The sequence below is a fragment of the Tenrec ecaudatus genome, chromosome 3 (genome assembly GCF_050624435.1).
Source record: "Tenrec ecaudatus isolate mTenEca1 chromosome 3, mTenEca1.hap1, whole genome shotgun sequence".
NCBI lineage: Eukaryota > Metazoa > Chordata > Mammalia > Afrosoricida > Tenrecidae > Tenrec > Tenrec ecaudatus.
The window spans coordinates 113,063,437-113,182,389 of NC_134532.1; the positions used below are offsets into that span (position 1 = coordinate 113,063,437).

Below are 118,953 nucleotides of genomic sequence, written 5' to 3' on the forward strand. Positions count from 1 at the left end.
ACGCATGACGTATCTAGGGTCTCTGACCTCAGGGTGGTAGGGTTAGAAGTGGGCACTCAGCAAGGCATCACTGCCTGCTTCAGGACAACCTGCTCCTCCACTGGGCACAGCCCAGCCAGCTGACATGACCAGCCCACAATGGGACCCCTTTCCAAAGGAGTGCAGCAGAGCAGAGGGGCTGGGAACCCTGACCTCCATTCCCGAGCCCCACCATGCCTCGGGCTCCCTTCTCTCTTTCTGAGCCTGGTCTAAGACCACCTCCCCTTGCCCGTTAATGGGTACTTCGCACTCACAGACACTGAATAGTGTGCCCCTGAGATGCTCACTAAAGATACTGCATGCATCTGTCCTGTGGACGCTGCAGATCTCGATTTAGAACCCTCTGCACCTCAGCAATTCAAGACCAGATTCTGGAACCTTCTACAAGGAAACCTTGGGCAGTTTTAATGCTTCCTAAAACTTTATAAATTGAAGACATCTTAATAAAAAGTACATTATTAATTAAAAGGTAAAGAAACAGTGCGACTAATTTTGAAAAGATTGTTGATGGTCACTGGTTTATTAGGCAGATACAAAGTCGAAGCCCTTGCATTATTTTAAAGCAAAGCCAAAGAAATGAAGTAACATGAGTTGGGGTGTTTTTTTTTTACAAAACAAACATAAATTAGTTTGAACAATTAGGCACTTAAATGCAAAAGTAAAATGTTGGCATGTTAGAAGGCTATACTAGAGTCGCAATTCTAAGTGCCTTCTGAAATGTGTTTACAAACACAAAAGCACGGCATGGAATACGTATTTATCAACAAAGATCATCTTTTCTTTGGTAAAAGAAAAAGAATCTGAATTTAAGTCCCATGATAGACCAGTGATTAAGGTAGATGTGAGGAGGTGGAAAGAATTTTGAAACTTACATTTCCTTGATTAAAATCTAAGCATTGAATAAAATTATTACAATAGAATATAGTGTGTATATATATAATGAAAAATATTTAAGTCAGGAAAATAATGAATTCTAGACTTAAAATTTTACTTTACAACAAGGCACTTAGCACACTGAAACAGTACAGTAAATTTCCAAAAGAATGCAACTGGCAACTTTTCATACCTGTAATCATCTTTCTTTTGTGAATATACTGTAACATAACCATACATTTTGCAGCATTAATCATTGCATAGGAGGTAAATGAAATAATGAATTTCAACTTGGCAACTAGATTAGCTTATGTTGACAGTTTTCTTTTTTAAAGGACAGTTTTAAATAAAAACACAACAATGACCCATTCTCATTCCTGATTCATTTGGAACACAGCATATTCAATGAAGGAGTAATAAAATAAATCAGAACTTTACTTATAAAATGTAGAGATATATAAAGACTTGTCTTTGGGTACCTCTGACATAATTTTCAGTGGGTATTAAAGTCAAGAGCACTTCTTCATAGGTGAAGTATTTCTTAACAACTTAGCCGAAGCAGTTAAATTATTACAACACAACAGCTTTCAAGGAAACAATAAAATAAAACAGAAATATTATCTATACATATAGAAAAGCCTTCAGTGGGTGGCATATTACTTATAATATACCTGATTTAGTCATGTAAACGCATTAAGAAATTCCTTCTCACACTTAAACTACACAAAGTGGACATGTTATGCCTGGTTTCAATTTGAACATTAAGTGCAAAACAAAAATAATAGATAAAACAATGTACAAAACTGTTACGAGGAGCACGGGGTCAATTTTCAAGAAACTACATGAGTTAGAACTAGCAGGTTACCAAAAAAAGTCAGAAAGACAGTCACCTTGATGTTTCAAAGTAAACACTGTGTAGATAGTTATAAAGGGAGACATTAATGATTGTTATAGTGAGAGGTCAGAATGTTCTATAAATTAGCAAATGGATGAAAGATTAGAACAGCAACTCCCTGTACATCTGAGCACATTTCTCATTTGGCAAAAGCCTTCCACATAACGCCAATACCTTGATAGTTTCATATTATTGGAAAACATAATTACAAAAAAGAAACCTTTCAAAAGCTTGAAAATGTACTTTAAAAATGCAGTTTGCAGGCCAACCAATGGACTAAAAGAACAAAAACAAGAATCCTACTAAAAGTAGTTGAATGTAAGTCCACAAGGGGGCACTAGCACACAGGAAAGAGCCCTCCGTAACCTGAAGACTCAAGTTTCACCGGCCTCCCCCCAAGCAGCAACGCTTGTTTCCCCAAAAGCCGGTCAATTAAAGAACAAATCCACATTTAATTATCTCAGGTAGCTAATGGAAGAGCTAAAAAAAAAAAAAAAGAAAAGAAAGACTGGGACTCATTTATATGTGTTTTAAAGAATTTTTTAAAGTTTCACTGTGGCAAACTTTGTAAGAATGGTCTGTATATATTTCACTGATGGAACTAAATCACAAGAAGGCCTTCCCACAGGGGCACTGGGTTATAAGAACAAAGATGATGGGTCCGACTTTTCTTATCGCTTAATTGGCAAAGGACATAAAAGGAGTTTAAAAAATTCACTGCTTCGAGGGCAGGATCCTAAGTGCCTGTGTTTCATAATGCCTAAGGGGCAGGTGTGGGTCAAATCGTCATTGAGTTCAGCAGTCTCATTTCCCCCACCTGATTTTTGTTTCCCCTGCTTTTGAACTACATGCTCACTCTGCACAGGTGGCAAGAGTTATGACCTGGAGAGGCTGTGGGAGCAGGAGTGCCCAGGTGTTTTGTAATCGTCGTTAACAGGTGACGGCATGAAAACAATTGCTTGGCTAAGAGTTAAGAATTTTCAGTAATTAAAACACATTGAGTTTTTTTTTTAAGCTTGACCTTTTCCCCCATTGAATTGAAAAAGAGGGGGGACTTGGCTATTGAAACCAAACGAAAAGAAACTAAAAAAGCAAACAGTTGAATGAAGCCAAATTGTTTTATTTGAATCAGAAGCTTCATCAAAATATCTAAAAAACAAATGAACAAACAACAAAACAAAAAAATACCTCAACACGGAGGGCAACACCAGCCATTCTTCCTTCTAAGCCAGTGGTTCTCAATCTTCCTAATGCCTCGACCCTTTAATACAGTTCCTCATGTGGTGGTGACCCCTCAACCATAAAATTATTTTCATTGCTACTTCATAACTGTGTTTTCGCTACTGTTATGAATTGGGCGACCCCTGTGAGAACCACTGAGAACTACTGTCCTATAGAACAGTAGAGGTCTAAATCAAAGCACTCTCAAGGGGATCTTGTTTGATCACAAAGGGTCAAGATTGAGTAATATTCAATCAATGGAAAGGATGCAGAATCATGGTTAGACTATAACCATTAAGTAGTACATAGACACATTATTATGTGCCTATGAAAAATCCATGTGTTTTTAAAGCCCGCCCAGAATGTTTAGGGTATCAATTCTTGGTTTACTTATTCAGACCGGAGTCTTTCCTGTGGCTGCGAATTCAACTCCCCTTGCCTTCAGTCATTCGCTCCTCTGGTTCAGTAATTGCTGGAAGAGCAAATACTGAAAACATACATACAGTACACAGATTGTTAGCACCAAAGAAGGAGGGCTCTTCTGAACAGGTTTCTATTGTGCTTTTCTCAAACAACCGGAAGATCCAACTGCACGCAGCCTTGGTGGCACAGTGGTTAGATCACTCCCAAGCCGAAAGGCAAAAGGTTGCCACAGGTCAACCCAATCCACCATGCTGTGGGAAAAAGACGTGGCATCTGCCTCCGTGGAGTTTCACAGGCATGGAAACCCGAGGGGGCAGGGCTGCTCTGCCCTCAACGAAGGGCCGCGAGGCGTTGGAACGTACTTGAAAGGCAATGGGCTCTTGCTTTATGTACTTCGTCAAAGATGGCCAGGTTGTTAATGATACATTTATTGTTGCTTTTCATTCGATGCAGAGGGAAAAGTGCGCCTTCCGCATACTTGAAACCCCAGTGTGGTCGATTTTGTAACCTAAGTAACCACTTCATGGTTACGAAGACATGTTGCAAATATCCCTAAATTAACAGTTAAAGAATTAGCCAAGATTTTATCCAGAAGATTCAATGGCATTGAATGATATGATCTAGGCATTTAGAAAATTATCTGCTGTTTTTGCATCACCTCAAAGACATTGGGAGACAATTATCCCTTTATTGTACAGCTTAACTCATGTCTGAGACATGAGTTCCAACGGTAGGTTGACTAGGGTGAAGCACCATGCTAAATCCTCACAGGGTGACAGTAAAATGGCTCAACCGTGCTCTATGTCCTTGGGAGCTGTGTATGACATGCGGAGCCACTGAACATTTGGTCACCGTCAGGGTTTTCATAAAGTACGGTGGGACGGAAGATACAGACCTAGGAGGAAAACAGCCTGTTTCCTAGGGGCATGGATATCAGCTCTTACAGGAGTGTTTTTTTCAGATTGTGGTCATGAACTTGACCGTATTGGGGTACCAGATACAAATTTACTAGGCATATAGCTGTGTACACAAGGGTCACTCATTAGCAGAAACAGCCCTACGTTCCTTTGCTCTGTATCCACGATAAGAGATTTTAAAGTGAAATATTTACACATTTGTAAAATCTGAGGGGTATGCCAACTGTGTCTTAGGGTTACTTAGATCACCTTCAAAAATAATATTATAGGTTTGAAAAAGAAGAAGAAGAAGAAGACATGAAAGTGATACGTAGTAGTAGCAGCAGGGCACCTTCTCAGCCTTGAGCTTCTCCTGTCCCACAACAGGGTGGGAGTGAGGTTCCCCTGAAGTTCACCAACAGCCTCCTCACTCACAAGCCTAATGCTGAAACCCACTCTCCACATCAGGTTATTCTATTTACGTAGTAGCTGTATAGATCCAGATATTTTATTTAAAACATTAACATAATTCTTCCGACCTTGGGGAGGAAAACACAAACAAACAGTCCACCCTTCTGAAGCAGAGGAGCGTTAGTGGAGTGCTGGAGGGAAGGAGGCGCGTGTTCTTTGGCACCTCTTTAACAAGCTCACTAGCAAATCCCAGTTTGGGGGCTTGTCACCCGTGAAGGAAGAGCTGCAGGAGAGAAGTGTCTTTCTCAGGATGAATAAAAACAAGTCAAGGGAGAATACTTTGTCCTTTTTTTTTCTTTTTCTGATCGTCGATAGGCAATTTGGTCCATTTCTTCATTTACCAGTCAGTTCTCCCAAAATTAAAAAAACAAAAACAAAACCCACAAAACTATACCTTTGGTTACAGCGTTAATTCCTTTGGTATAAGAGCTCTTTGTCTTCGCTCCTCAGGTGGACTTCTCGTTGTCTTCACCAATCTTCTGAACCCGGGAATACTTCTTGCAGGAAGATTTAAAGCAGCCAGGGGGCCAGGACAGGGGCCACGAGAAGCAGCACGGAATCGAGCCTTGAACATTTTTCTCAAAAAAATAAAATATGGGGAACCACCATGCTCGAGACAAGAAGTTAGTCTGGGAGGAGACCTTCAAGTTCTGAATAAGGGAGGAAAAAATAAAATTAGACACAGATAATTCCTAAGATTCTTATTCTCATTTATTTTTCTTAGTTATCTGCAAGGCATGTACCAGGAAAGGTAGCCGACACCAGATCATGCCGTTCTTACGAGGTTGCTATGGATCTGTGGCAGTTGCGGAATCTGTCAACTTGAGTTGGGGGCGCAGTCTATCAAACCTGTCAATCAGGTCTTAACCAATGAGGCTTCTGTGTGGACATGGCCTTCTCTTGAGGATTCTGGGAACTCCTGCCTTCCTCCCTAGAGGCAGGACACACTCTCTCCCTGAGAGACATTCCTGTTGACAAGCCACATGGAGCTACACTGATGGAGCCAGAGCCCTGGAGCTGAAGAAGCCATGTGGACACCCCTGCCAGTGCTAGGATGCTTCCACCGCCACTGGATCCGCAAGACTTCCCACCCACTGACCTGTGATCTTCCTGCATTCAGCATCGTCACATGTGTTGCATGAGGAGGAATTTATAGACTGGTATTGGATATATGGGCTAATATCAGACTTATGGACTTGATCTGGACTGAGCTGGGGTGTTTTCTGAATATATAATTCCTCTTCTGTATAAAATTCTTCCTTAATACACATGTGTCTTCCTGGATTTGCTTCTCTAGTCTACCCCGCCAAACACAGAGTTGAATCGACTTGATGAGTTTTTAGAGGCTAACCCAGACTGTGTTGGAAAGTTCATGTTAACCTGCCACACTCCGTGTACAAGAGATGATCTGACATGGAATACACTTATAACCTTATAATTCCTGACTGACCCTTCATTTGAGCTTAAGGTGGACATTTTAAGGTCACCTAACTTTCAAATTACACCAGTAGAATGGATTGTTTAAAACTGCTAAATCATATTACATAACTGCCTAATGATATCATGACAGAACTGCCAAATCTGACCATTACACAGTTGCAAAACCACTGAATCATGGCCAGCAAAGCTGACATATAACTTGATCCATTACAATCAGTGCTACTCTTGCCTGGGACCTCCACCCTTGTTAATGTTAGACGTACATTGTGAGTGTGCAGAATGCAAAGCAGTTCGACAGTAGTTTTCTATTCTCATAAATGTGAAATGTCCATTAATGAGCTAGCCAATAAGTGAGGAGTAGATGGACGGCAGAAATGAGAACTGGGTCAAGATCCGGGGGGAACGGCATATCTCAATTACTGGCAAATTCTACAACCGTTTTACAGATAATACGGCAAGGCTATCCAGAGATAAGTAAGTCATGGTGCACACACTAACCCTCGTATTCCAAGGACACACATCAAGCCAAGGAACCACAGATGAGGGAAGGCATAATCCTCCCCTGGGGTAAAAGCCAGGGGGAGCAGGCATTAGGGGAAGCTTGCCGGAAGCCGGTGCACTTGAACCAGCTCTTTGAGAAGCCCTCGGTGGCACAGTGGTTGTTCAGTGTTCCGTGTTTCAGTGTGAAGGAAAAGAGTCACAGTCTCCATAGGAGCTGTGGGGGCGGAGGGAGGGGCCAAAAGGGAGCTGACAGCAAGGAGTTCAAGAAGAAAGAAGAGGTTTTGAAACTGGTAGCAACTGTCTAACACTACTTGATGAGAGTGAACTGTGGAATGCCATGCTGTCTGTAAGAGCTCCCAATAAAACGACTGAAACAAACAAGAGTCCCAGCCTCGGGACCCATACGGGCAGGTCTACGCTGTCATATAGGGTCACCGGAGTCACAGTGGGCACAATGGCGGTGTTGAAGAAGAATGGGGCAAGAAAGAAACGGGCGCCTGGGCACAAAAAGGCAGCAGAATCAAACTCGGAACGTTAAGAGGCGCTTAGAAGCCAGAGCACACGGTAACACCAGAGGAGGCCACAAAAGCAACTGCGTCTGTGGCTTTATTTCTGTGAACAGCGTTCACGCTCCTCTTCCAAATGAACCAAGTTTCTTGCGGAAAGAGGCTAGCTTCCCTAGCTTGTTTCTATGGAGAAAGGTCCGGCATCTTAATCTAGCAAATACCCTTCTTAATTGTCGTGCAATTTTATCAGAATTCGACAGCATGGTCATCCCCATGGCACCGACACTCATGAAGTGATTGTCCCAAGCCACACACTTGGGAGCGGCTCCAAGTCCCCATTGTCCGAGACGAGGTTGACTGCCCATTCAGACAAGAATCACCGCCTGCCCCAGCCCCCGGGCGTCTCACCTTCTCATTGGCCATCGAATGGTACCACCAGAAGAGCCGAGTTGTGATGTAGTAAGCGATGATCACGTCCACGGTGTAGTGTTCGTGTGCTACGAGAATGCACAGGATCCCGGCAGCACTCAGCAGCCAACAGATTAAGTGGTACCACCAGAAGTGCCGAGGCGAATCTACACAAGGGAAGGATCGCAGGGTTAACAAGCCTCTCTCTTGGAGATGAACTCTGTGATTCCAGGCTGTCTTAATGCACCGAAGATGATGACTCTGGAGTCAGGCCATCACTGGACAGGAAAACTGGTCGGCAAATATACCCCTCCGGACTCATTCTTCCAAGAAGGGGGAACAGCTGGGAGCAGGGCTACGGTCGTCAGTGGGTGGCCATAGCACCAGATGCTCGGGTCTTTCAAGGACGAGAACAGACCGCTGTTTATTAGGTTGGCTGGAACTGACTCAAGCGGTTCACCGAGGGACCACCTCTGGTATGAAAAACAACACGGATCTAAAAGAAAGGGAGTTGTCTATGCAAAGGAGGAGGGGGAAAATGAGAGCAGGTATTATTTCACCCCTTATATAAATGCATGTGTACTTCTCAGTGATGTGAGGAAAGGATGGCATCTGTGGCTAGCCAAATTATGATTCTTGGCAATTTTGCTGTTACTTTACATGCTGACTAAAAAGCACCTCCTTCCTATGAAAAGCCTAAAGGTGTGGACAAACAAGAGCTCATTACATCAACACATGTATGCCTTATTAAAGACACATTACTCCAGCAAAAAAAGCCTAAAGGTGGCAGCTTTAAAAATTCTTTCCATCATAATTTATTAAAATCTTCTATTTTTTCCTAGCATAATCTGTGCCACATAGACATTTGTAAATATATAAAAAGATTCCGTTGTTTTTTTACATTCCCACAGATATATCTCTAATAGGTATTTTTCTTTTTTTTAATTTTGCTTTTTTTACAAATCATAGGTGGCAGCTTTTTAAAGCGTAAAGAAGATGGCTTCTTTTGTTTTTTTAATAAGCACTTCATCCACATGTCATAGAATTCAGTAATTCAATGCCGAAGAGGGTTTCTTTAAGCTTTACCCAGTTACACCCTACCAACAGATTACAGCCTTGGCAACCCCATGGGGCCGTCCTACCACATTCTGTGGGAGTGCCGTGGGCAGCCCACAGGAACGGATTCATGGCTCTGAACGTTGAGCTGGCAGTCTCCAGAGCAGCAGTTCTCAACCTTCCTAATGCTGCGACCCTTTAATACAGTTCCTCAACCATAACATTATTTCCATTTGTACTTCATCACTGCAATTTTGCTACTGTTATGAATCGGGAGACCTCTGTGAAAGGGCCATACGACACCCAAAGGGGTCGTGACCCACAGGTTGAGGACCACTGCCCTAGATGTGCACACTGTTGATGAACTAACCCATAGTTTGGAAGTCTGGGTTCACGCTGAAGCACCGGGGCACACAGGCAGGCTGATCTTCAGGAAAATCAGCCACAGGAAGCCTCATGGCTTGCCTGACAGCTCTGGAAGAGTTAGGATTTCTGTCTATCCACCTAGCGATTTTCGCCTCAGTGAGGACACGGAGAACTTTGTTATACTGATTAGCGGTAAGAGAACTGGAAGGCTCCCGGTTAACCACAATGGAATCACTCTTGTTTACCTAGCGTATCTATCTCAAAACGTCACAGGGAACCTTGGTGGCACAATGGCTTAAAGTTGGGCTAAGATCTGCAAGGTTGGAGCTTCCCGCTCTTGTTAACAGTTGCCTTGCAAACCCACAGGGGCAGTTCTACTGTCCTACAGGGTCGCCCTGTGTCGCCACCGACTGGATGGCAGAGAGCAGCAGCAGCAGGAGCACTGAGATTTCCCAAAGTGGGTGGTACCACCCCTGGGGGTGGGGGTGCTGGCCTGATCCAGGAGAGCTGCACAAACTGGATTAGGCGCTACAGAGCAAAAGCGTTTAATTGTCTGGCCAGTGGGGTGGGGTAAGTGATAATGATAAACTGAAATGTATTTCCTAATGGCTGATTAGCACTCTAGAGAGAATACCAAACACGGGATCAATAAGGGATTCAAATGTAAAGTTTTTGGTTTTTTCCCTCCTGATTTACTTTTGCTCTTTGAGGAACAAGTGCAATAGAAAAATCTGACTTCTCTACAAAAACAAGCAACCCAGAAACAACGAGACCGTACTTGTGTTTGGTCACCACAGTTGGCAAGAGCCGAGTGGCAGCATTTCTCTACAGAGTCAATATGAAGACTTCCGATCCTATGCTCTGGAAGGCCTCCTACCAACCCTGCTTCCCTTTGCGCACAGCTCAGGGGGCGCCTCAACAAAAGGAAGCCTGGTGGAGTAGCAGTTATGTGTTGGGGTCTAACTACAAGGTCAGCGATTCAAAACCAGCCGCCGCTCCTCAGGAGAAAGCTGGGGCTTTCTACGCCAGCAGATCGACCCAGAAACACACAGAGGCAGTTCTGCCCTGTTCTATAGGGTCGCTTGGAGTCGGCATTGTTCTCAATGGCAGTGAGATTGGTTTTTCTCGTCTCCTAGCAGCATTGCTGGTGGCTACAAAAGACGGTGACAACAAACATTAATGAGTGTCTCCATCAGTGTGGGACCCTTGTCCTGAATAACAGAGACAAGGGATTTTGTGTGGTAGTAAGTTTAACAAAAGAAAGGGATGTGTGTGTCTTAATTAGTGAAACCTTTTATATTAACAGTTAGCTAGACTGATTTCTTCAAACTAACTTTGTAAGGAATCTTGGCCCTGTTATAGTATTTAGACAGCTGAATAAAACTCTCTCCTATTGACCTCCAAAGTGCCCTTCGTCTCAAGTTGTCATCTGTTCTCACAACTAAATAAATCTACATGACGATGAAGCAAGTAAAGGAAGAGTCCAAACCGATTCAAAGGTACATCTACATGAATGATACATACACCTAACTCTAGACATCAGCTCTTCCAAGACACCACTGAAGCGTCTGCGGACTCAGACCCACCGCACATGGAATGGTTTAGAACGTGACTCTGCTCCCTGATTGCAGAGAAAACAGACATCGACAAGGCAAGCCCTGTTTGTGGACAGAACTGACTCTAAAGTTGAGTTTCTGCTAACCATTGCGGATTTGCAATTTATTTCTCACCAAACATTGGAAAGAACAGAATGGAATTCCTTCGATGCTGCATGGAGGTCTACCAAATGTTGCTGCTACGCACGACGTAGCTTTTCGTAAGGGGTGAAATGACCGCATGTCATCTGACTATTGCTGTCAGGTAAAAGAAAGAAGGGAAATTAGCACTACACTCTGCGTCTGCGAGAGGGGCGCTTTCTTGGTGAGTCTTTTAGACCAGACAGTTTGGGGAAAAATTTTGAAAGACAGCCAGAGAGAAATTAAGGATGGGATCTCTGAAGTCAGCTTGCTTGAATGTAAATACCAAATCCTTGACTAAGTCACTTGCTAAGTTGCTTTCCCTCAGCTTGTTTCCTCATCTGAAAAAATGAGGCTATAAAACAGTGCCGTCTTTAGAGGATGTTGCAAAGATTAAATGCATTGACTCATTGGTCCACACAGTGTGAGTCAAGAGTCCCTGGGTGGTACAAACAGTTAAGCACTTGACTATTAACTAAAAGGTTGGTGGTTCAAACCTTCCTGGAGGCACCTCAGAAAACAGGCCTGGCAATCTGAATGCTTCCACAAGGTCACAGCCCTGAAGACCTCAAACGCACACTTCTACTTACTACTTGGGGTCTCCAGGGGCTTAAGTGGAGAGCAAATGTTTTAAGAATGATAAGGACAATGAATGTACAAATGTGCTTGACATAATTGATATATGTAAGGACTGTGATAAGAGTTGTATGAGACCCTAATAAAATGATTTTAAAAATTACTTGGGGTCTCCAGGAGTTAGAATTGACGTGACAATAACAGTCACCAACAACAATATAAGGTAATTTAATACCTACCTTAATGTTGTTTAGTATGATTATTGTTAATGTTATGTGGTCTTTGGTTAATTTTTGGTTAATTTATAAAAGTGATCTTCAGTTACATAGGGTTTCTTGTTTGCTTCATTTCCACATGGTTTTCAATCCGCCATAGCTTTCCTCTCACGTGTAGCCCACTCCTCCTCCCCGTCAGTTTCAGCCACTCCCATGAGCTGTTCCTACAACTCAAAGGCACTTTCCACCGCAATGGAACTTAACATACAGATTGGTGCTTTCTGAGTAAAAACCAGACCCAATCAAAACTCACTGCTGTCAAGTCAATTCTGACTCATTGTGAGCCTATACATAGGACAGAGTAGAACTGCCCTGTCGTATTTCCTAGACTTTAATGATTGAAGAAGTAGAAAGAAGGGAGGAAAAGGAGGAAGAGGAAGAAGAAGAGGAGGAGGAGACAATGACTTAGAAAAAGTACTACTACTTCTCGAAGTAGGAGAAGACTGCAAATCTTTGGCCCTGGAATGGCTAGTGGGTTTGAACCACTGACGTTTGAATTAGTAGCTTGCTGCTTCATCTACAACAAACAAAAACCCGCCACCATCGGGCCGATCCTGGCTCATAACGCCTCTACCAGGAACAGGAGCACTGTCCCTTTTGGTTTCTAAGACTTTGCACCTCGATGGGAGCAAGCAGAAAACTCTGTCTGTATCTCACGGGCCACTGATGGGTTCAAACTGCCCCACATGTAAACACACTGGCACCTGGACTCTCTTTCATCTATGCAGGGAATCTCAAATCTTTGTCTTACTATCTTGAGAACAGAGAACTAAACCAACAACTCTAAGCAATCTATGGGCAAAGATTCACTTCTGGGCCACTGGGAGACAAACCTTATGCCCACAGTGCCATCGGGTCAGGTTAAACCTGCTTACGCTGCGGAAGAGTTGAAGGAAGAGGGAGGAGGTTGAGTGACATGAGAGGGAACATTTTCTGTCTTCCTTTGCAATTTGTTAAGTAAAGAGCATTGAGACAATCATCTTAAACACAGGCTTGGGGTTATTGGAACTCATTCTAGTGCCTTGGAGTGGGGAATGAAGGAAGTAGTGTACTACTTCAAAAGATTTGGAGATAATGGTCTTAATGGCGTCGTAGTTACACGTGGGGCTGCTAACTGTCAAGGTACAACCTTAAATTACTGGCTACTCCCAGGGAGAAAGATGAGGCTTTCTACTCCCATAAAGAGTGACTGTCTTGGAAAGCCGCATGGGCGGTTTCACCCTGTCCCCTAGAGAATTGACTCTATGGCACTTGAATGAAAACAGGATCTTCTAGGCAGCTAGAACCATGTAACCCAAACCAGCCCAAAGCTGTTGAATCAGTTAAAACACATGGTGGTTCTGTAGAACCCTGTACCAGATGGGGCATTATCTGTCCATACAAAACTCAGAATAGCAAAAGAATTTCATAGAATGGGAACTGGTCGTATAAAACGGGATGTTTCACATTCTCGCCGTTTTGTTTACAGGGAGAAAGACAATCTCTTAAGAAGAAACCCATTGGTGTTGGCAGAAAGGCCCACCAGCCGGTCTACTACAGCACAGGCAGCACTGCAAAATTCACAGTTGGCATAAAGCAGACAAAGAGCAGTGTCTCATTAGCGGAATTATCCGGGATGACAGAATGGAAGTGTCCGACAGATCGCTCAAAAATCCTGCCCTTGGCGCTAGGACCCCGGGTTATTTTTTCAGTAAATAACAATTGGGTTCTTTTTGTTCCAATATTAAACAGCTTTTCATTGTGGCGTGATGTGAAATGCTAGGTAAAAGTCAGGGTAATCGGGGTTTCGCTGTTTTGTTTTGATTTAATTTGTTTTTTGAAATTGTGCTGTGGGTAAAAGTTCACAGAGCAGACTGGCTTTTCCATTCAGCGATTCGTGCACATTTTGTTTCCTGACATTATTTGCAATCCCCTCCATGGAACAGGGCTCTTCCCGCTTCTTCCCGGGATCCCCATCTCCATGGCTCCTTCTTTCCTGCATTGGGAACGTTGTTTGCATGGGCAAAGGCTGCCTTTTTGGGGCAAACACAGTTGATTAGTCTAAGGAGCATGCGCCTCAGGAGTATAAAACTGTCTGCTTTTGAGGCTCGTCTCCTGCTTGGCTGGAAAAGGCTTTCTTGGGGGTGTGCTCAGGTCCAGGTCTGCAGGAGGGTTAAAGGTCATAGTCTTGGGGGTACCACCAGTCTCTGTCAGAGGAGGGCAAGGTTTTAAGTCTTCAGTGCTCAAATCATTTCCGTATAAATAGATCCTTCATAGCTATCAATACCAATGAGATGAGGAAGCCCATTAGTTTCTGGGCCCGGGTTCCCCTCCCACCATAGCAATCAATCCATCAAGCGGGAAGGAGCTATTACTTACATTCTTTGATGAACAAATAGGTTAGTGTCAGCACAACAGTGTGGCCGCTGAAGAGGAAGTCTCCGCACAAGATATGTGACCCAGTTATGGACAGCCCTCCACCAGAGATCAACTGGAGAATCCGCTCGACTTTGGCCTGAGAGTTTCCATTGAGCTGAAAGACACATGAAGGGCAGGAAGGACATTTACAAACCAATATCAAAAATGGCTACACCTGGTTTGTGTGACCCCGAGAAAGGACACCTGGTTGTCCCTTTATTTATTTTTTTGTCATCAAAAGACTCAAAAAGAACCCAAGGGGGAAGGTTCCTCAGATTTAGTCTTATTCATCGTGTTGGTGAGTTTTATTGACATGCTGTAAATTATTCAGTGTGTTACTATGAATATGTTTTGGTGGTGCTGTGTCCTTGAACAAAGCTTTTAAAAGTATTAAGGAGCAATGATTTCACCACAGCCCTGAGCTACAGGACAGGACAGGCCTGGCCTCCCTTTTCTCCTTGTTTGCAGAGGGGAGTCAGGGTTTGGGACAGTTAATATTTAATTCTACATGACTGACATTCTACAGTTTACGGGGGAAACTTAAAGGATATCCCCAACTTTATAAATTCCTGATAAATATATACAGTGTAAATGAGTACTTTGGTAGGAAAACTGTCCCCCCCAAAATAACCTGTGTGCTGTGGCAGACTCAGGGAAGAACATCCCTGTACAGGAGGGTGGAGGTTCCTAGAATCTACTGTGATAAGAGGAGAGTCGGGATCTCATGGGAAACAATGATGGGCGAAGGCCTGGGGTTTGAGACAATGGGCAAGGATTTTCTTCTGTTCGAATGCATGCGTCTGGGGATGAGTAGCAGACTGAATTTATCCAAGTGGTGGGCACGGGAAACTAGAATTCTGCAGTGTCGGTGAGCCAGAGGGAGGGACACTAAGATCAGTTAGTACCAGGGACCAGACCTCAGGAAAATCAAAGATGAATGACAACACAGAAAGACAAGAATGCTGGTGTTTTTAAGCAGATTGTGACTCCACATTTGCCTACAGGGTTTTCTGAGCTGTAATACGTGCATTTATAGGAACAATGACCCGGTGGTTGTCCTGAGGTGCCTTTGGCTGAGTACAGACCACCTTTTAGTTACCAGCTGCGTGCTTTTAACCACTGTACCATCCGGGCTCCTGAGAAAGACTATTCGTGACCATTCAATTGGGACCTGAGGGACAAGAATATATCACACTGCCCCCAAACAGCCTACATATCTTACCAAGAATGAAAACCACAGACACCAATCCACTGCCATTGAGTCCCTTCCAACTCACAGAAATCCGAGAGAGGATTCTCAAGACCGTAAGCCTGCATGGGAGAGCACACCCCTCCTCCTCTCTTGCTGGGCTTCACTCTCTCACCATCTAACCCACCACCCCTCCAGGGCTCCTTGACCCCACATGGGTAGTCTTTAAACCAAAACCTGCCAAGCACTCGGGGTTCCTGCCTTGAAAGGGCAGCATCTAAAGGCACAAAGGATCAATCCCCTAACAAGGCAAGAGGGCAGTTGATCGAGCGGTAGCATGCAGCACTTGCGTCTGGTGCATCTCAGAGTTAAGATGTTTTACAAAGTACAGCCAAGGGATTTATTAGCTCAGACACTGCCCTCAAGAATTTCCAGTCATGAGGTTGGCATGAACCACTGTCAACAGCAAGATCAAATACAAAAACACCTCCACTCTGTCCTGGCCATTGTGTTCTCAGATTTAAAAGGACCCATGATTTACTGCCATGGAATCAATTCTGACTCATATTGATCTGCAGGACAGGGTCGAACTGCCCCTGTGGATTTCTACGACTCTAACTTTCAGTCAGAGCACAAAGCCTCCTCTTTGTCCTGCGGAGCGGCTGGGGGTTTTCAACCTGCAGAGCATGTGGAGAGCAGCCCCACGTGGAATCCCTGCACGCCTGAACCGGATTATAAGCAAAAGATTTAAAAATCAACCCCGGGGAAGATAAAAGAAAACACAATAAGAAAGCTGCTACAGACAAGGATTTCAACAAGGGGCCCACCAACAAAAAGGACCCTGTGGTAATCATATCTGGTGGGGTACTAGTTTCATCAGGTATCAATGACTAGGTCTAACATACTCCTCCCACTGCGAATGGTCTCAGTGAGGAGTTCCGGTAGTGCCCAGATTCACCAAAGTCAGCAACAAAGGAAGGCAGGTGGATTCACTGCTTTGTAGCCACAAAAATCGAAAGAGCAAGCAAAGCCGGCTCCCGAGTCCAGTTTAGGATGCAACCCTGTTCTGTATCATAGCGCCACCTCTGGTCAAACAAAGTGGTTAGTGTTTTCCTGAGCCACAATACAGGCTCCCGTGGCCGGCTTCGGCTTCAAGAAAAGGCTCTGACATGAACACGGATGCCATCAGGAGATTCCATAATGAATACATGTGGGCTAGTCACCAGCGGCATCTCCACTGATGTGGCTCCCAGAGATTGCAACCCTTCTGTGGAAGACAATCTCTAATTGGCTTTCTTTCTGTAATCATAGCAAATCCTCCTCCTGCAAACCTCATCCGCTCTTCGGATGCCTTCCTTTCTGTGGCTGTTTCTTTCTTCAACACATTAGAAGTGTGTATTTATGTGTCTCAACTCCTCCCATGCCTTAGTTTCATGAACAAAACAAAATGGCCAATGCTTAAATTCAATGCGTAAACTGTTTTAATTATATACTTGATGCTTTGATTGCTTTGGGAAATTACAGCTTCCCCCAAACCATACCTATATTTGGTGAGAGAGACTGTGGGCTTCTTTAGCGCGGCTATTTCCCCTCCCGCTTCAGACATCTGCTTAGTGTTCAGTTAAATGGATGTTCGACCTCATTACCTGGTCCAGAAAGCACATGATTTGGGAAGTTTCCATTTTATAAACCAGGCCACACAGCTTTCTGGAGAATTGAATCTTTACTGGAAAAACTGATTAACATTTAAAAAAAAAAGGAAAGAAAGAAACGAGAGACCAAAATAGCATGCACAACTACCCAAGACCATTTCAGCAGACATCCTGATACCACATCTCAGAGCAAAAGACTACTCTATCTTTCCAGTGGCGCACTTATCCTGACTTCTCTCCAACCTCACTGAGCACGCACATCCTACTGATTGGATCTCAGAGGGTATCAGAACAGACCCATTCACCACTTCCACCATCCATGCGCAAGGTCTTACGATGAGCTCCGAGCCTCCATGGATCTGGGATGGCACACCTGGACCCTTCACAAGGCCGCACAGCACAGAGGGCTCCCTGCCATCTTTGGAGGCACCATGCCCATACCTGGAGCTTTCATCCCATATCCCTACTCACTCCCTCAATTGGGTTTCTGCCCAAAGACTTTATGAAAGAAGCCTTCTCTGATCTCTACTGTCAAATACAAGCCACGCTCGGATCCTCTTGCACCCTTACTTAGCCCTCTTGTCTTCAGTGCAGGATTGCTTCACTCGCTTTAACGCCACCGGTCCTATTATGAATTTATTGGTGCTTTTCAAAAACCACCTGTCATTTCCCAATAGACTATAAACTCCAGAAGGCTTCGTTTGGTCACTGCCTTTACTCCCAAATGCCTGGTACTCACGGGAGCTGAGTACTTATAGAATGGATTCAAGAGAGGATAAATGAATGAAAAGACACAGAAAGGAAAATGGAAAATAGCCAATGGCCCACTTCGGTTAGAAGAAGACAGCATTTGGGGCAATGCTAGAGATATGTGATGGACGCGGTGTCTCTCTCCCCTGCCCCCAGATGACTAATAAAAAAAACCGGCTAGATTTTAGTAAACAGGTATGAACGGGTCTAGAAGGATGTAGGACCAAGAGCAGGAGTTCTAGAATGTTCCCGACTTTCTTTGCAGAGACATCCAGAGGCACCTACCTTTGGAGCACACTGGAAGTGCAGTCCAGGCACAGGGAGGGTGGTAACGTACATGGTGATACAGCGATACAGGTACAGAGTTCCCATGATAAAAAAGAATCTGCGCCCCACGATGGACCTAGAGGAAGAATAGAAATGGAAGTCTTTACTTCTGGTGCAAAGTACAACGCTGTCTAACAGAATAAAGACGCTTGTAACACAGGATGCATCGACACACGACAACACAGGTTCCCAGAGCTTACGGGCTTCTTTGCCAGCTGCCCAGCCTGCCAATTCCAGGGAGAGATGACCCCGCAGTTGTCAGCACTGAAGATAAACATACTTCAGTAATTTATAGGTGGTTTGGGGCCTAAAAGGCCTGGGTCTCAGAGGGGAGCAAGAGTAGCTAAAACAAACTAAAAGGCACACTCCTGGCATCGAGTGCATGCCAACCCATAGCGACCCTGTAGGACAGGGTAGAACTGACTGCGGTGAGTTTCCAAGACTTTAGGGGAGTAGAAAGGCCGTCTTTTACCTGAAAGTAGACTAAGGTCTCCAGGGGGAAAAAAAATCACTTCACCTTTAAAAAGAAAATAAAGTCCCTCTTTGCCAGAGTATTCGATGAGCCTTTCCGCGCCTGCAGTCACTCGCCGCATTATTGAAACCTTCTCCTCTTGGGAACATAGCACAGAGGTAAGTGAGTTGTGGGCATAGAGGAATTAACTAATGAACCAGGTGATACTACATAATTGGACACATAGGAACATATGCCGAGCTCATTAAACCTGCTACATACGCGGGGTCTGTTTGGGGAGCATCCAATGGTATTTCAACCATTTGAGCAAGGATGCTATTTTTCTTTTTCTTGGACAAAAGAGATTTTCCAGAAAAAAAATTACATTTTAAAGAGGCCCAAAGTGCTCTTGTGTAGTTCAGGAGGGTAAACCGATAAACTGATGAACTTTCACTGATGGCATCCAACTTTGACCGAAAAAAAACAACCACAACCAATCGCACCAGGTTCTGTCCACTTGCCTGACTCTGGACATTAGGGCACTGCCTCAGGGGCACCTGGGTTCTGAGTGTCCTCACTGCCAGCCGACAGAGACAGCTCCTCCCTCTTGTGGGCTCAGAGGACACAGAGGACATCTCTATGCACTGGGCTCTGGAGATTTAAGAGCTGAGCGGCACCCAGAACCCAAACCAAACTCCCTACCATCGAGTCATTTCGGTCTCCCGGTGGCCCTCGAGGACGGAGTAGAAGTGGCCCTGTGGGCTTCGGAGGCTCTACTCTGTATGGGAGTAGAAAGCCCCTGGGGTAAATAGTTGCCATTCTCCTGCTGTCAGGGGTCACTGAGTTGGTTCTGACTCTTAAGAGTTTTTACGCACAGCAGAATGAGATGCTGCCTAGTCCGGTGCCCTTCTCAGAATCTTTGCCATGTTTGAGGTCATTGCTGTCGCCACTGGGTCAATGCACCCCCCGGAGGTTCTTCCCCGTCAACCTAGACTCCACAGGGTTCTTAGGATCGAAATCCCGGACACCGCCACCTTGGCTGGTGGAAGAAAGTCCTCGTTCATTTCCAGGCATCTCCTTCCAAGGCTCTCTATTTAAGCTCTGCCTCCTCTGGGGCTGAAAAGTAATGGATAATTGACAGTGGTGCTCACTCTCCTCGTGGCTCAATGAAGTATCTTTCTCTTTTCACCCCTTGAATCTCTGACTCAACCCCGGACCCCAGAACGTGCTCTTGAGGATGCTGCTTCACATGGTTAGACACGCTGAAGTCAAAAGCAGGAATTATGAGCCAAGTATAGTCACTCCAGCCTCTTAAGCACAGCTGTACATAGAACTGAAAAGTCCCTTACGAGGCGAAACATGAACCCTTAGGCTTTATTTGGAAAAGGGACTATTGTTGATGATTTTATTTCCCCAGCTTTGAAAACTGCTTTAGAATAAAACAAAACAAAAAACAGAGAGCAAGTAGGATTTCCTACTTAGCTGGCTGTTCAAAACAGATAATAATTATCCCACTAATTACTAAAATGTAAGATCCAATTCCAAAGCAAAAATAAAAGGGCAAACTCGTGTGATTCTGAGCCCCCCCTCACCCCCACAACTTTTGAACGCTAACTGGTGATGGAACCATAATTAAAATATGAGGGCCATCTCTGGAATCATGAGTTTTGACACATTAAAAATTAAAAGGAGAGGCAGATTCAAGTAAACTGGGTGAAGTTTGTACTTAGGGGCAGATTGCCTGGATAATTTCTCTTTTCATCACGTGACAAAAATCTTGCCCTAAATCATGCCCTCCCCCGCCCCCACCCCTCAAGTGGGTGCTATGGGGAGGGGAGGTTGCAAAGGCAGCTATTTATGCTTTATGATCCTCCTGGCAACCTTGAAGGACAGGGCAGAATTGCCCCTGTGGGTTTCTCAGACTCTAACGTTTCACAGGCGGTGAAAGCCTCATCTTTCTCCCATTGGAGTGGCTGGTGGCTTTGAACTACTAACCTTATAAGCCAACCACCATGCTATCAAGGTTGCCATGGAATCAGAATTGACTCGATGGCAGTGAGTTTTATACTTTATCCTGGATTATGGGCTATGGTACAAAAGCTTTAAATTACCAGGGGACAGGGCATGGGATAATTTTTCACGCCCTCGAAAGGAAGCAGTAGGTCAAATTAGTCTGGGAGCCTCTGCTCTATATTAAAGGAGGCAGCAAATACTTCTGGCCCCAAACAAGCTTCCTTGTCTTCTGTGTCAGTTCCACACACTAACAAGAAAAACACTGAGGTGCACCCAACAGAGCTCATGTTTTCAGCATAAAACCTCCTAAGTGGAAGACAATGCAGAGCAACGAACAAGAGTCTGAGCCAGAAGGAAAATGGCCAGGACTGGCTTCAGCGTTTGGAATACATTGTAAAAAGACAAGATTGAAGTCTTCTACTCTCCCCAAAGCAGCCAATTGGGAAACTGCAGCAAATAGTCTCCCTTCTCCAATGATCCTGGCGGTCCTACCGAGAGTCCATCCGACTTGGGATTGTCTGAACAGCACTGACGTTTGATGTCTCTATGATATGCATTCTTCTCTAGTCTTCAGATTAAAAGAAAAAATGAGATGGCCACGGTCATATTCTCTGTCTAAAATTATTCTTTTTTTAATCTTAAAGTTAAGATCATGGAGCCATGGCTAAGCTGTCCGCTAAGTGTGGCACTGCGAACTGCAAGGTCGGTGGTTCAAACCCACCGGTTGCTGCCGTAAAGATGTAAAAGCCTTGGAAGCGCTATCTCTATAGACTAGCTATGCGCAGAATGGACTCGGTAGCAGGGAGTAGCTTCAGCTCAACATGGACTCTCAGCTTTAAAAGCCCCAGCTTTTATTATGCTTGACTGAATTCCTAGAATCTCAGTGCAGAACAAACACGGGATGCATGAGATGGAAAGGGAAATGGAGGGGGGTCTATTTATTTGGACCAGTAGCCAGAACTCACACTGGGAAGGAGAAAAACACCAATTCCAAGCTTTCAATGTCTTCAAAGCAAAACCACCTGATCCACTACTTCCTGCCTCCTGCTGGTCCAAAGGGGCAGAGTTCCTTTTGGTGCTCTGCAAGAAGCAGGAGGCACGTGGACAAGAGCCATCGGCAACCCACGCCAGGTAGACCGGCTCTAACTGCAGTTTCTTCAGTAAGTCCCTGCCAACAGGGAGAGGCGCAGAGATGAGACATTTGAGAGCTCCTGAACAGCAGCACACTTTCAAGCATGCTGCTGACTCCGGACCAACGCAGCCGGCTAATGCATGAGTCGTGGAGCCGGCGCTTCCTCCACCTGCCCTGCCCCTTCCATCAAGAGCCTGCAATCAATCAAGCACGACAAAGTGAAAGCCTCTCCTCTCTGAGTCCCCTACGGTGACACCGTGGCAACCTGAGCGTCAAGTTCTTGTCGGAAGTGGCACCTTTAATCCATAAACTCCCGATCACTCACTCTAGCGCTTGTCATTCGTACGAAAAAGCATGTATGGCAGCAGTGCTCAACCTGGGGGTCGCAAGCCTTTTGGGGGTCGCCCAATTCATAACAGTAGCAAAATTACAGCTATGAAGTAGCAACGAAAACAGGAAGAACTGTGCTAAAGGGTCGTGACATGAGGACGGTTGAGAACCACTGATTTATGGTGTGACTGACGGAATGTATGCAACGTGGCTGGCTTGCCTGCTGCCTCCTTCCTTGTACCAAATGCTCCAGCAGCAAGACTGACTTGATCAGGTAAAATGGACAGAGATCATTGAAGTTGGACAAAGATCTTAGGGGGGGGGGGTGAGGTGATCTTAGGACAAAGATCTTAGGGGGGTGGCTGGGGTGTCCCAAAAGCTTGTGGAAAATAAAATGCAAGGCTACTGAAATATGTTTCCATGAGGGAGGGGAGGCACAAGAGGAGCTGACACCAAGGGCTCAAAGTAGAAAGGAATTGTTCTGGGAATGTTGATGGCGCCCTATGTACAAGTGTGCCTAATGCCACTGAATGATGCATTTTTATAGATTTATAAGAACCCTCCCCCCAACAAAATGACTAAAACGGAAATAAAAAGAACTGTTTCCATGGACTTTTTGAAGCCCCACCCCTCAGTGAAGCTCATAGCAAAGCCCCCAAACATATCAGAGTCACTTACTTGTATCTCAGAAACAGCCACTGGGTGATCCACAGTCCAACTAAGATGATCCCATTGATTTCTGATACAGAAAATGCCCATTTCACCCGATCAATGTAATCAAAGAACTTGTCTGGGAGTGGAGGGCTCAGCTCCTTGGGAGGCACCCGCTCATGGACGACTGTGATCATGACGGTGGTCAGGACCAGGTTGAAAAGCGCATACACGAAGGCAATGCCAGTCTTCCACCACTCTAGGGGGAACTTGTTCCTCGATTCGGTGGGCATAGCAATCTGGACATAGTCCGGGTACTTCTTGGTACCCTTGCGAAGTCCGTTGGATAAGCTCTTAGGTTTACCGTTACCATTTTTGTTCTCTTCCTCAGCGGGCTCGGCTGGTCTCGTGTAAGCGTCTGTATGGTCGTTGGTTTGAGTCTCCAAATGCTCCCCCAGCTTTGCTGTCTCTATAATATCCATGGTGCTCCGGCCTTGGGGTTCTAAAGGGAGGTGGGTCGGGTTCTTCCTTGCTGAGCAAACTTCAAATTTGAATAGCTTCTCTTTCCGAGGTCACCATGCACTTTGGCCACTGAACGTGTTTCCTAATACAAAGTGGAGACGGGCAGCCATCTGAATCCTGCTCCTCTCCTGCAGCGCTCTGCTGGACACTTGCCTCATTCAGGAAAGGAAGCGAGTCTCTCCCCCCAAACCTGTTCCTAGCCCACCTGCAAAAACAGAATAAGACTCGGTTCAGAAAAGGGGCTTGGCGGATCATCAGCCATCCGAAACAATCGCATTGTCAAAATAAGGAAAGAAATGCCAAATCTATTCACTTTACAAACAGATCGCCAGAACAAAGTCAAAGAGCTGCTGAGATCAAGTTTATTTATAAAACAGCGAGGTGTTTTATCTTGGACTTCGTGTCTCTCTTGGGGCTGATGTTAAAAATAAGTAGGAACCTTCTCACCAACCAATTTCCTTTAAAACCCTTAAAATTCCCTTTAAAACCCTTAAATTCCCTTTAAAAACCCCAGCCACGCGTCTCAAACATGTCCTCGACGGTGCTCCTTGTTGCTAGCCGTGAAGTCATAATGGACTAGAACCTACCCAGAGTCCACAATCATTCCTCCCTAATGCTGCACCTTTGAAATAAACAGGTACCCAAAGCTATGGTGCGTGGCTCACACATATCTAATAACTGCAACCCTGCGTTAGTCAAAAACACTCAGTTCTCTATTTCGTAGCAACAACCCTGTTCAGAACCCAGAACTAGACACTGGAGATACTTAAAACCATCCTGCGCCAAGCTTAGACTTTTGTTATTCAGAGATGCACACAGACCCTGGGAGAGAACCGGAAAGCCTTCAAGAGTCCTGTGACGAAGTACACACTATTTACGTGATAGTTTACTACCATTGTCAGGGGAAATCAGCTACCTACAGACAACAACCTTTTGATCTAGCAAACACCTGAGGTGGGCATCCTGATGGCCAGTTCGGGGCACTCACCACAAGTCTGCCGAGGAAGGGGTGCCAGCCACGGACGCTCCAGAGGCCCCAAGAGTCAAGCAGTCTTTCTGACACAGCGCGCAACCTGTCCACCCTTTTATACTTGCTGGCAACAGGGCCCTGGCTGTTCTCAATTTAGGAAAGTAGTATTTTAGGCCTGCTAAGGAATTCGGCCACCTGAAGAGGTTTTCAAACCTGGTAATTAGTCCCCACCCTGAGTCCTCTGCACAGTGTAAGCACAATCCTTGCCATGTTAAAGGCCACCCCTCTCCCCGACACCCCCCACCCCCACCACTCCTCCTTTCAGGGCAACTTCAAAAACACAATAATTAGAGGGTGGGACAATGCATACAGGCAAAGCCTTTAGCAAGAAAGAACAAGGAAACCGTTAAAATAGCACAGTGAATATTTGTTTACAGTTGCGGGGAGCAAACAGGCCAACCACAAGTTATTTCATCTTCGCTTAAAGGCCCTAGTGCTGAGAAATACGTGAAGAGAATTAAACGTCTTAAAAAGAAAAAAAAAAAAGACCTGACCTGACATTTATTCAAAGAGCATGCAGAAAAACCGGAGACTCAGGAGTCAAGGAACAAAATGAGTGGAGACATTTGAAAGGCATGCCAGGAGGCTTCAAAGACCAGCAGATCAGTCCAAGATCAGCCATCAGCAGAGGTTTCTAAACAGAGTTAGAACAGAGGTGTGATTGAAACGGATCTCAGCCACCCCCCCCCCACCCGACAAGCTACATGCTCACAAGGGAACTGTCCATTTCTGAAGACGAGAGAACAGGAGAAATGGAGGATGCTTGGGAGAAGGAAGAAGGCCAAGAGAGGGCCGCCTCCAAGGGCTGAAAGAACTGTAGACACCTCACCTGTCTCTTCCCCTGGAAAAGCCCCAGCTACGGCCCCATCAGCAGCAGGATGAGAGAAACAACGGCCCGCTCAGGACGGGCAGGTTTTCATTCCCTCTACTGGCAGGGACTAGGCACAAAGATGACCACGAAGGGCCTCGGCAAGGCGGCATTTTCAAAACAAACGTTCAACAGCAGGGAGGGACCAAACGGCAAGTTCAGCCATCGCTAAATTACCAACACCAGCCTAATCCACTCAGAAGCTTGCCACACTATCCTTCCAGTGTCCACCAACGTGACTACTTCGCATTGGCTCCGCGCCCGGTGTTCACATGGGAAGCAGCCTGTGACTGGGCACGCACAGGTTCGCCAAAGGGCAGACGGGTGGTCTTTAGCCCATCTAGCCAGTTCTAGAACACAGAATGTAGAACAGAAGGATAGCCAATTAGTTACCTCTTTTCTTTCTTTTTTTTTTTTTTTCCAGAGGCAGCGCTCAGCGAGCCGCCGCCTGGGATGACTGCGAGGATGACGGAACTAATTAATCATGAAGCGCCGTGCTCTTGGGACGCAGAGCACTCCGTGAGTGCAGAGTCCGTGTCATCTTTAGTGCTGGGATCGAAATGGTCCTTGGGATTTCATTACGAAGATTGAATATACCAGGCATACCCGTACTCCCAATGTGCCAAACCGTCTTGGGACTCGGTGTCTGTCATCAAGGTGATGGTGGCAACATAGTCATTCCTATAGCGAGGTGTTCCTACTAGGACGTGCCTGGGACAGTGATCAAGGCTAGGAAACGCCTGGGAGCTGGGGAGGAGGAGGGCAGGGTGATGGTGGCAGGTTGAAATCTCAACACAAAGGAGACTTGAAGACACCTTTCTGAACAAACAAAGGTGAAACACATTTCCTTATCATGGAAGAGACCAGTGATTTCGAAAGGGTCTGGGCGGAGGAAGGATGCTCAGAATGCCCCGCAATGACTGAGGAGACACCTCGGCTTTGGGTCTGGAGACAAAGGCATAGCACAAAACCTTGAGTGCTGGGGTACACGAAACTTGGAAAGAAGTGGGACACTACAGAGGACCCACCAGAAAGTCGGCCAGTGGTGGCAGGTCCTCCCTTAACCGAATTTAAGATCTGACTCTGCAATCCACCAGGCTTGGTAGACTAGCTAAGGCCCCTTTGGACTTCCTTTCAAAAGTATCCCGTTCAATAACCTTACCCTTTCCGGTCAACCCCTTTACTCCAACTCTTGTCTGAATGTTGTGCCTTGCCTGGAATATTTCGGTGCACAGAACAAGAGGCGCCTCCCAGTAACTCTCCTCCCCCTCAATAAATGATAATTTCATTAGTTTCTTTACAGGGTTCTCTATCAACTAACCTCTCTTATGAAAGTAAGGGAATTGTTTTGTTGGTATTCTTTAAAGAGCTAAGTATGATGTATTGTGGAATGGAAGGAAAACCCAAACACCCCGAATCAAGTCAAAAGGGCATTTGAAAAAATCCAACCTTCACTGAGTTGGGGAGGCAAGGCGTAAAGCGAACCAAACTCCCTGCCATTGGGGATTCAGTCACAGATTCCGGGTGATGGATGCCAGAGTCCCAATGCCAAGGTCAGAATGCGAGCATGTAAGGAGTGTGAGCTCTACTAACCTAGCAGGGCGATCCTTCTTTTGTTACCTCCTTCTTGAGAATGCTTTCGTTCAAATTACAGCACACGCCTAAAACACATCCTTCAGTTTCTGCATCTTCTCTGATCACTATTATGTAAACTCATTTGAATAGTTCTAGCCAATAAATCAAGAGACCACCCCCTAAAATCAAGTAATTCTTGAGAAGCAGATGAGATAAAAAACAAAACCTAATTTGGAAATGATTCTTTTATCTCAAAAATCCAAGATTCAACTGCAAGGTTAAGGTTCAATTTAAAAAGTAAGCACACTAAAGAACTAGTACTATCCAGATAGGAAAACTAATAAAAGATGGTCATAGGCCTAATAGCTACTGTAACAATAAAATATGTCCTCAAACCAACATAATTGAAAAGACTCAGAACTTATCTGAAGAAAGCTATTAAAAATAGTTCTGGTGGAGATAAAAGCAGCTCCTCATTGTCACAGATGAGAAATCTTACATGCTATTCAATAAAGGATTTGTTTGATTACATTTACTGGAGTGAGAACACTTTATGAGGGTGAAGGATAGATGTACTTCTAGGTCAAAAGGCAGAAACGGATTCCCTTGTAATAATTCCAAGGGGATTTTCCTGCAATTTTACAAATGATGCCAAAGGTGATGAGGGATGGTAGGCCAGGCTGAGAAACAAATCCGGTGACACTCTTATGTGTGAGAAAGCGCATTCTATCAAGAAGTAATTATGCCTCAGGACAACAGCCCAGCCCAGCCCAACACTCAAGTCCGTAAGTCTGATCCTAGTCCATAAGTCCTTCTTCAGACTCCTGAACCCACATGCAATGATGCAGAATGCAGGAACATGACAGGCTGGTGGGTGCTAAGTCTTTTGGATCGAATGGCAGTGGATACATCTCCAGGGCTCTGGCAGCCCTCAGGGGCAGCAAGCCAGAAGGTGAAGCAGAGAGAGAGGTGGTAGTGGTGGTTGGGGGTCGGGTGAGGAGGTGGTTCAGAGGTTCCCAGGACTCTTATTAGAAGGTCAGCCCCCAAGGAGGCACCATCAGGCTGTGACCTGATTTACAAGCTAGACTCCATGCCTACACTTTTATATCTGCAAGTTGACATGAAATAATGTAAATACACAGGGAATAAAAATATAATTAGCAGTAAGAAACTTGCATCACTAGATATGAGACTATATAACAGCACTTTAATTCAATCATTCTTTGAGTTACCTCAAAGGGAGTAAATAAATATTGCTACCAGTGTATTTTCAACACAATTTCTACAAGAGAAAATTGGACACGACCTGGTAGCCAACAAGATTAAATTAATTAAGGTTACTACCACTAACGGAAAGGTTAGAGGTTCAAATCCACCCAGAAAACTATCATCTAGTCTGGAAAGACCACAGCCCTTGAAAACGCTATGGAACTGATCTCTGCTGCACACCTGGGGTCACCACAAGTTGGAACGGTCTCACGGGCCACTGGTTTGATTTAACATTTTAATCAAATCGATTTAAACACTGTGTGCTGACATAAATAACTACAAAATGATTGGCAGTCCAACTAAAAATGAGGGGTGGGTGGAAGAGAGGGAGAGAAAAATGGGTAGTGGGGGAACAGGGTACTAACCCACCTAAGGCCCACCCCACTATGAGAAATGACATCCCTCACTAGCCTCACCACACTGAGGCAAAACCCTAAGGGCAATGCAACAGAACAGCAAGGGGAGCAGAGCAGGGAAGTCCCAAGGGAATATCAAAAATAGACTTTGGGGTCAGAGCAGTGGCACCCCATTTCTGACTCGACCACAAAACACTCCTAAAGGTCAACCAACAGACCTTGAACTATTTACAGGCTTTTCTTTTTGTCACTGTTTTGTTTTCTTTGGTTGCTTTGTTTTGCTGTTTTGTTTCTGTACATATTATCTTTGCATGTCTATCTAGATAAGAAAGGTTGGATAAACAATGGGACCAATGGTTTCAAGGGGTCATGGGAGAGGGGAATTGGGGGAAAGGAAGTGCTGTTAACCAACCCAGGGATGAAGGAACAAGTGATCCAAAATCAGTGGCAAGGAGGGTGTAAGAGGCCTGGTAGGGATTGATTAAGGGCAATGTAACCGAGAAGAATTACTGAAACCCACATGAAGGCTGAGCATGACAGTGGGACAAGAGAAAAGGAAAAGGAAAAAGAGGAAAGAACTAGGAGGCAAAGGGCATATACAGAGGTCTAAATAAAGGCATGTACATATGTAAATATATTTACATATGAGGATGGAAAAATAGATGTATGTGCATATATTTATAGGTTTAGTATTAAGGTAGCAGATGGACAAGTACTCCCACAATGCAAGAATACTTTGTTCTATTAAACTGGCATTCCATGATGCTCACTGTCCCAAAATGATCGCTGAAGACAAATAGGTGCCTAAGCAAATATGGTGAAAAAAGCTGATGGTGCCCAGCTATCAAAATATATAACATCTGGTTGTCTTAAAGGCTTGAAGGTAACAAGTGGCCATCTAGCTCAGAAGCAACAAAGCCCACACCGAAGGGATCAGGTATCAGGCATCAAAGAACAAAAAATCATATTGTGAATAGTGGGGAGTGTGGAGTGGGGACCCAAAGCCCATCTGTAGCAACTGGACATCCTCTTTCAGAAGGGTGGAGGGGAGGAGATGAGTCAGTCAGGGTGCAGTGTAGCAACAATAAAACATACAACTTTCCTCTAGTTCTTAAATGCTTCCTTCCCGCCCCTGCCCCCGCCTCCCCCCTACTATCATGATCCCAATTCTACCTTACAAATCTGGCTAGGCCAGAGGATGTACACTGGTACAGATAGGAACTGAAAACACAGGGAATCCAGGAGAGATGATCCCTTCAGGACCAGTGGTGAGAGTGGTGATACCGGGAAGGGTGCAGGGAAGGTGGGATAGAAAGATGGAGCCGATAACAAGGATCTACATATAACATCCTTCTTGGGGGACAGACAACAGAAAAGTGGGTGAAGGGAGACATCAGACAGTATAAAAATAATAATTTATAGATTATCAAGGGTTCATGAGGGAGCCGGGAGCCGGGAGGGAGGGGAAAACTGAGGAGCTGATACCAAGGGCTCAAGTGGAGAGCAAATGTTTTAAGAATAATGAGGGCAACAAATGTACAAATGTGCTTTACACAATGGATGGATGTATGGATTGTGATAAGAGTTGTACGAGCCCCCAATAAAATGATTTTTAAAATGATGCAGCAGTCCCATGAAATATAACACCCAAGAATCTACATATAACTCCCTCCCTAGGGGACAGACAACAGAAAAATGGGTGAAGGGAGACATTGGTCAGTGTAAGATATTAAAAAATAATAATTTATAAGTTATCAAGAGTTCATGAGGGAGGGAGGAAGGGGGGGAAAGAGGAGCTGATACCAAGGGCTCAAGTAGAAAGAACATGTTTTGAGAATGACGATGGTAACAAATGTACAAACATGTTTGACAGAATAGATGAATGTATGGACTGTGATAAGAGTTGCACAAGCCCCCAATAAAATGATTTAAAAAGAAATACAACACATAAGAAAGATACAGTGTGTAATTCAGGAGAAAATGTGAACTAACTAGGTAGTATAGCATCTCCATAATTCTCATAAAAGATTATGGTTCCTAAAAGAGCAGGAACGGGGCCATGGAATAGTCAAGTTAGAAACACACACCAAACTCACTGCCATCAAGTTGATTCCAACTCACTGCAGCCCTATAGGACAGAGTGGAATTGCCAAGAGTGCACCTGTCACGGAAGAGTGATGAGTGGTTTAGAACTGCTGGCCTTGTGGTTCTCAAGCCTAAACCATAACCACTCCCACCAGGGCTCCATGATGATAGTCTAGATCGATGGTGTGGTAGTTACAAAATCTGTTGTCAGTTTTGCAGCTTGATGACCTCATTTGGAGGCACTAAGGAGAGAAATAGCTCGCTGGAGGTGGGACACGTGCTCACTCCCTGCAAGACATTCTTGTTGACAAGCCACATGGAGACAGTCTGACGGCAGCCAGAGCCTTGGAGTTGGAGAAGCCACATGGCGACCCCTGGCAGCGCCGAGATGCTTCCACTGTCACTGGATCCACAAGACTTCCCACCCACTGGTCTGTGATCCTCCTGCACTCGGTGCGTGAGTCTGAAGAGGAATTTACAGACTGGTATCGGACATATGGGCTAGTATCGGACTATGGACTTGATCTGGACTGGGCTGGGATGTTTTCTCAATATTTAGTTGCTCTTGTATATAAAGCTCTTTCTTATACACATCTGTGTGTTTATGAATGTTTCTCTAGTCTACTCAGACTAACACAGATGGATCCAAAAGGTGCTGTGGGGCCCTGCTGGGGTACCGATTCCTCATTGGGCTGTGATCCGCGTGGTTGGTGATTGGGAGCAAGACTGGGCTATCTCCTCCTGTAACCAGCCAGCCTTGGAAACCCACACGGGGTTGCTATGAGTCAGCAGCGACTCGATGGCTGTGAGTTTGGTTTCGGAAGGAGGAAAGGGTTTGCTTCTATGAGTCTCCCAGGGCAGATCTCACCTGGGGCTCTGTGATTCTAGCCAAACAGCTCAAAAAATGCTTTGCTTGTAAGATTTGTAAGTCTGCCCAACTCTGTATTTCAAGTACTTCAGATCCGATCATATTAAATGTGCAAACACGGCTTAACATCGTAAGGAATTTACTCAAGTTTGCATATAGGTTTCAATGTTTTAAGTTGCTAGAGAGAGAAGTCAAGCAGTCAAAGAAAACATGTATTCACATTGAATTTACAACGACATTATATGCAATTAGCAATAAGAGATTTTTAAACTGAGCATAGTTAAGAAAAACTTGGATCTTTATAGAGAATATTAATAAATTGAATGTAAACTGAAGCAAGCAGCTGATATATTCCATACCAGACACAAATGCCTTCTAAGGTCTTTGAGGGAAAAAAAAACAAACCCCAAACTTGTAACAATGAAACCTTTAAAAAATCGAGTTGTAGGAGAAAACAGGCAAAGAATAGTTCTCAGTAATTGTTGCCTGTGCAGTAAGTATTATCTAATTTAATATCCATGAAAAACTGTAGGGAACTTTGTTGGCCCCATCTTATATAAAGCAAATTGCCTAATGTCAGACAGACAGGGAAATCGCAGAGGCAGGAACTGAATCCAGAATCTGATCTCCTAAACTTCAGTTCTTCACCTGCACACCACCACAAAAAAACAAAACAAACAACCGTTGCTACGTTGAAAGGTCAACAAGATAGTCGGATAAAGGATTGAGGCAATCGACCCGGAGGGTTTTGTTAATAACCGAAAAACCTCACTGTCTTCACGTCACCGCCGACTCATAGCGACACTATAGGACAAGGTAGGACTGTCACTGTGGGTTTCCGAAGCTGAAACTCTTTTCGGGAGTAGAAGTCCCTGTCTTTCTCCCGTGGGGTGGCTGATGGTTTCAAACAGCTGACCTTGCAGTTAGATACATAAAAGCATAAATATTGTTTTATGGCAATTTTCGTAGCTTATACTTTTATAATTAGTAGAAACTTAGGGAGAAACAATAAGATAACATGTTTATTTAAACATAATTCTCCTGCGAAAAGAACCATGGAGTATGCTAATTATTCCCCTAATACACTATAATTACGGTCACTAATAAACCACCAGAGCCCTGGTGACGCAGCAGTTCTGTGTTGGGTTGTGAAACACAGGCTAGCGGTTTGAAACCACCAGCAGCTCCTCAGGAGAAAGACCAGGCTTTCTATTCCCACGAGGACTTATAGTCTCAGAAACCCACTGGGCAGTTCTACCCTGTCCTGTGGGGCCACTATAAGTCAGAATTGTCTGGATGGCAGTTGAGTGAATGACTAAACCTCAGATGTGCAATCTAAATCACATTTTGCTAAGATATCCCGTCGACAAATTTTTTTGCTGCAACCAAGATCCTGAGCCTTTCCTTATTAACAATGTTAGAAGTTGAGTTGTTTTTAGGATCTGTCTCACCGAAAATGAATAACGTACAGACAGGAGGACCCCTGGGAATCCTGGGTTTGATTCTATATCAGAAGCACTTACAAACTTTGTGTAATATTTTTACCACCAAGTTTTTGAAAACTGAGAAAACTTGAAAATTATAACATAGTATCTCAACACAAGTTATGTGTAATTGTCCGTTAACTACAAGTTTTTATATGGCCACATCTGTGCTTGTTTGTACCCCAGGTCTGTATAGGTTTCTGGAGACGACCAATCTTTACAGGTGCAGGCTAACCTCATTTCCCTCCTGAGTAGCCACTGGTGGGTCTGAACCATAAACCTCATCGTTACCAGTGCTGACAGTGCCATCAGAAACTTTGGCTTTGGAGGATATCTTAGCTGTTAGCTTTTTTGCTTTCAGCCAGTTCACTGTGTGAAGTGACCCAGTAGCTGCAACAACGGACTCCAGCAGAAGCACAGTTGTGCGGATGACACAGATCGGGCTGTTTCCTTCTGTTGTAGGTTGCTATGAGATGGAGCTGACTCACCGGCACCTAACCACATTGGCTCTTTTCTTAGTAGCTGGATCGTGCCGATCAGATTGGTAGAGGATTCTGGTGATCAGAAGAGATTCCAGTGGAGCTGAAAGTAGGTTAGGCTGGCGTTGAACGGCCTTAGGGCTGAGGACAGCTTTCAGTAGGCTGGGAAGAATCAGAAAGAGGTAGAACCCCAGGGGAAGGTAATTTGGCAACTGCAGTAGCAAATACGATGCCTTTCCTAAGGTAAAGGATAGACAGATGTGTCTAGACAGACAGACTGCACAAACAAGGTCAAAGACAGGGGCATGCTTGAAACAACTGTTTCGATTGGACTTTATGCTAAATCTGGGGGTGGCGGGTGAGAGACAGAGCGTCCTGATAAACGTTGCCTAAACGCCGACTCAGGCCTGCTCCAAACCCTTTCCCCTCCTCCACGCCTGAGACATCCTGGGAGAGTCCAGAATTTCTTAAGATGTCCCTAGTGGTTCCTTCCTCTTTGTGTGGTCAGTGCTTAGGAGGAAGTCAGCTGACATGCTTATTTCCCGCTCCTTTTGGGTGAGGTAGGGTTTGGCCTCCGAGAACTGGCTGCTCAGAAGGCTGACCTTTATTAGAAAATGTTAGTGGTGAGCAAGTTCGACTCCACAGACTTGTGTACTTCATATAGGCACTGGACTGCTATTCTTAAGGTCAGGGATTCAAGCCCAGCAGCGGCTCTGTGGGAGAAAACTGAGGCTATCTCTTCCTTGTAGATTTACGGTCTAAAATCTATTTAGGGTGATCCTGAGTTGAACTGACTCAATGGCCGTGGGTTTTGTATTTTCAATGGTTTGAAATGTACTTCTACCAAGAAACTATACCAGAGAGATTTTTTGGTCACTTTAAAAAAAAAGTGAATAAAACAAAAACAACTCCATGCATTTGCCATTACCTACTCTGTGTTTACAGATTAAACTAAAGCAACCAGTGTGTGTTTAGTATAAACATCTCAGCAGGGAGGTAAAATCAAAGAGCCTAACTGAACAACAGCGATAATTGTCTACTATCTTCCTAGCTTTCTTTATATACCCCAAAGATTTATAAACCCCCTTGGGTATTGATACTTAATACTCTATAATAAGAGTCAGTACAGATTTCCCCAATGAAGAGGTTCCTCCCTCCACCCCCAGCCTTGGGTTAAAAAATTCCATTTGGTATTTCAGTCTGATATCGGAGCTTGTATTTCTTACTCAGAACAGTGGCTAGACATAGGCAAAAAGAAATGGCTAGATATATAACATTATACTCCCCAAACTTCACAACACTTTAAAAATGACACTAGAGATGACACGACACTTTCTAAATGCTGTTAGAGAGTGTATCCTAAGCAAATCAATTACAAAGCTAACAAAAGAAACGGCAACCCTAAACAAGAACACCAAAAAAAGATTTGGAAGAATACTATCTTATTAGAAGAAAACAAGAAAAAGAAACGAGAAGAAAGAAAAAAGGGGGATATTCACTTTAAAAGTAATTTCATAATTATCTGTTTTAATCAAGGCCCCACGAATTCATTGCCCTTTAGATTATTTTAGAAATCTATTTAGTGATTTCCCCCGACTACCACATGGTGACCAAAATGTAAGTATACTTCACACTATTGAAAACATGTTTTCATAGAAAAAGCATAAACAAGATTCTGAGATTGGTATTAACACAAACAACCGAAACACTTCTTGAAATTTCGCTTGCACTTACTAGAGCCTTGGGAGAGAATATTACACCTTTGAGATTAAATCAAATTGTTTTGAATAAAGACTAAAGGAACGGGTTATATGACCCTAGAATGTACAGAAAAGACTTCTGCGATCGTCCTCTGCCGTGGAGGCAAAGGCAGAGAGCGCAGCAAGAGCACTTCAGTGGGAGTTTGTGGTCCGCACATGGCGCGGCAATCCCAAGAACAGGAAGCTTACCAAACCCTGGTGCTTCTGTAGAAATGCCACCTACAGAAACTCTGCACACTAGTTCCCTGTAGAGCCTAAAACCTAGAATTTGAATGTTGATGTTAAGTAGACATCTTGATGTTAATCGAAGGTTCACAGTTATTGGTTATTATACTTGGGCTTTCGGTCTTTATGCCAATCAAACAATGTCACGAAATGGCTTGACACAGCCTGAGATTTTTAGGGGATGGTTTCCCTGTAGCAAAACATAAATAAAAACATTAAGATGCTGAACATTTAAGAAGGAAGGGGGATTGATTCCCGAATCTGTTCCTTCAGCAGGTCAGTCTCATCAGCGTTTGTGACTTAGGTGTGGTCTTGTGCAGACCTTGCTTGAAGGCCACGGTGAGTGGAGAGCCTGGAGGCTAGAACAATTCTAGGCAGAGGCTGTTTCCACTATAAGGAAAAGCAAACAGGACCGGGAAGAAATCAAGCCAGGACCACAGAGGTTTGGAAACTCAAATCTGAGTCTGACTCATGTGTGACAGAGCAGCACTTCTCCACGGGGGTCTTCTTGGCTGTAATTTTTATGGAGTGGGCCTCCAGACCTCTTCTTCTCTGACACTGCTCAGTGGATTAAATCCCCCATCTGTAAGTTCCCATGTGCAAACTATTTGCCCCACCTAGGAACTTAAGAAAGAGTATAGACCACCCCCATCTACCTGGTAAACACTATTTTCAATGTCCATTTAGAAATACAGGGCAGTGTTTTCTTTCTTTCTTTCTATTTTTTTCTTTTGTAGAAACTTGACTTTATTTCCCATCAACCTAATTTCCATGGAAGAACAGTTTAGGACCACTCCGTGGTTGTTCCTACCCACTCGGTGGCCTGAGCGGTGGGAGCTGCGGACCAGTCTTCAGTTGCGGGCTGAGCCCTCCAGTCTTCAGTGGGGAACTGATAGATGGGCACGGGGGTGGGGGGCACCTGCACGCCCTCAGACCAGGCGGCCACCTCGGGCTGAGCCGCAGTGGACTGGGGAGCAGGCGCAGTCCACTAGCCCTGAAACTCTTCCTTGGTCACAGCCTTTTCAGCAGCCGCCTGCTCTTCCTTTTCAATCTCCTCTGGGTCTCTGTAGAAGTAGACATCAGGCATGACCTCCCACGGGTGCTTGCGGAAGATGGTGCCCCGCATGCGCAGAACTTCCCGGGCCATCATCCACCACATCAGGCCCACCGAGTGAGCGCCCTTGTTGTTACACGGGATGGCAATGTCCACATAGCGCAGAGGAGAATCTGTGTTACACAGAGCAATGGTGGGCAGGCTAACGTAAGAGGCCTCAGTGAGGGGCTGGTGGTCAGCCCTGGGGTCAGTCACCACTAGGAGCCGTGGCTCCCGGAAGGCTGCCTGGATCTGGTAAGTGAAGGTTCCTGGAGTGAAGCGCCCGACGATTGGAGAAGCTCCAGTGGCGTCAGCAAACTTCAGCACGGCGCGCTGGCCGGTATTCCTGGAAGATAGGACGCTGACGTCGGCAGGGTTTTCAATGGCAACGAAGGCGCGAGCAGCCAGCAGAGGCTTCTCCCAGGTCCTCTTCAGGTTTCTGATGTAGATGCCGTCACTTTTCCTTTTGTAGATGCACTGTTCCATCTGGAAGTCAAGGTGGGTGCCACCTAAATGGGTTCCTGCAGCCAGGAACTTGAGGACATCCTCCTCCTTCATCTGCAGGACGTCAAGGGCTCCGGACATTGTTAACGTTTCCCTTTAAGTTACGACGGGAACCAGGACAAAGCCGTATGGACCCTGCTCTGGGTACCGCGGAAAAAAAGGGCAGTGTTTTCTAGTGTTGCTTTTAACATGACTGGGAAAAGAAACTTTCTTTCACATGGTATGACACTATAAAAAGAAACAACTTCTCTAAAGCAATTACGGTGGCTCCAGTTGTTCCCAGAATTAAACTGCATGTTATTGTTACATAAAACATTTGTCTCTCAAATGTCTCCAATCTTGGCTTCAGACATTGGTTTCTGCTAATAAACTAATAATGATGATGTATGTCCTCCAAATTTTGGCTTATGAAGACGGATCCAGATTGCCCGACTTAAATCCAATATGTTGACAAGAGACAGCAAGCGATAAAACAATGACTTAATGAGAAATAAAGTGGTGTATGATTAATAATTGTTAATATGAATTAAGATTAAAATCATGAATTTAACAGAATTACTTTTAACATCACTGATAATTCCAAGGAATGAAAAGTGATTGGATTTGGTATCCAAAATATACCTATAAAATATTTTGATGTTTGCTGAAGAAGTTTCACTTATCCTTATCAAATAAAGAAAAGAAGTGGGGGAAGTCTGCATTTCCACAATTTTCAACAGAAGCGTGGTACCTAGAAATCTCCCCCGTCATGTGGGAGGCCCAGGTTCGATTTTTAACCAATGCAGGACAAGCTTTATTGACAATGCAAAGCTATGATTCAACTGTGTGAGTCATAATGACTTTTGGATAACATTGCAAGAAATGAGAATTCCAGAACATTAAACTGCGTTCATGTAGAACCCACACATAGACCAAGAGGCAGCTGTTCAGACAGAATAGGGGACACTGTATGGTTTACAATGCGGGAAGAATGTATGTCAAAGTTGTATCCTTTCACCCACACTTATTCCATCTGTATGTTGAACAGATAACACAAGAAGCTGGACCATATGAAGGAAAACACATCACCAGGATTGGAGGAAGACTCATTAACAACTTGAGACATGCAGATCACACACCTTACCTGTGGAAAACAGAGGACCTAAAGCACTTACTGATGGAAAATATTCGGTATGGATTACATCGCAACACAACGTAAACAAGAATCTCCATAAATGAACCAGTACACCGCATCATAATAAATGGAGAAGACTGAAGTTGTCAAGGATTTCATTTTACTGAGATCCACAATCAACACCCATAAGCCACCAAGAAGTCAATGAGAGAAGACATGTGGGCAAATCTGCCGCACAAGACCATTGTTGAAGCGCTCAAAGGCAGAGACGTCACTCTGAGGAGGAAAGTGTGCTGGTCAAGCCATGGGATCGTCAACCGCCTTATCGTACGCTTATGGAAACTGCAGGGTGAATACAGACTGAAAGAGAATAGATACATTTGAATGATGGTGTTGGTGAAAGATATCGAATATACTATACATTTCCAGAAGAACCAGCCAATTGTGTTGGAAGGACAGTCAGAATTCTCCTCACTTAGAAGGGCGGAGGGGAGGACAGTTCATGTCCTTGGGCAGATTATCAGGAGAGACCAGTCTCCTGGAGAAGGACGCACACGTGGATCATTAGAGAGTGCAACAAAAGAAGAGCTCAATGGAGGGGACCGATGCAGGGGGGCACTACCGGGCTCGCACTTGAGGATATCCCTGGACCCGGTCAGTGTTTCCTTCTGTTCTACACGGGGTTGCTGTGTTGACACCAAGAGCACGGCACCTAACAACAAAAACAGGAGACTAAAGCATCCATGAACTAGATTAAACTCGTGGTTTAAAATATAAAACCATGGTTTTTATTAAAAAAATGTTGTTGTGGTAAGAGGCCTGGTAGGGTGTGACCAAGGATAATGAAACTGGGAAGAATTACTGAAATCCAAATGAAGACTGAGCATGATAGTGGGACAAGAGGAAAGTCAAAAGAAATAGAGGAAAGAGCTGGGGGGGCAAAGGGCATTTATAGAGATCTAAATATAGGCATGTAAGTATGTAAATATATTTACATATGATGGGGAAATAGATATATATGCAAATATTTATAGGTTTAATATTAAGGTAGCAGATGGACATTGGGCCTCCACTCAAGTACTCCCTCAATGCAAGAACACTTTGTTCTATTAAACTGGCATTCCATGATGCTCACATTCCCGACATGATTGCTGAAGACAAACTGGTGCATAAGCAAATGTGGTGAAGAAAGCTGATGGTGCCCGGTTAACAAAAGATACAGTGTCTGGGGTCTTAAAAAGGATTGAAGGTAAACAAGCGGCTACCTAGCTGAGAAGCAGCAAAGCCCACCAGCCTGTGTGATCACGAGGTGCCGAAGGGATCAGGTATCAGGCATCAAAGAACAAAAAAATGTATCATTGTGAATGGGGGGGAGTGTGGATTAGGGACCTAAAGTCTATCTGTAGGCAACTGGACATCCTCTTACAGAAGGGTCGTGGGGAGGAGACGAGCCAGTCAGGGTACAGTGTAGCAACAATAAAACATACAACTTTCCTCTAGTTCTTAAATGCTTCATCCTCCCCACTATCATGATCCCAATTCTACCTTACAAATCTGGCTAGACGAAAGGATGTACACTGGTACAGATAGGTGCTGGAAACCAGGGAATCCAGGACAGATGAACCCTTCAGGACCACTGGTGAGAGTGGCGAAACCAAGAGGGCGAAGGGAGGGTGGGGTAGAAAGGGGGAACCTATTACAAGGATCTACATATAACCTCCTCCCTGGGGGACGGACAACAGAAAAGTGAGTGAAGGGAGCTATCAGACAGTGTAAGACATAACAAAACAATAATAATTTATAAATTATCAAGGGTTCATGGGTGGGGGGGATGAAGAGCTGATACCAAGGGCTCAAGTAGAAAGCAAATGTTTTGGGAATGATGATGGCAACAAATGAATGTACTTATGTGCTTGACACGTAAGAGCCCCCAATAAAATGATTTAAAAGCAAAACAAAAATGTTGTCGTGGTTGTTAAGTGTTGTCCAGTAGGCTCGAAGTCAACAAAGACCCATGTACAACAGAACAAGACCTCTTCCAGGTCTGCTCTTACATTGGAAGCTTTGCTGAAACCTGTTCACCATGGTGATGCTCTGCGATGGGAAACGCCAGTAGCATCGTACCCAGCATCACCTTTAACATGCAAGCTACCACATCAAGACAAGCTGACAGATCAATGGGGTTTATAAAAAACAGAAGGTAGTAAAGACAAAGAGAGCTTATCAGAGGATATATAATACTCGTGGTGGAATCGACCAGGAAGGGAACTGCAGGGTGCTATCAGCAATGCAGACGAAATCACATATGCACAGTAAAAAGTCTGAAGATACACCAAAATATAAATCTTAAAAGATTTTGGGGGCGTTTATTGTCCATTTCCTCTGGATTATATGTTCCGATGTCTATAGTACTCATTCTTATCATCAGGGACATGCAGGTGGTTATTTTGACTATAATAGAACTTGACAGAGTAAATAGGGAAAGTATGCTCTGGTTTTTAGGAAGCTACTGTGCTTCTGTATGATTGCAGGTACGTGAAAAGTATATAGAGAAAATTCAGCAGTTTTCTTAAAATATTAAAAACAGCCCAAATGGTATGCCAATGACATATTTTCCCTTTCCTACATTTCTGTGCCCCCCACGGTTAGGCTTCAAAGACCAGGTTGTTTGAAAAAAAAATTAATGACATTAAAGTGTAATTAAAAAATGGAGGATGACCACATCATCACAAAATGGAGGGCGACTCCACTGTTATGTAACTGCCAAATCTCATCATTACATCCTTGCCACCCTCCTTGGAATCGCGGCCCAGCAAGGTTGATGTATCACTGACTGTCACAGCTGCGCTGCTTTCAACACATGACACCTTGGCTGCTCCTGCTGGACATCAGTAATGGCTCAAACAGTCAGATCGCTTTTTTAAAAAACTATTGACATAAACGAGAAGTGTCAGATAATGAGACGTTTCGTCGGTGAGACGTGGGCCTGGTCGAACATGAGTGGCGTCACTATGAATATGAAACATGAGTATTTTCACGATGAATGCAATGTTTTCAAAATCAAAAGGTTTAGAATTCAGGTCTGTGTTTCTAATCCGTCAGCATAGTGTTTTTGCTGTGGGTTTCGGTTTGTTTTTTGCTGGTCAACATAAAAATTGTCATTTTAAAGGTATAATTCAGTACATGACGTTCATGAACTAACCACTAGAGCACAACTTCCTCTTGTCCAAGGCCACCTGCCTTAAACTCGTACCCACTAGTTTATTTTCTGTCTCTATGTTGTCTACTTTATCTCTTTCATGCAACTGAGACCATACACTATTTGTCCTTTGTTTCTGGATTATTTCACAAAGTACGCTGCCAAGGTTTAACCATGCCATGCTGTGTATCAGTTTTATTTCTCTTTCGGACTGGATAATGTTCCACTGTGTGTAGCTAGACCATTTTGTTGATCCACTCACTTGCTGACAGCACGTGTGTCTCTTGGCTATCATGACAGATGCTACAGTGGAGATTGGTGTACATGTACCTGTTTGAGACCATGCTTTCAATCCTTTAGGGTACATATCAAGGGGTGAGTTTTTATTACAATTCTTATAGTCATATGTACTAATTAAAATTTGGTTTTATTTACATTAGGTCTCCACCCAGCCTCGATTAATTATAATAAGATATATGTGTTTGGGGGATTATTGTTGCAGGTCCACTGAATTCCTGACAAAAATAATTTTACAAGTTTGGAAATGGGCAGTAGTTAACACAACCTGGTGAAAATAATGAATGTCACTGAATTGTCGGTGTCACCAAAATATGTCGACATAACTAATGTCATCTACATGTATTTTTATCACAATTAAAATAAAAACTCATACTCAGAAAGTTATGTTTTAGGAAAGTCTCTTGTGGCTACAGTTTGAGAAAGCCTCGCTACACTCGTCTCTGTGGGGATGTAACAGCCCTAACAGAGAGTGCGTGCACGGCCTTGACTGAGTGTTAACATTCAGAAGGTGGCTTACGCCTCAAACATGTTGTTCTATGGGGTTTATGGGCCAGAAGAGGGGGAGGCCTGCTCTTAAAGAAATTATTTCCATCAAATTGGCTATCATCTACTCTGTCCAAAAGCCAAACCAAGACACCGACACAGTGGTGTTATCCTGAACCCAAATCAACTGCTAGGTACCTGAGAGCACCCACCTGTTCCCACAGGGCGATGCAGAAGGCAATTCAGTGCGAAATGCGCATCCCCAAGCCCTCCTTTGCAGGTATTGTTTATTTTGATATAGCCTCTTAGGGTTTAGAGAACTTGCATATTTAAGCATTTTAAACCATGTTCTTGATTTGGGGTGGATTTTTGCTTTGTTCTGAGCTCATGAGCTACTATTTTTATCCGTTGCCTTCTGTAAGCACAAAACTTTGCAAGTAATCTAAAATTGCCGACTAACTGGTTTATTAAATTAAAACTTTTAAAGAGCATGTACCCTATACATGAAATTATATACAATAGAGTGAGAAATTTTTAATTTTAAATCAATTTGCAAAAATTCATAAAAATATTGCCAAATAATCAGAGACAAAAAAATCATCATAATTTCAAGATGACTCAACAGCATCTAACAACGACAACATGACACAAATTCGGTGAAATTTTAAAAACTAACATGAGGGGTGGGAGGTGGGTGGTAGATCCTCAAAGCTCTAACACCATCTCTCTCTCTCTTAAAAAAGGGTTTCTACTCGAATTTCCCCTGTGATTACAAAAGTTAGATACTATTCCTAAATCACTTCTAGGAGTTTATCTTAAAGATACGTGCACAAGCTTAGCATCATATATTGTTAGATGAAGAAAGTATGGTGTATAATGGGATTACTGCCTTTTTATTGTGAGGAAAATTATGCATTAGGTATAAATCAATAAGAAGCATGTTTTGATTTTACCACTTTAAAAAGATCATTTTTCCTTAAATACTACTTAGAGTTTACTCTGTAGTAAGCCCTGCTTTAGAGATACAAAAAACAACAAAAAATGAGTTGCCAATGAGTGGCTGTCGACTTCTGGTGCCCCTGTGCACGTCAGTCGAGCTGTGCTGCACGGCCTTCTGGATGGTTAGTCTTGTCAGGACTAGATCATTAGGCCTCTCTTCCCAGGAGCCTCTGGGTAGATTCAACCCTTCAATCTTTCTGTTAGAGGCATCAAAACGTTACTCCTTCATGGGGAAAGGACAGAAGGCTGTTTGAACTAGGATTGCCAGCCCTAGGGGGCCCGTGACTAGACTGACACCGTGGGTCCAACACAGGGCCAGCTGTGAGGTTGGCACAGGACCAGGAGGTGTTTCATTCTGCCATCCACGGGGTTGCTATGAGCCGGAGCCAAATAGGTGGCACCAAAAAACAAAACAGCAGGCAGTCCTCAATTACACTTTTGAAAATGAAGACTCACTACACCAAAAACTCACTGCCATTGAGTGGATGCCGACTCATCATGACCCTGTAGAACAGGAGAGAGCTGCCCCATGAGTTTTTGAGATGGTAATTCTTTATGGGAGTACGCCTCATGTTTTCCCCATGGAGTGGCTTGTGGTTTCCAACTGCTGACCTTGCAGATCGCAGCCAGATATGTAGGCACTATGCCACCAGGGCTCTGAAGACTCATTAGAAAAGTGTGTGTGTGTGTGGGAGTGGGGGGCGGAGATTAGCACACCAACAGAACAAGAACAATGCCCATGTTCAACCTGCTGCAGCAGTAAGCAAGTCAACCGCTTCTCAATTCCTGTGCAAATATAAAAAGAGGCGCCACTGAACATGTTCCTGTTCTTACTCTATTACAGATCTTGCTTGGAGTTCTCGTCGTATCTAATAAATCAAAATTGTGTATGTACATTATTGATACTATTCTAATTATACTGACCATATGGACTTTTACTTAATTGATCATCCCACTGAGGTTCCTGAAGAAATATTTAACCTGCATGAAGCTTTTAAGAAAAGGTTACGGATACAATATTATAATCACAGTGGGAAATGGACAAGTGTCTTATGTGAGGACAATAGACCTGAAGTGATCAGCTATCTCATGAGAATTCAGAATTTGATTTGACTGTAAATGCAGGAATTTTATCTTAAATACTAATTAAAGCAGAAAGGATACGTATGGGGGGAGGGGATTTAATGTACTCTGATTTTAATGAAACAGACTACCCAAACTCAAGATAAGCAGTACTTGCCAAATGAGGAACACATGGAAGGAAAGGCAGATCAATGGACAGCCAATGTGGAAGGCAGAATCCTTCTAGGATCCTGTTCTGTGACGAAGGCGCCCTGGTGGTTATACGTTGGGATGCTAACTACAAGGTCAGCAGTTTCAAACCATCTGCTTGGGAGGATGGGCCTTTCTACTCCCATAAAGATTTACAGTCTCAAAACCTTGCAGGATCAGTTCCAGCCTCTCCTCCAGGCTTGCTATGCGTCAGCAGTGAGTTTAGTGTGGGTGTTCTGTGGGGATTGGGCCCTAAATACTGAGGGAGGAGCCAAAACAGCAGGCTTCCTCCTCCTTCTTCAATGGGTTGTAAAGAAGTGCTGTTTTATTCTCTCCTTTCCAACTGGAAGTCATGTTGAAAGGCCAGCATGCAGTGAAACTTTCATAAATCAGAGTTTGGAATAACAGTTGAAGTTTCGTAAAACCAAACACCAGGTTGAAGTAAAAGTAGAAAAGAAAGGTCAAATGAAAAAGAACCACTCCCCCCCCCCCCCCCGAAAGGAGGGGGAAGCGTCGGGGGTGGGGTGGGTAGAATATCAAAATGAAATTTTCGTCCCCAAATTGTAAAAAGTGGAGTTGGCTTTTTAACAAGAAAAATAGCTTTTGAAAATGCCAAGCGCTCCGTTTATTAGTAGGAATAAAAAATCAATGAAGCAGTTAGCCTCTTTGATACAGCACTGGTTTGTCCTTGGGGGTAAACTATGAGACTGTTGTCCACAGGATGAAGCAGGTTTAGAGAGATGCGGGGTGATGAAAAGCAGTGCTTGCTCTAAGTCTGAACAAAATGCCAAGAGGAGTCAGGGAAATGCCACCAACTTAATGCTCGGTTAGCAGCCAGAAGCGAGCCAGTCTAATTCCATATTCTCATTTCCATTAAATCTAATTTCCATGGAGGAGTCTACATAAATAAAGCACTTGGCTATAACGAATGCCTTGAGATGGTTTAAAATATGCATATGCTATCAAGTTGTATGTTTAAAAAGATTTCAGAGAAATCTATTTTGCTCCAAGAAAAAAAAAGTAGCTTAATTCTTTTAAGAAATGGGAAACACTCATGACCAGCGCTGTGTGGAGAGGAAAGAGACCCAAGATAAAGAAAGCACTACTTTGGAACAAAGTATGAGGCCTGTCACTTCCAGACTTCGAAACCTAATCCACAGCCACAGTAGTCAAAACAGCCTCGTACTGGTACAAAGCTCAAAAAGAAGACCAACTGAACAGAAGCAAGAACCCAGATATAAACCCATACACCCACAGACAGCTGACTGTGGACAAAGGGATGTAATACATTAATAAGGGACAAGATAGCCGCTTGAACTAAAGGCACTGGTAACACTGGGTATCCATTTATACCTCACCCCTATACAAAAACAGGCTCAGGATGCGTTCAGGACCTAGCAGGAATCCTAGAACTAGAATGTGCATCAATGAGATTATAGGGACAAACTTAAGGGCCCCAATACAGGGCATAAACACACACTGCCCCTGTGAGTTTTCCAAAACTAACTCTGAGAGTAGAAAGCCCCATCTTTCTCTCTTAGGAGTGACTAATGGTTTCAAACTGTTGCTCTTGCAATTAGCAACCAACTCATAACCCTCACTATGCCACCAGGCGCTTCTGAGTTGCAAACCCCACCTAGTCCACAATTAAAAGGTTTTCAAAAGAAAAAAGATAGCAGTTTATGAAATGAGAAGGATTTTTTTATGGTTTCTAAAATATTCCCTGTAGGAGTTCCTAAATCGAGCCAATTGTTAAGCGTTCAACCCTTAGCTAAAAGGTTATCGGTTCGAACACATTCAGAGGTACTTTGAAGACAGTATGCCTTGGAACCCTGTGGAGTAGTTCCACCCTGCACACAATGTAGGCATGAGTTGGCACCAACCCAATGGCAACTAGCCACACCACAGCATAATCTACAGTAATGAGTACAATAGGCGCCCATTTCCAAAACCGGTGCAAGGCCAACATCACATGATGTGTGTGTGTGTGTGTGTGTACACACAAAGAATGACGATAGGGATCAGAGATAGATGAAGGATACCCTTAGAAGACTGAATGCCACCTGAAGGACTCTTAGCCTTCAGAACAAAACACACAGGTGCCCACAGCCATGTCCCGAACTGCACTTTCCCTTTCCCTTTGCCAGCGCCGTCTTCCTCTTTTCCAGAGCTTCTCTTTAGCGCACGTGAGGTCCCTTTTCAGGGATGGCTCTTTCCTGGTAAGAAGTGCAAAGGACACCCTTGCTTCTATGGAGTATTCCGGCTGTCCTTCACCCCAGGGAAGATGGGCTTGCTCTCCTCCACTTCCACAGTAGTTTCCATGTTCCTCTGCAGCACCATAATTCAAGTGCATCAGTTCTTCTCTGGTCTTCCTCACTCAACGTCCAACTTTCACATGCCCCTGAGGCAACTGATTACACTGGCAGTCCCCGATTAATAACCTACTCAAGTTAAAAAGGCTAGCCCCAGTGGCAAATAAAGGTAATATTTTTAAAAGCTACTGATCATAAAAAGCAATAATAGATGTTTTTAAATGAGGTATTCAAATTACGTCAGAACTGACTTATAAAGCAGAGAACCGAACTTCAAAACTAAATTCAGTGAGTTATTGTAACTTGAAGAAAAGTCAGATAATTTTACAGTTAACCAATTATTATTACTGGTTTTTTGTTTTTCACTTCTTATAGGGATCTAAAAGTTAACCTTAAGTTATCCGGTTACTATGTTGGTGATTAATTTTTCAGTTATTAAACGAAACAAAGCTATATGTTTATGCTACATTAGCACCAGCCACAGTTTCTAAGTAATTTCAAATGTACTGTAATAACTAGCATTTGAGCTTCTCAGGAGAAAGCTGAGGCTTTCTACTCCCGTAGAGAGTTAGAGTCTCGGAAACCCACAGGGGCAGTTCTGCACTGCCCTATCAGGTTGCTATGAGTCAGGTGAGAGAGAGACAGAGAACCCCGAGAACCAGTACTCTAGACCTCTCTTCACACCATCTCATTCTTTGGAAAACAACGTCCTGTGAGTCTCCTCCACCCACTTCCGACAGACAAGCGAAGTAGCTCAGGAAGACAAGGACTGTGATGTCCTTTATTTTCCTTCAGGAAGTCCCTAATCTCACAGTGCTTGCCCAGCAGCACTGAATCGATACTGTCTGCCATCCAGGTCCTGCTATATCCCATTAGCCCAACCAGCAGCAACCCCCACCCCCTCCTGGCCAGTCTGCTCTCCTTCAAAGGGCAGGAATGAAGGAGCACTTAAAGATGGAGCGCTATGTGGATTGACTTTCTCTGCTTACCAAGACGGCCTCTCACCCCGCTGGGCTCGCACACGGCACTCCGCACCCAGGGCTCCGTCCTCTGCCAGGTCGGTGCCACTCCGGGCAGAGTCCAAGCCTGACCTGCTTCAGTGCTGCTGGCCACTAGCCAAGTCCTTGGCACCCAGGCACCAGAAAGGCTGTTGGCGACAAAGCTACCAATACGGTCGCACCTTTCTCCAAAATAACCCTCGGGGAACCTTCCTTTTGAAAACACGAATTTAATAACGTGTCTACATGACTATGACTTAGGAGTTCCATCTCTGAGAAAGCAAAGCGGAATGAGCCCATTGTCATCAGGGCAGACGGATGCACGGTGAGCCCAGGTCACGCGGAAGAACTGCTCCGCGGGGGTGGTCTTGGCTGTGGCAGTGAGGTGGCCACGCCTGTCTGCCACGGGGAGTGCCAGCTGCTAACCTTTAACAGGAGCCTGGTGGGCACCAACCACCGTGACCACCACGAGAAATGTGCTACCGAACAGTGCCATGCTTTACGGGTACTTTTTATTGTGTCGCGTGCACGTACAAATCCATGTATAAATGGGGTTTTAACAAAAAATATAAAAACAATCAAGCAAATTTCCACAAACCTTGCTGCAGAAGAAGAACATAACAGGTAACTTAGACGTCCCCACCCACGGGCCCCTCCCTGATGGTATGCCCCTCCCCCATAGACCGGCAAGTCACCACGTCATCCCTGTTGAATATCATTTTCAGAGTATGTCATGCGAAAAGCCGTGGGAGAAGTCTCTTAGCTGACACAATCGTCATCCTCAATCTACACTCTCTAACACGTTTTTTTTTAAATTAATAAATCTTTTTATTGGGGCTCAAACAACTCTTATCACAATCCATACATATATCAATTGAACAAAGCACCCTTATACATTTGTTGCCCTTGTCATTCTCAAAATTCACCTTCCACTTGGGTTCCTGGAATCAGCTCGGTTTCCCTTTCCCCCCTCCCCCTCCCTCTCCCTTTCCCCCGGTCCCTTAATAGTTTATAAATAATTATTATATCTTATCTAACACTGCCCGGCGTCTCCCCTCACCCACCTCCCCATTGCCCATCTCCCAGAGAGGAGGTTACACATAGATCTCCAAGATCGGTTCTCCCTTTCTACACCCCCTTCCCTCCAGGTGTCGCCACTCCTACCACGGGTGTTGAGGGGTTCGTCTGTCCTAGATTCTGTGTTTCCAGATTCCTACTGCACCGCTGTACATCCTCTGGTATAACCAGGTCCGCAAGGCAGAACTGGGGTCATGATAATTGGGAGGGGAGGAAGCGTTCAGGAACTAGAGGAAGGTTTTGAGTTTCACTGTTGCTACACTGAACCCTGAGTGACTCATCTCCTCCCCACTACCCCTCTGCAAGGGATGTCCAGCTGTCTACAGATGGGCATTGGGTCCCCATCACACACTCCCCCTCATTCACGGTGATGTGATTCTCACCACCACCCCGCCTTTGTTGTTTGAGACCTGGTCTCCTCTGCCCTTCACGATCACCTGTTGGTATGCTGCTTCAGTGTGGGCTTTGACTAACACATTCTCGAAGTCCCCACCTAACTTGAGGTATTCTTCATTCACCAGGTCTGCTTCCGCTTTGAAGGAGCTGCCTCGGGGTAAAGCTACTACTTCCCCTAGAGCGGAACCTGTCAGCGTGCGCAAACACTTTATGGGGTGCGTGCCACGACCACGCCCCTATGTGGGGCACGAGGAAGTGAAACCTAAAAATCTAGCACATGGCAGAGGTGGGGCTCGCTCTTAGCTGCTGTTGAGACCTTGGGCTGTGTTACACAGGAGCAAGATGGGGCTGGCTGCTCCCTCAGCACTTAGTCTCAGATACCCGTGGGGGTTAGGGCTACCCCGCCCGACAGTGTCTCCATGAGCTCACATCGACAGAGCGCCGGCAGCGGGTGTGGTTCTTCTGGCTTGGAGACTCTATTTGAGGAGCCCTGGTGGCCTGGTCGTCACACACGAGGTTGCTAACTGCGAGCTAAGCAGTTTGGAATCCCACTTGGAGCCCAGGGGGTGCAGTGGTGACCGGTCAGGCTGTGACCCAGGTGGTCGGCTGTTTAAACCCACCAACAGCTCCGTGGGATAAAGACCGGACTTTCTACTCCTGCAAAAGGTACAGGCTGGGAAACCCGCAAGGGTCACTTGGAGTCAGCACTGACATCGTGGTGGCAGAGGAGCAAGTTCTAGTCCATAGACTTGCAGTCTCGGAAACCGAGAGAGACAGTCCTGCCCTGACCCATAGGGTCCCCATGAGTCAGCATCGCCTCGACGGCAATGAGTTTGGTTTTGTTGTTGCTGATGGTTCACCCTAATTATAGCTAGCAGTGCGTTTGTCTGCTTGTCTTTGTGCTTTGCCTGAATAGCCATGAAGTTCTTTTCCTCTTTGGGGGAAAGAGTCCACCTTCTGTCCCTTCAGCCTCCCTCCCCCAGCTTCCAGGGAGGCAGCAGTGTGTTTGGCCTGCAGGTGATTTCCTTGCACACATTAACTGACACACTGCCAAGGGCTCTGAGTCATCTGATGCCCTTAGTGTCCATGTCATGTGTATCCCTCGGCCCCGCCCTCAGTGACCTGTAAGAGGCATTTCCTGGAAAAATCGAGAACCGGCATTTCACTGTAGTGAGCGTCTGAATCACCCGTTGCTTAGTAACTTGTTAGAGTGGGGCAGGAAGGCCAACAGACGCAGGTACACAGCAGATATTTATTCAGCCGGGCGTCCTCCCAACACCAGACGCTTGACTTCCTGCTTAACCCTCACCCCGGCCCATCCCACCCCACTGTCAGAAGCAGCTCCGTGGATTATTCTTTTCAAGTTGGGATCATTCAAAGGGCGCCCTCCTTAAGGACAGAATGCACACATCTCCTCTAGCTCAAATACAGAGGCTGTGCTATGCTCCCTCTTGGGTTGTGAAGGAAAGCTTCAGAGCAAACGGTAATCATAGAAGACCGGAGTCCTCAAAGGGAGCAGGAACTGAAAGTTGTCATGCATGTTGCTTGTTCTCCCAGGACAGTTAGTTCTCTGATGAATTCACTTATTACATACTACCGAAGCATAATGAGTCACTAATTCTGATCTCAGTCAGGAGAGAGTATTTGCAGGGGACCGGAGGGCTGACTCAGCCACTTGGCTACAGTCACGGTCAGAAAAACGGCTATACTTACATGCACGTCAGATTTTTTTAAATGCAGCAAGAAATCATTGATGGCCACACCTCCGGATAAGGATTTCAGAAATGAAGTTCACCCTCAAATATGGTTATAAATGTAGACAGCACCACAAATCCCCATTGTTAATTTTGCCACTGTACTGAGGGCTATCTTCAATTTCAAGGTAGCACATATGCGTACGTCACTGTAGAAGCCAGGAATCTAAAATAAGACCGTCTGGGTTTGCATTTCCTATGAATTCTCCAGCCCTCATTGCTTCCCTTCTAATAGGTTATGATTCCATATTTTTTTCTTAGTTATTTGTTATACATTACCTAGCCAAAGGAGGTAACGTGTTATGCCCTCAGACAAGGTACGGGTTACGAGTGTTTGTGGTTGTTGCTGCTGCTTCTCAGCTATACCTGCTGTAACGACAGTGACGATGACAACAAACCCTCACTGACATCGAGTCAACTCCAACTCACGATGACCTTGTGGGACAGGGTAGCACTGCCCCTGTGCGTTTCCCAGGAGACGGAAAGGCTCATCTTTCTCTCCTGGAGGGGCTGGTGGTTTCGAACTGCTGGCCTTGTGGTTTACAGCCCAAGAAGGACCTGCTAAACCACCTGCTATAGGTCCAAGGAAATGAGTAAGCTTTGAAGGCATGCCTAAATGTTATCATTGATGTTGTTGGGCAAGTCCCCAGCCCAGCGTATTTAATATGATAAACTGAAGGGGTACTATAGTAATTGATGGACTTCTCCTTTCTCCCCTCATTAAACAAGGTGCATCCTAATACTGGTTCCAGCATGACTAGTGTCCATGCAGCAAACTGCTGGTTCTGACTCGGGACAACTGGACATGCATCCGGCAGCCAGCAGCTACACTCCGCAGGCTTTTCAAGGGCTGCGAACTTTGGAAGCAGATCCCCAGGGCTGCCTTCTGTGGTGCTCCCGGGTCCTCTGGGCAGACTCAAATGGCTACTCTTTCCTTTAGTGGCTGAACACTTGCCTATATTTGTGCCACCGGGGAGGGGTGCCTAGCACACATGCTGTTATTGCTGCTAGTTTCTACCAAGCCAATTCCAACTCCCGGCAAGTAAGTGCCACCTGACTCTGCTCTTCACAGACAGCTGGAAGAGGGGCACATTCATTTACTCAGCTTAAGATGTCCAGCTTCAGCACATGTGAACACTTCTTCTCCAAAGCGTTCTTCTTTTTGAAAGGCGTAGTTGGTAGGTAAACATATCTCGCCTATCTAAAATAATTGAGCAAGTCCACGTTTCCCATAAAATACTTTCTTCCAATTCACACTATGGTTTTAAAGCAGAGAGAGAGAGAAACAGAGAGATTTGTCTTATTTAGTAAGAAACAGCGAGGTTTCAGTTTTAGCTCACATGACCCAAAGGAAAGCGGTTGCTTGTGTGTGCTACCAAGTGAGCTTGCACTCGCGGAAAGGCCACAGGGCAGAGAAGAGCTGCCCTGGCGGGTTCCAAGGCTGTGGTCTCGTTGGGAGCAGGGTGGAAGGCCTTTCTTCGGCAGAGAGGCTGGTGGTTTCAAACCGCTGACCTTTGGCTTAGCAGCCAACTGCTTAGTCATGCCCCACGAGGGGTCCTTAGAACAACTGGCTCCTCCCACTCAAATTCACAAGACAGAGTTGCATCAGAGAGACAAGGACAAAGAGTGTTGGATGAAGAAATAATGGCCCCAGAGATACTCAAGTGGCCAAAATGTGCCCCCAATATGACGTTTCCAGGACTCTGTCCAAGGAAGCTTCAGGATAGGAGCATCCTGAGCGATCAGGCTGCCGAACTGACATTCTAGGGCTGTGAATCAGAGGAACTGAGCGGATCCACCTGTCTAATCGCAGAGTTACAGAAAACTACAAAAGGGGGCCTTCCAGGCCACACACAGACAATGAGAGGATCCAAGCCCGCGTCAGAGTCAAAACTAGCGGAAGCCATTTGACACCCTGCAGCTGTCTCTATGTGTTAGAAGTAAATGCTAAGCCACTGTGTAGACAGGTGAAGGATTGCGAATTTTACAACAGAGCCCAGACGGATGTCAGAGCACGATGACAAAACCCGCCACTGAAACTGCAGGCAGATGAATCAAGCATTTGCAAGCAGACTGTGGCAGGCAACCCAAGGCCACTCCCAAGCTCACTAATTCACTAGAAGGTCTCAGCATACCTTTAGCCGCACAGTAGCATGGTGGTTTCAGTGGACTGTTCATCTGCAGGTTCAGCAGTTCAAACCCACCAGCCACTCCTCGGGAAAAAGACAGGGCTTTCTACTCCTGTCAACAGTTAGTCTCGGCAACTCACGAGGTAAGTTCTACGCTAGTTCAGTGCTATGAGGCGGCATCGACTGGGAAGCGGTGAGTTGACTGACAGAGCAAAGGAGGGAAAACTAAATACACACACACGGGGGGGGGGGGGCCCATTGGGCAGAGTTCATAGGCATCTAGACACTTGTCCCCAAGAGTCCTGTCTCGGTAGAGTCACACAGGACTTGCTTAACTCCCCGCTCAAAACCTTGTGGCAACTCTTGTGGAAGACGTTGTCTACCAGCTTGTTAGAGAAGGAGCATTGAAGATTCATACTGGGTGCAGGGGCACCCCTGCCAGGTAGACACCCAAATTCCAGACCCCAAAGACGAAAGTTGAACCACAGTCTCTGCATAAGTGCAGTGAGTCGCTCTCACAGAGAAGGGAGTCCATTAGTAGGTCACCCTGCCCACAGTACTTTTGAAATTGTGGCACATCACAAAATGGATTATTCTCTGAACCAGTGGTACTCAAACTTTTAAAACAGGGGGCCAGTTCACTGTCCCTCAGACCCATTGGAGGGCCAGACTATAGTTAAAAAAAAAAAAACTATGAACAAATTCCTATGCACACTGCACATATCTTATTTTGAAGTAAAAAAACAAACGGGGCAAAAACACATGGTGGGCTGGATAAATGTCTTGGGTGGGCCGCATGTGGCCCGCGGGCTGGGCCATAGTTTGAGGGTCCCTGCTCTAAACCATAATGTCAAAAAAAAAAAAAAAGAGAGAGAGAGAGAGAATGAAGAAGCTATCTTGATCTTGATTTTATTACACTACTATACCTACGAAGGGGCTCCAAAAAGGTCACGGAACCATACCAATATCTTTCAATTCCATTTTCCACGAACATTTTGAAGCTCCCTTGGATAGCACTGAGGTGCCCTGGTGGCGTAGTGGCTACTCGGTGGGCCGGGATCCAGCCCGTTAGCAGCTGGACCCACCAGCTGCTCTGTGAGAGGAAGATGGGGCTTTCTACTTCCATAGGAACTCACAGGGGCAATTCTACCCTGTCCTATCAGGTCGCTCCGAGCTGGCACAGCCCTGATGGCAGTGAGGTAGGGATTTTTGGTTTTCACTGCTGTGGAAGAAGTACCGGACATTAACCTATTGAAGGGGACAAATAGGAATTCCCATTCATATCTGCTTCTTTATGAATAAGAAACCCGGGGAAGATGACAACTATCCAGAGCCCCAGGGAGGAGGGGTTGGAAGGGGGAGCTGAGCAAGTGGGAATCAGGTGGCCACAGCTCCCCCTCTTCTGCACTTGTCTCTAAAGACGTACCTGGGAGCAGGTAGTAAAAATGGCACACTTGAAAACCCCTTCTTTCTTTCCCAGGGTGAAACTGTATCAACCTGGAGATGTCGGTCTTGTTTGCTTTTGTCTGAGGAAGCACTGGGCAGTGATTACATTCGGGCAGCGGTTCTCAATCTGTGGGGTCCCACCCCTTTGGGGGTCGCCTAAGGCCATGGGAAAACACATATTTCTGATGATCTTAGGAACCGAGACACGGCTCCTCTATCCGCCTCTGGGCAGGTCCACTCACATGCAGATAGGCCCACGAACGAGTCCCTGGTGAGGAGACTGTTACCCTTGCCACCCCATCCTTCAAGACAAAATTTAATTTATTTGTAATTAGAAATAAACATTTCACTATATAATTACATATGGCTTTTGTGATTCATCACTAAGTTTTAATTGTGTTCAATCTGTAACCATGAAAATACATCCTGCATGTCAGATATTTGCATAATGATTCGTAACAGTAGCAAAATGACAGTGATGAAGTAGCCATGAAAATAATTTTGTGGTTGGGGGTCACCACCACAAGGGGAACTGGATTAAAGGGCCGTGGAAGACTTGCGGCTTTACAAAGGCTGAGAACCACTGCAGTAGGGCATGTGGTGGCAGAACTGTGCAAACCAGGATTACACTCTTTCCAGCCCTACGTTGAAAGGGGTTCCCCTCGGGCATGTTGCCGTGGGCCATGCTGGGGGCCTCTCTTCCCCCATTCGTTTGCTAAGGCTATTTCGGGGCTTTTTCAAAGCTCTGTGACAGCAGGGATCCCCTTTTGCTTGCGTCTATTCACAGCCCCCAGCAGAGCCTTTGGTGCACAGAGGGCGCTCATCCGATAGGAGTCTAGAGAAGAACTGAGTCCTTGTCCTCCCCGAGGGAGAGATGTCACCGAGGTGAGCTGCAAGCCCAAGAATCAGCCCCAACGAGGCATCAAATACAAACAGCATTTCTAGTGTTATTTTGAATTGTTACCAAAAATGCCCAGTGAATGCTATGCTTAAACGCTGATTCTGAAATAATCATAAAAACGTATTTTCCTTTTTCAGGATATGACTTGGCTCTTAGGAATAAGTACTTGACTGCTAACACAAAGGTTGGTGGTTCAATCTTAGCAGCAGCTCTGTGGGGAAAAGATGAGGCTATCTGCTCTGAGAGAGATTTCCAGTCTAGGAAAACCGAAGGAGCAGTTCTCTGCTGTCCTGAAGGGCTGTGACGAGTTGGAATTGACTCGATGGCCGTGGGTTTGGTTTAATTTTAGGCATACTTCTTAGAGTCTCCGGGGGGTATAGAAGGTTATCATGCTTGGCTGCTAACCAGATTGCAGGTTCAAGCTCAGCTTCAAGTTCAGCCAGAAGCGGCTCGGAAGAATGGCCTGGGGATCTGCTTCTGAAAAGTCAGCCATTGGAAACCACAGGGGGCGCAGGCCGACAGCCCCAAGGAGACTGGCTTGAATGTTTTGGTTTACAGGGCTCTTGGCTGGCGCCACCTTTTTAGGTCGAATAGCATGCTAATTAGTAATGACAAAATAAGAATGGTTATCAACGGTGCCCGCAGCTATACAGAAGAGTGAAAGGATCCTTTGCATTAAAAATATAGCTGCTATTTTTAGTGTCAAGAAAGAACTCGTTCTTAAAATTATACCCCCCACATTAGTCCAAACACCAAACTGAGCTGTACAATGTCGGTGGGAAGGCTTCCTTCCTCCTCAGCAGGTGTGGAACAGGGAAAGCGACCACACCTCTTAGCCTGGGAGTTTTAAAAGCCAGGAAAGCAGAATGGCAATTGCAGTCGTTTTGCTAGCTAGTCAACACTGTTGACTGATCTGTCTTCAAAGAGTTCTAGTACCACCATGACTGCTTCTAAGGCACGGCTGAAACAGGGCTCTTTGGCCATAATCCAGGAGGTTAGAATTTCCCGAGTTATTCCTATTTCTCTTGTTGTCATTTAGGTCAATAATCCAAAGAGCTAGGACACACCCTCACAACTGGCACAGCTTTAGTTCTGTGTCCACTAAAGACTCTTTGGACGATAATTTAGAAGGTCTCAAACAGGCGGAGCATTTATGAAATGTCTCCGTGGGGAAGACAAGCAGAGACGCTGCAGTCAGTTGGCAGACAGCCAAACTCCCAAACCAAGCCAAACCCAACTCCATAGGCATCAAGTCGATTCTGACTCATAGCTTCCCTTTATAGAGTTCCTGAGAGTTTGTATGTTTTTATGAAACAGATAACCTCATTTTTCCCTGATGGAAAGCTAAAGGGTTTGAACTGCCGGCCCTGTGGTTAGTAGCCCGATGCTCACCCGATACTGACACTAGAGTCCCTTCTCATCGCCATCGAGCTGATTCCTATAGCAACCCTACAGGGCAAGGTAAAACTGCCCCTGTGGGTTTTCATGACGGTAGCTTTTTTAAGGAATAGAAAACCTCATTCCTTCTCCAAGAGGCTAGTGATTTTGAACTGCTGACCTTGTGATTCACAGCTCAATGCACAACCCATTCCACCACCAGGGCTCCTTAAGTCATGCAAATTATACTTATGCTACAGCACCAGGAAGCAGCAGACTTACTAGTGGCATAGTCTAGCCCAGCAAAGCCCACCTCGGTCCTGGTAGCAGTCAAAAGTCCATGGGTAGTGGGAGAGTCCTTTCTGAGAAGTGCAATATCTGGACAGAGGATGATCGTTCTAGAGAGAGGGGGAGACGTCTGAAGTTAAAGTATGAATTATGCTTTGTAGTTCTATTTGTTGGTTTTATGAAGGCAGAAGTGTTCTCCAATATGGCCCCCCCAGAAAAGTTACAGAGCCCTGGTGGCACAATGGACAAGTGCTCTATTGCTAACCAGAAGAGTTGGCAGCTCAAACTCACCCTGACAAATGGCTCCCGTGAGTATTAAACACCCTTGGTCCAGCTCCTCACAACTGGACCAATAGGTAACAACATGATAAATGAAGAAAAGGCTGAAGTTGCCAAGGACTTTGCCTTTCGTGGATCCACAATCCATGCTCATGGAAGCAGCGCTCCTGAGATCAAAGGACACATGGCATTCGGTAAATCTGCACAGGTCTCTTTAGAATATTGAAAAGCAAGATGCTACCTTGAGGACTAAGGTATGCCTACCCCAAACCATGGTGCTCTTCATCATGCATGTGAAAGTAGGACATTTGAGTCGTGGTGCTGGAGGAGAATGCTGAAAGTGCCACAGACTGCTAAAAAGATCAGCAAATCTGTCTTGGAAGTACGGCCAGAGCGCTCCTTAGAGGCAAGGATAGCAGACTTTGTCTTATGCGCTCTGGACATGTTGCCAGGAGAGACCGTGCCCTGGGGAAACACATCATGCTTGGTAAAGAGGAAGGGCAGTGGAAAAGAATGTCCTCAGTGAGCTGGACAGACACAGTGGCTGCATGGACGGGCGCAGGAATGGGAACAATGGTGCGGATGGCGCAGGATGGTGCAGTGTTTGTGTCCTTCTGCTGTGCTTAGGGCTGCTAAGGGCAGCACTGACTGGATGGCACCGAGCAACAACAAAAACTGGACAGTTCTAGTCTGCCTCTAGGATCAAACGTCATAGCACCAACCACAATAACAACAGAAGAGTCTCCAGGAGATCAAGGGCTCTGCCAGGTCCAGGTGTTTCAAGTGGTGCAGTGAGGGTTGACAACTCGTTCTATAAATATGTACATAACAGCTGCTGCCACCGCTCTGGTGTGGAGGACGAGCAACGCAGACAGACTGCCTTTTGCTCTGGAAGTACACATTCTCGTGAATAAACAAATGAACAAGAAAGATCGAGACAAAGGGAGGATTAAGTCAAGGTCAGAGCAAGTGGTCAGGGAGGCCTCTCCCCAAAGAAGAAGTTGAAGACATAAATAACACACAGGAGCCAGCTGTGGATGCCAGAGGAGCATTGTGGGCAGCGGCAGCACCTGGCTCCGAGGCTCCAAGGAGGGAATGGGCCAGGCAAGCTTAAGGAAGCAAAGAAAGAACAAACCCTGCTGAGGGAGCCTGAGTGCAGAGGGAAAGAGAAGTCCCACAGGTGGGGCGAGACCAGGGCATACAGGGGTCTGTGAGTCAGGTAGAGTGACTGCCTACAAACAGACCAAATGAAGCATCAGGGAAGTTCAAGTTGACATGCAGTGTGCAATCTGTCACCTTCAAACGAAACGGAGGACCATTCACTCCAAAGGACATCTAGTCCCAGTGATCCCTTCATGGATTTTTTTTAGGAGCTGAAATTTGGCTTGTAGGTGGAAGTAAAAGCTATGTCATTATCCAGAGGTCTATAGGTCATAAAACCACCATGGGAAAATCTTAAGAGAACAGTTAAGATTGACTAGCAGGCTCTCTCTTCACACACGCACACACACACTTATACACTCTGTGAAAAGGGACACAATGAGTCAGCCAACTCAATCACACCTAAAAAGCAAAAGTAGAACACACACACACACACACACACACACACACGAGCCCAGGTGGTGTAGTGGGTTACATGTTGGGTTAGCAGTCTCAAGTTAGCAGTTCAAAACCACTATCCGCCCCTCAGGGGAAAGAAGAGACTTTTGACTCCCTTATAGAGTTAACGTCTCAGAAAACGACAGGGGCAGTGATACCCTATCCAATAGAGTCCCTGAGAGTCGTAATTGACTTGATGGCAGTGAATACTCAGCATGATAGTTATTCACCTTGGCAGCTAACTGAAAATTCACTCAGGCTCCGAGGCAGAAAGACCTAGCAATCTGCTCCTACAAAGATTCAAAGTCAAAACCTCAAACCTACTCCTATCGGTCAGAGTGAGCTACACACTGGGCTGCTGGCCACAAGGTCAGCTATTGGAAACCGCCAGCCACTCCAAGGGAGGAAGATGAGGCTCTGTTGTTGTTGTTGTCCACAGGGGTCATCCAGTCGGTTCCAACCCATAGTAATCCTATGGACAACAGAACGAAACATTGCCAGGTCCTGTGCCACCCCCCCCCGCCCCGAGCCCATTGCCACGGCGCTGTCTGAATCCATCTGGTGGGTTTGAATGGCGAGTTTGAGTCAGGTGACAATGCCTACCTTTCATGATCCTGAAACTTCTTCCCTAGCCACGGTGTCAATCCATCTCATTGAGGGCCTTCCTCCTCTTCACTGCCTGCCACTTTCTCATGCTTTGAAACTTCTTCCCCAGGGACTGGTCTCTCCTGACAACATGTACAAAGTTAAGATCAAGTCTCACTACCCTTTCCTCTAAGGAGAACTCTGGCCGTACTTTTCCCAAGACGGGTTTGTTTGTCCGTCCATGGTCCTTTCAATATTCTCTTCCCCAGCACCACGATTCAAATGCATGTGTTCTTTTTCGGCCTTCCTTATTCAACGTCCAACTTCCCCATGCATATGAGGCCATTGAAAAGACCATGGCTTGCGTCAGGCGCACCTTATTCCTCAAAGGAGCATCCTTGCTGTTCAGTACTCTAAAGAGGTCTTGTGCAGCAGATTTACCAAGGTGTCTTTTGATGTCTTGACTGCTGCTTCCACGAGCACCGATTATAGATCCAAGCATGATGGCTTGGAAATAGGGCCTCAAACAATTCCCAAACTGTGTGTTTGCCTTGGGGAAGAGTTATCTGCAGCTTTCCAAAAAGAACAGAAACAAAAAACAAAGAAAAACAAAACCCAATTCACTTCCATGGAGTCATCTGCCGCTCACAGCAACCTCCAGGGGCAGAGCAGAACTGGCCCTGTGGATTTCTGAGACTGCAACAGGAGTAGAAAGCCTCCTCTTTCCAAACTGTGGACTTCCTGGTTGGCAATCCCAATCCATAAGGATAAATTTAACTTCCCATTTGTAAAGTCATGATTAAAGTTAGCATAGATAGATAGCGGATGAAAGAAAAACGGAACAAACAACAAAAATTCGCCACAATACACAGCTCTGAGTTCCAATGCTTTTCATGGATGAGTTACAAAAGTCTAAGTAGGACAACTTTCACTGGCCCTTGGAAGCTACATGAATTCACCTCTGAGAAGATTAAACCAGCCCTCAATCAACAACAAAATCTCCATCACAGTCACCCTCACTTGCTGAGTGGGCGACTCTGAAAACATTGCAGGCTTCCAGTCTTCTCTTCCACGACATGAAAGCGAACCAAGAAGCCAGTGCACCTGTTCCTACTGACTTGCAAATCTGACTTAAAGACACTCTTGGGGATGGATCCCATTTATGACTCTGGGACTGCCTGCGTACCAAACATTTCCTGGAGAAATATAATGAAAATAAAATGAATGTTTCCACAGGCTTGTTGAAGCCCCCTCCTATGAAAATGTTCAAGAGGGTCAAACTGGAGGAAGCTATAAATTAAAGCAGCTTAAAAAACAAGTCAAATTAAAACATAAAAAAAGCCAAAATTATATTCTTAGTTAGCAAGTAAAACAAAACAAGCACACCTGGCTGTCCCTGGCTAACATTTCCTGCTATGGATCAAAGGACAGACAGACAAGCCAAAATTACAGCAGAGCAGGATAGTTACACTTGGGTTATAAATTAGACCACAGATGATGCTCAGCCCTGGGGGTATAATGGTTATGAGTTGGGCTGCTAACCACAAGGTCAGCAGTTTGAGACCACCAGTCACTCTGTGGGAGAAAGGTGAGGCTTTCTACTCCAAGAGTTACAGGTTTGGAAACCCACAGCAGAGTTCTTCCTTGTGGCCTTTGTTGGTTCTCAGCAAGTTGGCCGCCTGTTTATCTTTAAAACTTTAAGACCCCAGATGCTATATCTTTTTTTTTACAGCCATCTTAATTATTTTTATTTATTTTTTAACTGTTCCCAAAGTTCTTTTCTTTTTTAAAAATCATTTTATTAGGGACTCATACAACTCTTATCACAATTCATACATATACATACATCAATTGAGTAAAGCACATCTGTACATTCATTGCCCTCATTATTCTCAAAACATTTGCTCTCCACTTAAGTCCCTGGCATCAGGTCCTCATTTTTCCCCTCCCTCCCCACTCCCCCTTCCTCAAGAGCCCTTGATAATTTATAAATTATTATTTTGTCAAATCTTGCCCTGTCCGACGTCTCCCTTTACCCACTTTTCTGTTGTCTGTCCCCCAGGGAGGAGGTCACATGTAGATCCTTGTAATTGGTTCCCTCTTTCCAACCCACTCTCCCTCTACCCTCCCAGTATCACCACTCAAACCACTGGTCCGGAAGGGATTATCCACCCTGGACTCCCTGTGTTTCCAGTTCCTATCTGTATGAGTGTACATCCTCTGGTCTAGGCAGATTTGCAAGGTAGAATTGGGATCATGATAGTGGGGCAGAGGAAGCATTTAAGAACTAGAGGAAAGTTGCATTTTTCATCATTGCTACATTGCACCTTGACTGGCTCGTCTCCTCCCCTTGAACCCTCTGCAAGGGAATCTCCAGTGGACTACAAATGGGCTTGGGGTCTCCACTCTGCATTCCCCATCTCCTCATTCACTATGGTAAGATTTTTTTGTTCTGATGATGCCTGATACCTGATCCCTTCGACACTTCATGATCACACAGGCTGCTGTGCTTCTTCCATGTGGGCTTTATTGCTTCTGAGCTAGATGGCCGCTTGTTTACCTTCAAGCCTTTAAGACCCCTGACACTACATCTTTTGATAGCGGAGCACCATCAGCTTTCTTCACCACATTTGCTTATGTACCTATTTGTCTTCAGTGATCGTATTATAGAGGTGTGCACCCAATGATATGATTTTTTGTTCTTTGATGCCTGATAATTGATCCCTTTGGCACCTCGTGATCACACAGGCTGGTGTGTTCTTCCATGTAGGCTTTGTTGCTTCTGAGCTAGATGGCTGCTTATTGACCCTCAAGCTTTTAGGAACCCAGACACCGTATCTTTTGATAGCCAGGCACCATCAGCTTTCTTCACCACATTTTGAACTGCATATCTGGCTGGGGAAAAAAAGGCGGGGGGGGGGGGGGGTTGCGCGAGTGGAAAACCAACCCACTCCTTTTTGAGCTCAGCAAGTGCAGGTGCCATTTCCATATCTGTAGGTACTGGAGAAGAGCCCCTGGTGGCATAGTGGTACCTGGGTGGGCTGCTAATCTCACAGTCAGCAGTTCAAAAGCACCAGTGGCTCCATGGGAGAAAGATGCAGCTTTTTAGTGTCAGACACTCACAGTTCTACCCTGCCCTGTGCGGTGGCCATGAATTGGCATGGACTCCATGGCAGTGGCCTTGGTTTGCTTTTGTATATGTTAGGAGGAGATGGTGCAGGTAAACACGTATTCCTCTTGGGAGATGGGGAGGGTTGGGCCTTGTCACTTCCCCATGGAAAAAAACATACCCCACAGGTCTATACCTCGCGGGCAATAGGCAATTGTGCAAAGCAGGTAAACCTGTGTAGGATACTCCTCATTGTGTCCCTGGTTAAATCCCAAAGGGCGACTCTAATAAAAGTTTTCTTTAATAGGAAGGTAGTCACGGCAACAGGAGACACAGATGCAATTCTACTGGCTTGGTGGGTTTCAGGGACACAACTTCCCCAGAAACCTGCAGTCCATCCCGCACTTCTGATAAGAGCTGAGAGGGGCCAGTGCCAGTTCCCTGCCAAGCCTTCCCTGCCATCAGGAGGTGGCCAAAGGCAGCCGCATGAAGCCACTATATAACCCAAGGCAAAGCAAGGCGGCTGCCCCCGGAAGCAGCTCTTCTTCCATCTAATGGACTTGTGAGCCTCATCTCCTGGCAAAATCACACCCCTCAGCACCCCGGGGAATAAATAACTCAGAAGAATATGCCTATTCGTCATAATCTGCCCAGGCCCCGCCTAACAGTTAGATGTGGAGCTCTTCCAAGTAACGAAAGCTATTGTGGTAAGGAACCAGTGCACGTCGGGGAAGAAATGAATTTTTTAAGAGACTAGTTATTAGAAAGCAACCCTTCGTGCCATCAAAGGACCTGTGGCCCTTCAGGGAGGCCCAGGCTGCACGGGGAAGACACGACGGATTGGACATGCATGGTTCTTCTACAAGCCCCACAACACAATTGACGTCCTCATGACATATCCTTTTTTTTTTTCATTCCATCAGGCAAAACAAAAATAAAACATTCCTCTTAAAATGAGTCATTTTGAGAATTTTTATAATGAACATGTAATGATGTTAATTACATTATTAACATGTAATGTTAATAAATTTCATTATTAACAGGTAGTGATGTTAATTTTTCAATCTGGTTACTAGATTCTATCAGTGTCTTCTCCAATGTTTTAATACTTCTGAAGTATGGATACAGGCATCGAAAGGGAGCAGACAAAAACTAACCCACTTCCAGTCCACTGACAGAGCATGGAGTCTGTACAGGGAACTCGGGGGTCAGGGCTTCATTGCTAACATGAAGACCGTGGTTCTAGTGCACCCAGGGGCATCTTGGACGAGTGGCCTCGGCTCGCCCTCCACACCCCCAAACCAGCCACTGGAAACCCTCTGGAACACAGTTCGACTTCTGACATGCGCACGGCTGCCATCAGACAGAACCGACTTCCTGGCAACTGACAACCAGTACACCACAGCGTCTGGCAAGGAGAAACGAGACGCATTTATGATTAACCCCACGCATCCCTGAACACACATCAATGTCTTTTTTTTCTTTTTTTCAGAGTTAGGACATGGGTTGCACACAGGTGAGGCAGGGCACATGGCTAAAATACGATCGGTCGTCCTCATGCGGGGGTAAAGAGAAAGAGCAAACCTAAGACCCAAAGATGGGCCTCGTGCGTCGTGTGAACAGACTACGCAGCCCACAGCCTCCGCTAGCTTGAGGCCAGAAGACCCAGATGGTGCCTGATTATCACTGCTGGACCAATTTGATGCTGTCCACACAGTAGATGGTGTCTGATAGGACGGGAGAAAAGTGGGCGACAAAACTCAAATTATCTACAAAGAAAAAAAGCCAGACTTCCTGGACTAGTAGGGACTAAAAACCTCCCCAAGTCTACAACTTGAGAACTCTTTAAACTTTGTACTGAAAACACTCAGCGGTCACCCTTCTGCTAAATAAGCAATATTAAAAAGCGGCTCATGAAAGAAATAAAGCCACCTGCTCCTTTACATTTGCCCTAAATCACAGCTGAGCAGCAGGTAGAGCGGGTGGGCAGGGAAGTCAGATTCTGGAGATAACCGCAACAGAAATCAGGAGAATGCCGGAACACCGTGATAAAGGTGTCCAAAGCCACCGAATGATGTGTGTCTAAAGCCCAAATGTCCTGCCACTTGGTCACTTCCTAGAGGACAGAGGGCAGGACAGAACTTCCCCCGTGGGGTTCCAAGACTGAAACTCTTCACTGGAGAAGAACGCCCTGTCTTGCTCCCTAAGAGGGGTGAATGGGTTCCTAATGCTAACCTTGAAGTTAGGGGCCCAACACACCAGCCACCATGCCACTAGGACTCCTTGAACTACATGGAGAAATTGTTAAATGGGAATCTAGTCGGCACTATCAACTTCTCCAAAATCATCATCAAATACTATTTTGAAAGGTCCCATAAAATGTCCTGTAGATATTGTATAGGCTATAGCCTTTCCCAGAGCACGGTGCTCCTTCTTCTCTTCCCCCGGTTAACCAGTTAACCGGTGGGTCCTAATTGCTGGCCTTTGTTTGGAAGACAAGCTCGGTTTAGTCATTGTCCCATCAAGGCCTAGGGCAGCCAATTGTGCTCCTACAGAGTCAGTGTACGCTCCTTGCAAGGAAGCCGAGGAAGCCAGAGAAGTAATCCTACAAAAGGGGAAGAAAAATCAACAGGGTTTTTAAAATACGTTTTATACTATGTCAAAGAGGTTTTCTCAGAGCAAAACCCACAGACACACATGTGACAGGTACGAATGCGAGAGAAGGAAGAAAGAAGCTGGTGCATCTGGAGGCTTTCAGAACTCAAAACAGCAATTTTCTTTTCTTTCTTTTAATAGCAATTTTCTAATTATAGATGCTTAAATTTGAAATATCTTGAAAGGTCACTCTGCGTAATACAGACTGCTTTCAAAACATCCCAGAAACAGGAAGTTTTGTTTTGTTGCTTAAAGCTCAAAGATGAAGGTTGAACAACAGACTATACCTTAATCAACTGGTATTTAGAAATATAGAGAGGAGTCAATATTCAAAATATCACACGTTAAAATGTTAGGGGGAAGTGATCAACCGAATGAAAAACTCAACTTATCTAAGTAGTCATCAATGCCATGAACTGATGATACATACATATAAAAAATACATACATACAAACACATATATCACACGGCAAAGTTGAATGTTTTTGGCATACAGTGCTACATATTTCAACAGACACAGATTGGTGTTAACCACCACCATACTCAAGATACAGGGAAGATCCATAACTCCCAAACTCCCTTGCATTATGTATCTTTACAATTAGTCCCTTCTAGAACCTACCCATCTTTCCCTTGGAGTCATTATCTTTTAAAGGATGTTATGTATACAGAACCATATACTCTGAAGCCTTTTGAGACTGGTTTCTTTAGCTTAGCAAAGTGTCTTTCAGATACAAAGGAGTTGTTGTATAAATAAATAGCCCCCACTCTTTTTATTGCTATTTACCAACTGAATGATATTTAGGCTGTTTCTTGGCAAAATGAAAAGGAGCTCCTTCCCCCCTCCCCCCATTTATTTGTCATTTGTTTATTTATTTAGACTTATTATTAGGGGCTCATACAACTCCTATCACAATCCATACATACATCATTTGTGTAAAGCACATCTGTACATTCATTGCCCTCATCATTTTCAAAGCATTTGCTCTCCACTTAAGTCCTTTGCACCAAGTCCTCTTTTTTCCCCTCTCTCTCTGCTCCCCCTTCCCTCATGAGTCCTTGATAATTTATAAATTATTATTTTGTCATATCTTACCCTGTCCAATATCTCCCTTCACCCTCCTTTCTGTTGTCCATCCCCCAGGGAGGAGGTCACATGTAGATCCTTGTAATTGGTTCCCTCTTTCCAACCCCCTCTCCCTCTACCCTCCCAGTATCGCCACTCACACCACTGGTCCTAAAGGTATCATCCACCCTGGATTCCCTGTGCCTCCAGCTCCTATCTGAACCAGTGTACATCCTCTGCTCTATCCAGACTTGCAAGGTAGAATTCGGATCATGGTAGTTGGTGGGGAGGAAGCATTTAGGAACTGGAGGAAAGCTGTATTCTTCATTGGTGCTACATCACACCCTGACTGACTCATCTCCTCCCCTAGACCCCTCTGTGAGGGGATCTCCAGTGGCCGGCAAATGGGCTTTGGGTCTCCACTCTGCACTTCCCCCTTCATTCACTATGGTAAGATATTTTTTTGTTCTGATGATGCCTTATACCTGATCCCTTTGACACCTCGTAGTCGCACAGGCTGGTGTGCTTCTCCCATGTGGGCTTTCTTCGTCACATTTGCTTATGCACCCATTTGTCCTCGGTGATTGTATCATGGAGGTGTACACCCAATGATATGATTTTTTGTTCTTTGATGCCTGATAACTGATCCCTTCAGAACCTCGTGATCACACAGGCTGGTGTGTTCTTCCATGTGGGCTTTGTTGCTTCTGAGCTAGATGGCCGCTTGTTTATCTTCAAGCCTTTAAGACCCCAGATGCTGTCTCTTTTGATAGCCGGGCACCATCAGCTTTCTTCACCACATTTGCTTGTTCGCCTGCTTTGTCTATAGTGGTTGTGTCGGGAGGGTGAACATCACAGAATGCCAATTTAATAGAAGAAAGTATTCTTGCATTGAGGCAGTACTTGAGTAGAGACCCAATGTCAAAAAGGAGCTTCTAAAACTATTGAAGCACCAGCTTTTGAACCGGTATTTTCATTTCTCCAGGAAAGGTGCCCAGGAGTGCAATTTCTGGGGAGCATGGTAGTATGAGGAGACATTTCCCATGAACTCTTTGAAGCCCTGTTACATGCTAAGAAAACGACGAGCTGTTTTTCATCACGGCTACATAATTTTCCATTTATTACCAAGCCAAGTTATTAGCGTTCCAGCTGCTCCCCCTCTTCACCAACACTTGGAGTTGTCAATCTTTTTAATTCTAGCCATTCTAGTGGTTGTGGGGTAGCCTCTTGTCATGGTCTTGATTTGCATTTCACTCATGACTTAGGGCAGTGAAGACCTTTTCCACAAACTTAATTGCCATCACAAATTCTCTTTAGTGTCTGTTGAAGGCACTGGACCATTTTTAATGTTAGTTTTCTTGCTGTTGAGTTTTGAGATACTTACATACATATCTTTTTATATAGCTATATGTATGTCTGCATACAAATGCTTTGTGAGCTCAGTGATTTTCAATGTAATTTAATTTTCATTTTGTTGCACGATCGCCAGTCAAAAGTCAGCCTGGAAGCATTCATATTCAAGAGAGAAACCTGGAAAGATACCTCACACCACTACTCACGCTATCATAACAAATATGAAAGAGACGCATATTCAGATAAAATAGGAAACCTTACAGCATCAACTGGAAATCAATGGAGTTTGGTAAAGTGGTGAGAATATTTAAAAATATACAAAAGAACCAAGAGAACTTTCAGGCACGACGACCGATCTGAAAACAGTGTGATCTCTGCTGTGGTGCCCTCTCCTCGAGAAGCACAACTGTGGAGGGTCCACTGGACTAGCAATGGGGACAGCAAGACGGCACGAGGGATAGGCTTACCCCCAGGGGGCACAAACACTCGGCGGAGAAGCATATCTGACCAGAAAGTCTCGTGGTAAAGATGACAACACTCTTCAAATTACCGTACACATTCACTGCCATTTCAGTGACCATACCAGGAGGATTGAGAAGTCCTTTGATAGGGTCTGAAAACTCACCTGGGAAAATAAGACTAGTCCAATTTTCTTAGAAGAATGAGAACACAAATTAGTCCTTTCCCTCCTAATCCTGAAATGCATTATTATAAAGTACCCATAATGAAAAACAAAGTGTCGGGAGATTCAATCAGTGAAGGAACAGCTTAAATATCCGAAAAGAGGAAGTTGTATGTTTCATCGTTGCTACCCTGTACCCTGACTGGCTCCTCTCCTCCTTGAGACCCTTCCGTAAGGGGATGTCCAATTGCCTACAGTTGGGCTTTGGGTCTCCACTCCACACTCCCCGTCATTTACAATGATATGATTTTTTGGTCTTTGATGCCTGATACCTGATCCTTTGGACACCTTGTGATCACACAGGCTGGTGTGCTTCTTCCATGTGGGCTTTGTTGCTTCTGAGCTAGATGGCCGCATGTTTACCTTCAAGCCTTTAAGACTCCAGATGCTTTTTTTTTATAGCTGGCACCATCAACTTTCTTCACCGCATTGGCTTATGCACCCTCTTTGTTTTCAGCGATTGTGTTGGGAAGGTGAGCGTCATGGAATGCCATTTAATAGAACAAAGTATTCTTGCACTGAGGGAGTACTTGATGCTTCCTCCTCTCTCCAATATCATGATCCCAATTCTACCTTAACAAATCTGGCTACACCAAACGATGTACACTAGTACAGATAGGAACTGGAAACACTGGGAATCCAGAGCAGATGATCCCTTCAGGACCAGTGGTGTGAGTGGTGATACCAGGAGGCTAGAGGAAGGGTAGGTTGGAAAGGGGGAACTGATTACAAGGATCTACATATAACCTCCTCCCCTGGGGGATGAACAACAGAAAAGTGGGTGAAGAGAGACGTGGGACACTGTAAGAGATGACAAAATAATAATTTATAAAGTATCAGGGACTCATGAGGGAGGGGGGAGTGAGGAGGGAGGGAAAAATGAGGAGCTGATGCCAGGGGCTTAAGTGGAGACCAAATATTTTGAGAATGATGAAGGCAATGAATATACAAATGTGCTTTACACAATTGATGTATGCATAAATTGTGATAAGAGTTGTATGAGCCCCTAATAAAATGATTTTTGTTAAATCCCAAGAGAATCAAGTATTTACAATTTTTTACGTGATGTGCAGGTAGGTGATTAGAAATCCAGTACTTAGCAATCATGGAAAGGTATGAGGTAGCGAATAGCCTCCGCTGCCCCCATGTCTCAATTGCTGTCATGCGAACTATAAAATGTCACATAAAGCACTGAACACGGACATAATAAGCCCAGAATAACTGCTGATAATAATGATAAATTTAATAAATGATGGAGATAGCTAGCCATTTTTGGAAGGCGAAAGTTAGATACTTCAGACTTCATGCCAAATTAAACTCCAGATGATGATATACTAAAGTTAAAAAAGCAAGTGAAATCATGAGACCTTGCATATTCTTGCATCACAGAAGAAGCTAAGAGCAGGAAAGGTTAAGAAAAAATCAAATCTTTGGCCTTTGCTTTATGACCCTATTTTTCTGTTTTTAAAAAAGTTACATATGTAAACATACACATGACAGCATTATCATACAAAATATTAACAGGGTTATCTTTAGGCAATAGATTTATAAACCCAAACCAAACCCACTGCCTTGGCGTTCATTGCAATTCACAGCAACCCCTAGGACAGGGTAGACGACCTCATCAGGCTTCTGGAGCTGTTTGTTTATATGTTTGTTTTGAGCTGTACGCTTTCACAGAAGCAGAAAACCTCATCTTCTCCTCAGAGCAGCTCGTGGGCTGGAACCACCAGTCTTTCAGTTAGTGGGCCCAAACTTAAACCACCGTGCCACCCTCCTCTTGACCTCACTGCCACTGAGTTGATGTTGACTCTCCATGACCCTGCAGGACAGGGTAGAATTGTCCAAGTAGGTTTCCAAGACTCTTAACTCTTTACAAGAGTAGAAAGCCCTAACATCCCCCCGAGGCGCAGCTGGTGGGTTGGAACTGCTGACATTGTAGTTAGCTACCACCAGGCTCCCTAATAGATGTACAAAACCTGAAACTAAACTCACCCTGTCAACTCGATGCTGGCTCGTAGTGATTGATCCTATAGGAGAAGGTAGAACTGCCCCTGTGAGTATCTTTCTCCTATGGGATGGATAGTGGTGTGAACTGCCGGCACATAACCAAATTCCCTATTGATCATTCCAGGCCATAACTTTACAAAAGTAATATGAATAAACATTATAACTTAAAAATTTAAGAATAAAACCTGAGTCTAAAATGCTTCAAATTCCCAAATATCAGCTACCATAATTGGGACAAGCACATTATGTACAAAGGACAGACACTGTAAAACTCTTTTCACCGTCACTATGGGAGGTGGCAATGGGCAGCTGACAGAAACGTTCCCTCGTGGAAATTTGAACTTTTTTTAAGCAAGATGTCAATTGTGGCGACACATTGGCAGGTAGCAACTCGGTCACCCTTTCCAGTTAAACACAGGGCAGCCATACGGTACACAGAATTAAAGTGTACAGAATTAAGATATAATGCAAGCACGCATTTACTAAGGAGCCTGGCGGTGCTGTCAGTTAAGTGTCCAGCTGTTAACTACAAGGCTGGTAGTGCAAACCCACCAGCCACTCTGAATGAGCAAGCTAAGGCTCTGCTCCCTCAGAGACTTACAGCCTCAGAAACCAGACATAGGGGTACTATGACTTGGAATCGACTCGATAGCAGTGGGTTTGGGGTTAGTAGTCATATTTAAAATGAAATACTACTCCACTGAAATAAAATTCTGCTTTAAAGATTTAAAAAATGAAGTTAGGAGGTAAAATGGAACTAGAAATGGGTAAACATGAATTTTCAAACCCAAACCAAACTCACTGCCATGAAGTCACTGTTGACTCATAGCGACCCAGGCTAGAACTGCCCCTGTGAGTTTTCTCGAGTAACTCTGTATGAAAGTAGAAAGCCCAGTCTTTCTTCCAAGGAACAGTTGGTGGTTTTGAACTGCTGACCCTGTAGATTGCAGCCAAATGTGTAACCACTATGCCACCACCAGGATTCCCGAAAGGAGTAAATTCGGGGGACAGCAGTAATAGTGTATCAGAGAAAAGTTGCCCGAGAGTATTCACCTCTCTTGGGGCAGAAGGGGCTTTAAGTTTTCAAGGCTGTAAATCCTCATGGAAGGAAAGGCCTGACGATTTGCTCCCAATAAGATGACAGCTCCGTCCTTCCCTGTACCTTCTCCACTTCTCTGGTTCCCAGGCAACTGCTTTCTTTCATTGCAGAGATTAGTTTACATTGCCTAGGATTTTATATAAATGCAATCCGATCGCCCGTGTTCTGTTTGCGTCTGGCTGCTTTCACTCACCACGGTCACACTGAGATCCATTCACGGTGCTGTGTGAACCAAGTGCCTTCCTTTTTCGTACTGTACACTATTGTCACGTTCAAGGATACCATCGCACGTGTATCCATCACTTAGTGATAGATAGTTGGCTTCTTTCCAGGTTGTCACAAAAAACTTCTTTTAAAAACAGCGTGCGTCCAGTCAGAAAAACCTTAGGAACCAGTTTTATTTTGCAATGCCTGGGCTTACCACCAGTCTGGTAACTAACAATAATTTTTTTTGTCCTTGCTTTGATATTTGTAAGAGGTTTTGTTTTTAATTCTAGTCCCGGTAATAGTTGTCAGCAGTTTTCTCTTGTGAGACACTTTTCATTAAAATGGAATTGTCTCTTTGATTAAGAATCTCCCTGGTTACTGTATGCTTTGTTGGTTTCAACTGGCTTCCATCATTCTGTCCAAGCAATCACAAAGCAAACAACACATCACCCTCGTTGTTGAAGTGCCTGTCTTACAAGGCAAAGTCTTTGTTGTGTGGTTGGGGCTTACAAAGGTTTTCTTTTATCCTGAGGAGGGATGGTGTATACAGAGGATCAAATATGGGAGTCAGAAAGATCAAGTTTAACTTCTCAAGCCCCAAAGAATTAGTTGATGTCCAAATGGAAGAGACACTTAAAAGTACCCAGAACCATGGAAAAAGAAGGAAGTGAAAGGAAAAGCAGGCTACTAGAATTTTCTGTAATATAATTTTCAGCAACCTAAAGGAAGATGAGGCAAAGCACTCATAGGCATGGTACCATGATCACCTACTCATGGGGACTGAGATGGATGAGTCCCAAGAGTTCATGTTCTCTGTCTCTAACACACACACACACACACACACACACACACGAGTGAGAGAGAGAGAGTCCCCCAACAGAGACAAATCTAATTCATAGTGATGCATAGGGCAAAGTAGAACTTCCTCTAGTCCAGTGGTTTTCAACCCTCCTAATGCCCTAACCCTTTAATATGCTTCCTCATGGTGTGGAGCCCCATATGTGGGCATATCTGCATGTGGGCGGACCGGCCTGGAGACATATAGAGGAGCAGTGTCTCGGTTCCTAAAACTATGGGAAATAAGGTCTTAGGCTATGAAAGGTTCATTCAACATCCCCCCCAAAGGTTCGGGACCCACAGGTTGAGAACCGCTGCTCTAGTCTATAGCGTTCTCAAGGCATCAATGTGTAAGGAAGCAGACCGCCCAATCTGTCTCCCATGGACCAGCAAGGGCTATCAGGGGTCTTACCAAGAGCTCACTGTAATTCCAATGAGCCTTCTCTGGGTCAGTGGGACCTGCACCACCACCCAGGTGCTAAGGGGCTGTTTCTCAAAATGTGTTGTTGACACTAAAAAAAGCCAAAAAACTCAACTCACTGCCATAAAGTCGAGAGTCAGGAAAATAAGGCAGTTGTATGCCTTCTAACTTGGCTGCTAAGTTATGCATCATCACAAACTACACCAACCAACAGTGCCGGCCAGTGAATGATTGTAATCTGGCTCTTCTACCTAGTCTCTGACTCCCACCAAACAAGCTTTCACCATATAGGTCTGCTAAGAAAGCGGGGGAAGAAACTACCAGGATTCGCCAGTGAGTCGAGGATTTCCTGGTGCGTCATCCTGCTGCATATAAATTAAGCTGGCTGAGAAGCAGGAGGAGGATTTCATTAACAGCGAGAGCCAGGGGTGGAAGTGTTCTCTGGACCCAAGACCCCTGCTCAGTGACCCTTCTGGATCCAGAAGACAGCTGTGATATCAGAGGAACAGTAGCAGAACCAGGAGCTAAAGCCTGGCACAGAGCCTTGGGGCTTCCCAAAGCAAGGAGCAAGTAAAGTTGAGCGTTTTGTGCAGGAGGCCGACTGGCGGTATGGGATGCTTCTGAGCATTTACGTGGGGAAGCTGGTCTTGCTGACCCACAGAAGCAGATGCCAGTTCCTCTGGACTGAGGCTTACAGGAGTGGGGTGCCTCTGGGCACATAATTCAAGGAGTTAAGTTTGCTAACTCCTAGAGCTTGAGGTTTCCAGCAGAGTAGTATGCCCCTTTGGGCATTTATTTAGAACTATGTCACATGCCCTGATAAGTAATAATCCTAAACTAACCTTATAAGTTAACTTCCTTAATAAACCTTTTCATTGTGAATTTTGTCTGTGGGTTCTGTGTAGCCACTGCCATGGCTGTTCGGTCCCAGAGAGGTAAAATGGAAAACACTCAGATAATAAAGAGGAAGGGAAAGCTTAACCCTTTCGCAAACCATTTTTTTTACTTCCCACTTTGAATTTTGAGTTGTTGCCTCTGTTTTCAATAATGGAAGGCATACGGCATCAAGATTTTCTGATACTGATATAAATTATGGACTTCTGAAACAGGAAGGCAAAAGGTCCGTGGGAGGTGGGTGGGTGACTGTAGATGATAATTGAATTTTCCCACAAACTTTTTATATTACATGAGACTCATGTGTCCCTCTGGACTCTGGGATAGGACTGTTGTTACTCTAGACTCTGGAGAGAAGATTATGTGGGTCATATATGTCCCTCTGGACTCACCTTCCAGGTCCTTTGACAGGTGCATGCAATTTAGGGCACCTGAAAATATGGTATTTAAGTGAACATAGAATGATCATGAAACAGGCACCTTCCCAGTAATGCACAGGAACCAAGACACAACGCTTACCTGCTTTCCCTCACAGCAAAACAGCTGGAAGAGACAAAGGCTTACAAAGTCACACCTCCAAGATGCACAACCTCGCCCAACGTCCTGTAATGGCAGTACTCGGTTGCACACACCCATTACTTTGGCTCCAAACTGTTTTACAGGTCCCCTTTTAACAGTGGCGTGGGAGAGCAGCTGCCCAGGAGACCCAAAAAAAAGAAAATGTGGCAGGCAATAGAGATCTCATGGGTCATGAAACTGTTAAGGAGTAAGCTTTATGCATGCCATTACCAATGACCAACGACACTCTCGTTTTCAGAGCGCAATATGCACACTTGGAACATCTTGAACACTACTGTTGCCTTATAAGATGGCACCTTCAAGAGAAGGGTACGGTTTAGAGCACCTCTTAAAGATCCTACAACTTGCAGTAGACGAAGAATGAAAAAGAATTCTTCTTTATCCTTGAAGGAAGATTTACAGACAATAACCCCCTTTCTCCTCCCAGTTCTAAGCACAGTCTACAGTAAAAGCAAGCATGTATTCTTTCTAGAGGGATACAGACACACACTCGGTTCTTATTGTGTGGTTTTCTGAGTTGTAATAATGCACTTAGTACAAGCTACACTCTAACAGGGAGCAGTATGAAACACAATGGGCTTTCCTTGGTGAGGGGCAGGAGCGACGGGGGGTGGGGGGAACACACAAGGGGCAATCTATATTCAATGAGCAATCAGAGACTTGATTTTCAGCTAGACTGTTCAGGTTTGCTAATTGTTGTCTTAGACTTACTGTCATCAAGTCAATGCTGACTCATTGCGACCCTCTGTGGGTTTCCAAGACTCTAATTGTTTATGGGAGTAGAAAGCCCAGTCTGTCTCCCTTGGAGCTGCTGGTGGTTTCGAACTGCGGACCATGAGGATCGCACGCAGCCCAATGCATATCCACGACACCGCCAGGGCTCCGCTCACTTGAATTCTATGGATTTCCATGACCTCAACTGCAATTTGTACTCTTCCCTGGTTTCCTCAGGACCTAGAGAAGTGCTTGGAACATAGTAGGTGCTTTAACAGCATTTGCTGAAGGAAAAACAAAGATCCCAGATTTTTTTCTTACTCTCTAGTGTGGAGCTGTCCAATTACAATAGTCATCAGCTGCAGGCAGGCACTTAAAGTTTTAGTTTAAATTTTTAAAAGTTGAAAATCCACTTCCTTGGTCACATGAGCTCAGCGCCCGATAGCCAGAATGTGGTGAGTGGCGCTCTAATGGACAGTGGGCAGTAGAGTGCTCTCCCGGAAAACGCTGTTGCTCTGGTGTTGATTAGGGGGTGGCAAGGCAACACATTACACCACCATGTAAACAGGATCTGTCCTTCGGGAACCCATAAGAATGGTTAATAGGGTACAAGAGGAAAGTAAAAGGAAATAGAGGGAAGAGCTAGGAGGCAAAGGGCATTTATAGAGAGCTAAATAAAGGCATGTACATATATAAATATATTTATATATGATGATGGGGAAATAGATCTTTGTGCATTTATTTATAGGTCTAGTATTAAGGTAGTAGATGGACATTGGGCCTCCACTCAAGTAATTCCTCAATGCAAGAATACTTTCTTTTATTAAACTGGCATTCCATGATGCTCGCCTTCCTGACACAATCACTGAAGACAAAGAGGGTGCATAAGCAAATGTGGTGAAGAAAGCTGATGCTGCCCACCTATCAAAAGATATAGTGTCTGGGGTCTTAAAGGCTTGAAGGTAAACAAGCTGCCATCTACCTCAGAAGAAGCACACCAGCCTGTGTGACCATGAGGTGCCGAAGGGATCAGTTATCAGGCATCAAAGAACAAAAAGTCGTTATGTACTCACCTCCCCAATATAATCTCTGAAGACAAATGGTTGCATAAGCAAATGAGGTGAAGAAAGCTGATGGTGACCAGCTATCAAAAGATATAGCATCTGGGGTCTTAAAGGCTTGAAGGTAAACAAGGGGCCACCTAGCTCAGAAGCAACAAAAACCACATGGAAAAGCACAGCAACCTCTGTGATCATGAGGTGTCGAAAGGATGAGATATCAGGCATCAAAGAATGAAAAAATCATTTCATTGTGAATGATGGGGAGTGTGGAGTAGGGACCCAAAGCCCATCTGCAAGAAACTGGACATCCCCTTACGGAAGGGTCACAGGGAGGAGACTAGCCAGTCAGGGTACGATGTAGCAATGATGAAACATACAACTTTCCTCTAGTTCCTAAATGCTTCCTCCCACTATCGTGATACCAATTCTACCTTACAAATCTGGCTAGACCAGAGGATGTACACTGGTACAGATTGAAACTGGAAACACAGGGAATCCAGGGTGGATGATTCCTTCAGGACCAGTGGGGAGAGTGATGATACTGGGAGGGTGAAGAGAGGGTGGGGTGGAAAGGGGGAACAGATTATAGGGATCTACATATAACCTCCTCCGTGGGGGACGGACAACATAAAAGTGGGTGAAGGGAGATGTCGGACAGTGTAAGACATGACAAAACAATAATTTATAAATTATCAAGGTGTCATGAGGAAGAGGGGAATGGGGAGGGAGGGGGGAAATAAGAAGCTGATGCTAGGGGCTTAAGTGGAAAGCAAATGTTTCAGAATGATGAGGGTAACGAATGTACAGATGTGCTCTATACAATGGACGGATGTATGGATTGTGATAAGAGTTGTATTAACCCCCAATAAAACGATTAAAAAATAGTAAACATGATAAACTTTAAAAAATGGATGATTAATAGAACACAGGAAATGCAGGTGGGATTTAAACATTCCCTCAGACAGTGGTCTCGCACCTGTATCTCAAAAGCAATTTTCAGCATGACCTATAAACTCCTGGAAACTTGGGATGGCAAGATCCTCCCCCTCCAAATAAAAACTCCAATTACTAGCAATTAATATGTGAACTAACCCTTGAACATTCACAGTAAAGGCACTCTCCTGTGATGCCCTTTAAGAACACTGACAAGTTGCTCAAACCAGACCACTGATTCACATCTTCGAACTTGCAAGAAGTCCAACCAGTGGCTGTTTAGTTGATTCTGCCTCACGGTGATCCCATAAGAATCAAGTTGAACTGTAAGCTTTCCAATGATTTTTTTTTTTTTTTGCGGGAAGAAATAGATTGCCAGGTCTTTCTTCTGAGGCACTCATGGGAAGACCTAATCCTCTAGTCAGCACACAGATGCACTAACCATTTGCACCACACCAAGAACTCCTTCATAAGAACATTCTCAAGCAAACAAACAACAAAACGCTCACTGCCATGCCGGTGCCGACTCACCGTGACCCTATGTGACAACGTAGAACTGCCCATGTGAGTTTCCAAGGCTGTAACTGTCTATGGAAGTAGAACGCCCCGTCTTTCTCCCATGGAGCAGGTGGCTGGTGGTTTCAAACTATGGACCTTGATCAGAGATCACAGCTCAACACATAACCACGACTCCACCAGTAAAGATGGCCCAGTCTCCATTAGAACCCAAACAGACCACTGTTACAAAAATTAGCCAGGCAAGAAACTCACAGTAAAAATACCTGGGCTCTTTGGAGTGACTGACTGCTATTTCTTTAGTTTATTTCAGTATCTAGAACAATGTTGTGCTGAGAGTAGACACGTAAACATTTTTAAGCACCTCTGGTGTGTGGTGGTTATGAACTGGGCTGCTAACCACAAGATCAGCAGTTTGAAACCACCAGCCGCTCCATGAGAGACAAGTGAGGCTTTGTACTCCTGCAAAGAGTTATCATCTGAGTTATAATCTTGGGTTGCTATGTGGTAGAATCAACTCAGGAGCAGCGACTCATTTTCAGGATTTCTGGTGGCATCGTGGATTAAGCACTGGTGGCGAACCACAAGGCCAGCAGTTCAGACCCACCAGCTGTTCCCAGGGAGAGAGATGAGACTGTCTGCTCCCTTACATATCGAGTCTCAGGATGCCTAGAGAGAAGTTCTACTGTGCCCTATGGGGGTCATGGGAGTTGACAGGAACTTGATGGCAGCGAGATTCTCTAACATGTTGAAGGTTCCTAGGTGGCATGAAATGTTTGTCCTTCACTACAAACCAAAAGATAGTCTACACCCACCGGGGCTGTCATGAAAGGCAGGCAGGCTGGTGAGCTGCTTTCCGAAAGATTCTAGTCAAACACTCTACAGAGAGGTCTATTTCTCCATGAGCTGAAAGCTACTTCAGGGCAAGTGGTATTAGCCTTTTTTTTTTAATTATACATTCCTCTGCCAAATCCAGGATGATTGAAAGTGTGGTATTTTTTAATCACCTCTTGGAAACAGACCATCTACTCTCCTCAGCTGAGTAGATACAGGTAACCAGATTGCATGAAGCTACGTGGACTGAAAGAAGCCCGCATCCCCAAAGACACATTTCTGCCACTTTCAGCATTACACAGTGTTTCAAAATCTAAAACATCGCAATTTCAGACAGAAATTGTTAAGGTTTCTGTCAAATTAGAGCTTCAATTCAGAAACGCACACAGACCTGAGCTGGCCGCCCCGAATGCCTTTTGCAGAATAGCAATGCACCACATAGTGCATTTTGTGCTCTGTTCCTTACCCAAAGGATGTGGTTTCGAGGATCCTCCTCTACCCCCCCAGAAAGAGTACCATGAGGATGAATTTGGGTCTAAGGACTCTAGCCCTTAGAGTTCTGCCTTAAACTTCCGGCCACCAACATGTGCTTAAGCGTATTCTTCTTCCCATTGTTGACGGCCGTAACCCCGGCAACTCACAGCTGACACCTCACAATTTCCACTATTTCTGCTTTCAAACAATAGCTATGAAACTATGAGTAACACGTGTGGCTTTTTTTTAATGTTTAATAATAAAGTTGGCTCACCAGATAGCTACATTTGTTCAACTCATTTTAAAGTGTCTATTCAAATTCTCTTTCAGATAAAAATCAAATCTCATTTAAGTAAGTAAAAAGTGTGCTCTTGGGAACAAATGCTTGAAAGGAAGTTGGTCAGTTTCTTTCTCTTAAGTTCCACGCTTAAAGAGTCAAAGGTTGCTCAAGAATTGCAAGCAGCTAATCAATTATTTCCATTCAAAAGGAGTGCCCAACCCTAAGTTGTTTAATAAATAATATTTTAGTAGATACAAAGGTCAGGAACATCATTTACTTAAAGGACAAGTGCTCGGCTGCATGTGTAAGTCGGGCAAAAAGACCGGCAGAAAATTTAAGGCCCTGGGGAATGCCAAAAATAGACTTTGGGGCCAGGGCATGGCACCCCACCACACTGGACTGGAACCACTCCTAAAGGTCAACAAACAGACCTAGAACTGTTTATAGGCTTTTCTCTTTTTTCTCCAGTCATTGGATTTTTTGTTGTTATTGCTGTTTTCTTTCTTCTGTTTTGTTTTGCTCTGCCTTATTTTGGTGCTAATTAATGTCACTGCATGTCTAGCTAGATAAGATAGGTGGGATAAATTATTCAGAGAAGAAAACAACAAGACCCACGGCTCCGAGGGGACACAGGAGAAGGGGAGGTGTGAGAAAGGAAGGGGGCTTGTTAACCAACCCATGGCGACGGGAACAAGTGGACTAAAATCAATGGAGAGAAGAGAGTAGGAGGCCTCGTGGGGTTCAATCAAGGGCAATGTAAATGAGAAGAACTAGCGAAACCTGAATGAAGGCCAAACATGTTAGTGGGACAAGAGGAAATATATTTATATATAAGGATAGGGAAATAGATCTATGTACATATATTTATATATTAAGTATTAAGGTAGCAGACAGATATTGGGTCTCTACCCAAGTACTCCTTCAATGCAAGGACAATTTGTTCTAATAACCTGGCATTCCATGACACTCACCTTCTCAACATGCTCACTGAAAACAAAGTGGGTGCATAAGCAAATATGGTGAAGAAAGCTGATGGTGCCCGGCTATCAAAAGCTATAGCTCCTGAAGTCTTAAAGGCTCGAAGATAAACAAGCGACCATCTGGGTGAAAAGCAACAAAGCCCACATGGAAGAAGCACACCAGCCTGTGTAATCATGAGGTGTCGACTGGATCAGGTATCAGGCATCAACCAAAACAAAATATCGTATCATTATGAATGAGGGGGAGTGTGGAGTGGAAACCCAAAGCCCATTGGTAGGCAATTGGACATCCCCTTACAGAAGAGTCTCAGGGAGGAGACGAGCCAGTCAGGGTGCAGTATAGCAATGATGAAGCATACAACTTTCCTCTAGTTCTTTAATGCTTCCTAACCGCCCCGCCACCACCACTACCATGACCCCAATTCTACCTTACAAATCTGGCTAGACCAGAGCATGTACATGGGTATAGATCAGAACAGAAACACAGGGAATCCAGGACAGATAAACCCCTCAGGACCAATATTGAGAATAGCCATACCAGGAGGGGAAGGGGAAGGATGAACTGATCACAATGATCTACATATAACCCCATTCCCAGGGGGGGTGGACAGCAGAAAAGTGGGTGAAAGAAGACATCTGTCAGTGTAAGACATGAAAAAATAATAATTTATAAATTATCAAGGGTTTGTGAAGGAGGGAGGGTGGGGTAAATGAGAAGCTGATACCAAGGGCTCAAGTAGAAAGGAAATGTTTTTGAAAATGATGGTGGCAACAAATGTACAAATGTGCTTTACACAATGGATGTATGTATGGATTGTGATAAACGTTGTATAAATAAAACGATTTTTAAAAGGAAATGAAAACATATGGCCTTTTATTTTTTCTTTTATAAACCATTTAACAAGTTTTACAAATGATATCTTTCTGGATATACTTTTATAATTTTCCTGCTCCTGGCTTACCAACTAAGACAGTTGACTTGTCAAGAAAGAAAACAAAACAGCAACCAATAAAAGAATGATTAAATGGAGAGGTGGTGAGGAGGAGGCTTATATTATTCTATTGGGAAGTCAAGTAGGGCCTTATTTTTTTCCAATTCCCCACCCCCCATAGACTAATAAGCCAATTTTTTCATTTGAATATTAACTAATACTCATACCAGGGAAGTAACCAAGGTTATTCTGATAAACCAGGATAAACAATCACACTAATTCTATTAAGCTTCATGAGAAAGGTAGCATTTTGTGAAATAAAAATCAGGTGAGTGTTAATAAAATGTATCCCTCTAGTTGAGTTAAAAGGGGGAAAGGCTTTAAGAAATGCATTCTAGAAGCGCCATACACAAATGTTTTTGTTCACGTGAAGGCAGCAAACAGCCTATTAAAGAGTATAGAGCATGAATGGTCAAATGTAAAAACAGGGACCGAGTCTCCAGTAGAACCAGAACTTTTAACTCATTTTGTCTTTAAGAAAACCAATCCCTTCTGTACCTCAGCCTCTAGTGCCCTGTGGTTATCTGTTACTAGTAAACATTTTCAGAAAAACAAGATTTATAGCCTCCTCTGGTTTCTATCCTTCCACCTAAAGGAATAATCCTCCATTAACAATACACTTAGCATCTCCACGGCAACTACCGTAATTGGGGTGTTTCAACAGGAGGATAATTATGTGGAAAACAAAGCAATAGAAGTAGTGTAGAATTAAAAAGGAAATCACTTCCACACAGCCCTGGTAGGGAAATAATTCCTGAAAAAAAGGTGAAACTTGCTGAAAATAACCCTCGGGGTTGCTAAGCTGTTGGAGCCCAAACTGTCTAGGGCATTAAGACACTCAGGTGTGCACTGGAGCAAGTCAAGGCTTCAGAAATGGGAGACAAGAGAAGCTGCAGACAGACAGCATTGCCCAGACAACTTAGAGAGGAGGTTTCAGAAGTCAGAAGGAACTTGCAGGGGGTTTTGCATATGGTCTCATACGGAGAAGAGAGTATCGGCTTCAGGGGAAACATCCAAAAAGATAAGATGAGCGCCAAGCAAGGCTTTTTAAGGGGCCCCTCGGTGGCAATCTGAGCTATGGTCACAGTTATGCTTTGACTTGGCTGCATAGATTTCTTTTCAGTGATCCGGCATGTGCTCGCTTACAATGCAATTCTCTTTCACTTGGTGCTATGAGGCCAACCAGCAAGTAAAAGAGGACTCTGCTTGGGGGAGTGGCCTGCCTCCAGTCTATAAATGGATGTTCTGGAAGCTCAAGCTTTATTTCTTGACTCTACACTATCTTCTGGCTGTGTTTGTAGCAACACAGACTTGTGAAAGCCTCTGGCCTGTCGCCCCAACTGCAACCCTGCGAGCTAGCAGGGTCTGTGCCTATCAACTGACCCATGACTTTAGGACTTGGCAAACTAACTGTTTCTTCACAATTGCAAGAGTCATTTCCTTTCATGTATAATGTATAAGGGCTGCTAACCACCAGGTTGGCAGTTCAAAACCATCGGCCTCTCTGGGCAAGATGAGGCTTTCTGCTTCCATTAAGACTTAGAGCCTTGGAAATCCTCTGGGTGACGATAAGTCAGAATCGACTTGATGGTAATAAGTTGAGTTTTATACTCATATTGTCTATAGATCCTTCACTGACTGTTCCCCTGGAGTAAAAGGACTAAGAATACGGCTAACGGAAATGAAAGGTGGATGTTTCCAACACACCCACAGGTAGTCCAACAAGAAAGGCCTGGCGAGCTGCTTCTGAAAGGTCAGTCTTGGAAATCCCATGGAGAGCAGTTGTCCTTTGCACACACGGAGCAGCCGTGAGTCAGAAAGGACTTGATGACAAATGGTTAAGAAGGCTTTGGGAATCACGTGTTGGCAACTACAAAGGAGGAGAAGGAAGGAGAACGGACATATAGTCCTCGGCTGAAGCAGTCTAGGCCAGACAGTGCTTACAAGCTCACAACACACGGAATCCATGAACAGGAATGGGAATAGCGATACCAGAAGGGTAGGAGGAAAGAGGGGAGAAGAGGGGAAGAAGGGGGAACCGATATCAATGAGTGACACATAATCACACACACCCCTCCAGGGGTACAAACAACAGAAACAATAGGGTAAGGGAGACAGCGGTTGGTGTGAGATATTAAAATAATAATAATAATTTATCATCTATCAAGGGGTCACAAGGGGGGGAGGAGTTGATACCAAGGGCTCAATAGAAAGTAAATGTCTAGAAAAGAATGATGACAACATCTGTACAAATATGCCTGATGCAATTGATGTATGGATTATAAGAGTTGATCTTATTATAATGATCAACTTATTGATCATTATATTTAAAATGATCTTTTAATTTTAAAAATGGCACTGATAAAAACAAACTAAAAACAGATGTCACAGCAGGAGGATGGCAGACTGGGAATCAGGAAATATTTGTGTCTGCCTCGAAGAACACAGTGCTAGGTAATACAAGCAAGCAAATAAAGATGGTTGAAAATACCCAACTGATTAATTTATCAAACTTGTAGAATATCTGGACCATGTTAGGAAGGATATATCTCTATATCTATATCTCCTCTTCTCAAGGACCTCACAAATCAACAGAACATCATTGTACAGCATGGTAGGTAATGTAGTCACAGCAAAAGGCCTAGATGCCCTGAAATAACAAAGCGAATTGCACACTGCCCATGCTGTAAAGCAAAGAGAAAGAGGGAAGATTTTTTTGGTCAAGGATTTGGAGGTTAACTGTGATAATCAGATACGTTTATGTCAACTTGAAGATTTACAAAAGCGTAAGGGTAGGGTCCAACCTGCCAATCAAATCACACCCTGGTGCTGTCTCCTTGGGGATGCGGCCTGTTAAAAGGAGGAGCACGGGACCCTCTTTCTTTCTCTGCCTTTCCCTTCCTGCTTGCTGGTGACCCTGAGAGCTGCCGAAGCCCCGCCATGCTTCCACTACGTCAATCCACAGCACTTTACCCACCAGCCTGTGATCTTCCTACAATTTGGCACCATTGCATGCGGCTGCATGAGTTGAAAGAGAAACTCATGGACTTGAGTTGGACTGGGCTGGGGTGCTTGCTTGATACAGAATTACTTCCTGGTATAAAGTTCTTTCTTATGCATATGTAAGTGTCACTGAATCTGTTTCTCTAGTCAACCCAGCCTAATGCACCAACTCATTTGTGTTTCAAATGAATCACCTCAAAAGGCTCTGCAGGGTCCCCAACATCCTCTACCAATGAACTCTTACTCATCTTACTCAACTCTTCGAGAATTTTAAAACAGAACTGGTTACCTCACCCTGCTCCAAACATTCGGGAGACTGTGCTTCTGGTCCTCCTACCTCACCAGTTATATCTGACTTAGTAAGGCTGTTCTCTCGCTCAGGGCCTACCTCAGTCTCTCTTCTCAGTCTACAAAAGCCCCCTAGGCAACTAGAGATTTCCCTTCCCAAGACTTTATATATCACTGTTATGCTGAATGCCAAACCAAAACTCTATTCTCAACAACTTCTTCATCAACCCAAACACTAAGAGTCATGCGTGGTTTCTCTTTGGTTTAAATGCAACGCATACAAACACACACGTCTGGTTGGTACCATCTCCAACACTCTCAAATCCCTGCCCTTCTCCATCTCTAATACTATCCCATTACTCCGAGCACCACCACTTCTCATGGAGAAGGCTGCCTAAAAGGCTCTTCTCTGATCTCCTTGCTTCTACTCTCGGCTCCTTCCTCTCCCACCCTCTGCCTGGCAAAATGCAAATGCCTTACAAATGCAAATCAGATCATGCCTCATTCCTCCTGAGAATACTGCACAATACATGTGGCCTAAGAGTCATATGTCTGAAAAAGCTTGCTAGCCTTATCCAACCTGGCCCTACCTGCCAGGTGACTTCATGGCCTACCACATTCCACTCCACAGACCGCAGTCCCACGGGCCTCTTCCCCATCCCTGTGTATCACAAACTCTTTCCCGCCAAAGGCTTGGGACATGCTGCCCTTTCCACTGGCTCCTTCTCATCCTGCACATCTCAGGTCAAATAGGGGCCCTTTAGATGAAACTTTCCTGACTGGGCTAGACTCAATACAAACAAACACTGACCATCAAGTTGATTCTGACTTGATTCTGACTCATGGTGACACAGTAGGAAGAGTAGAACTACCCCCTTGGTTTTCTGAAACTACATGTCCTTGAGGGAGCAGAAACCCCCATCTTGCTCCCGAGAAGTAGCTGGTGCGTTGAAAGTGCTCCTCTTAGGGTTAGCAGGCCAACTCATCACCCACAATGCAAGACCAAACTCACTGCCATTGGGTCAATGCTGACTCATGGGAGCCCTTGTGGCAGAGTGGGTTATGCTTTGGGCTGAGCCTTAGGGGAAAGATGAGGCTTTCGACCCCCATAAAGAGTTACAGCCTGAGAAACTGACAGGGACAGTCATCTTCTGTCCTATAAGGTCGCCATGAGTCAGAATGCTAGGCTAGGCCTTCCCAATGACACTCTGGTTTTCTTTTAAAGAACTTACCCAAATCTATACTTGGGGTTCTTCGGTTTCCTTGCATATCATCTGGTCATCGTCCTTTTCCAGCACCCTTTTCTCCCTCAGAATACACCCTCAGACAGTGTTGCATGGGGTCAAGACCTTCATTGACCAATTCCCAGACTCAAGAATGATGTCGATCACACAGTATGTGCTTTAAACATTGGGATTCTATTAGCATCAGGATTGATGAGGGTATGGGACTAAGCCTCAGCTCCTTGTGTTTTAGGGGCATTTGGTAAAGTCTACCCATTTATGAGACCCAAGGCAACTAACCTCACTGACAGCAGTACATTGGTGAGAGCAATGGCTTGCTCAATGGCTGGGAGGATTTTCCCTATGAATTCCCTCCTTGTTATTCAGTGCTTCCTCTCCACAGCCTTTCTCTCCCTACCCCCACCCCATTCTCTAATACTGTGCCTGGGTCCTATTACATTCTAATCTTTTCTATTCCTGGCAAACTGATACTTGATATCAAATAATGATTACTTTGATCTAGATTTTACAGTGGCATTTATTCCAAAATGGTTGCAATAAGCAACTGAACAAGAACGCAAATCAGTCAAGCACAGCATGCCAACAAACAAGGCAAAGGTCGACAACAGATAGACTGTGGGAAGCCAACACTGAGGGAAATGTGATGAGGACTATATTTCCTAACATAACAGAGGGAATCTGGAAAGCTAGTATATTCCACGGTAGGAAAGCCTCCACACTTTGGTATGTTAGAGATCAAGTCCAAGCACATTATCCTGCTTTAAATATCATTCCCACAGATTCTCCCTTAACAGCTATGCTGCCTGAAAGTAGACACATGGTTGATTTTATCTCCCTACCAAAGCAGACTATCTGGTTGCTATCTCTTCTGTCCTTGTCCCCCAGCGCCCCTCATACCTTCCCCCAATTCAGGTATTAGGTTTCCTCCCCTATGAGCTCAGGGACCTTAAATGTAGATACCACCCACCTTGTGATGCATGTAACTACTGAAATCTTATGGCTGCATATAAATATCCCAAGACAGTAAAGACACTCTCTTTTCTCCCACTTCCATGTAGACCATGCTGAGGTGAGCATGCTACCAAAAAATGTGTCTGACTCCTTTATTTTACTCTCTCTCCTATCTTTCCTATTCTCTATGACTTGACTATAATCTTTATATATTATAACTGTACAATTGCGTCTGCTGACCCTTCGGTTGTTAGAGGCTGGTTTCCTCTGACAGGTAGACAGCAAGATGACAGATGAGAGGTGTCTAATGCAAAATTCTCTGACATAGGAAGACCAGGCCAGAAGATGCATACACTCTACAACTTCCTGGCTCACGGAGGCAGATTAGCAGCCCTCTCTGTCCATGGGCAAGCATCTAAGCACTGTGAGCAAAACACTGGGGTGATAACTGCAAGGTTATAGGTTCAAACCCACCAGCCATTCCTTGAGAGGAGAATGAAGCTGTTTCCTCTCATAAAGATTCACAGCTTCAGAAACCTTACCTAGGGTTGCTAAGAGTCAAATTTAATTCTAGAGCAATGGGACTGGCTTTGGGGTAACCATCTAAATATTTTATTTATGGACCCTAGCACAAATGGAAAGTATAAAGATGGGGAGCAGAAAGCCTCATCTTTCTCCCTAAGAGCAATTGGTGGATTTAAATGATTGACCTTGTGGTTGGCAACCAACTATGCCACCTGGGGGCTCCTTGGTAACATATAGATAACCTTACAGAGATGTTCCACTGTCTGTGGTAGCTATATAATCTGGTGTCAACTTGAGACTATTAAGAATGAAGGAGTGGAGTTTAGCCTGACAATCGGGTCTCAGCTTGATGTCCTCATTTGCAGGTGCTGTGGAGATAAATAGCTCACTGGAGGCCAGACCCAGACTCCCTGCGTCTTCCTGCTGACAAACCATATGGAGATATGCTGATGAAGCGCAGAGCCCTGAAGCTGGAGGAGCCACATGGAGACCCATGCTGCATTGAGATGCTTCCATTTCCACTGTCACTGGGCCCACAAGAACTTCTACCCCCTGGCCTGTGATCTTCCTGCATTCAGCATCATTGTTTGTGCTGTCTGAGTCTAAAGAATTTATGGACTTATATTGATATATGGGGTAATATTGGACTTAAGGGCTTGATCTGGACTGGGCTAGGATGTTTTCTTACTATTCAGTTACTCTTTGATAGAAAGCTCTCTCTAACACATAGATGAGTGTATGTGGATTTGTTTCTTCAAGTCAACCCAGACTAACACTGTCCTATCCACTCATGACGATAAGAGCCAGTTGTGTGCATCTTCCACTAAGGCAATTCCATGACATGCTGCTGTGTTGTAGCCACATGTGGAGTGATGCATGCAGCACAAGTGGGACCAATAAGTGTTATGATATATATGTTGCACAGAAGTTTTAAAACGGGGGGGGGGGGTAGGGTCACAAAAAGGAATCCCAAAACCACTGGCCAACAACAGCTAGGGGCTGTCTCAGAGGGTTTCTCAAGTCTTCGTGGGGTTGCAATGAATAGTATTGAAGGGCTGGTAGCCCGTGGCCACTGCGCCCTTGGCATGAAGCCAGAGATGTGCTCTGAGTGTAAACTGTTCCCCAGATCTGACTGGTTGAAGGAAACAAAGAGTAAAAACTTCAGGGATTTTCTATCATTTGGGTCTTGTTGCTTTTGGTTTTGGAAATGAACTTATTTGTCACTAGAGACCGCGTCCCTTTCAGTTTTGCTATTCTGTCTATTTTGTTTAAGTCACTCAGCTCTCTAGTTTGGTGTGGAGGATTCTGGAGGGATATTGTTTGTTTGTTTGAGGAAACATACTGTAGATACATACACAGCCCATTTCAGGAAGTGAAATCAACAACAGTCAAGTGTGACTGCCTCCGTGTGTGGCTTTCTTCCCTCCCTCCTCAACAACCTCTTGTTTGAAATTGAGACTATTAGCTATTGATGCTCACTCCAACTGTTGAGGTAATCAAGACACACTATTAAAATTAACTTCAGCCACTTATTTTTACTCTTTATCATGTGGCTATCAAGTCCACTTCTGTCGATGCAATTCCTGACCCACAGTGACCCCGTGTTGGTTTCCAGGACTATAACTCAGGATGGGAACAGAAATCCTCATCTTTCTCCCTGACAGCAGCTGGTGGATTCGAAGTGCCAACTTTGTGGTTAGCAGCCCAGTGCCAAAATCATAGCACCACTAAAGTTGCCCACTAAAAACAACCACTGCCTTCAAGCTTATTCTGACTCATAGCCATCCGAGAGGACAGAATGAGACTGTCATTCGTTAGGTGAATAGAAAGCCTCTTCTTTCTCCCACAGAGTAATTGGGGATCTTGAACTGCCAGCCTTGAGGTTAGAAAGCCAGCGTGTAACCACTATGCCACCAAGGCCTCGCCTAACAAGGCTACTAGAAAACTTAAATTATGTGTGTGGTATTCCGAGTGGCTCGCATTCTATTTCTGTTGGGCAGCACAGAGTACCCAGGGGATGGCTAGCTCCTGGGGACAGGTCAGCACATTGGTCCAGGGTCTGGCCTTGGCAAGCTCACAAATGACTGCAGCACTTCCCCCAGGAAAGAGATGCACGGGAACATGGGGTCTTGCTAACAAGGGGCTTACCAAAGAAGATCCATATAGTGCTTTATCAACGATGGCTGGGAGATGTGCTAGGCCCCTCCTTGCTTTAGAAAAGGTCACTTAACGAGTCACTTAGGAGCGGTTCCTTGGGACACCCTCATACTGCTCTGAAGAAACTGGCAGGGGAAAAGCAAACTATTAACCATGGAGAGCTGTCTGGAGGCAGAAAGCAAGCACACAAGTCAGAGTCCTGTGGGTGTTGCACCCACACAGTCTGGCCTTGGGTAGTTTCCAGACTAAAGAATGGGATCATAGGAACATCTCCTCTCAAAAGCAATGTAGAACACAAACACAAGCTTTTTTCTGCTTCCCCACACTTAATTTGCATTTCTTCCAAACCTTCACATTCACAAATAAACGACTCTAACTTAGGGCATACATAAATTTTTTTTTTCTGTCTCTCTAAATTAGCATACTGACTCCAAAGTAAAAAGGGTACATTTAAAGAACTATAAATGTAAAACTATTCCTGCTTCCATGGTCTTAGTGTTTCAATTTTTTAAAATACTTCTACAGAAGTCTCTCTCTCTTCCACCTTAGAAATAGCTATATATTTATATCATCCAGTGAATTTTCTTTAAAAGTCATCAAAATCTGACCATAATGTTTCATTTCTTAAGACAGAGGAAAATACTCAAGCTTTTCTTTCTTATATTTCTTCATGGGAATGAAGGGGAGCCCTTCACTGAAGGGAGGTGATCCCAAATCATAATGTAATATTGCTCCTGGAGAATGCCTTAGAAAGGCAGGAAAGGAGGGCCGGAGGGTGGACAGAAAGATGGAAATTAAGGAGGGAAGGAGGAAGGAAGACCCCATCTCTCATGACAGTCTTAGCCATCTTTGACTTCAAAATGTTGACATTGTGTCGGTTCTGAGGAGCTATGTTGGATAAGCATTGGGCTGCTCAACTGCAGGGTTGGCAGTTCAAACCCACCAGCTGCTCCAAAAGAAAAAGCAGAGGCTACCTCTTCCTGTAATAATTTATCGCCTCAGAAAGGAAGTCAGAATCGATGTTTTTTCCTTTAATACATAGTCCTCAAAGTCCTTTCTGCAGCTCAGCTGGCACACATACAGACCTCCTTAGGTTGCGGCTTCGTCTGGGCTGGAAGGAGGAACGAGACTGGGAGGCCTGGTGGAGGCTAGGTTATGCATGCATCAGCTAACCGCCCGGTCAGCAGAGTGAGCCCACCGGCAGCAGCTGCCCACAGGAGAAAGGTGGGGCTGCCTGCTCGCATGAGGACGATAGTCGTGGGCATTCTACTGTGTGCTGCGAGGCTGATGTAAGCAACTTAGAACTGACTGATAGCCTTAGGTTTATAAGCCTGTGAGGTCATTACAATAGACGACCCAGTAATTTAAGTCACCTTTGATTTGTGGCATCCCTTACGACTACTGCTGCTCCCTGTGTTTTAGGAGGGGGCTTCAAATGGTCACAGAAAAAAGCCCATTTGCCCATGAACTTTTTGAAGGCCCCTCATGTAGACAAACTCTGGCGCTCAGAGAAGTCACACTGATGCTGTCACTTGGCAGTTAGAGCAGAGAGCTGGTTTTTAAACCTTTGCAGGGAACCTGGAGTCAAGAAGCAGGTGATCCTCTCCCCCTATCCCCACCACATTTGGTTTGTCATCAAAGTTCAAACAAACACAAGGTTATGGCGACCACAATTCAATTAGCCAACTCTGACCCAAACGCCCCAAGTAGCTATCCTTGACTTGCTCCAGAATCAATAAACACTTCTTTTTACTGAAACGTTAGCACTTCCATTTTAAACATTTCCCAGGTACAATAAAAAAAAAAGTATATTGACGTGAACTCCTCCTCTCCCAAAGGAATTAACTGTAGATATAAAACGAAACAGCTTCAAAAATGTAAACACTTGCTACAATCTGCTGTGTCCATACAAGCACAGCTGAGACTGGATTGTTCTTTCTAGAGCTGGTGTAAAGCAGCACCGAAAACATGAGATTGGCACTCTCTGGGTTCGCTTCCAACACTGCTATCATGGCTTACAATCCAGGGACTTTCCTTGTCGATTAGAGTGCTGGAATCAGAAGCCTGACCCGGGTCTCAATGGATTGCAATCCAGGTGTCTGCAGGGCTAGTGCCTTCATGGAAAGAATCCTCATCTTGCCAGCCTGTGTTCCTCCACTCGTGGCCTTCCTCCAACTTCACAGCCAGCCGCAGCAGGTCGCTTCTTTCTCATGCTGCCACAGCTCTGGTTCGGGTTCTTCTGACCCCCTGCCTTCTCTATTTAAGGGCTCTTGTGACTGCATGGGGCTCCCGAGGACCACTTAGAATCATCTTACTTGAAGGCCAACTGATGAGCACTCCTAATGCCATCTGCAGATGTTTTGCCTTTTTCTCTTCTGTCATAAAATCGAACATCGTCACAGATTCCAGAGATCAGCACACAGACATCTTTCTGCTGCTGTTAGTTGACATGATGTCAATTCCAACTCATGAACCCTGTGTGCTACAGAATGCCCTGCACCTCTGGGCAGGTCTGGGGGCTGTAACCGAAACAGAAGTAGATCAGCAGGCTTTGTCTTTCATAAGATCGCTGGGTGGGCTTGAACCAGCAACCTTCAGATTAATAGACTCCTGCCATAGAGCTGATTCTGACTCACAGTGATCCTGTGAAGACAGGGTAGAACTGTCCCTATGGGTTTTCAAGACCATAACTCTTTTCCCCACCCCGTTTTATTGGGAGCTCTTTCAGATATTATAACATTCCATGATTCAATTAAATCAGCGGTTCTCAACCTGTGGGTTGTGACCCCTTTGGGGGTCAAACGACCCTTTCACAGGGGTTGCTCGATTCATAACAGTAGCAAAGTTAGTTATGAAGTAGCAACAAAAATAACTTTATGGTTGGGCATCACCACAACATGAGGAACTGTAAAGGGTCGCAGCATTAGGAAGGTTAAAAACCACTGAAGTAGATCAAGCATGATTGTACAATTGCTGCCATCATCATTTTCAAAACATTTTGTTTCTTCTTGCACTCTGATATCAGCTTCCTTTTATCCCCTCACACGCTACCACCCAGGAACCCTTGTTGTTATATTAAGTATAATAATTATTGTTATTAATTTTTTTGCCAAATCTTACACCATCCAATGTATCTGTTTGCCTACTGTTCTGTTATTTGTTCCCCCTCAAGTGGGGTTATATAGTTGCTATCAGGCTTTCTACTCCCGCAAAGACCTTAACACTTTGTGGAAGTAGAAAGCCTCATCTTTCTCCCTCAGAGTGGCTGGAGGTTTCAAACTGTTGACCTTGCAGTCCCATGCATAACCACTACTCCACCAGCGCTCAAGCACTAGCCATTGCAGCCATCCAGGGACTTACTAGGCATCTTTGGGACATCACTATGTTTATGGTCCAGCATGTTCTGTTTCCAAGAGAAACTTAAAAAAAAAACAATATAGTGAAAGACTCAAGTGTACAAATCACTCTCTTCTGATCAGGATTTTTACCCATCTTAATTTATAATGTTAACAAAACAAATGCACACAGAATGGCAGGCTCAGAGTGCTCGTTTCTTGCTGACCTGAGGTGCTAATCCCCGGAACGTGCTGCTCCCCTCAGGACTCAACACCAGGACGACTGAGCACTCAGAAGGCTCTGGAGAGAAATGACTCATCTTCCCATATAGCAGTGGTTCTCCACCTTCCTCATGCCGCAACCCTGTAATACAGTTCCTCATGTTGTGGTGCGCCCCCCCCCAACCATAACATTATTTCCGTTGCTACTTCAAACTGTAATCTTGCTACTGTTATGAATCGGGTAACCCCTGTGAAAGGGTCATTCAACCCCCACGGGGGTTGCAACCCACAGGTTGAGAAGCGCTGCCATTAGGGAATTAAGCACGAAGTCTGCCGGTAGTGACACTGAACCACGTGATGTGGTTGCAATCCTCCAGAGGGGCAATCATAAGGAGGGGACAGGTAGGGTGCATCCTTTGAGAAAATGTCACAGGTAAGGATACAAAGGAGGCCCCTGCAGACATGTGCTATATAGTCTACAATCAGCAGGGCAATGGTTAGAGACCCTGCAGGCAGACCGCCTCCTTTCAACGCCCTAATCATTCGTGTACGTGTCATATCAAGAAAACTGCTGAAAAAGAAGAACCCAAACATGGCCGATGGTTACTATGGGCGAAAGACGAGGAGGCCGCGCTTAGGGTTGATGTTAAAAGAAAAACAAAGGTAATTCTGCCCCATACTCACTGTGTAACCTTGGGCAAGTACTTTAACTGATCTATGGCTCCAGTAAACTCACTGTGCATCACATGGATGCCGACTCACTGACCCCATCCCGCCTGAGGGTTTATGAGACTAACATCTTTATGGGAGTAGAAAGCCCCATCTTTCTCCCGGGGGGGTTTGAACTGATTACCTTCTGGATTGCAGCCTGTAAACACCAGGCCACGGGGCTCCATTGGAGCTGATGATATGTCCCTCAGAATGCTTCAGGAGAAGTAAATGAATAATATGTCAATGAGCTTAGAACAAACGTTGGCACACGGTTAGCATTGCTTAAAGGATTTGTTAGATATCATTTTATTTATCAATGTTCCTGCTTGCTGCTTATCATTTTCTGCGGCTGTCTATTGTAGTCAAGTTCCCTCAGACTTATGGAAGCCCCGTGTATAATCGAGGAGAACTGAGTCCCTACTTTTCAAGGTTGTGGGCCAGGCTGCTACCAGCAAAGTGGCTGGTTCAAATCCACCAGTTGCTCTGCCAGAGAAAGTTGAGGCTGCCTGCTCCCACCAAGATTTGTAGCCTCGGAAATAGCAGTGGTCTTGGGTTGGATTTGACTTTCCAGAAGCAGGAGGCCAGGCTTGTCTTCCCAGACAGCCTGTCATCTTTCGGCTACCAGTTTCGGCTTCAGAAGATTTCGCTAACTAGCTGATAGGCTGAAGAAGCAGACATTTGGGGTATGAACTAATCCATCATAAAAGATATGACATCAACATATGCAGAAATATTCGACGGCGTCCTTCTGGAAGAAGTGGAGTACAACACTAATTTCATCATAACCATCCCCTCTGTTGCTATTAAAGAAGGATCGCAGCAACTAGGGGGCATAACTGGCCAGCCACACATCCCGCTGGACAATGCAATCGCTGAAGACAGTAGCAGCTGTGTTAAATAAACCGCCTCCGGCCTCCTAAGGAAAGAGGCACAGCTTGGGCAGGGACAGTAGGGTTTGTGATTCTTAATGTCTCCTGGCATTTCCCGGGACAGTGGTGCTCATGGTACAATCCACCCCCGACGGTCCAGCTCTGGGAGGGACAATACCAGTTGTGCTGAACTCACATTCTCAGTGTCTGCTGGGAGAGCAGGCATATTGCGACTGCCACTTCCAAAGCCTTTCAGCATTCACAGCTGACATGATAGACTTCTTGTGAACCGTCCTGGATTCAAACGCAGTGAATAGCCAGCTTCAGCCACTGTACTTTAACCCCCAAAGAAAGACAGTGAGGGGCCCTGGCTAGGAGCAGACTGCCAAGCTCACCAGAGCACCAAGCAAGATGTGACAAGTGGATCCTGAGACTGTTTTACATGAGAAGCAAGGATTCCATTTCTGAGGGACCAGAAGTGAAACCTCTTTTTAAAGGCAAAGGTGCAACCCATAAGGCGGTAAATCAGAAAGTATCGCGACTATCACGTCAGGTCCTGCACGCACGGGTTTATTACAAACCTAACATGGTTCAACACGTCTCTGTGATCTCAGGAGTGCCCTTGTCTCCATCTCATTAAGGGGTCTTCAAAGACAAGGTCCAACCCAAAGGGGGCTTTTGAGGGTTTCTGCTGGCCCAGTGAAATCCCAGGCAGAGGTCAGCTCTGAGAGTGTCGGAAACTGTCCTTTGGGACTCTGAGAGTCACTGGGATCGTCCATTCTCGAAGGTCAAAGGGTGGTCACAGGGTTGACGATGCCTGGACAATTACACTGAGTGCGTTTTCTATCGGGCCTGTGTACCTGGCTTATTCTTTGAGGGTCGCGAGGGCTCTCCGATGGGAATTTCATTGGGAAACCGTACCCCCCTACCCTACAAGGGGGGAGGTGCCCTTGCAGACATCTTCCTGTACCCAGAGCTCAAAGAACATTTCAAAAGAGCACAACCAGAGGCCCTCAGAGACAGCAGACCTGCCATGTGACACCATCTGAACGGAGGCGTGCAGAAGTCTGTAGGGAAGGGTTAGGGAGCAAGAAGGTACCACCGCCTGCAGATGTCTGTAGACCTAAGTGGAGACTGTTCGGAACAACAGCTTCATGGTTGTGATCTTCTGTGATTTTGTAGCAATACTTTGTTACTTATCCTCCTATATATGTGTGTATACATATACAAATGCATAGAAAGAGACACATCACACACACACACACACACACGGAAGATGAAGCTTTCTACTCCCATGACGAGTCTTGGAACCAGACAAAGACAGTTCTACCCTGTTTTAGAGGGTCGCTATGAGTCAGAATTGGTTCAATGGCAGTGAGTGAGTGTGTGTGTGTGTGTGTGTGTGTGTGTGTGTGTGTGTGTGTGTGTGTGAATCTCTCTATACATATCACCATAGCAGGATAGAGAGGGAAGAGGATTTACTGCTCCTTGCTGAAGTGACACTGCGCTTCTACTAAAGGTAGGTGATGGGAAATTGTGGAAATGAATACTGGTGCTAATTGTACAACAAGATGAGCACATTGCCATTAAATTGATGTTGAAATGGCAAAGTTCTCTCATATACATATTTTAAACTACATATATAGCCATACATAGATACATGCATATATATATCCATATTTTTTTAAAAAGGCACAAACTCACTGCCATGGAATCAATGACAATTCGTAGCAACCTTGTTGGACAGGGGAAAACTTTGAGGTTCCAAGACTGTAACTCCTGATGGAAACAGAGTTCATCTTTCTCCTGCGGCACAGCTGGTGGTTTTGAACTGCTGATTGTGACCTTGCAGACTGCTACCTCTTTCTCCCACAGGGTGATTGGTGGGTTCCAATAGCCAATCTTTTAGTTAGCAGCTACTTACTACACACTGTGGGATTCAGGCTTACTCTAAATGTTTCATACATATAAACACTTATCCTGTATATGGTCATCTTATGAAGTAGCCTATTTGATATTTACAGACAGGAAATGGAGCTTCATCTGCAGAAATTGCCTAGATTACCCAGTGGGAAATCATAACACTGGGATTCAGATCCAAATCACTTGAGCCGCCCAGTGTTCATCTCTGACGTGACTTCATCTCCTTAAGGTAGCAGAGACCAGAGAAATATTCCAGGTCATAGGATGGCAGATATATGTGGGAGCTCCCGAAAGTTCATGGAAAGATTCCATTGTCTTTTCATTTTACTTCTCCATGAGCTTTTTGAAGCTCTTTCGCATAGTCCTATATCGATGTATATATCAATGAAAGACTGGACACATCTCCCTGACAGAGGCATACAGAAGCCATGAGACAAAGTGGAAAAGGAATGGGCATGAAATAAGCAGATCCAGCTTCCCTTGCAGCTCTGCAGCGTGGGGTGCATCACCTTTTCGACCTGCGTTGGCACCTCCACAGCGGGGGGAGGGGGGGAAGCTCTATTCGCAGGGCTAGCGGAAGATGAAGAGAGCATTGCGCCTACTCTCACTAATCTGGGAACCCTCACAGCAGGACCGATAAACAACGTCATGGATCATGGAAGGGTGTGGGCATGGAAAAGGAAGTTATCAGTGATTTCATTGAACTTGGATCAACTATCAATGCCCACGGAAAAGATAGTCAAGAAATCAAACCGTCTATCACACTGGGCACATCTACTAAAAAGACATCTTTCACGTTTCAAAAAGCAATGGCTGAGGTACATTTGACTCAAGCAGGGTCTTTTCAGTGGACTCCCAGGCAGAAAACAATGGATACATTCCAAGAAGAAAGCAAACGGGAGAATGAACAAAGCAGATAAACAACCAGGCACAATCCTTTGAAGTGTGATGGTGAGACTTTGCCTTGCTTGCTTTGGACATGTCCTCAGGAAAGACCTCCCACTAGAAAGGACGTCATGGTTTGTAATGTAGAAAGTCAGGGAAAGACAATGAGATGCATTGACACGGCAGCCGCCACTTGTAGACTCAAAAGGACCGACTCTCATGAAGACAGCGTGTTTCCTTCCTTCTGCTTTACGTAAGGTCCCCCAAGTTAGAGCTGCTGCCAACTGAAGACAAGCACTTCCCTAGTCTGGTCCGGCCCACTGAATCATTTGATGGCTGATCACTGTTACATACTAGCAGCTCCACAGTTAAACTATCTTATGAGTCTTTTTGACACTTTGCAGATGGGTGGCTATTTAGGGTTATCGCCTTTCCACACACCTCTGGCAAGGTTAGCAGTTCGAAACCACCAGCATCTCTGTGGGAGATTGGGCTATCTACTCCCCTAAAGCGTCACAGTCCGGGAACTCACAGGGCAGATAGCTATACCCTGTGCTATAGGGTCACTATGAGTCAGCACTGATTCAATTGGATAGTAGTGAGTTTGGTTTGGGGTTTAATTTTGTCCCCCTCCAGTGGTCTATGATCTAAAACCATCTAGTCTTTCCTAAATCCCTTTCTCTACTCCTAAATAAATTAATTTCTGTATATTTTCTCTAGGTCATAGGCTCATCTACTTAATTACAGTAATCCCATGTACAGTTTCAGTGAAAAGCTCCCTTAACCCTTCTAAGCAATATATGCACATGTGTGAAGAGGGTGCTTCCCAGATGACTCTAATTGGCAGAGCAGGCCACAGATGCTCTTGACCATTGACTTCACTCCCTCCAGGGTCTCACAACCAGCTGCACGGGATGCCAGTCAGCAGGCCTCTAGAACAAAGAGATCAGGGGCCACTTTCCCAGGGCCACAAAATGTGCTTCTGGTACTTCCCCGCTTTTTTTCCTGCAGCGGTTTCCCCACCTCCAGCTTTATCTCAGGAGCAGACTCCACACTGAGATGCTAACCACAAGGTCAGTGGTTCAAACCTACCAGTAGCTCCCTGGGAGAAAGATGAGGCTGTCTACTCCTGTAAAGATTTAACATCTGAGATACCCACAGGGGACGTTCTACTTTTTCCTATAGGTGGCTTTGAGTGAGAGTTGACTCGATGGCAGTGACTTTGTTTTTTGGTTTTGAGAGTTACTATATCTTGCAATCCATTCCATTTGTGGGGAACATTTAAAAATATATATATATATATATATTAATTCTTATCATGTACTGAAAGCACACTCATGGCATACTGGGTTACTCATAGAACTGCTAACCACTCGGTCAACAGTTCGAAACCAGGTCTGCAGGAAAAAGATGAAGTTTTCAACTCCCATAAATAGTTACTTTCATACTTATATTATCTTGTCAGATAATTGACTGATGATCATTCTAAAGTATTCTATAGCCTAATAGAGTTAATCATAAAATTAAACATATAAACCCCAACACACACACACACACACACACACACACACACACTAGTTCCTGAAACCCAAAGAGGAAGTTCTACCCTGTTCTACAGTGTCGCTGAGTGAGGATGAAATGGATGGCAGTGAATATATAACACATCACATATTTCACACTTCTGATCAATTTAATAGGAGCCCTGATGCGGTAGTGGGTTACTATTGGGCTGCTAACCCTAAGGTCAATAGTTTGAAACCACCAGCATTTCTTGGGAGAAAGACATGGCTTTCTACTCCTATAAAGATAGATTTAGAATCTCCAAAACCCACAGTGGCCATTCTACTCTGTTCTATATGGGTAGCTGTGAGTCAAAACTGACTGTTGATAGGACGTGAGTCATTTAATGAAAAGAACAGAATGGATTCCAGTGGGAGGTACTCAAGTCTCTAATTTCCCCTAAATGTGATCCCTCGGCTCATCTGGTTGGAAGTATGTAGCAATTGGCCTTTAATCAGATATTTATCCAACATCTTCCTGATGTGCACAAGTATTGCTAGGTATGCCTGGAAGGAAGTGGCGTTGTCTATTGTAGAGAATTCAGCTCATTCCCAATTTTGCCCAGATCTGGCCATGACTGACATCTAGGATCAATCTAATACCACCATCAAAACGAATCAAGATAAATGTAAACCTTCTAGTAACTTGGCATTCCATGATGCTCACCTTCCCGAAAAAAATCACTGAAGACAAAGTGAGTTCATGAGCAAATGTGGTGAAGAAAGCTGATGGTGCCCAGCTATCAAAAGGTATAGCACCGGGGGTCTTAAAGGCCTGAAGGTAAACAAGCGACCATCTAGCTCAGAAGCAACAAAGCCCACATGGAAGAAGCACACCAGCCTGTGCGATCAAGAGGTGTTGATGGATCAGGTATCAGGCATCATCAGAACAAAAAATCATATCATTGTGAATGAGGGGAAGTGCAGAATGAAGTGCAGAATGAATGAGGGGAAGTACAATTGGACATCCCCTTATGGAAGGGTCATGGGGGAGGAAACAAACTAGTCAGGGTACAGTGTAGCAAAGATGAAACATTCAACTTTCCTCTAGTTCCTAAATGCTTCCTCTCCCCACCTCCCACTATCATGATCCCAATTCTACCCTACAAATCTGGCTAGACCAGAGGATGGATACTGGTACAGACAGACAGTGGAAACACAGGGAATCCAGGGCAGATGATCCCTTCAGGACCAGTGGTGAGAGTGGTGAAACCAAGAGGGCGGAGGGAGGGTGGGGTAGAAAGGGGGAACCTCCTTCCTGGGGGATGGACAACAGAAAAGTGGTTGAGGGGAGACGTCGGATGGTACAAGATATGGCAAAATAATTTATAAATTATCAAGGTTTCATGGGGACGGGGAGTGAGGAGGGAGCAGAAAAATGAGCTGTTGCCAGGGGCTTAAGTGGAGAGCAGAAGTTTTGAGAATGATGAGGGCAATGAATGTACAAATATGCTTTACACAATTGATGTATGTATGGATTGTGATAAGAGTTGTATGAGTCCCTAATAAAATGATTTAAAAAAGAGAAACATACAACTTTCCTCTAGTTCTTTAATGCTTCCTCCCCCCAAGTCTCATGATCCCAATTCAACGTTACAAATCCAGCTAGACCAAAGCATGTACCCGGGTATAGATAAGAGCTAGAAACACAGGGAATCCAAGACAAATAAACCCCTCAGGACCAATATTGAGAGTAGCCATACCAGGAGGATAAGAGGAAAGTAGAGGGAGAAAAGGGGAACTGATCACAATGATCTACATAACCCCCTCCCAGGGGGGTGGACAACAGAAAAGTGGGTGAAAGGCTAAATCAGTCAGTGTCAGACATGAAAAAATAATAATTTCTAATTTATCAAGGGTTCATGAGAGAGGGAGGGTAGGAGAGGGTAAATATGAGAAGCTGACACCAAGGGCTCAAATAGAAAGAAAATGTTTTGAAAATGATGATGGCAACAAATGTACAATGTGCTTGACCCAATGGATGGATGAATGGATGGATGGATGGATGGAAGGATGGATGGATGGATGAATGGATGGATCAATTTGTTGGTGATGAGTTGTCCAAGACCCCCAAAAAATGATTTTTGTTTTTAAAGAAAGATAGAGTGAATGTGAGCTTTAGGGAAAACTACGAAGGATGAGAAGTGGCACTTTCCTGAAGCTTGTGCTGCTTCCCAGAAATTCCCAGCAAGTGGGTGGCTTTGAACAAATAGAAATGGCTTTTATCACCATTTGGGAGGCTCCATCCAAAAAACTCCTGCCATCCAGTCAATTCTCACTCATGCCGACCCTATAGGTCATAGAGAACCGCCCCTGTGGCTTTCCGAGACTGTAACTCTTTTTACAGGACCAGAAAGCCTGACTAGTTTAAGGAGAAAGCTTTCTCTCTATGTCAGCGGTTCTCAACCTGTGGGTCGCGACCCTTTCACAGGGTTCCCCCAATTCATATCAGTAGCAAAATGACAGGGATGAAGTAGCAACGAAAATAATTTTATGGTTGGGGGTCACCACCACATGAGCAACTGTATTATAAGGTCACGACATTAGGATGGTTGGGAACCACTGGAATTTACAAAACACATTTGCGTAACACAATGGAATCCAAGGCAGACGCTTCTAGAGTTTTCACTTGCACTGTGACTCAGTAACCATCTGGGCTGTTCTCTCTGAGTTGGAATCTACTCAATGTCAATGGGTAGTGTGTTAGCCTTGAACTCATTATCATCCCATCTCATCCGCTCCCTTGTTCTAAAAGGTGGCTATTTCTTTCACTTAAACACTTGTTCTATGTGGAAGTGGTTAATGCAGAGAGAACATCTGCCATTCCTACAACCTTCACAGATATTTAAGAACAAAAGCAAATCCTCACTGCCATTGAGCCAGATTCTGACTCATAAGGACCCTAGGGCAGGGTGGAATAGCCCTTTGTGAGTTTCCCAGACTGTAACTCCACACGGGGGTAGAAAGCCTCATTTTCCTTTTCTAGAGTGGCTGGTTGTTTTGAACTGCTGGTCTCAGCAGCCCAGTGTGTAACCATATTCCAGCTATTACATTCATTATCTTCTTCAGTCATCACGATTAACCAGCCTCTAATTAGCCCACTCTTCTTAACAGAAGCTCAGTGTCTCCTACACACTAACACGATGGGTTTGACTATAGGAAGGGGTATTTTGGAAGAGAAAAAAAACACATATAGAACTGCCAATTCAGTTAATGCTTGTTCTTTAAAAAATTCTAAAAATTAATCCAAGTTTCCGGTGCTCTGGTGGTACAGTGAACCAAGTTGAACCTGGGTCCTGTGACACTATCAGTCTGAAATACACAAACTGGAAGGTTGTATCTTAAACTTTTATTAGCAAATCATCAAGTGAGACGGGCTTGACGGTAGTGAAAACCAACCAATAAATAGTTCTTTACCCGATTTCTACTTTAACTCTACCTATTTAATTCTGTTTTCAATTAAAGCGATTGGTAGAAATGAATAAACAGAGCTGATCTGGATTTTCCTCCATCAGAGGCTGAATTTAACACCATTCAGGCACTAACAGGAGTTCGGGGCAGCATTGTAGCTTTGATATTCAGACTGGAGTCTGCAGTTCAGAACCACCAGCCCCACGGAGGGAGAGACGTGAAGCTGCTGAGAAGAGTAACGATTTAAATTCTTGGTAATACTGGAGTAGGGTCGCTATGAGTCAAGTACTGACTTGCTGGTGGTGGAGTTCATGTATTAATTTATTAATCATTAATTCCTTAATATTGATCATTATTAATAAAAACCATCCGGATAAGTCAGATGAGAATAATAAAAATGTGAAGCAAAGGCTAAGTTAAAACTTTGACTCCGGAGCAAAGAAAGTGCTATATCTATCATAGTAAAATTTGAAAAAGCTTTCATAATTTAACAAACATTAGCTAATAGAAAACGTCCTGCATGTTCATTAAATCAATCCTCAAACATGTGACTTCATGGTATACTTGTCTAGAGATCCAACAACATATTTTTGAGGTTTTAAAAAAGGGTGACCTGTTTAAAATTGTTGGGGCTTCTTCTAAACCTGGTGACAAATATGCCAAAAGTAGGGTTTGAAACAGCTGATGTGTCTGACTCGGTACTAAAGAAGCAAAGAGCAGAAGCAGGCTTCATTTCTGAGGCAGTTCTGGAAAAGTGTGCACTGCTCCACTCCTCTACGGTTCCCTAGGAAATCAGTCTTTTGGCTTATCACAGCATTATGAAAACAAACGATATTTTACGAATGTCCGTAGGTCCCATTTTTCATCTGATAACCTCCTTGGGTCCCTGGAGCTGTGCAGCTCTACGCAAAAGATGCATGCGCATGCTGTCGTGACAACCTTATGGAAGACTCAACAGGGTCCCGAAATGAAAACACCCACTATGGAAGTTTAAGGGAAATAAGAAAGTCTCCAAAATGGAATTTGGTTTTTAAAGAGAAAGACAAGACACCAAAGGTCTACTCAACTGAGCATTACATTTCATTTTTTAAAAAACAAATCTATTTATTGGCAGCCCCTGACACTTCGATTTTTAAGATGAAAAATTATCAAAACAGTCAGTGTGCACACAACGAGAACTAGCTAGAAAGATATTGAATGCAGCCACTTAACCCTGTGGACACTGGAAACAAACTCAACGTTCCATCAAGTGGAACAGATCATGTCACGATACATTAGCACAACAGAAAACTACAAACTATATTAGAATATTTTAGTGGCATGAGTAATGTCCGTGTTATCTAAAAATCCACTGCCATAGAGTTAATTATGACTCATAAGACTGTATATCTTTACAGGAGTAGAAAGACTCATCTTTCTCTCTGGGAGCAGCTGGTGGTTTTGAACTGCTGACCTTGATGTTAACAGCCCAACTCGTGACCACTGGGCAGCAGTGCTCCTGCAGAAAATGAACTTGGTTTTGTAAAGAGTGAGTTGTGCAACTTCAGATAAATTGTTTCCTTAAAATCAGTTTCCTTCTCGGTAATACCTACTTACTACCAATCATACCTACCACATGGGGTTGGAGTAGTTTTCCATGTATGAGAACAGTTGGCGTGCTGCCTAGTCCAGAGTAAGGCCAATGCAAATTAACTTTACATCGACATAGTAGTGTGGGAAAAAATGGAAAACAATACAATATTAAGTGGCCTTTAAACGGCCAGATTATGGTTGAATTATTTTACCTGTATTCTTGAATTCTCAGTGAATAACACACTACTTACAATAGACATATCATATGATAGACATATCATATGGGGAAATGAACAAATTAGAATTTTCATACACAATGATAACTGAGAAATTATTTGCTGAATTGATCTTTCATGTTTCATTTAGACAGGTTTGCTCCAGAACATTGAAAATGATTTAACCTAAGGGCTACACTGGTCTATAATATTTTTATTGGATAAAGCAAGGCATATTTGCATTGGTTAGTCTAAGATATCTGAGTCCCAAGTGGAGAATCACTAGGTAGTCATTATCAGTGGGGGGTAGCCCATGGCAGCATCATTGATTAATTCTCCCATATTTCCTTCCAATTCCTCCCCTCTCCCACTTCTCAAGCTCTTGATTTTCCATTCTGCGTTCCCCCCCCCCCCTCTCTATATAACCAATAATCAAAACCTTAGGTCTCTCTCCAACAGACTGTAAACCTCTCCAAGACAGAAAAGGTCTCCTTCATCTTAGCACACCCAGCAGCAAACCAAAACCCAACTCACTTCCTTAAAGTCCCAGACACCCAACAGGGCATGGTAGAACTGCCCCTGTATCTTCCTCCCAGGCAGAGGCTGGTGGGTTCGAACTGCTGACCTTATCATTAGCAGCCCAAGGCCTAAATACACTATGCCACCAGGGCTCCTACACCTAGCACAGTAGCTGGTATCTAATAGTTGCACACTAAATGAACTGAATGAATGTCTGATAGTAGCAATTAATTCAGAAGTGACTCCAATTCCCTTATAAGAGAATTACGGGATAATACAATGGTTACTTTTAAGGCTGAAGTTGTTTAACATTCTCAGTAATTTTCCCATTTAAAAAAGCCTCATATCAAAGCATTTCTTTTATGAAGATAAATAAAATTTCTCATTGTATTCCATTATTAACTATAATAGATAAAAGAAAACACTTCTCCATCCTGACTAGCTACAGTACACATCCAATTTTGTTTAAAATCCCATAAAACCCCCAGAGTTTAAGTAAATTAATCAATCAGATGGCCACAGGTCTGACACCCATGCTCCCTCTACACCACCCTGTAGACAAACCTCTCCTTTGACACTAACCGGTACTGTTAGAGAGGCGCCTACGACCTTTCCTCATTCCGGAGCTTAAGTTCCTACCACATACTTCTTATGGCTTTTGAGAGGTTCCATGGGAAGAGAAAAGGGTATTAATTCCAGGTTTGTAAATTATCCAGCTTTATTTAAAAGTGAAAGTAAAGAAAGTAAATTAAATATTAACTGGGATCCAAACACTCCCACCGGAAGAGCAAACCAAAGGGCTATCAAAGGAAAATCTTGCACTGCTTTAAGGGTGGGGAGGGGGAGACAAAAAAGATAGGGACAAAGTCTGAGGGCGCTTTCTACACATTCAATCTTCCTCTGTCTCCCAGGTCCTGTCCTTCCAGCCACTCCTCTGAGGTTGTTTGAAAGGCTTAGACAGAACTTCCCACACAAAAAAACAAACAAGTTATCCACCCTTGAACTTCCTGGGAACCTAAGCACTTGTCAAAAGAGACCGCTAATGTGGATGTCACAGGCTAAATCACCCAGCAGATAAAGAGGAAAATGTATGCAAATGAACTGGTTAGTTCTTAAGCCAGCTGGAACCTACTCCTATTTATATACAAACAGCTACAATTTAAGGAGGTCTGGTTGCCAGACAACAGGCTAGGGGTTTGGAGCTTTGATCCTCATTCCCATTTAACTGGCTCGGCGTGGTTAAGAGACCTGCCTGAGCCAGGAGATGAAATTAGAGGCGAAATCAAGGACTTGAGAAGAATAGATAGATGGAAAAGCCATACCCTACGCCGAGGCACTCAACAGTTGAAATCGCTTCAAAATTTAATACACACATTAAAAAAAGAGATTTTACAGTCACATGAAAGCAGACAGAAGTATGGCAAAGGTTAATAAAGACAAAAGACACTGGAGCTGTTTCATGAAGCACCATCCACATGCCAGGCATCTTCACGGGGTCCACACCAACACGTTTGTGCTAAACGCCAGGGCCCCCTGCGCGCCTCCCCCTCAAGGGAAGCGAGTCGGGCCGCTCCATGCTGAACATTTCCGCGTGGCCAGCCCAGAGTGGCACTAATAGGGTTCACAGGGCGCCCTTCAAGAAATCAAGAACAAACCAAAAAGTAGTCACTCCACCACCCCGGGGTGGAGTGCCCAATAAACAAGGTAAGCACAGGCTGACTTGTGCTTACTTACTAATCTGTAGTGAACAGTTTAATGTTTTTTCACCACAAATTAATTAATACAACCACGCTTACTGGAGTACGCTGTCGCTGTCAAACCCAAAACCAAATTCACTGCCATCGAGTTGATTCAAACTCCCAGCCACCCTGCAGGGCAAGGTGTAACTGCCCCCGTGGGTTTCCCAGATTAACTCTTTACAGGAGGAGAAAGCCTGCCTTTCTCCAGCGGAGCAGCTGGTGGTTTTGAACTGCTGGCCTTGCGGTTAGCAGCCCAACGTGGACTGTGAATTTGAAAAGAGGCTTCCATTCTCGTGGAAGGTGCTAGCTAGTGGGGTCGGGAGAGAGGCAGAAAGGGCCACAGCTAAGAGCAGGATCTTTGATGGGGTAAACCAGAAGCAAATCGTCCACTGCAGCTCAGTAAACATAAGCACACCTGTGTTTACCTCGCTGAATGGGCAATCTGACACGGACTCCATCCGTGACCTCCAGTGGATCTGAACAATCCACGGCTCCACTGAAATGGTACAAACGAATGGTGGTTGGAAGGCTCGGAGGAGGAAGGCGACGCGGAGCTATCAAGCACAACCCAGGGAGATGCCCGGGGGCGGGGCGGGCAGAATTGGGGCCACGTCCCTGGTTCCGGTACCCCCCCCCCCCGCGGGCGCTCCGCAAGACGCGCCGTGGCAGCCCATCCTCCTCCTCCCCGGCCTCTCCCCGCGCTCCTTACCAGCTCCCAGCCCACAGCACTTGCTCCCGCGATGGGGGCTCTGCGGAGGACAGAGCCCGTGGCCGCAGCCCCCGGCCAGCTCGGACGCCGCCACCGCCGGGCCGAAGCCGCCGCAAAGTTTGCTCGGGCCGAGCCTGCGGCCGCCGCGGGAAAGCACCTCCCGGGTGGGTGGCTCCCGCGGCCGCCGCGCTGCAGCTCGGGCCGGACTCCGCGCGCCGAGGGCGGGTCTCCGCGCCCCGCTGGCGGGCGGCTCGCTGTTGACCGCGGCCCGCGCGCTCCTGACATCACTCATTCTCCCACGCCCTCGCCCGCCCCCTCCGCTCGCAACAGTGACTCACCCTTTCGCTCCGGGGCGGCCGGGGCTCGGCGGGCGACAAAGCGGAGCTAGAAGAACCTGTGCCGCTTCCCACGGAGAAATGCCCAGCCGAGGAGCCCTCCCCGCCGCCAGCCTTTAAAGGTGCAGCGAGGGAGGGGCTTGGCAGGCCGCGCCCCGGGCGCTGGGCGCAAAGGTGCAGGGCCCCGGAGCAGACCCCCGGCCTGCGGTCCGTGTGGCAAAGTTCTTTGGGTGCCGCTCCTGGCAAGTTTCAGGGGTGGGGCCGGGAAGGGATTCCCCACCCCCGCACCCGGCCTGATTCGGGGACCGCTCCCTGACGGCGGTGAGTGGGTTCCGGGGGCGCCCGGGTTTATTCAGAGGGCGTCGCCCGGCCGGCCAGGGTCAAGAAGGTGGGTGTCCCAGCCTCACTGGTTGCCTGGCAGTCTTAGTCATGAGCCGCCCCAAGGCAGCTCTAGGTGTGAGCGGGGAGGGTATTTCCAAGTTAATGAGACTAATAATACTTTCCCTTCAGTGACTAACCAGCGTGTCATTTGTCCTGTTAATTGATTTGCTTCTCGTTTAGCGTAAGAAACGGTAACCAAAATAAACAGGGAAGGGAGAATTCACAGCTCAGCGGAACCCTGTGCTTTTCTGCAGCACTGGGGGCAAAGGCGGCCACGTGTGGTTTCTTTGATGGGTTCAGTCGTTGCTGTTGTTTTCATGATTACTGAAAAGGTGTTGCTGCCTAAATAAAAATTCTGAAGACTCCACATTGCCTTGAAGTTGCTCTTCATACGACTGCTGCACGGTTACCGAAGCTCTAGATAGTCTAACCAGCATGAACAAGAGGGAATTTGGCCAAATCTATATTGAATTTAACTGACAGGTGTGATTTATGTTAATATCAACTTCCAGGGGGGGGCGGTTATAGGTAGCATTTGCGCTGGCTTACAGTCAACAAAATAACCAACCATAGGCATCTTTGGGTATGTAGTGGCGACATAATGTTGGTAAACAATCATCTTGTCTTTGGTTCTTTCTTAAACAGCCCATTTGGAAAAGGAGCTGCCAGAGCAGAGACTAACCTACAACTCGGTTGTCATACTACAGACCTTTTTCCCAAATGAAAATACTCCTGAATTAAGCAAACGCTCAACAGTATCGTTATGAAACGTGCACTTCTATAAAGCTATAGAGTAGTAAGGAACCAGAAGAGCCCATTGACAACTGAAATTTATATTTCCTAAGCTTATTTTTCCTTTTCAATAAGTAGCTTGTTCCCAGTTTTACAAAGCCCAGGCATTTTGACCAGAAGGATTGGTTTACTAGGAGGCAAAGTAAATGGAAATTCAAACCAATAGTTTTTTTGCGGACAATCACAAATCGGATTCAGAAGTGAGTACCCTGTTTCTTGATACAGAAAAACTAGATTTAACCTCATTACCATATGATGTTTTGTTTATAAGATTTTATAGATATAATGCTGTTGTTGTTATTAATGGACTGCCTGCGGAACCATTGTGTGTTTTTAAATGTTTGTTAGAAAATGAGGAGCTGATTCCAGGAGCCCAAGCGGAGAGCGAGAGTTTTGAGAACGATGGGGGCAACACATGTATAAGTGTGCTTTACACAATTGATGTATGTGTGGATTGTGATAAGAGTTGTATGAGCTCCAATAAAGTGATTTAAAAAATAAAATGTTTGTTAGGTAGGATGGATTTGAGAAATATCCTGTGGGACAAATATGTCCCAACAGACTCTGGCAATAAGATAGTTGGATGAGGTACTGAAATTTCTTTTTCACTTGAATATTAGCTAATACGGAACACTGCAGTTTCCCAATTTGCTAGAGATCGTCAAGTCGGTTCCAACTCCTCTAGACTCTTTGTCCAACCGAATAAGACACTGCCGAGTCCTGTGCCACACTCACAACTGTCCTTGTGTTTGATCCCCTCCATGTAGCCACCTGGTCAAACCATCTGACTGAGTCTTTCCTTTTTGCTGCCCTGCTACTTTTCCAAGCATGATGTCCTTCTCTAGAGACCGGTCTCTCCTGACCACACGTCCATAGATGAAGTCTTGCCCTTCTTGCCTCTAAGAAATATGTTCTGACTGTACTTCTTCCGAGACAGATTTGTTTGTTCTTTTGGTAGCCCATGGTACTTTCAATATTCTTTGCCAGCACCACAATGCAAAAGCATCGATTCTTCTTCGGAAGGTCATTTAAAAGCAGTTACAAGCAAACAAACAAGCAAACCAACAAAAAAACCAGTTGCACCAGTACACTGACAGGGAACTGCCAGAACTTCAAGCCAGATTCAGAAGAGGGGAGGTAATGAGGGGTATCGTTGCCGCCATACTATATTGTTGGCTGAAAATGGAGAATACAGGAGAGGTGTGCAACTGTGGTTTTCATTGATAATCGTCTTAGGCTGGGTTCTCTAGAGGGTTCTCATATATGTATATAGTTTTGCTTATATACATATTTAGATAGAGATACTTACATCGAACCAATGATTCATACAGTTGTCGAAGTGAGCAAATCCAAGCAAATGTTTTGCTAAAGGCTTCTCCAATCTCTATGTGGACTGGCAAACCCAAGACTGGCAGGAAGAAAACAGGCTTGTGGCTGCAGAGGCCAATGACTCCAAGGTCAGCCAGTCAGGCTTGTGGCTGCAGAGACAAATGAATCCGAGGTGGGCAGGCAATATGGCAGGCCATTGACTCAAGCCCCAAGAACTGGAGGTTGATGAGCCAGGTGCAGGATCTAGATCCAGCCAAAGGCAAGTAGTCTTTTCCACAGAGTTCACTTATACTGAAGCAAGTCATGCCCCTTCAAACATAAGAGCAACAGTGAGGACGGCACAGGACCAGGTGGTATTTCATTCTGTTGTACAGAAGATCACCATGAATTGGTATCAAATCAATGGCACCTAACAACAGTGAGGAAATTTCCTTTTGACTGATGGCATCAAAGCTGTGGTCTGCGTGAGGGCATTGTCTCTCACTCTAATTTTATTATGGATTAGATGCTGGTAGCAGATACTTTTATGGAAATCATTTCATTGAATTACATTGTATCATGGGGGATTACTAGGTCTTAACTGCCAAGCCACTGAGCACCCTGGCCCAGGCAAGTTGACACAAAATGTATCAAAACTATGTAAAGCATTAACCTGTGTGGATCAAAAAATTATAATGTTTTTTTAAAGGACTTTTAGAACATATGTAATTGTGCTCATGTGGAACCTGTGCTAGGACCAAGAAGTGGTCATTGGTACAGAACCACAGGATACAGCATGGCTTAAAATCAGGAAAGGGAAAGGATATGTGTTGCCTTTCCTGCCATATTGGAGCCTGTGGAGGCCTGCTGAGAGCAAGACTTCCAAGTGGCAAATATGTCTGGAAGGATGTGGCCCAAGGCCAATTTTGCTAGCTACAAATGGGGGTCTCCAGACCCAGAGGTTACACATGGCTTTTCTTAAAACTGAAGAGCTGATTTTTTGTTGTTGTTATCGTTCTTATTTTTTAGTGTACTTTTATCCTTACAATGTGTGTTAGTCAGGGTAGACTAACCAAAGAAAACAGAGAAACAAATCCATAGACACATAGACACTCATGTGTATAAGAAAGATCTTTATATACAAGAGCAATTGAATATTGAGAAAACATCCCAGCCCAATCCAGATCAAGCCCGTAAGTCTGATATTAGCCAATATGTCTGATACCAATCTATAAAGTCCTCTGCAGACTCTCGCAACACATGCAGACACCGAATGCAGGAAGCTCACAGGCCAGTGGGTGGGAAGTCTTGCATCGCAGCACTGGCAAGGGTCTCCACGTGGTTCCTTCAGCTATGAAAATCTGACTGCCTAAGGGTAGCTTCATGTAGCTTCTCCTCACAAATGTCTCCCAAGGAGTGAGTAGAGAGAGAGAGAGAGAGTCTTCCACCTCCAAGGAGGAAACACAGGCGTTTCCAGAATCCTCAGGAGAAGGCCATGTCCACAGAGAGGCCTCATTGGCTATATCCTGATTGACAAGCTAGACTCCATCCTTACACTCTTAATCCTCAAATTGACACCAGATTATGTAACTACCACACAACATATCATGTTTTACTAAAGTTGCGATTCATCACCTTGAACATTAATGATGATGAATGATCTGAGGGATAAAAAGAAAAGATGGATAAGTGTATTTTGTGAAATTTATTTTTTAAATCCAGTGCCTTCTGTAAATCAAGTTTTACAGACATTCCTTTGGGATGATGAACACAGTGATTAAGTTAGTAAAACAGTATATATCTGCAGAACCCATCTGCTTGTATAATCACTCCTGCTCTGAATTTACCTGTCATTAATGCAACCAATAAATGGTTATTGATTTACCACTTGATGCTCAAGATGTTTATATAAAAATCACCGTGCGCATTTTCTAAATGTACAAGGAAAAGTCAATAAGTGTTGCTACTGGTGTTCCAGTTCATATATGCCTGGGTTTATTCCAAATAAAACCTGCCAGCAACAAGGTCACTTGCCTTAGTCTCATTTGAATTCTCTCCCCTCCACCCCACCCCCAAAAAAGGTCCTATCAAAGCAGTGATTTACAAGGTCAACTTAGAAGGTTATGGTGATTCTTTTGGGAACTCCACAGGGATAATCTTTAAAGATTTTCTCAAAGGACACAGGATGACCAGTGGGACTCATTAAGAAGAAATATTAAGAAAATGGAAACGTGCACTGCTGAGCAAAAGACCAAGCAAGTTGTGACCAAGCGAGGTCTCCATCATGACAATGCACCTATTCATTCTTCAAGGGCGTCACAGGCCGTCCTAGAAGAGTTTCATGGGGAAATCTTACTCCATCCCAAGATTCTTGGTAGTGCTGTGGGTTAGGAATTGAGCTGCAGATCTCGAGCTTGGTGATTTGCAGCCTGCCCTTTAGGCACTCAGTGGGGGAGACATATGAGGCTTTCAGCTCCCACAACGACTTTCAGTCTCAAAAACCAATAGGGAGTAGCTCTACTCTGTCCTGAGTCCAAACTGACTCTATAGCAGTAGAGGACGGATTTTACCCCATCCTCCCTAACCCACTCATACTCTGTAGTTGAGTCCGGCTCAGAAGGAGCCTAGCGGTCAGAGTGGAATGGCTGGCTCAGGTTCCCGGGCCTGTGACCCTTCACTGGAGCAGAGCCTCCTCTTTCTCTTGCCCGCAGGCTGGTTAGTTTGAGCTGCCAACCTGTTGCTCAGTAGCCCTTCTTGTAACCCACTATGCCACCATCCAACCCCCAGCCTACATTCTGTCCAGCCTACAGCCTTGATACTGCCCTTTCAGATTGAATTTTGTTCTCCCAACTCAAGATGTGAGTATCTTGGCGATATCAAAATGGCTGCCTTGACACGGTTGGTATAAATGAAAACCCACGGTCATAGAGACAATTCTACTATACAGTGACTTTACAGGGAGGGAGTAAAACTGCCCCTGTGGGTTTCAGGACTGTAACTTTGCCAGAGTAGAGAGTCTCTTCTCTCCTGAGGGCAGCTGGTGGTTTGCAAGTGCTGAGCTTACGGTTGGCCGTTCAATGCGTACCCACTGCGCCACCTGGGCTCCTCCGTGGAGGGGAAAGAGTGATCCGGAGGAGCACTAAAGCGATGGAAACACTGCCATCACACGTGCGTATGCTTCTATGAAAGATAGGTCGAGAGACAAGAGCTTCATAGTTTGATATTTTTGTTCAGGTAAGGCTCCTATGGTTTTATAGCAATGCTTTTTGACTTGTGTCAACAGTGGGGATATTTTGTTGTTCTGTTGACTTTGCGTGAGGGTGTTTTTGTGGCATTAGCATTTTCCTAAGACCCAGCATTGTGAGGAGCTGATAGCAAGGGCTCGAGTAGAAAGAAAATGCTTTGAAAATGATCATGGCAGCATAAGTACAAATGTGCTTGAGGCAATGGATGAATGTATGGATTGTGATGGGAAACATAAGAGCCCCTAATAAAAGTATTTCATAAATTTTTTTGTGTGCAAAAGATCCAGCATTGTGTTGGGCATGTAACTATTGAGTGAGTAAATAAAAAGTTGAAGAAATGTTAAGGAACAAACCAATAGGAAGGACAACCCAATAGATTAAAGCATTTCAAAAGGCCATAATAGATCCAGTCAATGCCATCTAGGAGCATTGGCTAATTGTTGTTGTAAGCTGCTGGTGAGAGATAAGAGATACTGAATGAAGGAAAGACACCCTGTGGTGGGAGGCATTGGGCGGGGCAGCATCTCTGGAAAGGTGATGTCAGCAGTCTGGTACAATCTAATCTTAAATTTGCAGACATCAGACCCCTAGGCTGATTCTGAACTTCAAGTTTTTTCTAATAAGTGACGTGAAGTATGTGACATGAAGTCTCGTCATTCATGTTTCTAAGGAGGCATTCTGGTTGCACTTTCTCCAAACTGTTTTGGAGAAACAGTTTGTTCTTCTGACAGTTCATAATATTTTCCGTATTCTCCACCAACACCCCACCCCACCCCCATTCAAATGCATAAATTCTTGTGTGGTCTTGCTCATTCATTGTCCACATACACAGAGGGCACTTAAAAATGCCCTAAGAAGTACATTGATCATCAAATTGCCATCCGTGCTCTTCCAAGCTCTAAAGAGGTGTAGCAGATTTGCCCAATGCAATTTTCACCTTAATTTCTTGCCAGCAGCTTCCATGAGCATTCATTGTGGATCCAAGCAAAATCTTGACAACCTCAATCTTTGCTCCATTTATCATTATTTGTCTGTTGGTCCAGTTGTTGGGGATATTTGTTTTCTTTTCATTCAGCTGAAGTCCATACTGATGGCTGCAGTTCTTGTTCTTCCTCAGCAAGTGTATCAAGTTTTCCTTTCAGCAAGCCAGCTTGTGTCATCTGCATATCACAGTTGTTAATAAGCCTCTCTCCAATCCTCATGTAGCCTGCTCCTCCAATCACTTGCTCAGCATACAGATTGAATAAATACAGTGCAGGGACACAACTTTTCCTGATTTTAAATAATGCAGGATGCCCTTGTTTTGGTCAAGTGTCTCCCGTTATCCGCATGCATGTTCCTCATGAATACAATGAAGTGTTCTGCAATTCCTATCTTCTCAATGTTATCTTGACTGTCTAGTTTGGAAAGCAATAACACCCAAAACAATTAGGGTTGTGTCTACAGAATTCACCCTCTAGAGTTGGGTTTTTAGGTATTGAGTGTAGCAGGTCCATTCAGAGAGCAGACATCCGCCATTTATTAAGTGCCTATTGTCTGCCAAAGGACGCTGGCAGTGGAGTGGGTTGGCCTTGTATTTTGAATCCCCATGCCATGTGCTTGGTTTGTTTGTGTATGCCAGGGAGTATGCAAATAATCTCATTTGACCATTCCTGAAATGTTGTAACCTTTTCTTTCATACCAGGAAACTAAAGAAAGATTAAATCATTTACCCAAGGTCATATTCCTGACTGACTCACTGCTATCAGGTCTGTTATGACTCATAGTGACCTTGTAGGACAGGGTAGAACTGTTCCTGTAGGTTTCGGAGACTAACTTTTCAGGACTAGAAAGCCTGGTCTTTCTTCCAATAACAGCATAGTTAAGACCAAACCCCCCCCCCCAGGAATTTTTGCCCCAAAGTTCTTACTTTTGACCACCATCCTTTAAATTATACCTTTACTACTGTAACTTCTAGTTTGGCAATTTTTTAAAAAACTTTATAAAAATATAACAACCTAGGACGGCATTGACTTTGCAGCTCCGGGAGATGGACATATCTGATCAGAGCACACGGGAGCAGATGAAGGGCAGGAGGAGAGAGTGGAGCACAGCCTGGCCCACCAGGTCTTGAGGACGATGACCCCCACATGGCCAGCACCACTCTGAGACATGATGTCCCTCACTGACCCATGGCCCTTGAGGGTGGACAGCACCGGAGACACAGTGTGGGAATTGCACCCGACCTGATCCCACCACACTGAGGCAAATCACTGGGGGAGTGCAGTGGAACAGCAAGGGAATGGAGCGGCAAGGTCCCCAGGGAAGGCTGAAAGTGGACTTTGTGGCCAGGGCGTGGCGCCCCCACAGACTGGACTGGAAAACACTCCTAAAGGCCAACAAACGATCCTTGAACTAAAATAATAATAATAATAACCTAATATTATTACACTATTGGCAATTGGGAAATGGAGGGGGAAATTTTGGTGTCCTATAAGGAACCCAAGTGGTGTACTGGGTTTAGTGGGCTATGTGTTGGTCTGCTAACTGCAAGGTCAGCAATTTAAAACCATCAGCCACTCCTCAGGAGAAAGATGGAACTATCTGCTCCCATAAAGAGTTAGCCTTGGAGGAAAAAAATCATAGCATTGTGAATGAGGGGGGTGTGGAGTGGGGACCCAAGGCCCATCTGTGGGAAATTGGACATCGCTTGCAGAAGGGCTGCGGGGAAGAGACGGACCAGTCAGGGTGCAGTGTAGCAATGGTGAAATATACAATTTTCCTCTAGTTCTTGAATGCTTTCTCCTCCCCACTATCATAATCCCAATTCTACCTTACATATCCTACTGGACCGGAGGATGTACACTGGTGCAGATAGGAACTGGACATACAGGGAATCCAGGACAGATAAACCCCTGATGACCAGTGGTGAGAGTGGTGATACTGGGAGGGTGGAGGGAAGGTGAGGGAGAAGGGGGAACAGATTACAAGGATCTACATATAACCTTCTCCCTGGGGAATGGAGAGTGGAGAAGTGGGTGAGGGGAGACGTAAGATATGACAAAATAATAATAATTTATAAAATTATCAAGGGTTCATGGGGGACAGGGAGCGGGGAGGGAGGGAAAAAATGAGGAGCTGATACCAAGGGCTCAAGTAGAAAGCAGGTGTTTTGAGAATGATGATGGCAACATATGCACAAATGTGCTTGACACAATTGATGTATGTATGGATTGTGATAAGAGTTGTATGAGCCCCTAATAAAATGATTTTAAAAAAAAGAGTTAGCCTTAGAAATCCTTAGCACACAGTTCTACCCTGTCTTATAGTGTTGTTCTGAATAAAAATTGACTCCAGGGCAGTGAGTTCTTTTGGTTTAATATCTTTGCTTTATATTTCTGTTATTTAAGATAACTTAAAATAATATTACATATTCTGATTCTGATTTTTAAAATTGACACTGTATTATTGTTAGGTGTCTGGATTGGAATACCTCGGTTCTTGCTTCACAACCCTGAAAGAATTCCTGTGGCAGAGGCAAGTTTGTAATCCAAGCGACTTTGGCGAGGGCAAGGGAAGCTTCAGACATTACAGTCTGCAATGGCTCCCACTGCTTCAGGAGAGCGTACAAAGCTGCGTAGGAACCGCGCAGGAGCTTGTGACTGAATGTGAGAACCTGCTGGGAAGAATTCAGGAACAGGAGCACAAACCACCATGCGCGTGGAACCGGGAAATCCCGAGGGGCCAAGAGGATGTGGGCCCTGGGTGGTCACGCAGGCACATGTGTGCCGGCATGTGGGAAGAATCTCCCCCTTAGCTTGCAGCCCGCACCTGAGGAAGAGCAGAGGAAAAAAAAGGTGGGGGGGTCCAGTCTTCCTGGGGCAGGCTTTTATCCCTACGGGCTGAGGAGGCTTGGTTGAGGGTACTGGCCGACCTGATTGTCTGGGTTTAAGCGCACCTGGGTGATGTCACATGGCGGGTGCCTAGTATGTGCGCCCAGGTGGACCTCTCACCTGGGCCTCATTGACTGGGTTTTTCCCATAGGCGTCTAATTAGTGTGCCTGATTTCTTTCCAACTCCTTTATTGTGGCATGGACAGTTGATTTTTGTTTAGCATAGGCATCCGGAAAAACATCCCTCTTTCATCCCTAATCTAGCAAATCCTGTCATTAGAAGCTCTTTTCAAATTGGTACCTTCACAATGGTAGGCTATATCATGGATACATGCTTACTGTCTTTGGTTGTTTTCTAATTCTTAATTGGGTTGGAGCCTGGTGGCATAATGAGCTGCAGGGTGGGCTTCTAATTGCAAGGTCAGCAGTTTGAAATCACCAGGTGCCCCATGGGAGAAAGAGGAGGCTTCTCCTTCCTCAAGAAACCCACAGCGAGCAGTCTGACCCAGTGCTGCAGGACTGCAGGGTTGCTGCGGTTGATTTTGTCGAGTGAAATTCAACTTGATAATAATGAGTTTTTCGTTCTTAATTTGAAAGAGTTGGTGCAACACATTATTTATTTATTTATTCTGGTGCAATACAATTCTAACAAGGAAAAGTTTAGATTTTTTTAAAGTTGGTATCTACTATACGATGAATATGAATGTTCTATTTGAAAAATAAAATGTGTTTTGTGTATTCAGGAAAGCAACGGAAAAGTTCCATTTATCTATCACATTGTGTGAACAGTATTGTCCATGGAACGCCGGGATTGGAGTTGGGGGGATGGCAGGGAGGGGATCAGCTGCTGCTGCATAGACTCCGATCCATGGTGACCCCATGCTTATCAGTGAGTTGTGTTTCCTAGGGTTTTCGTTGGCTTATTTGTTGGAAGTAGATCACCAGAGTGTCCTTCTAAGGCACCTTTGGCTGTTCTTGAACCAGCAATATTTGGTTCAGCATCCTAACCCATTAGCCAATCAGAACACCAGGGACTCCCACGGCCAGTGTAGGGAGAACAGTAAGCAGCTTTCCAGCAATCCAAGTGCAAATGGCAAGGGTCTGGTTAAGGAGAGGGCGATGGGACTAAGGGATGTGAAATAGATTTGAAGTAGGAAAGGCGGGCCCTGCAGGTCAATGAAGGTGAGATGGGAAGCCTGGGGAGGTGATGTGTACACACGCCAAGGCAGGAAGTGCAGTGAAAGGATCAGTTTGTGGGGAAAGGTGCTGCCTTAAGTTTTCAACATCAAAAGCCTGAGATGTGAGATGTATAAGCAGAGATGCCAAGTAGGTTGCCGGACATACTGATCTGGAATTCAGAAGAGAGGCATTGACGATAGACGTTTGGGAATAGGTTACATGTGGTAATGGCGTGGAAAGAGTAGAGAGTGAGAAAGAAAGAGGGGTCCAAGAGAAAGCCCGAGACTACAGGCGAGATAAAGGAGATGCTGTCTGCGTATTGCTGGTCGACAACGAGCCTTCCCTTGACGGCAAATTCTGTAAATACCCTACTTTCTCAGATTATCTGCCCAGTGTACAGAGTTAAGAAAGGTCGTGAGAGGATATACCTTTGATGCAACACTTCTCCAGACTGTATGTTATTTATTAACTTTTCAAGGAATTATTTTTCTGTAAACAAGCGGCCATCCAGCTCAGAAGCCACAAAGCCCACATGGAAGAAGCACACCAACCTGTGAGCTAACGAGGCGTCGAAGGGATCAGCTATCAGGCATCATCAGAACAAAAAGTCATATAATTGTGAATGAGGTGGGGAGGGCAGAGTGTAGACCCATAGCCCTTTTGTAGGCCACTGGACATCCCCTTACAGAAGGAACGAGGGGAGGAGATGAGCCAGTCAGGGAGCGATGTATCAATGATGAAACATACAACTTTCCTCTAGTCCCTAAATGCTTCCTCCCCACCCACTATCATGATCCCAGTTCTTTATATGTATACTATACATATAAGAACCGGAAACACAGGGAATCCAGGACGGATGATCCCTTCAGGACCAGTGGTGTGAGTGGCGATACTGGGAGGGTGGAGGGAGGATGGGTTGGAAAGGGGGAATCAATTACAAGGATCTACATGTGACCTCCTCCCTGGGGGACGGACAACAGAAAAGTGGGTTAAGGGAGACATAAAACAGTGTAAGATATGACAAAATAATAATTTATAAATTATCAAGGGTTCATGAGAGAGTGGGGGGGGTGGGGAGGGAGGGGAAAATGAGGGGCTGATGCCAGGG

General features: G+C 44.8%; 1 protein-coding gene, 1 long non-coding RNA gene and 1 pseudogene across 7 annotated transcripts; 1 reads left to right on the top strand and 2 right to left on the bottom strand.

Moving 5' to 3' along the window:
• Positions 1-540: 540 nt before the first annotated feature.
• Positions 541-107,223, bottom strand: SGMS2 (sphingomyelin synthase 2). Of its 6 annotated transcripts, none has more exons than XM_075543947.1 (6): positions 107,072-107,223; positions 22,602-23,301; positions 17,956-18,073; positions 14,041-14,194; positions 7,674-7,840; positions 541-5,468 (listed from the first exon to the last, which is right to left on the bottom strand). In XM_075543947.1, the coding sequence occupies exons 2-6, from the start codon at positions 23,054-23,056 to the stop codon at positions 5,265-5,267; spliced, it is 1,098 nt and encodes a 365-aa protein (XP_075400062.1). In that variant the 5' UTR covers positions 23,057-23,301; positions 107,072-107,223; the 3' UTR covers positions 541-5,264. The 6 variants fall into 6 exon arrangements, with proteins under 6 accessions (XP_075400062.1, XP_075400063.1, XP_075400067.1 ...); XM_075543948.1 differs by lacking the exon at positions 107,072-107,223 and adding an exon at positions 106,734-106,934; XM_075543952.1 differs by lacking the exon at positions 107,072-107,223 and adding an exon at positions 106,450-106,469.
• On the bottom strand, positions 35,847-36,813 carry LOC142442717 (small ribosomal subunit protein uS2 pseudogene; annotated as a pseudogene).
• On the top strand, positions 107,097-116,565 carry LOC142442719 (uncharacterized). The gene is made up of 3 exons (XR_012783459.1): positions 107,097-107,456; positions 108,095-108,441; positions 116,249-116,565. It is a non-coding gene; the product is annotated as an uncharacterized LOC142442719 (long non-coding RNA).
• Positions 116,566-118,953: the final 2,388 nt, after the last annotated feature.

Bases quoted from the DNA above. Each gene is read 5' to 3' on its own strand.
- SGMS2 (XM_075543947.1), bottom strand. From the start codon at position 23,056: ATGGATATTATAGAGACAGCAAAGCTGGGGGAGCATTTGGAGACTCAA. The intron at 7,841-14,040 runs GTAAGTAATAGC...TCCCTTGTGTAG, and splicing joins CTATTTGTTCATCAAAGAAT to ATTCGCCTCGGCACTTCTGG. The intron at 5,469-7,673 runs GTGAGACGCCCG...TCCCTTATTCAG, and splicing joins ATTCGATGGCCAATGAGAAG to AACTTGAAGGTCTCCTCCCA.